The sequence below is a fragment of the Pieris napi genome, chromosome 5 (assembly GCF_905475465.1).
Source record: "Pieris napi chromosome 5, ilPieNapi1.2, whole genome shotgun sequence".
Lineage (NCBI taxonomy): Eukaryota > Metazoa > Arthropoda > Insecta > Lepidoptera > Pieridae > Pieris > Pieris napi.
Window position 1 is genome coordinate 1,189,690 of NC_062238.1, and position 139,629 is coordinate 1,329,318.

General features: G+C 34.8%; 11 protein-coding genes and 1 non-coding gene across 21 annotated transcripts in view; 7 read left to right on the forward strand and 5 right to left on the reverse strand.

Moving 5' to 3' along the window:
- Window positions 1–14,241, reverse strand: part of LOC125049505 (vesicular acetylcholine transporter) — a 20,899-nt gene extending 6,658 nt beyond the window's left edge. Inside the window, exon 1 of the mRNA XM_047648850.1 lies at window positions 14,132–14,241. The gene's annotated coding sequence lies outside the window, so the exon portion shown is untranslated. The remainder of the gene's footprint in view (window positions 1–14,131) is intronic.
- Window positions 14,242–47,782: 33,541 nt separating this feature from the next.
- Window positions 47,783–57,665, forward strand: LOC125049622 (pro-resilin-like). 3 transcript variants are annotated; one of them, XM_047649015.1, is made up of 5 exons: window positions 47,783–47,897; window positions 48,717–48,755; window positions 55,940–56,006; window positions 56,094–56,533; window positions 56,564–57,665. In XM_047649015.1, exons 2-5 carry the CDS (start codon window positions 48,735–48,737, stop codon window positions 57,224–57,226), a joined length of 1,191 nt encoding a protein of 396 aa, XP_047504971.1. In that variant the 5' UTR covers window positions 47,783–47,897; window positions 48,717–48,734; the 3' UTR covers window positions 57,227–57,665. The 3 variants fall into 3 exon arrangements, with proteins under 3 accessions (XP_047504971.1, XP_047504972.1, XP_047504970.1); XM_047649016.1 differs by having other exon boundaries at window positions 56,594–57,665; XM_047649014.1 differs by having other exon boundaries at window positions 56,094–57,665.
- An 80-nt stretch (window positions 57,666–57,745) lies between these two features.
- On the reverse strand, window positions 57,746–82,970 carry LOC125049657 (high-affinity choline transporter 1). The gene is made up of 10 exons (XM_047649052.1): window positions 82,650–82,970; window positions 81,549–81,737; window positions 80,915–81,022; window positions 79,180–79,335; window positions 76,036–76,334; window positions 75,218–75,347; window positions 74,412–74,610; window positions 72,746–72,880; window positions 63,996–64,268; window positions 57,746–60,760 (listed from the first exon to the last, which is right to left on the reverse strand). Exons 2-10 carry the CDS (start codon window positions 81,712–81,714, stop codon window positions 60,454–60,456), a joined length of 1,773 nt encoding a protein of 590 aa, XP_047505008.1. The 5' UTR covers window positions 81,715–81,737; window positions 82,650–82,970; the 3' UTR covers window positions 57,746–60,453.
- A 1,083-nt stretch (window positions 82,971–84,053) lies between these two features.
- On the forward strand, window positions 84,054–91,542 carry LOC125049408. The gene is made up of 14 exons (XM_047648668.1): window positions 84,054–84,267; window positions 85,052–85,175; window positions 85,596–85,742; window positions 86,746–86,921; window positions 87,084–87,278; window positions 87,504–87,719; window positions 88,246–88,426; window positions 88,572–88,785; window positions 89,142–89,286; window positions 89,612–89,740; window positions 90,095–90,243; window positions 90,597–90,837; window positions 91,066–91,212; window positions 91,437–91,542. The coding sequence occupies exons 1-14, from the start codon at window positions 84,256–84,258 to the stop codon at window positions 91,500–91,502; spliced, it is 2,142 nt and encodes a 713-aa protein (XP_047504624.1). The 5' UTR covers window positions 84,054–84,255; the 3' UTR covers window positions 91,503–91,542.
- A 102-nt stretch (window positions 91,543–91,644) lies between these two features.
- LOC125049410 (RNA-binding protein squid) lies at window positions 91,645–97,246 on the reverse strand. Of its 5 annotated transcripts, XM_047648673.1 has the most exons (9): window positions 97,021–97,199; window positions 96,371–96,443; window positions 95,980–96,020; window positions 95,518–95,792; window positions 95,178–95,309; window positions 94,762–95,029; window positions 93,430–93,492; window positions 92,631–92,786; window positions 91,645–92,400 (listed from the first exon to the last, which is right to left on the reverse strand). In XM_047648673.1, the coding sequence occupies exons 1-8, from the start codon at window positions 97,043–97,045 to the stop codon at window positions 92,671–92,673; spliced, it is 993 nt and encodes a 330-aa protein (XP_047504629.1). In that variant the 5' UTR covers window positions 97,046–97,199; the 3' UTR covers window positions 91,645–92,400; window positions 92,631–92,670. The 5 variants fall into 5 exon arrangements, with proteins under 5 accessions (XP_047504629.1, XP_047504628.1, XP_047504627.1 ...); XM_047648672.1 differs by lacking the exon at window positions 96,371–96,443 and having other exon boundaries at window positions 92,631–92,768; window positions 97,021–97,246; XM_047648671.1 differs by lacking the exon at window positions 96,371–96,443 and having other exon boundaries at window positions 97,021–97,246.
- Window positions 95,860–95,929, reverse strand: LOC125050014. Its single transcript, XR_007117095.1, has one exon. It is a non-coding gene; the product is annotated as a small nucleolar RNA snR61/Z1/Z11 (small nucleolar RNA).
- Window positions 97,247–98,206: 960 nt separating the features above from the next.
- LOC125049409 (ras GTPase-activating protein-binding protein 2) lies at window positions 98,207–110,220 on the forward strand. The gene is made up of 9 exons (XM_047648669.1): window positions 98,207–98,345; window positions 100,349–100,488; window positions 102,877–103,018; window positions 103,608–103,766; window positions 104,788–105,070; window positions 105,726–105,839; window positions 106,583–106,747; window positions 106,840–107,288; window positions 107,691–110,220. The coding sequence occupies exons 2-8, from the start codon at window positions 100,391–100,393 to the stop codon at window positions 107,271–107,273; spliced, it is 1,395 nt and encodes a 464-aa protein (XP_047504625.1). The 5' UTR covers window positions 98,207–98,345; window positions 100,349–100,390; the 3' UTR covers window positions 107,274–107,288; window positions 107,691–110,220.
- A 1,116-nt stretch (window positions 110,221–111,336) lies between these two features.
- LOC125049487 (SPARC) lies at window positions 111,337–121,517 on the forward strand. The gene is made up of 9 exons (XM_047648822.1): window positions 111,337–111,460; window positions 117,966–118,036; window positions 118,472–118,627; window positions 119,080–119,158; window positions 119,307–119,422; window positions 119,865–120,011; window positions 120,390–120,592; window positions 120,702–120,849; window positions 121,276–121,517. The coding sequence occupies exons 2-9, from the start codon at window positions 117,974–117,976 to the stop codon at window positions 121,321–121,323; spliced, it is 960 nt and encodes a 319-aa protein (XP_047504778.1). The 5' UTR covers window positions 111,337–111,460; window positions 117,966–117,973; the 3' UTR covers window positions 121,324–121,517.
- Window positions 121,518–122,909: 1,392 nt separating this feature from the next.
- Window positions 122,910–124,856, forward strand: LOC125049936 (histone H2A.V). The gene is made up of 5 exons (XM_047649479.1): window positions 122,910–123,063; window positions 123,206–123,283; window positions 123,459–123,572; window positions 123,965–124,164; window positions 124,388–124,856. The coding sequence occupies exons 1-4, from the start codon at window positions 123,061–123,063 to the stop codon at window positions 124,157–124,159; spliced, it is 390 nt and encodes a 129-aa protein (XP_047505435.1). The 5' UTR covers window positions 122,910–123,060; the 3' UTR covers window positions 124,160–124,164; window positions 124,388–124,856.
- A 675-nt stretch (window positions 124,857–125,531) lies between these two features.
- On the forward strand, window positions 125,532–132,832 carry LOC125049934 (splicing factor 1). 4 transcript variants are annotated; one of them, XM_047649473.1, is made up of 13 exons: window positions 125,532–125,883; window positions 125,974–126,081; window positions 126,201–126,333; window positions 126,883–127,084; window positions 127,278–127,439; window positions 128,252–128,327; window positions 128,881–129,033; window positions 129,667–129,773; window positions 129,959–130,561; window positions 130,831–130,878; window positions 131,006–131,082; window positions 131,244–131,286; window positions 131,798–132,832. In XM_047649473.1, the coding sequence occupies exons 1-13, from the start codon at window positions 125,684–125,686 to the stop codon at window positions 131,908–131,910; spliced, it is 2,025 nt and encodes a 674-aa protein (XP_047505429.1). In that variant the 5' UTR covers window positions 125,532–125,683; the 3' UTR covers window positions 131,911–132,832. The 4 variants fall into 4 exon arrangements, with proteins under 4 accessions (XP_047505429.1, XP_047505430.1, XP_047505431.1 ...); XM_047649474.1 differs by having other exon boundaries at window positions 127,293–127,439; XM_047649475.1 differs by having other exon boundaries at window positions 126,898–127,084.
- Window positions 132,715–135,853, reverse strand: LOC125049935 (MOB kinase activator-like 1). Its single transcript, XM_047649478.1, has 5 exons — window positions 135,618–135,853; window positions 135,300–135,466; window positions 134,697–134,924; window positions 134,351–134,514; window positions 132,715–133,900 (listed from the first exon to the last, which is right to left on the reverse strand). The coding sequence occupies exons 1-5, from the start codon at window positions 135,629–135,631 to the stop codon at window positions 133,820–133,822; spliced, it is 654 nt and encodes a 217-aa protein (XP_047505434.1). The 5' UTR covers window positions 135,632–135,853; the 3' UTR covers window positions 132,715–133,819.
- Window positions 135,854–138,261: 2,408 nt separating this feature from the next.
- On the forward strand, window positions 138,262–139,485 carry LOC125049526 (cytochrome c oxidase subunit NDUFA4). The gene is made up of 3 exons (XM_047648877.1): window positions 138,262–138,433; window positions 138,955–139,101; window positions 139,366–139,485. Exons 1-3 carry the CDS (start codon window positions 138,392–138,394, stop codon window positions 139,420–139,422), a joined length of 246 nt encoding a protein of 81 aa, XP_047504833.1. The 5' UTR covers window positions 138,262–138,391; the 3' UTR covers window positions 139,423–139,485.
- The last annotated feature ends 144 nt before the right edge of the window (window positions 139,486–139,629 follow it).

Sequence of the window (139,629 nt, forward strand, 5' to 3'; positions counted from 1 at the left end):
ATTATATCGCCAGCGTCCCCTGGGAGGCGACAGGGGAGGCACAATGTTGCCCAACTCGGTAATCTTGTTTCGCGAGTTTGGTTAGAGCTATTTCAAACATTTGCCCAAGCTTACAGTCGTTTCTGGCTTTGGGTTGTCGCTCTGTTTGATAAGATCAATACTATCGGGTACCGAGTTAAGTAGGTAAATAGATAGTGTCTAGAAATAGACTGGTAAGGCTGAAAAGTTTCTGTTTTAGTCCATTATAGATAGTTATACATTTTATATATTCACGCCCATATCGCAGGGATGGATCTCCACTTGCTATCCAGACATACTTTTCTCGCTTTATCCCTTGCGACATTATGGTTTCACAATATGTAAGTATACAAATTAGGGCAAATAGGTAACCTTTGTAGGATACAAAAGCTTATTAAGGAACTATTAACGGGTATTTAAATTCATAAAATATAAAAGTTTTAATTTCAATAGATTAACGTTGCACGTAATTTATAATTTAAAGGACAGGGGGAGTAGAACGAAACAAAATATAATTTATCCAATGTGATTCATAAATTAAGAGATGTGCATTCTTTTAAATGTTATGAATAAATAATAAGTAAAACTAAAAAAGCATATTCACCCAGAAACACATTTTCGAATATGTCTTTGTGTTATTTTCCGGCTACATTTGTGCTGTTCGTAAACATTAAGTAATAAAGACGACCCAACAGAAATAAGTAAAATATATCCCCGAGGCAATCAGAAGGTAACGCCTCCCTCGGGCGAATGATGGGAATGCCCAGGCAACGGCACTTTTCCGAAATGGCAAGCGAATATTTCGCATTTGTTTTGACAACATATTGAAATGTCAACATCGAGGGGAGATTTGGATTATACAGCTGCATAGAATAAACTTTTTTAAATTTATAAGGTTATGTATAGAAAAGTTTAAGGTGTCAAGCCTAGACTTTAAAGTTTTTTAGTACCTAATGTCTTAGATTCAAAAATTTACAATTCGCCATATTCAATCATTCAACACATGCCTTTAAAAATCTACATACCTATAAAACAAAAGCAGAAATGTGTGAGTCACTCGTTAGGGGGTAATCTGACCACCGTTAGAACAGAGAAACGGTTAGGTACTCAAAACAGTACCGACGCCTTGACACTACCATAACATATCATACATATAAAAAACATATGTGTGTACTTATGTATTTTGTATTTTTGTGACGGTATGCGCGTGCATCGTAAAAATTTACTCTCATCATTTTTCCCTAACGCGCCAAAAGAAGTATAACTTCAAAAATGTTTTTAACAAGAGGCTTAAATAATCAAAAGATTCATCGTACTCCACACAAACCCAACAGAATAAAATCCCTTTATCATCTGGTAGCGCATTTAGCTAGTATTCGGAAAATAAAGCGTTTCCAGCAAAAGCCATCAAGTATGGTGAAGCACTTTGCTCTTTCCATTAGCCATTTGTTCGGCCCTTTGTCGTTTTATCTCTGGGGAACGCCTCGTGTAATCCATATAACACAAGCTAGCAAATGTAATATACACTTATTCTTTTTTTATTATTCAGTAAATTTTAAAAAGAGTTTCCAAACAATACGTAACGGAACGTAAATTCCAAAACTTGCTCTCACAGTGATATGCAACATCAAATCTTATTCTACACAGAGCTCATTCTATTAATAAAAAGTTAGTGTTGCCAACTTAATTAAGTGGGGCATAATATCAAAAACTATATTATTTTATCTTTCATGTAATGTTTAATAACTACTTTTTATTTAATCACTAATTATTACCCAATCAGTAATCATAGTAATTAATAATAAAAACGTTTATAAATTGTCTTGGTGCAATTTAATAATCAATTAAGTTAGACATACCATGAACAATTTACTATTTTATCTTTCATGTATTATTTAATAATTATTTCTTTTATTTCAACATTAATTATTACGCACTTGCCCTATAGGTAATCTATGTAAATAATAAGAAAAACTTTTAGAAATTGTTTTGTGGAAATATGTCATAATAAAAAATCGTATTATTTTATCTTTTGTATATTATTGAATAATGAAATATTTTTATTATAATATTAATTATAACGTGACTACTAACATGCTCATTCATAAATATAAGTAATAAGATCGTTTAGAAATTGTCTTAAAATGAAAGAACACTTAGTAAGACCGAAATATCTCACCCCAAGCTTTGTGCGAGGTATTGTTGCGGCAAGGAATTACTGCGACGTGGGGTTCATTAACAAAGGAAACAATTTATTAAAATTGCTATTAGGTTTGCAGGATGTTTTCTACCTTTTCTTTTATGAACTATTTTGATCACAATACAAGTGATTTATTTTACCATTAATAATAATTTAAGACAATCTGCCTTGAACTTTTGTTTCTGCCTTCGTTTCTCGTTTTATAAAAAGTTGTTGATTTACACATGTAAGTTTCCTCTAACTTTGATTTTGTTCCCTTTGCAGTAGAGACTCTTGGGCCTTGGGGTTCTAGTTAAGTTAAAATATTTAAGTTAGCTGGTAGATAGTACCAGTGACCCCAGAGCTGGTGCTTTCCTTATCAACGTATATACACAATACAACGAGGAAATGCTGCCAGCGTTATAGGTACACTGCCATAGGGACCAAATTTTTAAATTTGTTTTATTTTCTGTCTATATTTTTTTTTATTACTATGTAGCTTAAGAATATTGTAAATACTGTGTGACAAATATAGGATATATACAGATTATAACAGTTGTTAAGTTGTTACGTAAAATTCATAATTCATAAATGTTTTTTTCTATGTCTTGTAAAACATTTATACCACGAAAATATTTCTTGGATACTTCCCGCTATCATCCAAATAGATGGCTATCAAATAATAGACGAAACATGTGGCTCCATATAAAAGTAATGGTGCGTGAAAAATAACCGATATATAATGCCGGGGCTGGTTCTAACACCATAATAATCGCGACCCCAGACATTTATTATTTAGGGAAGCTGCTACTATGACTTATGAGACAATTTCGATAAATATTTGCATTAGGGAGAAACATATCAAATGTGCCTTGAAGTGATTTCTCTAGTTTTCAAATAATAATTTAAAATACAATCAGTATAACATTTAAAATTGAATTATTAACAGCTGTTGTTATATTTTAGGCATTATGGTTGTTACTAGTGTCGCTTTATATATTAACTACTTGAATGTTATTTAAAGTCCCTAACACTAGTATGGTACTATGGCAGATACATTGTTTCATGATCATGTTACACAGACACACACCCACACACATACACATAATTTACGCATACACACATACCCCATGTGGTTTCCTTATATGTGTATTTCTATAAGTATTGCAATAATGATTGTTTATTCTCACAAATCTGAAATGGCATTGGGCTGGCCATGTAGCAAGAATGTCTAACAGAAAGTGGACCAAAAGAGTTACCCAATGGAAAGGACCACCAGGCAAGAGGCGGAAGGGGAGCCCCTTAGACCGCTGGGAAGATGACCTGAAAAGATCAGCTGGCAAAAACTGGCACTCCATAGCACAGGACCGACAACAATGGGCATCTTTGGAGGAGGCCTTAACCCAAACCGGGGTTCCTGTTCAATAAATAATATAAATATATATTACTAACATAATTTAAGCTAACCTACTAACAAAATCAATATTTTTGGTTACTTTAATATAACAACTACCAACTATTGTAAAACAGGAAATAAAAAGGCTTATTATTATTATTATTATTATTCTCACTTGATTTTTCTCTACTTTATAAGACCTTCTGTCGATCCAAAGTGGTGGAGGCCTGATGACCTGTAATACAGGTACTGTTACTGTAACTGTCACTGTCTTACCTTTAGCAGGCATCAGTCTAACACACTAACTTTTTCCCTAAACAGAAGTAAGACAATTATTTATTTATACTCGTAATAGTATATAACTGTCACTTGTTTATGTGCTAAGGTTTTGTGGGAAATAAATAAAGATTATTATTATTATTGTTATAAAGATAAACTATTTATAGTATTCGTTTCTTTTTGATTGTCAAGTAGATGTGTGTGACTGAAATATATGTGTTAATTTAGCCATGACGCACACAACACATACACTATGTTAACACACATTAAACATCCCTTGTATTGTTCAATTTTCTCCGGTATGCCCGGGCTAAATTAGCCGTCAGTAACGCGAGGGGAGAAGGGCCCCGGATGATTTGTGTCTCTGATAACGGACCCGCTAATACGACCCTCGTAACACGTTCGTGAGGAAAATTGACCAAGATTTACATCTTTGGGGTGCACGTACTCGAAACTAACGAAAGCACGTAAGTATTCCACGTATACGTACATTGCATTATTTTGTTTCATATTGCTTTCTGTTAAATGCGTTAAAATTAGTAGTATCAGTAGTACAAGTAGTAAGCATAGTATCTGGGTGGCAGATTTTATGTGGGAGATATAACTTTATATTGGAGTCCAAAACTACACAATAAGAAAACTTAAATTGTTCAGTTCTTGCCTGTAATCCATCTCTTCCAGCCTCCCTTATTATTTAAGGTTAATATTAATATATTTAAAAAAAACATGAGAAATCAAACTTTACAAAAACAAAAACAGATAATGTTGTTGTTTTTATCTCATGATTAGTTTCATTTGACAGTGTTAGATTTTATTATTGTATTTTCCTGTTAAATTAAGATATTTTGCATATAAGCTGTGCCAAATTAATGTGTAACTTGCCCATACCGGTAACTATTAATTACCAGTCAAGTTACAAATAAAACCCATTTGTATCTTGAAACTTTGGAACTCACGAGAATTTGAGATTCGCCATACAAACAATGCTCTAATATCAATTTATTTCTTGAACATATAATAATTAACATCCAGTTGTTCACACAGGAGTTTTATAAGCACAAAAGCCGCGATTGTAGGATTACGTCACGCCTCAAACGAAATATTCGCAAATGAACGGAAATTGGAAATGTGCCAATGACATAATTATGCTTCCGAAGATTTTCAGAAAGATTGTCAGATTGCGTCTGAATTTTTGCTTAAAATCTTAAAAAACGATAGATAAACCCTTTTATTAATATAAAATCGGAATAATTACACCATTCTAACTGAAGCACAGAATTTTTAATCACAGCGTAAACAATGACAAAAAAGACGAGATTTTAAGTCTGTTTGGACATCGGTATCACGGTAGATGAGTTTAATAGTTTAACGATATTTCCGTCGTAACAAAACATATATTTAGGCTCAGCAACTTAATTTACATTGACCAATAAGTAATAACAATACAAATTTAACTTTAATTGTAACTTAAGTTAGTTCAAATACGTCAATAAAAAAATATGCCAGCAAGGAACTGGCATGAAACTGTTATATCATAGCCTTGCACCCTATCTGGCTGACACACTAGTATCTTCTGTCTAGTCAGCATATCCCACCGAGACGTGAAACAATAATTAAAATACAAAGTTAGTTCGGTATCATCCTTCGTCGCGGAAACACATTTATTGGTTTTCATTTTATTCTGTTCTTATAATTAATTAATATTCAAATAAAAGTTCAATCGATTGTATCGTGAATTCATTTATCTTTTTTTAAAAACCCAATTACTGGGATTCTTCTAACAAAACGATGTACGGTTCCCGGGTCATCGGGGTGCTTTAAATAATAGAGGATTTTAGTTTTACTGTATATTAACCACTCGCGTGCAACAATGGAATATAAGCGAAATAATTAAATGTTAATAGCTATGCAACGAATGAATGCAATATAACAGTTGAAGATAGTACGTCTGGCTATACTCTCGGGGCGTAACTCCGACGATTTAGAAAATCGCCACGCTTATAAAACTAAGAAGCATGGCTTGGCTCGTACAAGTAACATGCAACTAACCAAACTATAAATAATATTATTGTACATATTAGTAACTAGCTAAACGTTTAAACATGTCTAAGGCATTCTTGCGTGTAAGGTACTCATGAAGATCAAAGTTTCACCTTTCACACGTCACAGGATCCACAAAGGACGTTATACATAAAATACAGACTATATAAACTTGTGCTTGACCAATTCTAGATATAGACACACGGATCATTAAAAACTTATTCGACGTATTATACATTACAGATTATATAAAAACGTAAAAAAAACGACAAGAGAATAGATAATAGATTGTATAATTAGTTGGTTCAGATAAAGGCTCATTACTAGAGACGATATTCAGTAGCATTTTCATTCACGAAGGGGAGAGATGGGTGATTAGATGATCACGTTCGTGCCCGCAACAAATCGCTGGCGGGGCAGAGGGCGCTGATTGCATTATTTACGATCGATTGTGATTTAATTTCTCTCGGTATACCTATACGATATAATCTTCTAGGAAAGAAATCAAATATTATATATGTATATGTGAATTTATAGTTTTTTTTATAGAACAGGGTGCAAACGGGCAGCTTTACCTGATGTTAAGTGATACTGCCGATGGACACTTTTATGCCAGAGGGCTCGCGTGTGCGTTGTTGACCTCTTAAGAATTGGTACGCTTGAAAAACCCTAAGTAGTTATTTCTTGTATGGTTATAAGGAACCTACAATAATAAAATAAGGCTTTCATTTGTTTTAATAATTGTCTAGATTGCAATTAATCACGGAAAGTTTTAGATTGCTTACTTATCAATATTTATATTATAAAGAGGAAAGATGAGTATTTTTATATATTTGTAACGAATAAACTCAAAAACTACAGGACGGATTGACTCTTTCACCGTGAGAATGCAACATTTCACTTGAGTTACAAATTTCAAATTTATTTAAAAAAAGATCAAGTAAAATAAAGTTAGTAATATCATTTATTCATAACAATCAATTATACAGTATTTAAAATTTTCGTAAAATAGTAATCATAAAAATAATTAAAATTTCATAAATAGAAAATTACAACAATTTTAAAAATGTTTGGTCCCTGTGGCAGTGTACCTTTGGCAGCACGTTGTATTGCGATACTTATCCGTTGAGGAAGGAAAGCACCAGCTCTGGGGTCACCAGTACTATTTACCAGGCGCCAACTTGAATCTTTAATTAGCTGCACTAGAACCCCACGGCCCAACCCCTAGTCCAAAGGGTAATAATTATATTTTTTGTCCCTTAAATAACAGCAGTATATCTTGAAAATTGCTCTCAACGGACAATATTATTTAAATGGAAGGCCATTTAAATATTCGAAATATGAGAGACACGTATTTCACTAATTAACTAATTTACATTTTATCAGATGGTGAACCCCAGCTCGGTGTATCCCGTAAAATCCATTTGTCATGGGTCTTCATAGTGGGTGGCCACGCGACACACAATCACGATTGTTATTCGAGTGGCTTTATTACTATTTAATATACCACTTTTAATTTCATTATAATGTGTTTTATAGAAGTTGTTTATAAAAACTTTTATTTTCAATTTGGGTCTATATACGCTATTCTAGTTTAAGGTACAAACTTCGATCAATTTTATAGTTACAAAAGATGTCAAACAAAATTTTCAATTTGTCAAACTTATTTCATCATCAGCCGAGGTTGTTAAATGATAACTCGTAAGGTTAATGTGTATATTTTTTTTATAGAATAGGAGGCTTCATCTGCTATTAAGTGGTACCGCCGCCCATGGACACTTTCAATGTCAGAGGGGTCGTGAGTGCGTTATTCTATTGTATAAATTCAATTCCCAGGTAAAGTAATTGTTCCCTTATTTTATTTTTATTTTGCTCCTGTCGCGATGTACTTATTATATTTTATTACAATTTTATACAGTGAAAGTAGAACCAGGACTAGCTGAATTAGCGCAGGATAACCCTGAGACTCTTTCTCACAAGACTTTACAACTTATGTGTTTAAAGTTTTTTTTTATTTATTTTTAGCTAGAGGAATAAATTATATTACATTATTTGCCTACAGAGAAAACGATCTGATTTATATGTATAATGTCGATTAAATGAAAGACAACTTATCACTCAACCTGGTCTACTTGTCACTAATAGAAATTTTCCTCCAAAATTACCATCAACTCAATGTGAATTGAAACATTTTCAAGGCAAGTGGCAACCGAAATACGGCAAAGCTCTCATGATGGGTGGAAAATCAATAGTTCCCATTACGGTATAGCCCGCAGCGCGTTATCCAATTTACCTGCGTAAATAATAAAAGCTCTTTCTATTTTAGCCCGGTATCAAAGTCATTTAATACTTAAAGAATATTGAATACATATTAAGACTCTATTATTTGTGTGTAAAGGTGGTTTTTAACTCACATCGAAAGACGTGAAGAAAGAGATCTATCATCTCTTTCTTTACTTCTTTTCTTTACTTTTATTGGTATTTTTAGGCAAGTTAGACTGTCTTATGTAACTGTAGTAAATTTCGCCGAGACCTTTTACCATGTGCCTTCGCCATTAAGATACCGAAACGGTTAAGCTCTATTAGGTAGTATATGTAGCGGTATGCGACTGTCATCCCTGAAGTCGTAGGTTCGATCCCCGGCTGTGCACCAATGGACTTTCTTTCTATGAACGCAGTGTGTTAACATTCGCTCGAACGGTATATGAAAACATAGTACGCAAACCGGCTTGCCTTAGACCCAGTCGTCGGCGTGTGTCAGGAACAGCACAATCTGATACTTGCCTATTAGATTAACAAATGATCATGAAACAGATACAGAAATCTAAGGTACAAGACCTAAAAAGGTTGTAGCGACAAATACATTTTGCGGCTATTAATAGTAAGTACTATTACATCATACCATGAATCGCGTTAGCACTATTATTCCGACCGCTAAAGATATATCAACATACAACTTATCCACTGGGGCCTTCCAGTAGCTAACCTAGACGAGAATCTGCCCTTTAGGTCGGAGGAACACACAACAAGCTTCCTGTTAAAAATATTACAAAAGTCTACATGGGAGACATTGTATTTATATTTATAACAGACAAAGAATTGCTGCGTCGCAATGACCATTAGGTTCTTCTGACACTCGTGATATTTCAGCCACATATAGTTTATTATTATTAAAATAATGATAATTATAATTATTATGAAAATAATGGGCAGCATAAAGTTTGCATATTCTATGGGCTTCATACTTTCGATTGGTATAGAATTTATCTAATAATCATACCGGTGAAATGTTTAAAAAAATATTTTTTTTAAATTATTAATTAAACATACTCTGGACTGAAATTTGCTAGACAACCCATATGGATTATATTTATGCCATATTAAATTAAATATAAAATACGTTTCATTAAATAAGCATCTCGGTGAAGGTCGTTGTATAGCGGGATCTTAGACCATAGTGGTCTTAACAACTTACAGAGGCTGTCAAATATTTAGATAAAGCTTTATTCCAAATAAAATGTATCTAGGTTAGAATAATGCAGCGTAATATTGTATTTGCACAGTACAAGGGTTCCGACTTGTGCCGGCGGCGTCGCGTCAAATATTCATGACGAGGGAATTGCAGAGCGTACCCTATCCCCGAGCTTGAAGTATTGTTAGGAAATTTCTCTTTAGAAATAAATCTTGTTTTATATCTTAACTTTTGTTACAAACCAACTTCTGTTAAAACGTAAAAAACCACAAGTCACTAAAAAGAGTGCGACAGCAGGGATAAAAATAATAATCCATAAATGTCTAGGTTCTATATTCAATATTAGACCAGTGCCGATAATTTTTGAAACCAAAAAAAATTACAGTAGGATGAAACCCATTAGAAAAGCAGGGGAATATGATCAAATTGAAAGGAAAAATAAATTACGGTCGATCTGAGGTCGGGAAGGGGTAGGGGGGGGAGTTTTAAGGGTAAAAAATGGTTTATATCGATTTCCGGCAAAACTAAAAGTCCTATCGAAGAAAACTAAATGGCAAAGTTGTAGGTCATAAAAAGATCAAAAAGATATACAGTAGGTTTCATCCTACTGTAATTTTTTTCACTTTTTATTTATTTTAAAGGCTATCTGCACTGGTCTATATAGCCGCGCAATTGCTACGAGTTGATTTTTATAGTTATTAATATAGTATTTGACAAATACAACTAGAATTTGGAGTAATTGAATCAGCCCTGCGATTCTGTAACTCACTTTTCGAACTCACACAGCGGTTTTTGCATCGGCGGTCGCTCTGAAATCAGTCGTGAAGCAGTCATTTTATGATTTGGCATTCTGAAAAGGTGGGAGCTTGTAGTTTATTGTTTATCAGAATGCCAAATCATAAAATGACTGCTTCACGACTGATTTCAGAGCGACCGCCGATGCGAAAACCGCTGTGTGAGTTCGAAAAGTGAGTTACAGAATCGCAGGGCTGTAGTTTTGCAATTAAAATCTTGCTAGAATGATAAATTTATACTTAAACTAAGAGGTGAGTAGGAAACACGAAACATTTTATTAATAGAATAGTTCCAGGCACAAATTAATTTGTCTTAAACAGATGCAGTGATCATCATTTAGACGTTACGCCAAAATACATAGACATATTTGCTGTTACGACACACCGATTTTCGAATTTAGGTTTGCCAGGCGAGAAGATAATTGATCCAATTAGTCAGGAGACGAGGGTGAGACGAAGAACACCCTTTGAACTTGTGTTTCGCGGTTCTAGACGTGTTTGGGAAAATATAATGTTTTGAATATTATGCTTTTCTATTTAATATTTGCTTAGGTTGATATAGAAGTGTAATAAAAAGCGAACAGACGTAAGAAACCGCATGTACTATTTAGTTTAGTACCTACTTTTAATATTTTGATGCCCGTAACTAATTCCACTATGACGTCGTTAGCATCGTCAAACGTTTGAAACTTTAAGAAAAGGTTTGACAGCTCTTGAATCTTGATTGTAGATCGATTGGCGATAAAAAACATATTTAAAATTGATTAATTTCATCTAATTTTATAATTGAATTAAATTAATCTCCTATTTATTTTCTTTGCACATCTATGTTATTTTTAATTCAGAAAATAATCAATTAAACACTAGTTTAAAGTTTATACACTGTATAATCCTATCTCATTTTCTCCCACGTTAAATCTTATGAATTTATGTATCTGTCTCTTTTTACTGTCGTTTTTTCGTTTCATCGACTTTCAAAACACAATGATGCTAAAAAAGTTTTCAATTCAAAAATTTCGTTATTTCACTATAAATGTGATTTAGAGACCAGTGTAAGGCCTAAGCGCATATTTATAATTACTCAAAAAAATATGATTCAATCAAAAATCACAACGCACAATACACTACTAAATCTTGAATAGACTATAATACATTAAAATTCATAATTTCCTAAACAGCCTGACTATAACTATATAATGGAATAGAGAAATCGTTAGGGTAGGATAATAAATATCGCAAAGCATAGCAATAATTACACTTCATAGCTATGGAATATTGTGTGAAATGACCTACCGTCCTGGTATTCATATATGTAAAAGGAAACGGAAGAAGTAAAATAGGCAATATTGTTTCTAGAAAAAAATTCCAAGCTTATTATGTGTAGCTTGTCGCTTCACTTCGAGGGTACGTGGGGGAGGTCGTCGGCTGTTTCCCTGCCCAATTGAGTTAATTCTTGTTGGTAATTGGAATTATTTCGTACACTAATTGCTTGTCGTTAGAACAGAGACAGTTTGTAGGCGGAGGTTAATGAATATCATTAAGTTGACGAAATAATCGCGGTAGATAATCAAACTTTAATATTTTAACATTTTAAGCTCCTTGTCATTAAAATACCAATTGTCCTGATTTACGGAAATTATTGATCTGTGATGTCGACCACAGAATGAGACAAAGAAAAAATTCTTTAGTCAAAATCATTTTCGTATCGTATCTATGGAAATTTTATTTAAATAGCTTCAATAACAAAAAATCAATCTAGACAAGTACGTGTTCAGCCTTCTGTGCCTGACACATGCCGTAAACGTTTTCGGTCTAAGGCAGCCGGTTTCCTCACTATGTTTTCCTTCACCGTTCGAGCGAATATTAAATGCGCACATAAAAAGAAAGTCCATTGGTGCACAGCCGGGGATCGAAACTACGACCTCAGGAATGAGAGTCGCACGCTTAAGCCACTTGGCCAACACTGCTAGAGACTCACTGCACTGTTTTAATATCTAAAGAGTTACAATGGGTACCAAAATTATTCAGTAATTTCAACAATATCGTATAATCTTAAACGTTCTTGAAGAGTTCGATCCAACCCTGAGGGCTAAGTTGGGGCTAACTTTTATTGCCGTGAGGCACGCAACGAAGGGAAAAGTAGCTTAACTCGGCTGGTTTTGTTAAAGAATATTTTTATGTGTAAAAACTACACGTTTTCTAAGAATGGAAGGTTATAAACTGACCCGTTCGTATCTGTGTAGAAGAGTACTTTTGATTCTCATGTACATCCTAGATCGGTTAAACTACCACGTAACTTATAACAGGGATCTCGAACTCAATTATGAGTATTACCACTTACAAGTTTTCTTTATGTAGATAGGTGAAATCGGGTTGGGTAGGCCTTGTACGTACCTGGACCAAATCCAGGAAGTACGAGAGAAGGGACAAGTTAAAAGTACCCATTACTCGTACTGTCGGGCATGCATGGTGTGTCATGAAAGTGACCGTAGTAAGTGGAGATCCTTGGTCTTTGCCTACCCCTTCAGAAAAAGGGCATGATGATATAAATAAATATGTTTTCTTTATCAGCGCTTCGGCATGGTAAAGTTTAGGATGCCAATGTCAAAGTAATCAATTATTGAAATTGGTAATGGTAGATAAATGCGAATGTTTTATATTAGAGGCGTGGTCAGTGAGAATCAAAGACTAGCACGAGGGTACCTTTTGCAAGGTCTGACACTAATAAGTTATTAATAAAAGTGCACAGGCGCTAAATAATAATTATAATTATCGCCTGGTAGACACTTATTGAACAAGTATTGCGAAACACTAAACTTTAAAAAAATATGTATGTGTTCTATATTATATCTTATTAAACCTACAACTTACATGGAGATGGGCAGGGCACGTAGCCCGTTATACAGATGACAGATAGTCTAAAATAGTAACCGAATGGACTGGTCCAAAAGGAACAAGGGTAGACCAAAAGAGCGATGGGCCGACGGAATCGAAATTGCTGGAAAAAATTGGAGGACGAAGGCACAAAATAAGGTGGAAAAAGTTGGAGGAGGTCTTCAACCGGACAGGGGGCCGCATCTTATTGTAGTTAAAATTGTAATAATATATATTTTGTTAAATGTATGTCAATAAGTTGTGGATGATAAAAGGTTTATTATTATTAACCTATAGCAAGCCCTATCTTGTGCCGTCATACATTGGGATATCTTCAACTCGCTTTAGAATGTTTTTTGCAATTTTTGAGAAGCGGCTTTATCGTTGCTAATAAGACATGTAAATTGTATTTCAGATCACATGTCAGACTAACTACGCGCCCCATGTTTGCCTTCATTACATCATAGTCGCTGGACACGGGAATAACGAGGCATTGTTTTACAAATATTTACTTATCGTTAGGAGTCTCCTCTATTTGCTCAACGTGTTTTGATAACTTCCCCTGCTGTATCCGATTGTGGGTAGAACCACTTGCTCATAACTTGTTAGTTAAAAGGAACCGTCATAATGTAGTATTGTTTGCATTTTCTCCTAGTGTTTTAAATTATTATAGTTATATTATTGCGAATAAAGTTCAATTCCGAAGTACTTCGAAGTATGTCCTTTCGAATTACTAGTTAAAGATACGAATCAGTGCTTAAAGGAAATTTTGTGCACGAAAAATGTTCTTAGTCTTCCAAATAAAAAGGCAGCCTTGCGATTCTGTAACTCACTTACACAATCAATAAACTACAAGCTCCCTTATCAGAATGCCAAAGCATAAAATGACTGCTTCACGACTGATTTGAGAGCGACCGCCGATGCGAAAACCGCTGTGTGAGTTCGAAAAGTGAGTTACAGAATCGCAAGGCAGGTCTCTTCATTCGATCCAAATAAGTATACGATAGTTCTACTCAAGTTTGAGTGATAGAGGAGGATATTTATATGCTGCTAAAGAATTCATAGTTAAGATCTCTCACCTGTGTCTCTAAGTTGCAGGGATCCGACCTTCTCGAGATAGCCCCTGATAGAGGTAGCGACGCGCGAGGGCGAAGCGGCCGCGGCGCCGCCCCTCAGCGCCCCCTGCAGCCGCCCGAACAGAGCTCCCCCCTCGTGCTCCACGGTCGTGGCCCCGGGGCTACTGCCCCACACAGTTGAACTCAACACTAACGTTTAAAAATGGAAAAATTTAACCCTTCACTTGGTTTTATTCTAATTTTAATCTTAGCTGTATATTCTGTGCTTATAATGCTATCAGTGCATGTTTGATATGTATTGGTTGTTCAGAGCTTGCCCATGGTGCGCCAAAAATCTGAAACAAATCAATAATAAATTTAATCATACAAATATGTTATATTTAAGAGCAGGCATAATTAGCAGCTACTAATCTAACTAGCTACTACTAACTCTTAATAGTTTTGTTTTAACTGAATTGAAGTTACCATTATCAACAATAAAAGTTGTAATTTAGAGGGGCTACATTTACGTAGGAAAGAGAGCGGAAGTCATAAACTGTGGCGGTTCCGCAAAATGGCGGCCGGATACGTCTCGAGAGACTGTTTCCGGTGGTTCACATCCGAAAGTTATTCTGAATTCATTCTCTGTAGTGAATAGGTTGTAAACAACGCGATGCCTTTTATTAAGTAGTTAATATTAAAGAAATATAAAATTATTATTATTACAGTTATATAAATTAACACACTCCTGAGTATGGCACTCAGGAGTCACTGAAAAAAAGCCATTTAGACGTTTACATAATTAGACGAATAATCTAAGTATTCTAAAAAAACTACAAAAGCCGAAATTAATTTTAATATATGAACTCAACATACACAGTGACAATTATTTATTCGCCGAAATTAATGTTACTATGTAAGTTTAGGTTACTAAACCGAGTCACGAGACTATTATGTAACATTAGGATCCATGCGGTCAATACTAAAAAAAACATTTTATGAAATACGTAATAGGGCGCGCCGCCGGCCGCCCGCCCTAACGAAGTTAGTTTGCCGCGCTTTGTCCGCTACAGTCAAACAGTTCTTAATATTTTAAAAAGGATCACTATAAATATAATACCTTGTTACATATGTAAGTTTAGTAGAGAGGTGATATATATAAAATCTAATTGAATTAACACTCTCGGCTTAGTTTAGTTTAGTTTAGTAGCTTTGAATATTTTTTACCAAAAATATTAATTTGAACAATATTTTAATACTAAATATCGGATTTAGTTTCTCTTATTCTTAATCATTATAGATCTTTATAAATTATAAACATATTTTTTGTCCAGAAAAGCACTGCAATACTCTTATAAATGACCTCTCTTTCTCTCCTATGTAATAACAAAAGCTCCCTCCCTCACACTATTACGTAACCACATTACATAACTACACAAAATTACATATTACACACACTACATGAAAAATACATCACAGACGTTTAAAATAAACGGTTTAATACTAAAAATATAAGATTTAATAATAACCTTTGTTTTGTTGGCGCGAGCTTGGCACACCTGGGATTCGCAAGCCCAGACTGGCAGCCTTCGTGAGATCTCCATCGAAGCCTCCACGGACATGCGCATAAGCGCCGCGCGTGGTTGGTGGATTGGGAATTGTGACGTCACACCCAGTCTACCAATCGGCGGGTCCTGAATTTCATGTAGGTATAGCATGGGTCGATTACTAAAAATAGGCCCGAGGGCAAAAGCTCTGGTCGATATACACATTACTTATGTGCTAGTCAACGGATCGCAATACTTCTGAAAGATAAGCTTAAAGATAAATCAACTTTATGCCGTCATATCCATGATTGCTAGCTATACTGAATAAGATCTAAACATTTATTGAGGGTCTGTCCCTGTTTTGCACATATATATTTCTTTTAAATATTTTAGAAACATAGCAGCCATAGCCTGGGACATCAGTCTTAGAGATAAACTAGCATTCTAATGGTGAAGTAATTGAAATCTTACTATTTGAGTTCTTTTTATAATAGTTATAAGTAAGTTTTATTAATAAAATAAATAATAATAATATAGCCTTTAACTACAGATACTTTTACACTTAAGCACATTTATATTTCTATAATATCATTCTTTATAAATATCTGTGTGCCCTTTTTTTACAAAGGCCTCCTTCAAATGCCGCCATTCCTGTCTGCACTGTACCACTCTCTGCCATGTACCAACTGCTGTTTCCTTAATATGTCTTAGTCTATCCACCTTTTAAATTGTCTTCCTCATTTGCGTTTATTGTACCTTGGGCACCAGTTTAGTACTTTCTTGTTCCACTTTTCTGTTCCTCTTGCCCCGCCCATTTCCACTTAAGATTATTTATTATTCATCAGACTTACCAGCGAACTATTTTACGTAATTTTATCGCGGGTATTTTTTCAGTAAGTTTACTTTAAGCCTGGAATCCAATGCTAATAAGTTTTCGTTAATAGGATTTTCGTGCATTTCTTTAATCGTGAATACAATTTTACTTTTCTGCCAATGTTTTAGTAACTTTTTTTAATGCTATATGCACGTAAAAAGAAGATATATACAGATAAATTTCATAACGATAATATTACAGAATTATTTAAAAAAGGTAACATTCTGCATTATGGACTAAAGAGATGTATTGCTCCTATGTAGCTATCATAGTAGCTTATCTTGACTCCGTCATCATCATCAGTTTGAGTTCACTCAATTATATAGAGTCATAGATCTAAGAAGAATATCACTTTTACAGCATTCTTCAAATCGGCCTAGGAGTCTTAGTCTTTCTCGAGTAATAATAAATATTATCTGGTGTTTGATAACAGAGAGAGATTTCATATCAAAATTCAAGCAGAAATTAAACCTAAATCCAAAATATCAAATATCTAAGGATAGCTTGGGGTGGAGCTATAATATTAATTTGAATTGTAAATGACGGATCAAATCGACCGCGCGCCAAGCTCGCACTTGCAATACTTTAAATGTAAAACTTGCTAAAATAAATCTACATTTTTATAAGACAAAACGAAATAGCTGCGGGAAAAATAATATGTTTAACGACTAGTAAAGCCCTAATCGGTTAGGTCATGCACCTACGCCTGTTGTCTCATGTCTGCCTATCTGAATATTTTTTTCTAATCAGAAATTGATTTTAGGACCCCATATTGTACGGCTAAACGTTAACTAACCTAGGTAAGGTTAGGTTAGGTTAGGCGACACTTTTCTTTATATAAATTGCGCAATTGTAAATAAAAATGTTTGGTTAGATTTGCTGTTTCTTTATTGATTTATTAATATATGTTACATTTTAAATATATAAACAAAGTCCTACCAAACTATTGTTATACAGTACTATTGTAGTTTGAACATACGAGTCTCTGTATATATCTAAAACAGTACTACATATATTATACATACTCTTCTCTTGAATATCTTCATGATCTAAAACTTAGTGTGCAAATTAGCGTAAACTGTATATAACAAAATGTTCTCATGATATGAAATCAAAACATAATTTATTCATGTTAATTAACTAAATCTATTTTATTAACTTATGAACGTCAGTAAAAACGTAGTTCTAAATTTAAATAGGTAGAGATACAATCCCAACATAGTACATATAAACTGCATTTGATGTACTTATGATTAAAGTGCGATCCTTTAGTTATCGTCAAAACAATATGTGCAAAGAGGGGGTACCTAATGTAGTTATTATTTTAAAATAAATATGAACCTAAATTAAGAAACAAAACGCTTAGCTGCTTTTTATGGCAGCGGTGGACTCTGTCATTAATTAAAAACTAAGTAGCAGTTGATCAAAAACAAACTTATAACAAATCGCCAACTTGCCATAGCAAAAACGTTTGGTGGCCGTTGATACACAATATCTATTAACAATAAATATTGAGTCCTGACTACCCCTTGTATACGGAAAACGCCACACACTTCTAAGTGGTAAGGATCGGGTAACAGGAACAATGAGAAAGCTTAGTAATAATTCAATACAAACACAAAAAGTTCACTGCACGCGCAAAATATTCACGAAATATAATACTGAGGCCATAAATATTATTAAATTCAACATCGTCAAATATCAGAACAATTACGTTTATGTTTTATTCAGCGATACGACAAAGCGAAAGACAAAATGTGAAATCAATTTCAAACTAATGTGTTGATATTTTTGCATATAAATTAATTAATTCTAACAAAACGTTTGTATGATATAAAATTAAGAAACTTCTTTTGTGGGTTTTAAGAAACTATTTTTTTAAGAAACTACTTTGAAGCATAAAGGAAATTATCTTAATTATCATAATAGTTATAATTGTTAATTGATATAAATAAATAATTCACCACTACTGCCCTGCCATCTTTCGCTGTATGCAATATATTATTATAAAATATAGTAAGTTTCATAAGTCATGAATTAGTAATAATCTAATATAGAAAATTCTCGTGTCACAATGTTCGTTCCCATACTCCTCCGAAACTGCTACACCGATTCTTATCAAATTTTTTATGCATATTCAGTAAGTCGGAAAATTGGCTACTATCTATCTTTCAAACCCCTAAACGTTAAGGGTGGTCCAACCCTAAATTTTTATTATTAGATCTATTTTTTTTATGATACAGCATACAAAAATACATGCAACCCTTAATGGTCACCTCTCTACGATCAACCCCTTTTTTATTATAGTAGATAGTTATTTTATTGAAGTAAAAATTTTTTTCCTAAAATAATACACATGGCAAAACGATGTTTGCCGGGCCAGCTAGTTTCATATAAACATGTTCATGATAAATTTTCAGCATTCATTCAGAAATATATAAATTTGAGTATGTTCTATATGACATCAACCCACCGTGGGAGCCGGCAAAAGGTGGGAGCGTAAAGTTGTGAAGAGCGTGGTGTGCGCATGCGCGCGAACATCGACCCTACCGTCCACCTGCACACATTGACTACGTGTGTCACCTGTTTTTTTATACATTTTGGCGAATCATTCATGACTTTTCTTATAGAAACAGCTTGATTGTAAGGGGAGTGCGTAGCTGGTGATCACCTTCAATGTCCGAATAATTACGTGCGTAGCTCTTTACGGAATACTTATGAGTAAACTTTATAAAATAACGTCTGCGACATCTATAATTTGTTTGAGGTAATATCGAATATTTTTTTTACATCAATTCGTTTTTATTTATTTAAGAAAATAAGCTAACATTATAGATTACTCCAATGTGTTTAAAAATATTCACAAAAAGACTAACTATATTTTACAATATAGGAATTGTCATCAAGCAGACCTTTTGCCAGTTCACTCAACGAACAATTAAAAATGTCTGTTAATCTATGCATTTCATTAATTATTTTCTACACTAGTCATGTGTGTGTTGTGGTGTGTGTATCATACTTTTGTCATTCAATAATTAAAGAAAATTGTTTTGTTGGTTGTGAAAATTAAACAAAAAGTTTTTTCTTTAAATGTGTAAAGGTTATGTTAATCAAAGACAATACAAAAATGTTTCTTACATAATTCTAATATTCGTTGAATCGTAAAAGAAAGGATAATGGTAAAATAAAGGTTGCCTGGAATAGATCGTTCGATAGCGATAAGGCCACCAGTTGCCCAGCTTTTCATTATTTATGTTCAATTTTTATTATGTTAATGCAACGAAGTGCTAATAAATAATAAAAAAAATTAGACAAATCTTATTACTATATTTAAATATACTAAATTTTTAGAAATACTTACTGCATAATTAAAATCTATTTTTCACACACCCAGAAACCATTCATTTAATTATTTTTCGAAGGTTCTAGGTTCGAATCCGATGGTAAGGAAAACGTTACAGTTGTAATGGATAAAGATTAGTATACTTTTTAATCTTTATCTAGGTTTTAATAAAATTTCCCTTACCACTCAATCAATACGCAATTTCCTATAATATATTGTTTGCAAAAGTCTTATCTAAATCGGTCACGGTGTCACAAGTCACCATCAGACCACAAAAACAAACCCAACGAACCAAAATCCTTCTGTAATCCCTTCAAAACCTCGCTACATGGTGTAATGCTTCTAATAAAACTCAGCACAGACAAATATGCACTCTATCACCATATCATAAAATACATTTCCGGGACAACATTTATTTCTTTGAATAAAATGAAAAATCTTTGTGAGAAAAACTCTAGTGAAAACTTTTGCTCGGCAATTTTAAATTCTATGTCAAGATGAATAGTGTGAATTTATTATGAATAACAGTTTTCCAAGTTTTCGCTTTTTTTTAAGTTCCTCGCGAATAAAAATATACCTAATATGTTGCAATTTTCGTTAAATTTTAGATACATTTACAATAACTAAAACTTAATGTTTGGTTTTTGACATTTAGATTCGATTTATAAGATATACATTTTCTAGCATTTATTGATTTGAATAAATTAATAAATGTGGTTTTACACACACACATATGACAATATAATCATTTAAAAAGGATATCTCGCAATTGTATTATAATTTTTTTGTTCTTGTGCTATATAAGTATACTAGCTATTGACTAGGGACTATTATTTTATGTGACAGGGGCAAAAGAGCAGCGGGACGCTTTGTTTAAAACGCGGCGATTACCGCAACGCTTCACCGCCGGGAGGCTTACGGGTGTGTTGCCGGTTTTTATGCCATTCATTGAAGACATATAGGTCTCCGATAAATTAGATAAAATCGTTATCTACAAGGCCGCTTTCTATACTCGATCTATTCTAAAATTATTTCTAATCCAAATTTTCGCAAATTTAGTAATTTATAAATGTTAAAATTCAATCTGTCGAATTCCATCCATCGATCGGTTATTGAAAAGTATTTTATCAGAAATAGTTTGACATATCAATCTCTAGTAGTAGAAATTGGATTGGGATTGAGTATAGACAGCGGCCGTAAGTAAATAAATATCGTTTATAATATCGATGACAATACACTTTTGTACGTCAATAAAAAATGATTAAATTTAATGTTAATTCTCAAATCAAGAACATAGAATAACTGAAAAGAAATGGCAATAAACTCTGTAACTTTTTTTAAACAGCCCTTTTTTTTTTTTTGCTAACCAACCATGATATTTTTTTGCCTGGAAGCATTTTGACATAGAAAAGTCTTATGAAAGTAAATTTAATGAAAAAGAAATATAAGCATTATTTTCTAAGAAGTAAAAGATAAATGAGCTCTCTCAACGAATCAGACCCTCTTAGCCTCTGAAACCTTTAGACTGAATAGGAGACAAATTGTATTAATTATCTGATTTATTTGCGTCCTCTTCAATAATTTCTCAGTTGTCGGATTTTTTCTACCTTCAATTTAGGTTATCACAAGAGAAACAGCTAATATCTAAAGAAAATAAAAATTTATGTTACAATCAAATCAAATATTAAATTATTTAGGTAACACAATGTACACTTATGAACGTCAAAAAGATAGCTTTCTTTCTCCCTTCACTTCCTGCTACCGCTTCTATTTCTTCTATCCACCTTTTTTTGGGGCGCTCTCTTCTTCTTCAGCCCCTTGGTCCTCTCTATATCTCTCTATAGGTCTTTAAAGTCCACCCTTTCCATACAGTTGTCTTATTACAAGTGTTTAATTTGATTTTACTTCTAAAAGTTAATGCATCCAAAAACAAATATAGGAGGAGGAGTATGATTTCGTTATAGACTGACATCTTTTCAAATAAATATTATACTTTTAAGTACAATATTTATTTGATTAATAGTAAAGTAATAATAATAAGTTGGCTTTTTAATTAATAATAATTCTGATCTTTGTTAATAATAGGGAATAAATTTTTAGTATAATAGTTTTAATAGACTAATACTTAAGCAATAAAATATAAAACATACACAGACTCACACCCACACACATACACATAATTTACACCTACACACATACCCTATGTGGTTTCCTCTATATATTGTAATGTAATGTATTGTAATGTAATGTAATGTATTGTATTGTATTGTATTGTATTGTATTGTATTGTATTGTATTGTATTGTATTGTATTGTATTGTATTGTATTGTATTGTATTGTATTGTATTGTATTGTATTGTATCTTCTGTCGATCCGAAGTGGTGGAGGCCTGATGACCTGTAACACAGGTACTATTACCTTTAGCAGGCATCAGTCTCACACAGACTTGCTTTTTTCATAAACAGAAGTATAATATAACTGTCACTTCCTTATGTCCTAAGTTTAAGTTTTTGTGAGAAAATAAATAAATAAATAAAATAAAATTTTAAACCGATTTTTAAAAACCCGACGGAGATTTACAGTTCGACATATATTCGTATTTCTTCTATAAGATTCATCGTTCTAAATTTTCAAAATTTTCTCAATATGATCTCCTTATTTATCTTAGAGAGAGTACCTCTCCTACTCTCCAAGACTCTTTTGAAATACTACTTGTAATTTATATACATACTAGCGGATCCGACAGACGTGGTCCAGTTCACACGTCTTACATACAAAAAAAAATCTAATAATGTAAATCATTCTCGACTCCACTTGAACATACAAAAAATTTCTTCAAAATCTGTCCAGCTGTTTAGGATTTTAATTATGAACAAATGCACAGAAGATTTATATATATCAGCTGTTAATTTCTGTATAGATAAATAACCTAGTTACCAACTGCAGCACTATCTGCAGGGCTGATTTGTAAACAATCCAAGGCGCCACCCAAACGCATACAAAAAAAATTCATTCAAATAGGTCCAGGCATTGAAGAGGAGTTCAGTGACATACACACGTACAGTAGAATAATATATATAAACATTTTAATTTTCTTCCTTAATATTATCATTTTCTTGTTTTTGTATTATTACGTAATATAATTTATAATACCCCTTTTCGATTCTCACAAGAGTACTCAAACCACTTCTGTATATATAGTTGACCTTTCAAACATCCAGATTAAACTTTTTGAGCACATCTTCTATCGACCGGCCACGCCCACCGCCCCTTACCCCGCACCACAGACATCCCCCGGCCACAGTACACAAATGAATTATTACTTGAATTCCGTGAAATTTCCTCTTTCTTCTTTTAATTAGCCACTTGTATAATAAATAGTCTGAGTTCGATCTATTTGAAATAGGTTCGAACTAGGATTGGTACCTTTACATATATAATTAACTATCTGCTACATGACAAAGACATATTAAATTATAGTAAGCTGGGAATAAAAAGCAGTCTTTATATTTGGGATACATCTATGTCCTAATACTTAATAAACACGTGAAAGTCGTTACCGATGTATTCACTGTTAGTTAGATTTTAATATATTTACAATCGAGAAGTACATATTTAATTTTAGAACAAAAGATAAAATCGGTATCCTTTTGTATGATTCAACAAGATTATGAAATCAACTTGCACCCATTTTGATATACATATCTATATAGATATCGATAAACATAAACATGACAGAAAAAAATTAACATAAAACAAGATTTTTGGTTTCAGATAGGCTTGTCAATTGTTTTTTAATGAATGAATGTTTTTGGTCTTGTCCCAGCTTGACTGACTAGTGTCTAACAATAATATTTTATCTGTCAACTGCTAACCAACCGCTAATTGAAGGTTGTATTCAAAGCCTGTAACTTTCAAAAGGTATAGCGACATGAAGAACATTTGTGTCATATCGATATTATGTATTTATTATTATTATGTTTATGTTATATGTTCTCTCAGTATCCGCATCCTTGTAGTCCGTGTATCAGAACTCAACATTAAATTTAAAATCGCCACCGCTATACTTACTTAGCTTGCATGTTCCACCGCGCTATATTCAAAAAATTGTTACGCCATGGCTGTAAGAATATTTTATCACCTTCCTAGAAATTATAGATCACTGCCATTTAATGTTTTCAAGGGGAAGATGATTAGGTTTTTAAAGTTTATTAATTACTCATAAATGACTTGTCTACCGAGTGATCCAACACGATTGTAGGTTCCTGCAAATTGTATTGTATTGTAAAAATTGTTAGGCCATGACTATCAAACTGTTCAATCACCTTTCTAGAAGTTATAAATCTCTGCCGTGTAGTGCTTTCAAGGGGAGGGTGAATAAATTTTTAAAGACAAGGTGCCAATTATATAGTGGGAAAGGTTTTGATCATAAGTTTTGACAACAATTATCCTTAACTGTTCTTATAATTATGACATCATGATAATTGATATTACATTTGCACGCCTATTTTATATGGCTGATTGTGCGGTCTTTTTTTTATAATTAATCAAACTAAATGTACCACTTTCTTTGCAAATAAAAACTTATTATTATTATTATTATTATTACAGAGTACCATTGCAGGCTGTACCACACGTAACGTCATGGCAGTTATAAACCCTATTATATTTTCGCCAGCACCTAGCCAGACCCATTCTCAAACCTACATCATTTAGTACTGACTACTGTTGGACGTTTCCAATTTCAGAGCCCAGTCTGAAGGCGAGGGGCTATTTTAAAAACACTTAATTCATGGTTAATAAATATATATTCCAAGAACTACACTATTACACATTTATTAGAATAATTTATGATTATAAAACCTAAAAAAATAGGTTGTTTCACTGTCTGCGTCTAGAAGAGAAGTGCATTTTTCATAACAGAAAACAATCATTTTATATAATATTTAAATAGGCATTCCAATATTCGAAACCAAAAACTTTTTCTTCACATGTGACAAGTGTTGCCTGCCATTACTTACATATTCAAACTCCAACAACTAAAAACCAAATAAACTTACACAATCCCGTGTACTTTCCACAAGTTCCAAGTCCATTAAATTAATAATTAATCGCGACAATGTCATACAATTAAAACAATGCCTAAAGGTGCGAACAATTCAGCCGCATTGAGTAATGAATGCACTAGCAGTGGTGTGCCAAAGAGATCTTATCAACAAATGGATGTTGAGGGCCTCGTCCCATATCGGGTTAATTGAGCCTTTCATTACTGCACAGATAATCGTCCCATTTCATTCATTGGAGACATTTCACTAATGATTATTGGGATTTATAGAGAATGTTTGTTAAAGGTTGAAATGGTGACAATGTTGTGTATTGAACTAAGCACGTCGATGTGGAATGGAAAATCGTTTTCCAGGTTCCGTTTCCAATTGAAATTTGAAGGGGTTTTCGTTTTTAATTTTTCAATGATATACTGGCTGGAACCTTATCTAAAACCTTAAAGTTTATAAATGTACAAAGGAATATAAATACTTTTCTAGAATAGCTTAATTTTTTTAGAATCAGTCATTTATACTATTAATACTATTGACGTTAGGTGTTGCCGATAAACGTACAAATATAAATCGTTTTAAAAATAAAAATATATCAGTGGCGCTACAACCTTTTTAGGTCTGGGACTCAGATTTCTGTATCTGTTTCACTATCGTTTGTCAATGTGATATCTCCTTGTTAAGCTTTATACAGTTATAAGTTTTAAAGGTAATGTATTGGGTGTTACCGAGTTGAGAAAAATTCTCAAGTTAAAGCTCAAAAAGTTTATAAACATATTACCAAATTAAATTTATTCCGTCGTCATAAAGTTTGAAACATATCCATCAATTTTCATGTTCTACATTAATAGATCTCCATAACTGGTACCCCAAAGCCTCTCCGTCGTTCATCCCAAGAGAATATGATGGATCTAGCCATTACCGTACCATTTATACTTTTAAAATAATTGTGTATACTGAATTGATTCACAATATCGACAACATCACGCTATGAACACTGGGCTTTTGTCCTAAAGGAAAAAAGATCCTAATTTAAGCTTACCATGATTGGTTGAAGAAAAGTAATAGAAGGTAGTGGTTCACCATACGAGCAAGAGCTTAGCATATATAAAAAACAACGAACCCTTCGAGTTCAAGAAAAGAGTGTACTTAAAAGGCCGGCAACGCACTCGCGAGCCCTCTGGCATTGAGAGTGTCCATGGGTGGCGGTATCACTTAACATCAGGTGAGCCTCCTGCCCGTTTGCCCCCGTTCTATTAAAAAAAAATTAACGAAGATTTGTTATGCATATCAGCAGGAGGCATGGAAACAGGAGCACGCACTTACATTCTCGTGGGAAAACAAGCAAAGTTGAAGCCGTCGAAATATTATTCCTCTTACAAAAGTTCAAAAGGGAGGTTTTATCGTCGAGTATGTTATATGTACTCGTCAGACTAGTAATGAATGTCGTCAGGAATGTTTCGCATTTATTATTGTTAGCAGGTAAATTCTTAATTTACACTTTTATATATATCTCTTATAATCTACAATTGTTTGTCACGTAAAACAACGAAACTTAGTCATGTTAAGAGTAATAAAAATTCTTTAAAGCAATTCACACAGGTCATTGCCATTTAAATGTTTTTTTCTTTGAAGTGCCGCTGACTTCAAAATAAAGTTTATATTTAACATTTTCGGTATTAGATTTAATAGCTTTTAGCAGGAATCACAATGTTTTGCATACATCTAAAAGATTAAAAACACGGTACACATACAGAAGCCATACATACATTTTTAAATATACAAACATTGTTTATTCTCCATTTGACGTTAATAATCTTAATTACATTAAAAAGGTTGCGCCTATTGTAAACCTAAAGGCAATCTGGTTTGGCCATATAAGGGGCAAATACGTTGAAGCCAAAACAGGTACCTAATAATATAATCTGATCGTTCATAAATCAAAGCGTTATAGTAATAAAGAAAACTTTGTCTGCAAATTTACATCTTTAAAATGCATATGACCTTTCAAAGAAGGTTTTATTTCTGTTTGGTAAATACAGAATACTCGTTAATTAAAATAAACTGAGACTACTGAGACTACTAATAAACTGATTCTGTCTAAAAACCTGCTACTGAGTTTTATAAAATTCAGCTTCAAAAGTATTTAAAGGTTGCATTTTCAACTGTTAAATAGTTAAATTAAAAAATGTGTTCCTGTGACAGTCTCTTGTTGAAAATAATGTAGCATGACGCTAAAACAACAAAATAGTACTTTTCTTTGTCTTTCTCTTCCATTTTGTAATGTCCTATTTTATGTGAACCTTTCTTAAATTGTTTTAATGCACCTTAAACTTACAACCTACATTTCTTCTTAACTTGCGTCTTCTTTTATTGATTATAAATATGATGATTCGACCTTTGAGCTTTAGGGTCACGTTACATAAGACATTCTTTCCTTAGATAACGTAATTGCATAGATGTTTGTCGGTCAGTTGGTCATCGCCTCGCCACCTCAATACATTAACTTTACATATTCTTGCGATTAACTTCTGCAAATCTTAAGTATTAGAAATTATGTATGAAGATGCAGATTGAATGATTAAACCAGTAATTAGTAATTATCTGGAATTATAACTTAACAAACGCTTATTTCAGGTAAAACTTTATTCAAAAACAACCTATACGCAACGCCACGGCCCGTATACTTAGTTTATTTAATGTAATAGGAGGCAAATAGGCAGGAGGCTCAACTGATGTTAAGTGATACCGCCGCCCATGGACACTCACATTTCCAGAAGACTCGCAAGTGGATTGTCGGGCTTTCAAGAATTGACCAATGACGACTCATTGACGGTCTAGTGGTTAGTACCCCTGACCGCGTATCCATGGGTCCCGGGTTCGATCCCCGGCTGAGACGAACATCGATGTGATGATAATTTGGTGTTGTGCTTAGGTCTTGGGTGTTCAAATATGTATTCATATGACTATCTATCTATAATATGTATGTATATCCGTTGCCTAGTACCCATAACACAAGCTTCACCAGCTTAGCATGGGACTAGGTCAATTAGGGCTTATACGCACTAGCGATTGACCGCCTAGGCGGTTCGTTTGAGCGGTCCAACCGCTTAGTGTGAATTGTCTTTAAAAAAAAATTGGTACGCTCTTTTCTTGACGGACCCTAAATCGAATTGGTTCGGAAATACATCAGTGGGCAGCTGGTTCCACATAGTAGTGCGGCAAAAACTGCCTTAAAAAACGCTCAGTTGTGGAACGACGGACGTCGAGGTGATACGGATGGTATTTTGTATTCTGCCTCGACTATAGTAACTAGTCTGTCTTCCGAGAGTGAGCCAACTACTTTTCTGGAGGAAACTGCGTTTAGCAGTAAGATTTCCCGTTTACATTCTTCGTTTTTTTTTATTTATTACCTGTTGTGTGCGTGTTAGCATTTGTTAATATTTATTTTTTTATATGACTTACTATTATTAAAAACACAATTTGGACAGTATGACATTACTAAGTGATTTGATAACAAAGTACCATTCTGTTTTAAGTAAAGTACGAAAACGTCTCGTAACATGTAAACGATTAAGACAAACAAAACTTGCACAAGACAGTTAATTTCTACTTTGAACATCAATTTTTATATAACTGAATGAGGCAATGACTCATTATTTATTCGTATTTCATTATTTCTATCGCATTCGTATGTAGTACATTGTTTTTCTATGTACGTAATGGTGATCACATCGGCAACATACTTTATATAGAGGAATTGGTTTTAAGCAATAAGTAAAAGTACTTATCTGACATCTGAGTTTCTCAGTGGAATAAATAGTGTATCATAAGTTTTTATATGTGTTTGAGTTATACTACCCTAGTATTCCTCAACTAATATTAGTTTGATAGATAGATATATAATATTTAATAGGATTAAAATGATTTTATTGTTACAAATCCATTTAATTAGTAAGTAATTATATGTAAATATTTGTTTCATGGCGTAACATGTTTATATTTAGTAAGTAAGTTATAAGATGTAAATTTATCCCAATAAATAAAATAATTAATAAATACATTATTCTCAAATTCAGGTATTACAAGAACTTCAAAGAATACAAGACTTCAAAACTCTTGAGACCATGAGGCAAACACATTCCAGACACATCCTATTTCTTGAGATAACTGCTTCAAGAAAAGAGCGTACCAAGTTTTTAAACGCCGGCAACGCACTTGCGAGCATTCTGGCTACGTGAGTGTCCATGGGTGGCCTCAGTTAACATCAGATGAGCTTCTTGCCCGTTTGCCTTCTATTACATTAAAAAAACTTATCTAATACCAACGATCAATAATAAATACCAACGATCCTATGCTATGAAAGTATTTTGTTAATTACCGATATAATTGTATGATGTTTTCCCAATCCATGAAAGAAACCAAATTTAATTAAATATTTAACGGCGTAAAAATGTATTTTGATATTTTTGTGAGTTAACAATGGCCTCTATAGATATATTAGATATAATTGTATGTTAAATTCAATTTTGATTGGAACAGATACAAAGCTGTTTCTCATTCAGTTAAATTTTTTTTTATAGAACAGGGGGCAAACGGGCAGGAGGCTCACCTGATGTTAAGTGAAACCGCCGGCCATGGACACTCTCAATGCCAGAGGGCTCGCGAGTGCGTTGCCGGCCTTTTAATAATTGGTACGCTCTTTTCTTGAAGGAACCTAAGTCGAGTTAAGTAAGTTAATTTCGTAATAATTAAGTTTGTATGACTTTCACCTGAAAACAATTACAAAAAAGTGAGATGTAAATAAGCATTGTTAACTTTGAAACATACTTGTGTATCGTGGTTAGAAAAAATTAAGAAACTGGTTGAGTAATTGAGTATAGATGATCTGAACAGCGTATGAGCTGAGGCTTAAAGTATAAGAAAGAAAGAAATATTAATACATCGTGAAAGAAGACATGGTGACATGAAAGACAGTAGTAGTAGATTTCGTCGTGAAATACAGGAACTGTACTTTCCATTAAGACGTTTTAACAACCTTACATTCATAGTTTTTTTCTACCAACTATTTACTGTATTTTATGTGGACGCCTATCGTACACATGATACTTTACTTTAATACAGAGAGTCACCTCGGGATATCGCGGGCTAGGAAGTTGCTTTCGTAAGTTCTTATGCCAGTATCAAATATATACGACGTCTAACACAATTCATACTTGTTTTGTTGTCTCCGTTTTAACATGTGATTTTATAGCATTGAATACAGGAATAAAAGCCAAAAACTTTATTACCACGATTACAATAAAATTATAAATCAGTGGCGCTACAACCTTTTTAGGTCTGGGCCTCAGATTTCTGTATCTGTTTAATGATCATTTGTGAATCTAATAGGCTCACGCCGTCAACTTTTTGGGTCTAAGGCAAGCCGCTTTCCTCACGATGTTTTCCTTCACCGTTCGAGCGAATGTTAATGCACATAGAATGAAAATCCATTGGTGCACAACCGAGGATTGAACCTACGACCTCAGGGATGAGAGTCGCACGCTAAAGCCACTAGGTCAACGCTGTTCTTCAATGTATCGAATAATGTATGTAAATACACAATGACCACGTAAACCACCGCAACATTTCAAGGCAAGGGATTAGGAAGCGTGTCGCGATCAAACGGCATTTGAGATTCGACTTGTACGACTTGAGTTACGACACTTCTTGTAATTAAGGTTTTTAGGTAAATATTTTGTTTCCTTGACCTATTGTGTGTTACAAAGTGTTTAAGTTAAACAATAACTTAACTATAATCCTATTCTAAAAAGATGTCAATACACCACATTTTTTCTTAACAACGTTGATTCGGACTGTACATTTGCTAGTGGAATGTGTATTTTAATTTATATGTAATAAATATTAGGAGTATCTGTATAATATATGTAGTGAATGTATTAGCAAGCTGCACTAGATAACTAAAGCTCACTAAGCCCTATAGATGTACCCTAACACATAAATAGTAAATATATAAATACGTAAGGGATGTCTGCACCAAGATGCCTAAAGTAACGGAGTCCTACTGGTAGGATCATAGGTTTAAGGACTATCAAAGCTATCGGACAGGCTCACCAAGCTAATTAATGTCTTGAAGGAGTCTTCGTCTAAGAATAAGACAGAGTAACATACAAATCTGATTTATTATTATAAAACAATATCTTAATGACATACTTTTTATTGTGATCATTTAACAAGTTACGAGATTATATTTAAATAACATCTCAATATTTTACTCCAACCAATCAACATGAATATAGTAAACAAACGAAACAATAATGACAAGTAGCACGACCTATTTTAAATTTAGAACGCGGGTGAGCCATTTTTAAAAACTGATATGCCACAGTTTTTCAAATGCGTTCATAACTAGAGTAGCTATAAGGTTCCCCAGAATTACAATAGAATTGACGTCAGATGAGTGCAGCCTTCAGTTCGCGAGACCACTTGCTGCTTGCTTCATCGTTATTAAGCGCGGGTCAAGTGAACTGTCGCAGTACGATTGTAAAACGACACGATTTTTATATCTAACGAATGCTATTCAATATTACTTGGACTAGGTTTCTAGTAGAAAAATAAACAATTAGCCGTTATATTTGAGAACATTATCGTTAACTTGAATTACCGAGAAAACTTTCTGAAGAAGTGTCATAAGGCCAACCAAAGAGATCCCAATAAAACGTAATAACCGACACTAAAAGTACACAATAGTACGATGCGATAAATTATTTCTCACAAAATTCAAATCGGCCATAGTAAAGTTTTAAAACCAAAAGATAGCTTTAAAAGTGCTTGACCCCGAGCCTAAAGCGTGTCTAGGTCGCACGTTATGATGTTTAATGAGATCATCCACATTTTGCCACACCATACCTGTACGCACGATGCAATTTCGTTGCATCACTTTTAATACTAATGCCAATCATGTCAAACATAGATCATATGCAATAATTGGTTACATGTAGCTGCCCCACGGGATATATTGCTATGGAGCGAAGGTTATTAATAATAATAAAGTTATATTATAGGCACAAGCGATTGAAGTGATTTCATTTGTAGTATATTTTGCACGTGTCAAAAATAGACGAAGTGAGAGACACTGTACGTATTTTGAATTTGGAATCAATCGAATTCGAATGTCGTGTTCTAGTTTCAAATTTCGTTTACATCGTACATTTGATCTTTACTAATATTGTAAAAAAGCTTTGTTTATAATATATAATATACATATAACGAAAAAACAACAAAAATGTTATCCGTATGAATGCTACCTGAGTATAATATATACAGAAGTACCTACTACAAGTGAAACAGTTATGCATCTCATTACAGAATGTTCCGTATTTGGAGTTTCCAGTTTCGATCTGGAGCAACAAATCGATATAGGTAACAACCGAGCATTTACCCGAAATATTAAGAAGCTTCACATCGCAACTGGAAGGTTTCTGCAGTAAGATTGTGAACTGCAACAAAAGCGTAGCGGAGGAAAATAACATAAAATAACGAGCCACACAACAAGAATATGGGGTGCTGGGAAATTTATACAATAATAAAAAAAAACAATGCCAATGTAATTATTGCTCAATTTTGATTTACGGTTTGACTTGTATAATAGGTAAATCGATTCAATTAATCAAACCCAATTGAAATTGGGTAGATACTCAAATCTTCTATTTATCTATTCCGTGTACCCAAAATTCTGGAAATAAGGCTTAGGCATTAGCTTTGACGAACGCCAAAGAGTGTATATCACTATCATTGAAAAAACTTTAATAAATATTTACAATATGTTTAAGAAAATTCTGGTATTTTATAGTCATTCCGTAAAAACCAGCACCATAAGGGAAAGAACAATTTGGGTCGGCTGTATAACTTGACAGTATAAGGTACACCGTGAGCTAACTAAATTATGACTTAAATCGTTAAGAAGCAGAGTTCAATTTTGATAGAACATTTATTCATTCAATCATTCAAATTCCGTCTATAAAAATCAACCTAGGAGTTCAGGCAGCTCTCATTGGAATTCTACGCGAATACAATAGAATAAACGCTACATATTCAGAGCATGATATATTAGGTAAAAGGCTGAAAATTTTCTCTATCTTAGTAGTGTAATATTTTTATTATTGAAGTTATACTTCTTTAGGCACGTTATGAAAAATTGATGAGGGTGAAATTTTACGATGCGCGCGCACCGTGACACAAAATTAACAGAATGAAGTTGCCCACGGAAGATGCTACGGCATTGGACATAATTTAAAAACAACCTTCGAATAATAAATGAATTTATGTTACATTAATGTCAGAGAATAATAATAAATATTTATTTATTTAATTTTTCAAATGTAAACTGAACTTTATTGACTATAATGACTACTTTTCCAGTCTTTGATTATTTAATTGTAATTAATTATTTGCATGCAATCAAAAACTATTCTTAATAATGCCAAAGAAGTATAACTTTTTACGCGCGTACATAAGTATACGCACCCTTTTTTTATAATATTAATGTTCACCCATATTGTTAGTATTTTAAAAAATGGATATATTGTATATATGATGTGGTGTACGTGAAAAAATAAATAAAAAGGCAGAGTTCTCAACCTACCTTAACAGAAAGGTGAATTATCCGACCTCCATTTCTGACTTTGAATACGCATGTATTTTAGCAAAATTCGCCACGAAGCCTCCATTGCGTGTGAACTATTACGTCATTGTGCTATAAAAGGTGCCAATTATACATTGGTCACATTGCGTAAATACATCACATCACCCAGCTTTGTCTAAATTCATTGGAAACTCAGTTCCGTAATTTTACAGCATAGTACATAGTTGTGAATGACGGTCATTGCACTCAAGTTAAAAATTTAAGTTATATTTATAAGAAGATATAAGATATTCATGATGAGATTAAATACATTAATATAGATAATATATACGTTGAGAGACCTCATTCGGCTTTTTGAAGTTGTTCAAAAATATATCTATATTCGAGTCGAGAATGGCTGGACCGATTTGGCTAATTTTGATCTTGAGATTTGTGGAAGTTTAGGGAAGGTTTACGCTGGGAAACATAATTTATTTAGTAAAGAAAATACCAAAAACTAAATTTCTAATAGAAACTGTATCATATATTTTTTTTTATGTCACTTGGTTTTTTTATATATATATAATATATATATATATAGGGTGCCACCATATATATATAATATATTAATATATATAGGGTGGCAAACGAGCTTGCGGGACGACCAAAAGAACAGTCTTCGCAGCCCATAGACACCCATTTTTAGTGGATGCGTTGCCGGCCTTTGAGGGAGGAGTACACTCGCCCTTTAAACATTTGGAGGTCGTATCTCTGAGGGCAGACCCCCACCGGGAGTCAATTCCACAGTTCGCTAGTTCGCAAAAGAAAATGCCTTGTGAAACGGACTGTGGAAGACCTCCAACCATCAAGATGATGTTGGTGAAATTTAGAGGTCGTTCGGCTCGTACGGTGTTGAAAAGAGGCAAGAGGGATCAACCCAAACAATTCTTCCGAACACTCTCCGTAGTAAACTTTTGTTGTCATATATTTTTATCCTTCAGAAATTTGTATTTCATAGCTGTATATGAAATTCCATTAACTCACGTACTCACCTGTACCGCTCAGAAATGACAGAGCTCAGAGTTATTTTCTGATATAGTAACAGCCTTCTAAGCGTTATTCACGTTGGTTCATTTCACACTCTTTGGTCTATTTTAAAAATGTTGTATTAAGTTTTGACACAGATATATATAGGCGAGTTCACCGGGTCATCTAAATAAATTATTTTGAAGTAATCCCGTTCAATATGATACATAAATTCATTCAACCTTTACTTTTTATAGCTTATAGAAAACTAACAGTCCAAAACGGTGAGTTGGCGTAACTTTCACTTACCATTAGCATTTAGCAAAAAATCATTTTAAATGTAATTACTATTGTGTCATAATGAGATTATTGGTCTAGTAATGACGGAATCAGAAAGCATCCACTTCCGTAGAGTGGTTGCAAATGTCAAGTGATGTCGCGAATTTACTGCTCGCGTCGTTATCGTTTGCCGTTTAATATAAAGATACATCACGGTTTTCATATGTTTCACTTTGCTTCAATGACAATTATAGTCAAATTAATTTATTGCTGACCCGGTGAACTTCGTATCACCTACATATATTTGTGTCAAAATATATTAAGACAAAATTTTTCAAACATGCCAAAGAGATTGAACCTCGTAAAACAGGTATGAAACAAAAATTTCACAACAAATAATCCCAGCTAGGAACAGTTTCTACTGGAAAATTCAATTGCCGTTTTTAGTATTTTCCTTTATCATTATTTCGGTTTCCGTTTAAATCCTCCCAGAACTTCCACAAATATTTCATAATAAGCCAAATCGGTCCGGGGTTTCTCGACTTTTAGCGAGACAAACGAACATCAATTCATTGTTATATATAGAACAGCATATGCCAAAAAATACATACTTAAATGAATGTAAAATAACTTAAAGTACCTACGTAAATCTATACGCTTATATTAACCACTAAATGGTAGAAACCTTCCTTCCATAGCAGCTTGCGCTCCAGAGCTGAAGAGCTAGCGGTCTACTCTTCACTTCCACATAGAAGAGTCTATAGGTAGAGTGATTCTTACACACGTGGAATTTTTTTTTAAATCTATATTTTTCAAACAACAGCTGACTTCTTGACCTTAAAATCTAAAAAAACTAATTAATATTTCATAGAATTATAAATCGTTTTAAATGCACCAATATAGGATTCAGTTAAAATCAAAATAATGGTGCGCATCTAATTCACGACTGTTGAAACCCCGAAATGACGTTCGTGCGATCTCCTAATAACTGTTTAAATTTTAATGGGTTCACGGTGATTTGGACATCACACATTACCTTTCGTCATTGTACGTAACATATGTGAAAAAATCTTCGTAATATTTAACGAACTGATTCATTACAAGTCTTAAGTTCTGTATTAGAAATTCCTAATTGACTTCTTCCATCAAGACATCATCAGGAAGACATTTCATGCAAATGGTTTTTGATGTACATTTTGTTAAAAGGATACAATTCGAATATTTGAATTTATTTTAAAATTATACAACTTGCGATGTTTCACAGATGAACAATTGCTAGAAATGCGCAACCATTTGAACCGTATATTAATTAAAACGTTATGAAAAGCAACATATTATGCCGGAAGCATATGCTTGTCGGTGCAATGAGGTCAATGAGAATCCACAAACAAACTTTGATTGAAGTCATTACAATACTTTGTTTTTCTGACATCTTATACATATTTACATGTTTTAGAATTTATTTCCAGTTTTTATACCCTTACTGTATTGGCATTGGCAGTAAATGTAAATTGTGTACGACACAAAAGTGTACATTCTGTAACCTATATTTATTGATACATTCTTAAGTGATATAAAATGAATAATCGTATCGAAAATTATCATTTTATGGCGCTTGTTTCAATCTTGTAACAATTTCTTAGTTTTATTGAATTTTTATAGTTCATTATAAAAATTCAATAAAACTAAGAAATGGAACCTTAAATTTAATCATTATTCAATACGCTTTAAGATTAAAATGATCTAACAAGCCCGACCCAGTATTACATATTCTATCACTTATCTGAACTATTAAAATGTCTTAAATGAAAGTAAAAGTTCCTTAATCATATCGGATGACACAGCAATTAAATAATACGTTAATTACAATTTAATTTAACGACTTAACAACGCGGAAAGCTTTTATTTTTATCGTCAGTTGAACATCTTATGTTATATAAATTCTTATGTCCATTTGTAGGCCATAATCGTTAACAATGTTTTTGCACTTGATACAAAAAATCGAGATTACTTAAAAAAATTGACATCAGCGAAGTTCACGCTTTTTGACGGATTTTATAGACATGAAATCATAAAGTATAACAAAAAACATGAAACATTCAAAATGTACCTCCACGAATAATATGATGTTAATCAAAATTAATATTGCGTAAAAACGATACTGAAAATGATCAAAGACTGTTTTTGAGACATAAATTTTTTCAAGTTTCACTTTGCTAAGGAAATTAAAATTCTGCAGAGACATCGCGATAAAAACTTCTTAAATAAAAATTCTTTGTGCGTAAAACCAATTTGAGATAGAGTAGCAATTTGCCGCATTTGTTACGCAATGGGTATACGTTGTTGCTTAAACTATTTATTTGATAATTCATTATATCAACTAAATAAAAAGCTATAAAAAAGAAGAACAGTTTTTGTTTATCAATTTATTTCATTTCATGCTCTAGCATTCTGTAGCACACCATGTGCCAAAATATAAATTAAAATCATTAATAATATACATACCTATAAGTAATACTAAAAATATATTATAACATATGTTTAAATTTAATAATTGTATTCTAATAAATGTAAGTATGGCATATGTCAAACATACACTTCGTTGCAAGCAATACAGTAGAACTAAAATAATTAAATAAAAAGTATCCTGGCGGCCTTATCGAGCGATCTCTTCCAGGCAACCACTGTAAGAAAATAAATTAAATTAGAACAAAAAATTAAAAAAAGCTCTTCCGATGGGAATCTGTATATATGGCCGGAATAGCATTACCTTTAATAGAGCCCTATGTCCTCGCTCTAATTGCAAAAAAAATTTTTACTGGCCGCTCCCCAAATGTTTATTATATATATTATATATTGTAAATGTTTATATGTTAGTATGGTCTGATATGTAAATTCTTTAAAGAAAATATTAAAATAAATGTTATCTTTCTGCATTTTTATTTATTCTTTACGCAACGCAAGTTGCATTTTTAATATGACATTAATGACCTCACACAGCGCGTAAAATATTGGCAACATTACGAATCCACCTGTCCCTAATGTCACGATATTGTAAACTGTCACTGTCAACGAATAATCTTTCAATATCTGTCAACTAGCTTCTTGCCTGTTTTATGTTCTTTTACTGTGCATGATCCATGGCTTCGATTCCTCAGAAAACAGCAAGCTTTTGTTGTCAGACAGAGACAATCTATTTAAAGCTTTTAAGGCTAACGAAAGAGACGCAGAAAAGGCTGCCCGTCTCATTGATAGTCTTATATGCGCTTTAAAACATGAAAAACATATTTAAATATGACAAATATACCATTAATAAAGTATAATTTTCAACAGTAGCTGCATCATTTCATCGGTCGACTCGCCTAGACACTTGTAACTGTATCTAGCATTACCTTGATACTATTGAGACGTAAATGAGATTGTGTAACCGCAGAAATATGTCAAATAGACAAAAAGCAGCTGGTATCGGGTGACGAGAGTGTATTAAGTGACGCCGCGGTCTAATGCACCTCAACCTTGGCTAATAGATCCTGCATTATGCATTATTTTTCATTAAATCATAAAGAAAATGAATACTGAAGCTTTAAGCCACGAAATAAATCCAATTTTTGATTAGAACCGAGTTGAATGTTGAATGAACACATATAATAGTGATAATATTGTAAGTATTAACTGGTTCACCTTTAGAAATAACCTTTTCAAAGCAGTGAAAATACGATTACGTAGGTCGGGTTTGATGGCGATTAAAAAGAGTGGCGGAGAGTTTATTGCCAGTTCTTCTCTTCCATTCTACGCCTTTGATATAAGAAAAGGTAGTAAATATAAATTTAAAATCAATTTAACATCTTTTCTGTTGACGTTCATAAGTGTACAATTAGAAGTAAGCATTCTCTTTCATATATATATATGAAAGAGGGATGCGAAAGGTTCATAATAAGGATAATAATTCTTTAATTATAGTGTAAGAAATTATCGACATAGCAGCTAAATCTTATTTATATATTACGTGTTTAAGTCGAACAGTATTAAAACTTAACAATTTCATTATTATTTTTATTCTGTAATTACCATGGAAACGGGAAAATCCAAATGATATATCGAAGCCGCAGTGAAACGTGGATGTAGCAAAAATTAGTTGCAAATCTTTAAACAAGGTAAATAATAAGGTTTCTTATAAAATAATAATTTGATATGACTTCATAATAAATTGATACTCGCCAAAAACAACTTCCTATATGAAATGTATAAACCCGGATACAAAAAACTGTCCCTGACCTTTCCATCAGTCTATTAAAAACCCAGGGTCCGGGTAATCCAAAAAAGGATGGTAATAAACTATAATTTTTATTGAAGATAACTCCAAAAATCACTTAATGACTTGCAGTGATATGTCGGTTGAATATTTTCTTCCCATTATGACCTAGCGACCTTCAAGAGTAGAGCGTAACTTTAAAGGCTACACACTTGGAAACTTCCTGGTGTTGCGGGTGTCCATAGACTGCGGTAAGAAGTTAACTTTAAATGACCAGCCTGCTTGGTTGCCCCCCTGTCCCATAAAAATAAATAAATAAAGATTGATTTATGATATTTTTTTTATTTTTAATATAAAATATTTTTGTCTTCGTCAATCGTGACAAATTTTTTTGTTACGCTAATGTAATTCTTATTTCTAGGTACACAATTAACCTGTGACAATTAATAGAATGTGTCAGGACCAAAAGGACCTATTTGCCTAAAAAAAGTGATCAAAGAAATACATAGAGAATGCCCTATAGCTACCACTAAATAGAGAGACAGTCATTTAAATTCAGCAAAGACATAAGATATTTATGACACTAGAGCTTCAACGCGGAAATCCCGTAATGTCATAGGTATTAACTCTGACATGCCGAGATGAGAATTATCATAATTATTCTGATTATATATTATTACTTTAACACCTCGAATGAGATATCAGACGTACCCTTTAATTTCACTAATTACAATGCAATTTCATTATATTTTCACAAAATTTACTATACTTCAATTGACATGCATGAATTTGATCTATTTGTTTCGTAACAGCTAACATAAATTATATATAACAATTATACTAGGTATAGATACAACCAAAGATGGAATACATAATATATACATAAAGATTCAAACATTAACAAAGAAAACATGAAAAAAAAATTAAAAACATAATACTTAATTCGGCTATGCTGTGAGATGGTGTCAAAGTGTACATGAGGGTCTATGGCGTGTGCTCATCATGTAGGTTTTTCAGCGCTATGGATATTCTTAATACGCCTTTTACGCAAATTCCGCGATAGCTTAAAGAAGTCGAGGTTTGTCTAAAAAAATTAGTGACGCTACAACCTCTTTGGGTCTGGGCCTCAGATTTCTGAATCTGTTTCATTTTTTTCAATCTAATAGGCAAGTAGGTGATCAGCCACCAGTGACCATGCCGTCGACTTTTTGAGTCTAAGACATGTCGGTTTCCTCACGATGTTTTAATCCAACTTTCGAGCGAATGTTTAACGCGCACATAGAAAGTCTATTGGTGCACAGCCGGAAACGAACCTACGACCTCAGGGATTAGAGTCGCACGCTGAAGCCACTAGGCCACCACTGCTCGAAGGAAAATCGAGGCTTGTCTAAGGAAAATCTGACTATTTACTAATTTTTATCACCCATCTACAACAATAAATCTTAATTAAGCAGAAATGTCAGCCCTATGACAAAACACACAAATTTTCATTTCATTGCATCTCATTAATCGTGACATTTCTAGAATGACGCCCTCCCTCAATAAATCCATTACGACACACACTTTAATATGACATCCGCAATGCAAATACAAGAGGCTAACACAAGTGAATGCAGATGGAACGTATGAGATCTGAGATCAAAGCGACGGGCCATGAATACAAAGTCAAGTTATGCCTCGATGTCTGAAGAAAGGATAGCGGATACTAAGGGATTTCGTGTGTGAGATAAATTAATGAAATAATGTTATTTGATTCGCAGCTCAAATATATTGAGAAATAATCTAAGTCCGTGTCGTCAGTTGTAAGATTCTACAGCCATTATTTCGGCAACGATTATATATATTACTTACTCAAAAAGAGATTTTTGAAGTTATACTTCTATAGGCGCGTTAAGGCCGATTTACATTATCTTAGTGTTTAGGAGAGTGCTTTAGTACAACTTGAAAGGCAAGTTCTTTAGCGTAGCGTTTACTAAAGCAAGTAGCGTTTACATGTTTCAACTAAAGTACTATCTTATAGCACTCTCCTAAACACTAAGATAATGTAAATCGGCCTTTATGAAAAATTGATGAGAGTGAAATTTTACGATGCGCGCGCACCGTTACACAAAATTAACAGAATGAAGTTGCCCACGGAAGATGCTACGGCATTGGACATAATTTAAAAACAACATACGAATAATAATAGAATTTATGCATAATGTAAGAGAATAATAATAAATATTTATTTATTTAATTTTTCAAATATAAACTGAACTTTATTGACTATAATGACTCCTTTTCCAGTCTTTGATTATTTAATTGTAATTAATTATTTGCTTGCAATCAAAAACTATTTTAAATAATGCCAAAGAAGTATAACTGCACAAATCGTGCCAGAGCCATAAAAAAAAAGAAGTATAACTTCTTACGTGCCTACATTAATAAGTACTCACACCCTTTTTTTGGTCTATTTTTTTCTTCTGATTTTGTAATACTTGTTGCATGCTCTGTGTTTTTAGTGTAATATTTTCTCTGAGAGTGTATTAGTTGTGTGCCTTGTGAATTCATATATAATAAATGGCGAAGTCAAAAACGTTGTTATTAATAATTATTTCTTCATGAACTTTGATTTTTCGAAGGATCCTTTATAGACAAGAAATGTGTAAATGGATTTTCTTGTATTAGCACAAGTAATATCGACCAACTTTATCTTTATCCAGAGCTAATTTTAAGACTTGAATATTACAATAAATAGCCGAAGGTATCAACTAATTATAATACACTCGAAAGAGTTCTATCTTTATTAGCTAAAATAAAAAGTTGCTAAAAGTAAAAGCTATCCAATATATAGTAACTTTCATTAACATTTATAGAAATTTAATTCTTAACCTACGTGAATTCTTAATTTCTCTTTTTTGTATTAAAAAGACCGAAACTCAGTCGTAAAAAAATACCGCAATAGTAAAATTATATTTTTGAATGACCAAAGTTTCTCATAAGTTATAAAGCGGGTTCTACTGTTCTACTACGCGGAATCAACCTTTAATAACCTTGAGGATGTTCAGTCCTTGCCCATGACATAACAGAACACGTACTGTCGGCGAGATGCAACCAAGACCGGTTGATACATCAATTCTCGCTATATGAGAAACAGTTTCATTTAATTTAGCCAAAAATTTTTAATATTTAATTCTTAAATAAATTTCTTTTTGCTAATCTTGCATTTGTTTATGGGGAGAAATTGGCTGTGCCAAAAATTTATCTGAAATTGTATAGGAAAAACACCTTATGTATGGTAATCAATTAATTTACCAAAAACTTTAAAGTATCTCGACTTAATGTACTACTTTTGGAAAAAATTATTATTCTATTAATGATTTGCTTGAAACATTATAATTGATATTAATTTGAAAACGTAATAATATACATATAATAATAATAATAATAATAAAAGCCCTTTATTCACTGACCTTTAAACTTACATGCTACTCTTATTTACCAGTAGTATCTTAAATCTAATTTACATAGCAAAAATAATAATTTATTAGCAACCACTTTGGTCAGGTTGTCTGTCGACATAGGCCTCCCCCAATTGTTTCCACGTCTCTCTATCGGCAGTCCTTCTCCATCCTTTTTGTAGATCGTCCTCCCATCTTTTAATTTGACCACCATTCTATGATCTTAGCGTTAAAGTCTAACATGATAATTATGTTCTTACTACGTACTAAGAAGAACATAATAATATACATACTCGTATTTTAATATTGTCATATTTTATCACTACAAATAATATAAGAATTGACTCATAATGTATGTAGCTTCTATATAAAATTCCTTTTAAAGCAAATTTGCACGCCATTATGTGTGGCAGAAATGGCGACCTTTAGATTGTATCACGATAACAATTTTGTATCATTCTTGCAAATAAATTGTTATTTGAGATATGTAAGAAACACACCAGCGAAGTTGACAATATAATCCTTATGAAATGAAAAAGAAAAGTACTTACTACTAAGTAGACTTTGAATCGTCGAAAACGAAATTATGAATCTCAAAAACTACTAAACCGATTTGAATGAAACTTTGACATTTGTTAGAATGTACTAGATTTCAATCAAAATCATATCGATATTTTAGTTTCCAATAAATTAGTAGACAAATATGTCAAACAATTACGAAATAAGGTGCTTTTTCTACGCACCACCGCTTTGTGTAATTAACTGCCCACTGAAGTATTTCCGTATAATAATTCGACTGAGATAATAGCGTACCAATTCCTAAGCCAACAACCAAGCCAGGTGAGTGTCCATGGTCGTCCATATTAGTCCGTATGTCAAAAACTTATTGGATTTGACTTGCGAGTCATACTTTAGTGTTTAGACCATCGTTTCTCAAGCGGGGGGTCGCAGTCTGTTGAAAAATAATAAATACAAACTACATATAGGGCGCTATGTACATATTATTATAATTTTACAGTGATGGGGTCACAAAACCGTTTTACTAAACTCTTTGGCTTTTTCGTGAGTCGCGACATAAAAATTGTTGAGAAACGATGCTTTAGAGTTTTAGACGGTTATAACCGTTCAAAGTAATCATATTGATAATATACCTACACTAAACATACTACGCAACTATTATAAGAGGTTCAAAACTCAACCTTTACCAGCAATTATTTGATCGAAAACATTTCTCTTTTGTAGAATGCATTATGTAAATACGCAAGTTTCACAGATTGCAAAGTTCAAATTAAATAACAGATTAATTCAACGACACATAGGTGTAGCGTAGACACATTTTTGCCTTTAGATCATTTAAAAAATCAGTGGCGCTACAACTTTTTTAGGTCTGGGCCTAAGATTTCTGTATCTGTTTCATTATTTATCAAGATAATAGGCAATTAGGTGATCTGCTACCTATGCCTGACACACGCTGAAGCCACTAGGCCAACACTGCTTTAAATATTTTTACCTATTGTCTGGAAATCGAACCCTGCTAACGAACTAAGTACCTCTTATTATCTAATAACATAAAAAGATGAAAGTTTTGATTCTAATGGATTAACTCCAAAACTACTGAATTAATTCATGTAACAATTAAATTAAAATATAATTTATTCATGTCATCAGTAAACAAATAATTCTAAATTTACATTTACTGCCAGTTCTCAAATCAAGGCCGTAGACGAGAAGAACTGGCAATAAACTCTCTGTCGCTTATTTATTCATTACATCATGCCCCTCGTCACAACATAACGTTAGTAATATATAATAATAAATGAATCAAATGGTTTATCTTTATTGTGAAATAGGAGCATAATTAGACATAAAGAATCAAGACAGAATAATGAAAATATCCCGTACATACTAATTCAACTTTGACCTGACACCACAGCTAGCTCCAGTGCAACATCAAGTTACATTATCAGACAGTAACATATACATGGAGCATTAAACAATTATTTTTTCTAGATTCTAGAGAAGACCGATTTATGTATCAAAAAGAAATCGTATAGATAGAAACGTGTCTACGTAATAGTAAAGATCAGAAAGGTAAATTCAAAAAGTTTATCAATACAACAACGATTAAATAAGTATTCATAAAATAATTAAATAAAAATAGTATTGCGTAGTTTATGTATAAGTATATGTAATTTGTATGAGGCCTATACATGAAGAAAAAATTTCGGAGCGAGTCTTTATAACAGCTTGCCTCCTGAGATACGATTGGGAGATGAACAGTGAACTCTAATGCAATACCAGCGTACGACGGTGGCGTGATATATTATGTTACTTCTTATGTTTTTTTTAATTTTTTTTCTCATCTTAGTGACATATTTTAATGAGAATAAACCTAAGTCATCAGCAGGTTACATAGCTTTGTACAGGTACTTATTTTTAAGGTCGGTAATGTAGCATTTTCCTAAGAAATAAAAATAAAGAAGTGCAAATGCACGAATGAAGTTTGAGACTTTCTATCGTAGACTTTATTTATCACGACTGAAACTCGAACCTCCTTGACTTTTTTGAAAACATGAAGCAGGCTTTTCATACATAATAAAACACGCAGAGTGTTCAGAGGAGTTGTTCGGACTAGTTTAGCAGTTGAATTTAATTACCGGACGTCAAGAAAGAATACAAAATACCATCCGTATCACCTCGACGTCCGTCGTTCCACAACTGAGGGTTTTTTAAGGCAGTTTTTACCGTGCACCACCACTAAGTGGAAACAGCTGCCCACTGAAGTATTTCCGAACCAATTTGACTTAGGTAGGCGATATCACTTAACATCGGGTGAGCCTCCTGCCCGTTTGCCTCCTATTACATTAAAAACACGCATTTACATTGTTAAACTTTCACAGTAATTAATTAAAAAGAATTTGATTCTTATCTATGATTATCTAACATGATTAACTAGCTTCCGCCCGTTGCTTTACCTCCGTGGTTATGTTAATCATTTTAAAATATACACTACCAGCTTTCTAAAAAAATCCATAAAGATAAAAAAATATTACATACAAAAGAAAATTATTAGTATTGTTATACAGAACTGGACAGATGTTTGGCCACAATCCCACTGGACATTAAGTGAGATGTGGTCTATTGAAGGGCACGCCTGTCCAGAAGATGCCTGTTTAACCGCCGCTTAAATGGACCCATATTATACTGTCCATGGAAGATGGAAGGGCAGAGAACTCCACTCGTTTGCTGTTATTATAAGAAACAAATGAACGAATTAGTAATTAATACATCGCTAAAACCTTTAAACATTGAAACATTCTTAATCGTAAACAACAGAAAGCAAACCCATAAAGACGTGTGCCCACGCCCCGTTGGAGGGTTGGCGCATAACAAATAAAATATTTCACGTGAACCTTTTGACTGATCCATGCACAATTTACTATAGAGTAGAGACTTTTTGGCCGTGGGGTTATGCATAGGCGCTAATTAAAGATTTAACTTAGCGCCTGGTAGGTAGTACCGGTCTCCCTAGAGCTGGTGCTTTACTTGTTCAACGAATAAGTATAAAGTAGCGTTAAAGGTACACTGCCACAGGGACCAAACTTTAAAATTTCTTGTAATTTTATATTTATTCATTTTTAATTATAAATAATTATATATTTTCATTATTATACTGTTAATAAATTAGTTAATAGTATAAAAATACCCAGCTTATATGGTGAAAACACAATAGTGACAAAAAAATTATATTGCTACATCAAAACAATCTGAAAGCCTACAAAACACAGACCAGACAATAAGTTTAATATTCAATTTTTTTTTTCATCATAATTGTTATTTATATCTAGGTATATCTATAACATACACACACTAGAATCGCGTGAATAAATCAGGCAAGCAAGCAAGCAAGCCATCTCCATACTATATGAAAAAATATAAAACTATATTTTCGACATTTTAATCAATATTTGAATGTTGTTGATGCTGACATCAGAGTATGTTGCTTTAATTGGCAGCTCGGTAAACTTAGTTCTTTCAGAACGTTACATAAATCTTTAGAGACTCTTGAGCGAGTCCTTTCTAATCTCGGAAACAAATTATCAAAAGGCTGGTTAATACGACGATATTATAAAACACAGTTCTTTTTTTTGTGGAAATGCATTTGAGCATCCCCTGCGCTCAAAAGTTGCAGGGGTATGAGGGACTCGACCTACACCTAAATCTCTGCTATTCAAAGACTGGGTGAGCAATATCCACTAAAACCGCGAGTAGTTCCTACAAAGCCACGTTACAGAGGCTCCGGGGTCGCTGTCGCATTCTACCAGGACATAAAAGACACCAGACTATGTATTTCAAATTTAATCAAATTGCTCTATTTGTATTCCGATAATTTTGAGGCAAATAGATAACAAGCCACCCAGCAGTTTTTTTATCACTGATAGTACACATCTACAAGTAACTACAGGTGTGTACCTGATTCCTTAAATACTTGACTTCAAATCAGATCATCTTTGTCCATTGTTGCTCTTGTATTAACGATACATAAATGCGTTCGTAATTTAAAAGTTTATGTGTCCTAACATTCAACAAAATATGATCGAACGCTTTGAAAACTGCGTGACTGCATTTCTTTATCTAATAGTTGTACAGTTGTGAGATTACGCAAGTACTGGAAAATGGGAGAATATATTTTTGTGCCTGTTGACTATTTTGTCACCAGCTCATTAATGAGTATTAAAACTCCCTTACGTTACCTTCTCTTATAAATAATTATTAGTTCTCATAATCATAGAAATTAACGGTTAATTAAGATTAGTAAATTTGTATAACTAAAAGTACTAAAATGCTTTCATGTCAAAAACCAGAGGTTTTCCTAATTCGCTAAGTTTATATTAATAAACTTAGCGAATTAGGAACAGGAACAGATATAATTATATATCTGTTATTATTTACAGCTTTATTTCAAATTGAGAACATGTAGATAATAACCCACCCTATAATCCTAGATATTATCCTAAATAAATAATTGTATGTAGACTCAGTAAACTCAGTTATGAAGTTTAACCACGTATTATAACAGATTAAAAATACCCTTACCATAGATTAGTTCTTAAGAAATAGATGTTTAGTTTATCTTAAAAAGTGTGGTTGTTTAAAATAATCGGCTACTGAGAGCTTCATACTCTACATAATATCCTAAACCCTGACTTTAGACAATGTGTATCAGATGTCTCAGTGGTAGTGGGAGGACTTATATACCGCGGATGCGAAGTCGTCTCTCAGTACGCTACCGCACTCGCGTGTTCATCTCCACCTGTATGTGTGTGATATTTGGATAAATTACCTAAATCGGTAAGTCTATATTTATTTTTGAAGACTAAAAACTTCTTTGATTTACCAAAGTTTTTATATAATTGTATATGTGAAGATGATAATTAAAAATAGTGGTGAACTGAAAATCAAAATTATAGCTATTGCAGATATGTATTTATATTAAATAATATTAAATCCACAAAAGAAAAGTTCCATAGTTTAAAATTCTACTTAAATAATTGTAGCATTTCCTTAAATAATTATATTAATTAATTTTAATTAATGATATTAAATATACTTGTATAAGAATTATAAAACTATCCAGCCATCGCTAATATCTTTAGTTTGACAATTGTTTTACTAAAATCTTATTTGTCCTTTAATTATATTATTTCTTGTGCATTTAAAGTATATCAAAATGTTGTTTTTCACACAAAATCTGTATTTGCTTAATTATTTCAGTTTATGATGTACTCAAGGTCAAAATATGATTATGCACTATAATTTCGTTTCACAATTTATAATTATATTCGAGAAATAATTCTGTAATCGTGACAGATCTTCTGCTAGACCACAATTTGTATAATACCTGCGAGGAAAACATGCTTTAAATTATTAATGTCTAAATTTGCTGAAAACAAATAGATGCCAAGTGAAACCTCCAGAAGTAAATTTCTGATTTGAGAGACCGTACACATTTGATTTCCTTTGTTTGAACCTATTTAAATGGATTTAAGTTACATTTAAAAGCTTAACGGGACCACTACTTGAAATAAATTTTTAATTCAAAACATACGCTGTTCATGTGACTAATAAACTTGATTTTGTCAATTATATTAATAATAATTGTTTTTACAGACTGACCTACGACACAAGATGACGCAACTACAGATGCTGGTAATTATTATTTTTTATTTAAATAATACTGATTTTATGAAAAAATGTTCTTAGGGCCTATGAAATTCTCAGCTGGTTAAAATATATTTTTGATAAAACACTACTACATTTGACGCATTCAGAATTTTATAAGCCCTAGATACATTTTAAATGTATTCTTTTAGATAGGTATATATGCGTTAATAATAAGTTAATAACGAGAATTGTCGGGTCGTAATTTTGGGTTTGAAATAAATAATTGTACAGTATTACAATGATAATTAAGTAATCTGGCAAAATGACCAATAAACTTTGAAAAAATATTAAATACTAATATTAAAACTAAAAAGCTTAAGTATTTATTTTGTCACAACTAGTAACACCATGACATCTTTTTTTAATACTTCGTAATATAATGTCTCACTATTATATATATCGATCTTTTACAAAAAATTATTGTCCAATTTCCAAATATTTTCGGTGACTAATAAAGTTTCACGTATGCGGGCAGACATATCGATTTTCGAAAGAGAAATATTTGTATTCTCTGTACGCGCGACTATAGTTTCATGAGGAGTATCCCGAGAGAGAAAGGACGATCAGTTGCTAAACTCAATTATGTTTTAGATATTTTCTTTTACTTAACCGTGGCAAGACTTTTCTCTATAACACAATAATTTTGAATTATTGTTATGTTTTTCAGTATATAAATATAATCATATATCATGATTGTCAAGTAAAAGGAGTTTTAAATTAATATTAAATCCCCTTTATTTATAATAGTATGCATTGTACCTTCACTAAAACGTGTTTCGCAATTACACGAATCACTATTAAATATCTAAACCTATCACTTAGAAAACGTAGTTGTCCTAGTGCTCAGGGATTCAAATTCTGACATAAGACTTAATTTTGCGAAATAAAATTCTGACTAAAACCTCCTTTTTCGAAACTATTTTTTTTTAAAACAAAATTTCTACAATGTCAATCTTAGGTTAATAAAGTATAGGGCAAGTCATCAAACTATGTTACGTGATCATTGCGTCAGTGTTGCGGTGCTGCGCGCCGGTAAGTCACTTATTGTTAGACATTTATTGCTATGGGAAAAGCGACCTCAAACTCGCTGCTATTAACATACATAACTCAAGTGTTACCGATTGCTAACTAAGATATTAACAAACCAACGAGAACTACGCAGAATGGCATAATTCTGCCATTTTTTTATTACTAGAATTCGTGTGAACCTGAATGAGACAACTTTGTAAACAAAAACACTCTTTTTAAATTGTATTTATATACAATAGTACTTTAAGGTCTGTGACAAAATGTTATGCGCCCGTTGTTAATTAAGCTCATTAAAAAATTATCTGTCAATTGTCACACATTTTTTGCTAAATAACAAAGACATAATAAAATGATTGATGACAGTTGACATGTGCATTATGAACTTACAGATTACATTAAATCGATAAATATGTTTTTTTGGCATTTTTGAGGTTATACTTTTTTTTGGCGCGTTAGGGTAAATTGATGAGAGTAATTTTTTACGACGCGCGCGCACACCGTCACAAAATCCCGACACCCTGAAGCTTGCTATAGTCAACATTTTAGTTTTTTTGTATTGTTAGTGTCATTTTTTCGCCAAGGAAGTATAACTTCCAACGCGTGTACATAAGTACACACACGTTTTTTCAACGATACCGGAAAACCCTGCATTTTCTGACTTACACTTTCGTTACTTCCTGGAAAAAATACATTTGAATTAGACAAAGCACTTAGCAAGAGCTCACTAGAAAGCACAAAGAAGGTCAAGGGCGTGCCGGCCCCGTGTGATGTAAGCACGGAAGCGCCTGCGCATCGTGCTCTATGCGTGTGACATAACTATTATGAATTTGACTAGTAATATTAATTTTCCTCATTTCATATAACGGTTTTAATCTTTAAGAGTTAAGAGTTAAATTGACAATAACGCTTTGTTTTTTTCTATCTATGAACTGAAAATTGTATTTAACTTTTATTACGCGTAGCTTTTAAATTACTAAGGGTCTGTTTCACAATGTATGGATAAACTACCAAATAGCTATGCAACACATAAATAATTTGGAAGATAAATTTTGCTATTTGACACTTCATCGGACTCATAACTTATGATGGACTTTATGTGACGAATAGCGCTATCTGACAGTCGTGAAATGCAACAATAGTGTTTATCCTACCAATAAGTATAAATAGCTAATATGGAACTTATGTCGAACTTATCCGTACATTGTGAAACAGACCCTTAATCTGATTAATTAATAACTAGTTAAGAATTTAAGAGAACAAACAATAGTCTTAAAGACTAATGAATATACAACTTCGTAATATGCAAAAATGCTTTCTTGCCTTAGAAAAGGCTTTGCAAAAACATTATAGAAACAGAATTCTCACATTAACATGTTCTACGAGAAACTTTTTGTCAACTATTGTAAACATTGTATTGTAAGGAGACATGATCTATGCGTCGCTTAGTGTAGAGACACGACACTTAACAAAACGTCTACAAAACATTGGACAGTTTCACTTTAGTATCACGCGAGGGCGAGAATGTTCATCTGTTTCCTTTTAAGAAGAAATTTATTTAGCAATAACTAACCTAGAACGATTTATACGTATATTTAAACTAGCTGTACCTAGAAGTTATGTTATAAACGGGACCGCAGAGTTATTCTTGGTAACAACAGATTTTTGATAAGTGTAGTAAACTATAGACAATTAAAAAAATACACGGCCATTGTCGTGTTTACAGATGAATTTAAACTGCCTGAGACGAGAAATAGAAGTAAGCTGAGTCATAAATAAACCGTGAAGTGTCCATTCAAAAATGTTTACCTAGTTCAATTAGTTCCACGATTTATCACGGGGGTATTCTTCCGCATAATCATTCATGTTCACATTCTCAGCCGCTGAGAAGACTTGCCAAGTATCTAATCTAGCCTATTTTATTCTATATATATTGTTAACAGACTCTCAGATCATATGAAAGAGTAATTTGTTCACTTCATATTTATATGAAACATTCTAATAAATATTGCGTTATATTTAAAACCTACTAACTACAATACTTTGATTGTAAAACTACACAAAAAAGCTACGTAAGCCTGGGTCAAAGTTCATACAACCTTATTAGTTACATAACATGATAGGCATCGTACATCACCGGCAATCGACCTCAAAGCACAATAAAATCGTTACTAAGCCGTCATTGTAAAGTTAACAAATAAATACTATCATACTGTTGATGACTCTTACTTTCTATACACGTGAGTGTTATGTCAGAGTTATTCAGCAATGCATATTCTTGTTTGTGCCCATAAAATATGGCAATTATTAATAAGATCTCGGCCAAATCCAAGCAGGTCACGTGGAACGAAAACAATTTGAGTTTCTTTTGTTCCAATTAAGGTCCGTTAAATAGAAAAGCAGTGGGAGCAAAAAAGTATTTTATAATATAGTTAGTTTATAATTATAATGAAAATCTTTTATCAAATCCATTTTTGCTGCAATATAAAATAAAACTATGCCTTATTTCAACTATAATACAACGACAACGCCAGTATTGTTTGCCTAGTGTCTTCAGGGTACGACTCTCATCCTTGAGGTCGTAGGTTCGATCCCCGGCTTTGCACCAATGCAAATGGACTTACTGTCTATGTGCGCATTTAAAATTCGCTCAAACGGTAAAGGAAATCAAAAAGTCGACGGCATGTGTCACTTGCCTATTGGATGAAAAATCATCATGAGACAGTTACAGAAATATCAGGCCAATACGTAAAGAGGTTGTAGCGCCACTGATTTATATTGATTTATTTTAAAAATATTATTCTCAGTAACGTAAAACTATTTTTATCTTTATACATTCGAATTAAAAACGTTGCGATAATAGATGTACCTCGCGTGACCTTCTGTCACCTTACATAATAACAAAAAAGTATAGAAAGTTCTTAGCGGAACCCATCGAGTTCCGCGCTCCGTTCATCTTCCTTATAAATCTCGAACCGCGTGTGAATTTGTCTCAATATCAAGACGTGTTGCAACAAAAAGATGCTGCATTGTTCCGTAGATTCGCGTAATAAATTAAACCGGTTGCTGCACAATTTGGGAACAATACTGAGTCTTGCGTATTGTGGAGTTACTCTCAGAAGCCCCTAGTTCTCGTGAGACGCATTCAATTCGCGGATTGAGGCAATCTATCATTTGCATATACAGTATAAACCTTAGTTTATCATGATAGCAATTTCATTTCTATTTACGAGCCATATTTCCTCTTCCTTATTTTCCACAGTCTAAATCAGTGGCGCCTTTTTAAGCCCGGGCCTCAGATTTGAGTCTGTTTCATGATAATTTTCAATCTAATAGGCAAGTAGGTTATCAGCCTCCTGTGTTTGTGTCCTTCACCGTTCGAGCGGGTTAAATGCACACATAGAAAGAAAGTCCATTGGTGCCCAGCCGGGATCGAACCTACGACCTCAGGGATGTCGCACGCAGAAGCCAATACTGCTTATATGTTAGTACGTGCAGGAAAAACATTGTTAAGCATCCCGTCATCATATACACAGACTCATAACCTAAAAAAAATAATTAGACCTTTAATGAGCGATATAACACACATTTAATTTTAATATACATTATAAATAAAATAACATTATTTAGGAAATAAATTTAATTCTATTTCAAAAATACTTGCTTTTGAAAAAAAAATGTAAAGGTTCGCGTGTCATGTGCGTTTAAGTGTGAAGGTGCTATATCGATAAATCACACTTTAACAAGGCTTTGACAGCCTATTAAAAGATATAATTGAATGTATTTCTTATCAAAATTAGCCATTAATTACCATAATATTTGAATAATCTAATGAAATTTATAAGAAAATAATGATTAAACAAAAAAGTATTTGAGACTATTGAATTGAAGACTCATATCGGTTTTTAATTATTATGTATTTATTAATTACAAATAACTTAACATCCTTCAACTAAATACTGTTTATAGTAACGTTATATTAAATACGATCTTTATTTTATATATTAAAGTTCACCACATCATACATAATGCTATATCTACATTATATGTTACATCTTTTCTAAAATATGTGTTAATTATGGTAAACATAAATGATACAAAAAATTAAAATATACATAAAATAAAAACACAATAGATATTACTAGCAAAACGTCGGATTAGGTATCAGATAGGCACTCAACAATGTTTTTTTTTTTATTGATCAGCCCACTACCGAATATGTACAGTTTACAGTGTTTGTCAAAATATATACTTAAATAAGGTCGTTAAATTATGAGACAAAATGACCTTCCACAGCCAATTTACTCTTATTTCGTAAATACAAAACCACTTATTAAGTAATTAAGGTTTAATATCGTAATTGTTAATTTCGCCTTAAATTTTGAGCGTCATTCGCTCCTTTGTTCTCTGCGCCACATTATTGCGTAAAAGTCAACTAAGCGATGATAATTATAAAACTCAAAATAATTAAGAAAATACGTAATAGTTATTTTCTAGTGAAATGCCTTTAAGTGATATGATGCAACGGTCTTGAACATTAAGAAATATTATTATTTGTTAAAATATAATTTTAATTTATAGCAGTGTTGGCCTAGGCTTCAGCGTGCCCCTCTCATCCCTGAGGTCGTAGGTTCGATACCCGGCTTTGCACCAATGGACTTTCTATCTATGTGCACATTTTATTCATTCGAACGGTGAAGGAAAACATCGTGAGGAAACCAGCTTGCTTTAGACCCAAAAAGTTCACGGCATGTGTCAGGCACAGGAGGCTAATCGCCTACTTGCCTATTAGATTGACAAATGAAACAGATACAGAAATCTGAGGCCCAGATCTAAAAGGGTTGTAGCGCCACTGATTTTTTTTTTAAATTGTAATTTACTCAAATTTCTTACTTAACATTTGGAAGAGGCCTTGACGGGAGACCCGTGATGGGATTCTGATCTAATGAAGGCTAGGATATCGAGTAACAAGAAAAACATATATGTATATGATATTTCTTAATTGTTTATATGTTGACACATTTGTAAAGTTTAGAAATAAACGGGCTTTATTATTATTATTAATCACTAAACCACTGGGAATCAGAGAATAATCATAGATCTCTTAAAATTTAAAATACCATCTTATAAATTTATTTAATATATAATGCCAGGATTAGCTTAGACATATAGGCGTGCATCGTTATGTAATTATTTATTTATTTAGTTGTTTAAAAACAATAACATTTTCCAACCTGTAATTGAATAAAAGTCGGTAATCGATAATACAGTTTAATTTATGCCGTATGCGGTGACGTCACCGTCTCCACGTACGTACATAAATCTTTAATTTTCTATTATCTGTTCGAAATACAAATTCATCAGGTAGATATCGTTGGAGCGTCGGCTGTTTACAAAGTGCCGTAGTGAAATAATTTAAACTTTCCTCTATCTTGAGATAATGCCTGAATCCTAAACATTCATCAGTATTCATCTGTTATTCTGAGTTTACGGAAGTGCGTGTTGCATCAAGCAGAAATGTTATTTTACCTATATCAAAGTCAAAAGTCAGAAATCATTTATTCATGTAGGTAACACAATGTACACTTATGAATGTCAAAAAAGAAATATACATTAAATGCTTCTAATTTAACATTTACTGCCAGTTCTCAAATCAAGGGCGTAGAACGGAAGAGAAGAACTGGCAATAAACTCTCCGCCACTCTTTTTAATCGCCAAGTTTTTGTTTCACACAACCATTGTAAGGAGCTGCAAGCATTACACCATGTTCCACATGACATCTTAAGTAATAAAATAATTTGAAAACAAAGATTTGTCCTCTATCAGCAGGATTCTCGTGTAATCCCTTGCGTCTTGGAAATAAAAATATACTGTTAATGTAATTTGTAGATTTTTCACACACAAGCATTCATACATTTTGGTAATAGTAACAAATGATACAGCATTATTTTTATGTAATAATTATAATTATTAATGAAAGAAGGAAAATAATACTGTGTAACACCGTAACCCAATTTAACGAAGTTAGAAGAAAGGAAGGCGTGTTATTGATTAAGAAGAAATTTAGAGAATAATGATCCATGAAAAACAATGGAGTTTATTACGAAAAGGCAATTAATTAGTATAAATTACTTTATTTTCAGGTTGTAGGCGTCCTTTTGGCAACGGCTGCGGTATCGGCTACACCACGCAAACACTACAAACGAGATGGTAGGTTTTCTTCATTTAGACATTCTCAAAATGATTTATAAGTATAGGAAACTCCCATCAATTCATACCTCTTACCTTTGTCTACAGCGCCGCTGAGCTCATCCTACCTTCCGCCGTCCAGCGGTGGCTTCGGTAAACCTTCCTCGTCATACGGTGCGCCAAGACCCTCCAGCAGCTATGGTCCTCCCAAACCTAGCTATGGACCTCCAAAACAAAGCTACGGACCTCCAAAACCAAGCTACGGACCACCATCTCGCCCGTCTCCATCTTATGGACCCCCGAAACCAACTTACGGAGCTCCAGCTAGGCCTCCATCTACTAGTTACGGTGTGCCTACTGGACCATCCTCGATATACGGAGCTCCTAAACCATCCAGCACTTATGGAGCACCTTCATCTGGTTTCTCTAGTTCATCAGGATCATTCTCTGGCTCCTCATCTAGTTCATTTTCTGGATCATCATTTGCTGCCCCTTCAAGCTCTTATGGAACTCCATCCAGTTCTTATGGCGCACCTTCCAGCTCTTATGGTGCTCCAGCCGCCCCTTCCAGCTCTTACGGTGCTCCAGCCGCCCCTTCCAGCTCTTACGGTGCTCCAGCCGCCCCTTCAACATCTTATGGAACACCAATTGATTCATATGGCGCACCCGCACCATCATCATCTTACGGCGCCCCATCTGGAGGCTTTGGATCTAGCCACAGCTCAAGCAACTCTGGGCATGGTAGCAGTTTCGGTTCTGGTCATGGAAGCAGCTTTGGCTCTAGCCACGGAAGTAGCGACTTTAGCAGCTCTGGTTTTGGAAGCAGTGGTTTCGGATCTAGTGGATCAAGTGGACTATCATCAAGCTACGGCGCACCAGCTGCACCTTCTAGTAGCTATGGAACCCCATCAAGTTCGTACGGTACCCCATCAAGCAGCTACGGTGCACCAAGCGGTGGTAGCTTTTCGAGTGGCCATGGATCTGGGGGCTTCTCGTCGGGTGGATTTTCTGGAATTTCCAGTGGATCCAGCTATTCTTCTGGTGGTTCCGGCGGCCATAGCTCTGGTGGTTCAGGTGGTTACTCGTCCGGAGGTGGTTATTCATCAGGTGGTTCTGGCGGCCATAGCTCTGGTGGTTCAGGTGGTTACTCGTCCGGAGGCGGTTATTCATCAGGTGGATCTAGCGGTATCCCCGCTACCATCAACCAAAGCTACGATTCGAACGGTGGCTATGTTTACTAAAGCTTTGAACAGATTTAAAAAAAGCACGCTGAGGGCGTTACCCGGGCTCACAGTAACTTGATGCGAACTCACCAATGTCCAAACCTGACTCTCTAAATTTAGTTTCGTCAATACTCATAACTTTTAGTTGCATACTTGATTGCGAGCCTAGAGTTGAGTATCACAATCATCCTGAAACAATTGAAGTGCTTACACAGGAACACTGCAATACTAATAATATTTTAATGAGCACATATGTAATGTCTATGTATGTACCATTTAATAAATAACAAGGCATAAATAACAATAGTTGCACCGGAGTAGTTGTGTTTGCTTGATGATGTATGTATTTAACGAACGCTATTCGACGTTGTTCAAGTATTATTTAATTTTAAAAGAACTGTACAAAATGTAGTTGTAAGAACAAATTATTTTGTATGAATTAAAGAATGTGGTTATATATTTTCTCTTTTTTCAAGATCTTTGATACTCCATTGTTCCTTAAAGGTTATAAACAAAATGAGGAAATTAAACAAAACAGCCAGTCAACGTACTATATTTTATCAGTAACGCAGATTACTGCGAAATTGCTACAATACACATTTATACACATTTCAAATGATCAACAAGAACTAGGATATATCTACTATCTAACAGTGGCCACACGACGCGGAAGACACCACCGTACCCTCTATGACCTGTCAAACTATCAGACCAAAAAAAGATCGATATAAATTAAACTTCCAATAATGTCCAACAAATGTCCTATAACGCATATTTTTATAGACTTAAACAATATAAAATGTGATTTTATATATAATTTTAGCCACATATTGGCGATTTATGGGCAAAAAAAGTCCGTAAGCCAGGGTACAGCGATGTCCGTTCCTCACATATCTACAGACAATATATTTTTTGACAATTTACTTCAAATAGTTACAGGTTACGAAAAGTGTCAACAAGATTCAGAATCGAGACTTATGTCTATGATTGTCGTATGTCAAAATAGAATACGTTTTTGACATACTTAAACACTAGCACTAAACCTCAACTTTATCTTTATTATTTCGGCCATATTTAAGCCCTTTAAGAAATTCAGTAGACAGTAGCAGGTCACTAAACAGTTTATAGTCTGTAGGTGAGTGCGCGCCGTGAGTCGAAACAACAACAGTCATATAAACTAGATACACTTAACATTAGTGATATGCATCTTCTAGGACTATCGTATATTCACAATTATCTTAACAGCAATAAGTCTGGAATGATATGTTTCGTTACGTCTGCACATAGTACAGCGAATCACAACTTGTATAAATATAGAATTGAGATATAAACACGACCAGAATGGATTTTTATGATTTAGAATCATTACAATCTCATGTCACAATTTCCTTTTGATGGCCTTATGTATGTTATGACCCTTTTTTAAATCCAATATCCAGTATACTGCTTATACATCGTTTCATTTAATATATATTTGTATATTGAATACATTCAACGATTTAAAGCTGATTATTATAACCAGCCATTAATATACATTAAAAAGCCAATAAAACCATCGAATATATAAATAAATAGTAAATTTTGTATCATATAAGCGTTTACAATAATTTATACTATGGAGGGAAGGAAACATTTAGATTTGAACACCAAAACACATGACATCTACTAAATGCTAATTGCATTGTCTATGACAGTTTGTCACAGAGTATGTACTGTAGTAATATATTATTTGGCTTAAAATAAATTTCAGAGGTCCGTTTAGTTATAGCTACTGCTGGAAAAACTCTATTGCGACATTATATGAATTCAGCGCTACAGTGTATCGATCAAACCACCACGATAAAAATTGGTCAAGTAAGAATCGCAATTTTATTTCTCTATTTGTCTTTAGCTACAGATTATGCAATAGAACATACGAATGTCGCGAAAGTATTGACAAAACATTCTTCATATACGTTTTTAGTATTTTTCGATATTTTCCTTCAGAATAAATGTGTTTGTGCTATATGCCCTTTTTTAATGAAACTGAGCTGAACGCATTTCACATCATATAGCTCGAGTCATTTAGCAAAAATATATAAAAACCATTCGAATTTTTAAAATATCTTGTACATTAAATTATGAATATCAACTTAGACTAATATTTTAATAATTAATTAAAAATCTGACTGCTTGTGCTTTTAGCCTTATGGTCCTTGGAACCAAAACTTTGAACTATTTTTAAATAAATATTTTGTCACGTTTATGATATGTAAAGTTTCTGTCGGCAGCCAACCATGCTTAATTTTTATTTTTTCGTCGTTTATTTAATTTTGTCTAAAAACTATTTTACCCGTTTACTTATAAATAAATGTTTACACAACTTTTTTCGACATTTTAGAAAGTGTTATAATTGTCCGATACTTTAAATTAGGTGATGTAAAGAAAATAGATATGAGGCAGACATATGGTTTTAGGTATTTTTTAAAATTATTTAATAAGATCAGTTACAAAGCCAAAACAGAAAAACTGTGCTAAATGTGTGAAATAGAACCATCAAGTTACACGCCATAACGAAGCCTGTCATGATGACGTAACCATTTAAAAGAGATAGATTCCTCCGACAAGTTCAGGAAGGTTATAAAAAGGTTCTACTTGTTTGTGAAACTCTAAATTTTTTAAGGTAAAATTAGCTGCCGATTTTGTGCTAGTAAGCTTGTGCGAAATACAATTTGTATCGCGATAATATATTAAATATAACCTCTGTAATTACTGTAAAAATACTAAAATACCTAAACTTACTGAGTAAATTCTGAGATTCTCAATGATATGTACTTGTTTCAGTAACCTATGTAGTAATTTCAAACTCATTGTATAAACTCTAAAAACCTAACAGATATACGCAAATCTATATATTGCAGATTACATCAAATTCGTCCTATACCGTGTGTCACTCGTAATGTACAATAATCGTGTGCACACGCTCATATAATTGACATAAATAAGGATCATTAAACACGTGTAAATAATTTAACAATAGTCTAACATCGATTCACAACATGATATGTTTTGTTTCTCACACCGCTCTACAAAATAAATTCTCTTAAAATTAAACTAGTGAATTATTGCTTCGTCATAACGAGCGTATCTGTGCTTCGAAAGTTGTTCGTCGTTTTATTTGAGCATTACGTCCGATATATATCTGCTTATCGAAATTAGTCATGTGCAGTCTACGTAAAAGCATCAAAAACACTCACTTAGTGATTTCAGAAGGCGGTTTGCTTCCCGAGGGGGTGGGAGGGGACGCTGTTACCGAAGAGGGGAGTGGGGCCGTCGTTGGGGTCATCGAGATCATCGTCGGTCTCGAGGGCTGGGTTAATACGACCTGTGCTCTCGTCCGGTCCGACCAGGGTGGAAGCGGCCCCGTATAAACGGCCGGGTACTCCTCCAAGCACAGACATCTGCTCGCAAGCTTCTGAAGGCTCATCGACTCGTCGAATGTCCTCTGGGATGTTCACCACACAATTGAAATAATCCGACTCCGGGCTCAGGTAACCGGAGTTGAACAGAAACCTAGACAGTACAATAATAGTTTCAGAAGATTCATTTTGACATATACAAACTCTATTTGAAACCTATATATCCTATCAGTAAACATTCGCATTCGCGGATGCGTGGCGGACGCATGCAACTTCTTCAATACAAAAAGTCCCCTCGGGAGTTGTGTGCTGCTGGCACATTTGGGCGCGATTGTGAGGAAGTTGCATGGATCTGGTTAGCGCTGCGTCTTCTTTTGTTTTTTTGTAATAGGAGGCAAACGGGCACGAGGCTCACCTAATGTTAAATGCCGCGGGCGGAATCACCCATGGAAATTCACATAGCCAAAAGCTTCGCATGTGCGTTGCCTTTTAAGAATTGGTACGTTCTTTCTTCTAGGACCCTAAGTCGAATCGGTTCGGAAATACTCCAATGGGCAGCTGGTTACTTCTTAAGTTCTAGCTTCATTTTCACACATTTATATCCTGTTTCTAACATATATGATTCATTTGAACATGTCTTTCGTTTGAACAAATATCTAAGTTAAACATAAATTGGAAACGTTTTATATAAATAACATAAAGCCGCAGAAAGATAAATTCATAAATCATAATTGCGCTGAAAATCCTGGGAATGTTTGGTGAATATTCCGTAATTTCTGTGATATTTCTAGACGTTCTATTTAATGAGCAAACAACACGGGAACAGAAGCCTGAGTTCGGAACAAAATAAAGGTCAAATGTTAAATAAACATTGATCAAAGAGAATATTTCCCCCGAATTTTGTTATCAATATGATGTTTATTTAATAATAATGAATTGCTTGTAAAAACAGACATAGACTTTTGATAATATTTATCAAAAATCGTTATGGCCTATTATGGCCTTCCGTTTCTATCTACGGATAACAATACTACGGAACTACTAATAGATATAATACATTTAATCCCCCACCTACAATTTATACTGTTGAACTATCAAGTAACAAAGTACTGTGTGTGTCACTATCGTAAACGTTGGCCCAATGTGTGTGTTACTTGTTAAGCGGATGTTCTGTTTTTTGACGTAACAACGTCTTATAATTTGATGGAGCCGGTTGCGCTCTGAGGCGTTCCATTTAAAGGTGGGAACTGACCAAAGTTACGATGTGTAATGTAGCATTCGCATCGAGCGTGTAACGCATCGAGCATGTTACGCTGTGTTTTAAAATCGGCGTAACATGCTCGTCAAACGTCTGTGCTCCGCTTTCGCCGCCAGATGATCGACAGCGAGGACGCGTTGGTATCTTTGATTCTACTTAATTATTGTTTCATCCAAATTAAGAAGAAGAAAAAACATTACTGGAGATCAAACTTATTTAAAAACAGATACGCCTCTGTGGTGGTTTGTCATTGATAGCAACTTTGAAAACCAAATGATTAATGGACAGTATAAAAACTTTGTACGCATGTCTCCGATCGATTTTGAAGAACTGTTGAATTTATTTGCTCTGGATGAGCTGGGTTCCACAATACTACCTCTTTTCTTCCATTTTATAGAAAAATACAGAGATTTTTCTTTGTTCCACTCCATGTTTAATTGATTGATTGATTGACGTGTGATTACTCGCGACGCGCGTGCGCTCGGGACGACTTTTGACAAGGAGCGTACTGACCGAACCGCGTAACACTCAAAGGATTCGCCAAAAAACCGACAGCCGGGTGGAGCACTCAAAGCGAGCAACGAGCGGCTCGTTGCTCGCTGGTTTCCCCGTAACACGACGTACTGACTGGACGAATGCTCGCTGTGTAACATTACATTACATGTTACATTACACCTCGTAACGTTGGTCAGTTCCCACCTTAAGGCTTGAAGTGCAAGCGAGAGCGGGGAACGAGCGACAAAGAGGCACTATCGGCCTCCGCGTTCGGCAGCGTTCGTTCGTTAAAAAATTGACATAATTGTATTTATGCGTACAAATAAATGTAACTTGATCATCAATTTTCAAATCAATTGTGATTTCCATTTACCTCCTTCTCTATATCCATACAAAATATCTATTAAACAAATAAATTTAAATTTTCTTTTCAAAGATGCAACCATTCTATCAGTATTTTATTATGACGTTGTCACGTTCAACTATCAGTATCAGTAAACCGACTTTACAGACAACCGATTTTTTTTAAAAGTATCTTTCATAACTACTAATCCGGTCAAATTAGACTAAAAAATAGGGGTAAGGTTACAATAATTCGCACTTGGCTGAATATTGGTAGCATTGCTCAATACACTATTATAAAGGAAATGTGAAAAGTCCTCATCGATCCGGCACGTGCAAAAAAAATTACTCCGGTTCAAAGATCACAAAAATGGGTTTTTCGCGATTTTCAGCAAAATGGTAAGTTTTATCATAAAATTAGTTATTATTAATTAGTTAGAAAGTCTGAACTGGCTCTAATGAATTGTCGACCAACTTCCAACCCCAGTCTTATCCAACAGCACGTAATAGGTTAGAAAAAATAGGTTACAATAAACACGTGTTTTCACTCCAGAGCGATGTTGCTGAAGGTTACACGCGTAGAAAATAAAGGACTGGGTTTTTTTTTACCCGAAATTTTCATATTTTATATGTGTAAGTCACACTGACCGATAGAACGATATTTTTGCTTGTATTACGGCTTCAGTGATGTATATACGTGGTGTACTTATACATAATATTATGACGATTACAACCCTTTCAACTTTTTGAATCGTTATATCTCAAAAACGGTGGCTCTTAGGAAAAAAGTATTTGGAAATTTTTTATAGATAGTTATCTGATCTACAATTTTTGTCTAAACTAATTTTATGATAAAACTTACCATTTTGCTGAAAATCGCGAAAAACCCATTTTTGTGATCTTTGACCCGGAGTACATTTTTTTGCACGTGCCGGATCGATGAGGACTTTTCACATTTCCTTTATAATAGTGTATTGAGCAATCCTACCAATATTCAGCCAAGTGCGAATTACTGTAACCTTGGATGTCTAAATTGACCGGACTATACTAGAATCGTAATAAATAATATTGGTTATAAAACAAATCAAGAAAAATCCTTCAAGAAAACAGCGTACTAATTCTTAAAAGGCCGGCAACGCACTCGCGAGCCCTCTGGCATTTTGAGTGTTCATGGGCGGCGGTATCACTTAACATCAGGTGAGCCTTCTGCCCGTTCTATAAGAAAAACGCTTTGCCATTTTCAATTCCTTAACTTTTAGAACCTTACACATTATGTTTTGTTAAATTTACTTACACCGATAACCAAGACACAAATGCGAGTGTAAATAGCGACAGGGTCATCGCAAGAGTCCTGAAGGGGAAGAGCTGGATTTCATTCTTCTCATCCCAACCAGGGAAGTGTATCAGTGCAGGCAGACCGAGCAGCTTTTCACCACCCGAGAGGCGCACAAACAGAGCCACGATGTAGGCAGCAAGGGAGCCATAAGTGTTGCAGTGCCGCTTGAAGTGTACCACCATCAGCAATTGGGGGAACAGGATCACGTATACCAGGTCTGAACACATTGACCTGCCATCAAAACAAAAGTTAGTCTAATTAAGATAACGCGACCAGACGTCCCGTTTTGAACGGGACTGTCCCTTTTTCCAATTACGACTGTCCCCGAAATGAACTGTGGGACGCAAAACTGTCCCGTTTTCAGAAACTGCGCGAAAATATAAAAATAACGTGCCAAGAGTTTCATTCTTATTTGATATCGTCACCGGCTATATTAAAACAAATTTGTTCATGTGATAAATATAACAAAAAATTTTGGGTACCTATATTATGTGATTCGTAACTTTTACGCCAACTAACTTTTTCTAAGTAAATAACTTTCAAAAAAAATTTTTTTTTTCATTGACTACTTATTATTTGACCTAAATTAAACCAATGTCCCGTTGAGTCAAAAAATGGTCACTTTAAATTAAGACCAACATAACAATTTTTTGTAAAGAGTACTTTGTCTTTAACCTCGGCATAATATATTTCTTTATAAAAACTTAACTATACAACTGAATTCTTATTGTTTATAATTTGTATTACATGATTAAGTATGGGGGTAATATAATATTTAAAAATGCACTCAGAAAAGATTATTGGATGGCAAAAGGTTTTCTCGTAATTTTATAAAAAAAACTTAATTGTATAAGCTCAACAGTTTCTAATTTGACTATTTTTACTGACTATATACTGAGAGGTATGGATGAGGGTGACCAAATTGACGCTATCTACACGGATATAGAAAAAGCTTTTGATCGCGTTGATCATATTATCCTGTTACATAAGCTTTTCTCCCTTGGAATACGTGGTGACCTTTACAGATGGATAAAGTCATACATAACTAACAGACGGCAAGCAACAGTAATATGCGGGTACAAAAGCATGTTCACTAACATTACATCAGGAGTACCCCAAGGTTCAATACTTGGCCCATTATTATTTAATGCTTATTTGTACGATATAAAATATTGTTTTCACTTTTCTAAACATCTTATGTTCGCGGATGACCAAAAAATTTTCTTAAGAATAAAATCAATAGATAACTGTAATCAAATTCAACAAGATCTTAATAGGTTAGAAATATACTATAAACAAAATAAACTTTCAATAAATATAAACAAATGTAATAAGATAACTTTTTCGCGTAAAAACAAAAAAATTCAATACACTTACAAAATCGATAACACCCCAATAAAACAAGTAAAATTAGTAAAAGACCTGGGAATACTATTAGATGAAAAAATGGGCCTATCACAACATATCGATGACATAACAGGCAAAGCGTATATGCAACTAGGATTTGTCAAGCGGTCATGCAAGACATTTAATAACATACATTGCATTAAAAGCTTATATTTTGCTTATGTTAGAAGCGTGCTGGAGTATGCGAGTGTTATGTGGTCTCCATATTATACTAAGTATAAAAAAGCAATAGAAAATATACAAAAAAAGTTTGTAAAATTCCTTAGTTTTAAAAAATACCAATGCTTCGATAGTTATGCGCATTCGTGCAATTATTTTAATTTAGACTCATTAGAAAGTCGGCGAAGTCAGCAAGACCTGCTTTTTTTACATGGTATTCTTAATGGGCGGATCGATAGCCCCTATTTGCTGTCGTTAATTTCTTTTAAAATTCCTTCTCAATATGCGACAAGACACTCAAAATTGTTCCATGTGCCTCGTACGAACTCGAATTACCTGCATAATTCACCAATTCTTTAGGCAAGGTTCCGAAGATACTGGCAGCGTTCCCCCTTTGAATAGCTAGAATACGTACAATATTTTGGCAAAAGTGCGATATACCTGAATCGCACGTTTATTACATAATTCTATTTTGTCAGGAGCAGTAAAATCTATCGGATCTAAAACAACACAAAGCGAGCGAAAACGTTCCAATTATTCCGATTGGTATTTTCTATTAATCTAATTAAATATGAAAGGTCAGATGATATTGATCTCGAGTTATTTGCGATTCGGAGAACGGACAATATCGATTGCGTTTAGTGCTCGCACTCATCGCATTCCGTTGATTGCGAAATCCGAGTAATTGGACGACCGTAAATCAGTAATCTGATGATGCAGCCTGTGGTTGAATATTATTTTAAATTTGAATATGCTTTGTATAAATACAATTAAACATGTAAATTTTATTGATACTGCATCTACTATAAATATTGTAAAATCAAGTGAAGTTATTAATAAAAATTTATTATCTACTAGCGGACCCGACAGACGTTGTCCTGCATGATATTTCAAGCGATTAGTATATTAAACAAAGTATGATAGTACTTAAAACAATCGGGTGGAAATTTTCGTGTAAGTAATAATCTTAAACATAGTAATAATAATAACAATCAACGTTCATTTACAAATAGCGTGCTAATTAAAAGCTTTGTAGCTTTTGAATACAAGCATTATTACATTTACAATTTGTACATGCTATTAATTAGTTAATATAAAAGTTACACGAATTGTAATTAACGTGATCGTTTGCGATTGGTATAAATGTTTAGAGATATAAACGCGCAACCAGTATAAGGCTCGTTTGTCAAACGTATGACACACTATTTTGACATACAGAACGTCATCGGACGTCGAGGAATAATATGAAATTCCACCCGTATCACCCTCGACGTCTATCCACAACTGAGCATTTTTTAAGGCAGTTTTATCTGCCCACACACAACCAGCTGCCCACTGAAGTATTTCCGAACCAATTCCACTTTGAGTTTTTCAAGAAAAGAACGCTCTATTAAGCCAACCAACCAATTCTAAAAAGGTCCGGTACGCATTCACGAGTGATCTAGCAATAAGTGTGTCCATGGGCGACTGTATCACTTAACATCAGATGAGCCTCCTTCCCGTTTGCTTCTATAAAGAAGATGCCATATAACACTCTTCGTCAATAATTGATTTCGCTTACATCGACTTCCTTCATCCTACTTTCTCTGACTTATCACTAGGTAAATTCTTATCGTGGAAGAACTAAATTTAAATCCTAAGATCACACTTGAGTTTGATGTTAGCAAAGCCCGAGAAACTTACACGGATAACTTTCCTTCTAAGCGGTTTCATTATATATACCGTGAATTCGATATTTTTTATGTAAAAATTAGTGCTAGTTATGTATCATCTTATATGATAATTATTCAAATACCAAATAAATTACCAATGGCACTACAATGTTTTAGGGCTGGGCCTCAGATTTTTGTATCTGTTTCATGATTTGTCAATCTAATAGATGATCAGCCTCCTGATCTTGACACATGCCGTCGACTGTTTAGGTATAAGGCAAGCCGGTTTTTTCACGATGTTTCCTTCGCCGTTCGAGCGAATGTTAAATGCGCACATAGTAGGAAAGTCTATTGGTGCACAGCCGGGGATCGAACCTACAACCATTCTGAAGCCACCAGGCTTCTAGAATTGCTCTAACAAATATTATAATTGCAAAGACAGTGATACATTAAGATTAATTCTTTAAAAAAAATACCCCACAATCAGCTATATTAAAATTTAATAACATATTGTTATATGAAATTTTATTATAACTGATTTTTATTAATAATAAGAAAAGTTAAGAAATTTATAATTAAGAAAATTAAGATCTAAAAACTCATATTATAGAAGCACTTTGCCAAATACATAAAATCATGAATTTGTCAAATGTAAGAGACTAGCTGCCCGTAGTGTGGGCGCTAGTGCACTTTCTCTTTTAACTAAACATCCTTTTTTTAATATATATAATAAAGTTTTCTTTTTCTTTTATTATTTTTATTAAAAATCTAATCACGCTTTTCTTGAAAGCATTTTGATGAATAAACGAAAATAAAATAATCTATAAGATCCACCGTTTGGTTTATTAGGTACACTTGGCAATGCACCAAGTACATGTTGTTGGCTGCATACGAGCATAATCAGAGATATAGTAGATTTGGAAAGCTAAGAATGTCACCGAAATCGTACTGAAATGCGATTAGTAAACGTTTATTCTTAAACGCAACATAAACTTAAATTAGTTAAATTTAAATAATGTTTCGTTAACTAATTTGCAAAGACGACAGCTATTTGGCTCAAGCATTAATCACCTATTGCTTATAAGTATAATCGTACATTTATAAGTAACGTACGAGGTAACGATATACCTACAAGTTCAATTACTGTTTTAATACATACCAATTAGGCCGTAGGTCATAGTCTAATCATATATTTGACTTCACTAAATCGCGAAAATATCAAAATCATTGTCAATTCTGAGGCAATCAAACTTCTTGATACAACAGGAATAAGACTCCTAAAGAGAACTAAACCTTTTGAGTTAATAAATCTAGTGTAGTGATAAGTGCAAGTGCGGTATCTCGGACACACGAACATAGTGTCAAAACATTAGAGAACACTAAGACTGTTAATGAACATTACCTTAGTTTAAGCTATTCATTAGTATTGTAGATAATTAAATCAACATAATACTTATTAGCCATAATTATTGTATAGGCTAGATTGCTAATTCGTGTAAAGTCGAACTCTTTTTTGTGAACTTTATTGTAGGAAAAAAAATAATAATAAAAAAAAAATTGATCTCATCATTAAACCTCGAAAGCCTACATTATCACACCCATACAGAATTTTCGGATCGTTATTATTATTACTATTAAGAATCCTACTTCTTGCTTAATGATGCTTCTGGACTACTGAGCCGATTTAAAAAATATTGTTTACATGATTACCAGAGGTTATCAAATATTTTCAAAAATTAGCGATTCGAAAACTTCGTTTGTGTGATCCAACGTGAGAAAAATACCAACTAAAAATCGTATACGCTGCGGAAACTATTGACAATAGAGCAAAGTGATGTACTACACTTTTAAAGAAGACATCTACAAAATAATATACAGTATACATATCTAACTATCACAGTTCATAAGTAATATTGTCAAAAGCAAACATGACTCAGGGATTAGCATGGAAAGTCCGCCTGTATCTGTGCGAAGGTAGGCCGTTACTAGAGATATATTAAGAACAACCACCATAAAATGCTTTAATAGAAATGGCACGCGTTTAGTATACCTGCCGAGGCCATCACGTATGTTTGCGCAAGTGATGGACTCACGCGCACAATCGGCAGTAAAACCATTTGCGATCTCATTCCCGCTCTAATGTGTACTTCGCATCATCATCTCACGTTATTAACCCACTAAACCCCAACCTTGGGTGGGAAGAGAATGGCGAAGCAGTGCCATATCGTTTAAAAAATCAGTCTCAAGATAGCGATCTGGTTTAAGCTATAAAAACAGTGTCAGTATTAGATTTACTTGACTTTTTTTGAATAGTACATCAGACTTTTTGTGTACACGCGAATTCGATTATTATAAGGTACTAGCTGCCCCCGCGAATTTCGTTTCTCCTTAATGCCTAGCCTACCTTTTTAGTACATACCATCATGAAACATTTTGCCATGCTACCTCAGAGACTGTTCGGTTTTTCAGAATGAAAACTTTTTAGGTTTTTCTGTGATTTTTCTCTATATAAACCTCAGAGTTTAAGTTAAGTAATAAATAGGGGTTGATCGTAGAGGGTAGATGAAAATTAAGGGTTGTATGTATTTTTGTATGTTGTATCATAAAAAAATACAAACAAAAATTCTGTGTAGAACATAAAAAAAAAATCGTGGACACCCCTTATCACTTAGGGGTTTGAAAGATAGATAGTAGCCGATTCCCAGACTTACTGAAAATTCATAAAAAGTTTCACGAGAATTTTGTATATTAGATAAGGCATGTCTGTTTCCTTACTATATTTTTCAACGTACGAGTATTAATAATGTGCATAATTCATATAGAAGGAAAAGTCAATTGGTCCAGCCGTGATCGAACACACTACCCCTGAGTTCAGAGACAGAATCCACTAGACCAAAAAAAATCGCTATTCCGTGGCAAAAATTATTGTTTTTAGAGCTAATTAAAATTTGACATTTATGACAAAGGTTTAGATGCAGAATCGATACTTGGCGCTAAGGATGACGTCTAATAGAATAAATATTTGACTTACGAAAGTCACTCTAAGGGTCCCCGCACATGGGCCACCGGCCACAACCACAAAACGCCGCCACTGGCATATTTCCTGTAGTTTTCATACATTTTATATGGACTCGCCGCACACGGTGGCGCCGGTGGCGGCCACACGCTACAAATCGTCGCAGCTTGCTTCTTGTGGCTCGCACCGGCCACTAAACGCCGACACAAAAAGCTGCCACACGCCACTCGCGCGATTCCGCGCCCCTCTCTCCCTTACCTCAGTTAACCTGAAGTCGACGGTAACGCACGCACGTAGTCTGTGTTTCATATAGGTAGATAAATATGAATATAGAATTATTTATATCAGAGAAACAATCCCGTCCTGCGATTTGGGATTCAAAAAGTGATAGTTTTATTTTTAATTTTCCAAATATTTTCCAGAATATGGCCTCATCATATTTTCACTGAGGCCAAATGCTTCATCATGTATAGTTCAATGGTTGTCGATTACCGACCTGTTGTGGTGAGGGGATATTTAATGCCTTTCTGTGTATCCAATAACTACGGTTTCGTCTTCTACGACGACGTATTTTTATCAAAAGTAGCGCAATTAAACCTTCTTCGTCAGAGTCCATTATGATACTGCAGGCAAGGGTTAAAAAAGTAGCAGCCACCGACCGCAAGTGTAGACCACCGGCCACAAGTAGCTGTCGCGCGCTTCAGCTACCTTTGTAGCCGCTTCTAGCTTCTCGTGGCCGCGTTTGTGGCTGTGGCATGTGGCCCGTGTGCGGCGACAGTTAACCTTGTAAGGTTGTAATTGTAATGTAAAGGTGGGAACTGACCAACGTTACGAGGTGTAATGTAACATGTAATGTAATGTTACACAGCGAGCATTCGTGCAGTCAGTACGTCGTGTTACGGGGAAACCAGCGAGCAACGAGCGGCTCGTTGCTCGCTTTGAGTGCTCCACCCGGCTGTCGGTTTTTTGGCGAATCCTTTGACTGTTACGTGATTATGATTTTCTATAAATTGTGTCTTTTTTAAGTACTTTTGGTCCAATTAAATTCAACAGTTCTTCAAAATCGAGACCTGCGTACAAAGTTTTTATGCTGTCTAGTAATCATTTGGTTTTTTAATATTGCAATCAATAACAAACCACCTCATACGCCTGTGTTTTTAAATAAGTTTGATGTCCAGTAACATTTTTTCTTCTTCTTAATTTGGATGAAACAATAATTAAATAGAATGAAAGATATCAACATTATCACTATCACATCTCGTGAACACTGGCGGCGAAAGTGGAGCACAGAGTTTTGACGAGCATGTTACGCCGATTTTAGAACACAGCGTAACATACTCGATGCGTAACACGCTCGATGCGAATGCTACATTACACCTCGTAACTTTGGTCAGTTCCCACCTTAAGGTTTTGTCTTTAAAATAAATAAATCGATTGCGACTTCTCATGTCATCTTCACACGTGTATATCATTTTTCTAACATGTTTTCGTATGTTCATAGTTTGAGAGCAAAAAAATAAAACATGTTGCCTGTTAGCAGTCGAAACTACGATTTAGAGGAATACCTGAACTGGTATTTCTGTTAAAGGAGTTTAATTTATTTTTGTAGTTCTGTATGCAACCAAAGACAATAGGTAAGTTTTTTTTTTTTTTTTTTTTTATAGAACGGGGGGCAAACGGGCAGGAGGCTCACCTGATGTAAAGTGATACCGCCGCCCATGGACACTCTCAATGCCAGAGGGCTCGCGAGTGCGTTGCCGGCCTTTTAAGAATTGGTACGCTCTTTTCTTGAAGGACCCTAAGTCGAATTGGTTCGGAAATACTTCAGTGGGCAGCTGGTTCCACATAGTGGTGGTGCGCGGCAAAAACTGCCTTGAAAAACGCTCAGTTGTGGAACGGCGGACGTCGAGGTGATACGGGTGGAATTTCGTATTCTGCCTCGACGTCCGATGATGAAACTCAGCTGCAGGTATTAATCCGAACAACTCCTCTGAACACTCTCCATGGTAAATGCGGTAGAAGATACAGAGTGACCCCACATCTCTACGCAACGCCAAAGGATCAAGCCGATCGGAGAGGGATTGGTCGTCGACGATTCGAACCGCTCTGCGTTGTATACGGTCAAGTGGAAGGAGCTGGTACTGGGGAGCCCCCGCCCAGAGGTGAGAGCAGTACTCCATGTGGGGCCGAATTTGCGCTTTATATAGTTGCATGCGGTGGCCCGGAGTGAAGTACTGCCTCGCCTTGCTGAGCACACCAAGCTTTTTGGAGGCTAATTTAGCCTTTCCCTCCAAGTGACCGCGAAACTGAACGTCGTTCGATATGTCAACGCCAAGTATTCCAATGCTGGCTGTGGCTTTAAGAAGAGTGTTTTCGAAAAGAGGAGTAGCGACAAAGGGTATTTTTTTAGCGGAAAACGCGCAAACTTGTGTCTTCTTGGGGTTAAATTGGACTAGGTTTAATTGTGTACTTACCAGAGGCCGTAGATGGAGGGTATTGTGAGAGCCATGATAGTTGAGAGAATCCCCACAATAATTATGGACACGCGCATCACCCAGATAATCTCCATTTCTGACGCGTTCTGTCTGAAGATCAGCTTGTAGACATTCCTGTTTAAGATAAAACGTATTTTATTTATATTAAAGTTTAAACGAAATATATAAAACAAAGTCATGTTAGTTACAACACTTATAACTCAAGATCGGCTGGACCGATGTTAGTTATCTCTTTTTTGGTAGATTCTTCTCTGCTTCGAATAGCAGAATAAGTAATAAAATATCGGAAAAGTTATCGAATAACAATAAATGAGTTAATTAATTTTACGAATGCAAACAGCATGTGGTGCTATGTGTTAACAAAACTACGCATCATTTTACATTAAATTCGTGTCAGTTCAAGAAATTCCGATCTTGAGGTGAATGAGATGCAGATGTATAACCACGCTTTGATCTTGATCGAAGACACCTGTGTTATCCTCATAAAAAATGTTGTATATCAGAAAGAGCTTTAACATGCAGTATCGCAATATTGGCGCTAGAGAGAAGAAGCCTAATGTGTAAAAATGCCATTCTTCTTGTTATTACCCTAATGAAATGCTAAATTAAGTTTAACTAAAGTTAACACGATATTATTAGACTGTTATGCGGAACGAAGTTAGCCGGGTCGGCTAGTATAATCTAAATACATAATAATATTAAATAAAACACTTAAATAAATTTAAAAAGTTTGGTCCCTGTGGCAGTTGTACCTTTTAATGCAAATTCATTTTCTTAAGTAAGTTTTCTTTGAGCACAAATCTGCTTATATTTTTGTATGTAAAATAATAAACTGACCCGACAGTTGTCATAATCTTTTTTAAATCAGTGGTGGTCAACTTTTTGGGTCTAAGGCAAGCCGATTTCCTCACGATGTTTTCCTTCACCGTTCGTGTTCGTGAATGTTAAATAGAAAGAAAGTCTTTTGGTTCACGGCCGAGGATACAACACTACTCTTGGACTTGGCACTGCTTTGATTCTCGATAGTTGTCATAGAATGTTTAAAATTCAAATCCTCATCGCACCAGATATTTTCATTTCATAATACTGTGATTATGTCTATGCTTTTATGGAAGTCTTTTAAATATTCTACAACATTTATAAACAGATCTGCTTTTATCCAAACTCTATATATATAGACACAAAAACCAGCCGCCTCATAACTCTTTAAATTAAAAAGGAACAAACAATAAAAAATAATTCAAGATTTCGGTATAATTTCCATTAGTAACATCGTAATGCGAGCAAAACTTTCTCTTGATTTCCTAAAGCAATCTGGTTAAAAAAACATTTTACTTTGAATTCCAAATTAATGAAAAATAACACAAACAGTACCTTTGTAAGGTACCAGAATAATATTATTATAGGCTTTTATATATGTTTTAACATAAGTATATATACGTAATACTAATCTATACTTTACTCATAATAATATTTTTAACTACAGATTTTGTGATAATTTTGGCGTTGGTAAGTTGTAAGAAACTAGAAAAATCATACCAGGTTTGTAAAACATATATCTGATATGAATAAAACTAAATACTTACCGTCATTACGTCCATGACTAAAATTAAGTTAAGAATAATTATAATTTTTTTTTTGTTACCTGGCAAACATAGATGAAGCACTAAGCACACTGGAGTCTGCAGAAGACATAACAGCTGCAGAGATAGCTCCGAGGCCAAAGAAGGAGACAACACTTGGTGTCAGGTGTTGCAGCACTAGAGGCAGGATCATGGACGTCTGCTCTGGTGTCAGGTCGCCATCAGGAGTTAGCGGTCCGGTAAATTCGGTCTCGTTCCAGGCTACACGCGTGTGTACACATTTTATTAATACAAACTTTGTGTTTCCAATGCTGGATTCTAGTTATTGTTACTGTAAAATGTTTTGTATTATATGGATGTCTAAATTTAAGAAATGTATTAAAGAAAAGCTGTGTAAAAAGGCTTACTATAAAGTTAACGATTATCTAGTTGATAAAAGGGCCTGGGACTAGTGCTAGACAGGCTACTTCTAATTAATTTACGATATTTGTTTTAAAGTAAGTGTTGTTTGATAATTTGCTATTTTAAAAGAGTACCGAGAGTTTTTTACGCCGGCTTTTTCTCTCGGCCTACACCCTTTGTATTCTTTGCCGATGAGTAGGGATGCCTACAAATTCAAATTTAATGACGTGGAATAAGTGATACCTGTATCTTATGTTCCATTATAAACATATTATTATTAATTCCGCAGATACTGTGCAACTTTTGAATCTTTTAATCAAGCAATCAGCCTTCTATGTCTTAGTTTAACTTTCGTAAACGGGTTTGTTTAGTTTTACATAAGAGGAAGGTTCCTACCACCTATTTGCTGAAATAAAAGTCAACATACAGTACCAAGGGCACACATTAATAACTAAATATTACTTACAAGTGCCCTTAGCAATAGCTCCGATTAGCACTGGTGGGATGGCCATGATGATGCAGCCGAAAGCCGCCACGTAAGACAGAATCTGCGCCCGCCCAGCTGTCTTACTACTCAACACACGTTGGAAGTACACCTATGATGAGATAAAATGTGGAGGTCGTACTAAGATATTTATTTGCTTATGGTATATTGAATAAAAGGTTGAGGGTATGGAATAGAAGATGATTGCAGTGTATTTGACGTTATGTATTGTAACTTTACGTTTAAAGTCACAACAATTAAAATTATACACTTTCAACGCAAGATCATCAAATCACCAATACACAAAATACACTTTCCTATTTTTCTACTACAAAGTGTAATAATGTAGATTTATATTTATTAAAACCTATATGAAATTAGAAATTATATTGTTTCCTTTTAAAATAGTTTTATCGGTTTCATATGTATATAGTATTTCGGTATTTGGAAGTGCAGTCTACTAAAACTTGTGTAAAACAAAAAACTTGGCGATTACAAAGGGTGGTGGAGAGTTTATTGCCAGTTCTTCTCGACCGTTCTACGTCCATGATTTGAGAACTGACAGTAAATGTAAAATTAAAAGCATTTAATATGTATTTCTTTATTGACGTTCAGAAGTGTACATTGTGTTAACTACATGAATGAATGATTTTGTCTTTTACTTGTGATATCCCTTGGGAATTGTGTTTGAAGTATGAAAAAGAGAGTATAATAAATTTTGTATTGCTATACGCCATAACCAATAGAAATTTGCCTAACTTAGAAAAAAGAAGTTTGGTGGTAACCCATAATTGACTTACCTGCCAAGGAATGCCCCCAAATACCAGGAGTAGGCCGTAATCGATGTAGAACCAGTAATAGTCTGGATCGATGCTGCCAATCCAGTCGACCTCCATAGAACTCAGAGGCTTGACGTGTGGGCTGGCCCAGGCAAAGGGTATGCACATCCACAGACCAATAAAGATGCAAAAGAGTTGAATAACATCAGTATAGGCCACAGAGTACAACCCCCCGAAGAGTGTGTAGAAAACCGCAACGCAGGCGCTGAAGATAACGGATGTACGGTGGTCCATGTCGATAATAACGACCAGTGTTGCACCTAGACAATTAAAATATATCAATTTTCTGTTATCAGGGAACTTTTTGGGTCTAAGCCAAGCCGATTTTCATTTAACGTTCGAGCGAATGTTAAATGCGCACATAGAAAGAAAGACCAATGGTGCACAGCCGGGGCTCGAACCTCGACCTCAGGGATGAGAGTCGCACTCTGAAGTTACTAGGCCAACACGACTCACATTTATGCATACGCGATTAAATAAATCTCAACGAAACCCTAAATTATTACAAATGTATTACTGAATTGTGATTTAAATTGTTTATCAGTTTCATGTGAATTTTATTACCAATATCGAATTGCAGCCTACTGAAACTTTTAATGGGCCTGGGGAATTGATTTTTGATAAATTATTATATTATAGTATACGCTGTAACCAATAAACATTGGTCTTACAAAAAAGCAGTGTCGTTGGTCACCAATAAAGTGACCATGCTATAGTGGTTAACACATATACCGGAGGTCCTGGAAACAATGGTCTTTTGATAGATACAGCTATAACTAACATATAAACAGACGCATCAACGCCTGCTTTGTTCGCGAACATTCAAACAAAAATTATCTTCATGTTATTTGTGCTAAGTATCTAAGGTAGATACTACGAGGCTACGCCCAACGTTACGGCCGGTGCTACAGTGGAATACATAATTTCTTTTTTCTTAAAAAATTTAAAAGGAATGAAAATAATATTCAAGTATTGATTTTAACCGAACAACGTCGTAGCTCTGAACGAACAGAGCTCTTAATTTGTCAGTTGACAACGGTCAAAGTAGGTTTATTTTAACTATAAGTGACATTTTACTGAAATAGCCTGTGCATCACGAGATATTGTGAATACAATTTGGGACGCGGACAGGCAAAAGCCGATAAAGGTCGATTCACACATATCAGTGAGCCCACAGTTCCGGCACAGTACCGCATCAGTGATAATTATTCTTTCAAACATTCTCTATGGATGTATTCACACTTGTCAGTGTCAGTGTCGTCTCAGTACCGTCAGTGTCAGTGCCGGCACCGGCCATCACGGACGTGATCGGCGACAACGATATTTTATCACGGATCACTGACGCCGCTGCATCGAAATAAAAAATATTATGCATTTTAAAATACTTTCTTTCGTCTTTAATTAATTCATTGTATAATGCCACGAATTCTCCTTCTGATTCTCTTAACTTCCATGCTTCATGTACCCATTTTCTTTTTTTTCCTCGATTCTCTTCTTCTTCTTCGTCTAAAGCAATGGCTATCATAGCTAATTCTGTGTTATTGAAGAGTGCCATCAAAACAATCGACGTTAACGCTAGTCTGAAGGGATCGTCGTGCACGAAGACCCGCAGAGATCTGTACTGATATGTGTGAATTGAAGCACTGACGCACCACTGTAGCACGGATACGGAACTGTGGGTTCACTGATATGTGTGAATCGACCTTTAATATCTATTGTTATCTAAAACGAAAAAAGGTTTTCTTTTCCTCTTACGCTTTGATTCAAATATGTTTGTGATTTATTACTCACGAGCAGTGTTGGAATAGTAGCTTCAGGGTGCGACACTCATCCCTGAGGTCGTAGGTTCAATCCCCAGCTGTGCACCAATGGACTTTCTTTCTATATGCACATTTAACATTCGCTCGAACGGTGAAAGAAAACATCGTGAGGAAACCGGCTTATTTAGACAGAAAAAATTCAACGGCGTGCGTCAGGCACAGAAGGCTTATCACCGACTTGCCTATTAGATTTCATATGATCACGAAACAGATATAGAAATCTGAGGCCCAGACTTAAAAAGGTTGTAGCGCCATTGATTTTTTTTATAAAATTATTTCTCTTTTATACATCGAAACAATTTGCTATCGAACATTTTCATCTTAAATTTTGTATTATTATAGGTACAAAAATTTTCTTTTGCACTTACAAATTAATGGCTTTTAGGAGGCAATAGATTTAGTAGAATTCAGTAGGTAGGTAGGTTTTTCATTAAATAAAGTCATTGACCTTATACATAGACAACTGTATGAAGACAAGACTAATAATAATAAAGACATGTTACATTCATTAATTTTTAATTAGAGATCATACTTAGCTTGTTTATAAATAAATTCTGATATGTAATTGCAGTCGCGGCGGCCCTACTGAATTATAGATCAGAATTATATCGCCCGCCCTACGCCGCCGCCCGCCTTAAGCCTTGCTTTTCCAATTTATGTTTAGCCAGAAATGTTTAAATATTTATCATTATTTAGTGAATACAATACCATAAACAAGCAATAGATAAAATCAATAGTTCATACTAATATTATAAAGAGGGGAAATTATATTTTTGTAATAATAAACTCCCAAACTACCGGAACGAACATTTCAAAAATAAATTTCCACCCGTGTGACGCCGGGATAGTCTCCTAGTCCATATAATATGAAAATCTGGATTCCTAGATAACATCAGTTAAAAAAACATTTTAAATTAAGAGTATAAAGACGATATAGGTCTAGAATCAACAATTATTACTAAGTACTTAGGTTCCGCAATTGGGAATGTAAGACAGTAACTGTTGATTTGACTTACCACTATTATTTTACTTTCACTATTTAGAAGAGCATAATAAGATATGAAAATTATATATATTTAGCCCCAGGATTAAAATAAATTATATTTATTAATAAATGACTAGTAACAGATAATCAAGTAAAAGGTTGAAACAGTACTTCCTCGTACGCAAAATGTTCATAAAATAATACCGTAACTTTATATACGTAACCTACCAATTAATAATTCGTTCTTTAAAAGTCGTTTAGTCGTTCTTTGTCGATAGAACTATCTATGAATAGACTTACCCAGTGCTGCCAATATTCCAGCCGCCCAAAACACCTCACCACAAAGGGCAGGCAAAAACAGCAATCCGCCCATACGTCCGCCAAACGAGTCTTGCAGCGGATCCAACATTGTTACGTAGCCCTGCTTTCGCATTGGGTTTGCGAAGAAGATTCCACCTGAATGGGTTAATATTGATAAGCATTCACAACTCGTTATTTCACCTAACTGTTAGCTTATTTGAAGAACAGCTCCTTCTTTTCGAGGTAAGTTCTACGGCGGGTTTAATTGCATGGCATTACGCAATTACTCGCACTCATTTAACGAGTTCATAAGATCAAAGTTAAGTTTGGAAAGGAAGACCCAGAGGAAGAGGGAAAAGAGGTCGCCCAAAAAAAGATGGATAGAAGAAATAGAAGCGGTAGCAGGAAACAAATGGAGAAAGAGAGCCATAGACAAAGTCAGTTGGAAAAAGCTGGAGGAGGCCTTTACCCGTGAAGAGGTTCCGATCGACGGTACTGAAGGATAGGATATAGGATAACAAGCAAAAGAAAAAAATATATGAAAATGTAAAATAATCTAAGCTGTATTTATTATAATTTGTTTTTGTCATGATTGGAAAAAAAAAGGGCTTTATTATTAAGATCAACGTTATGTGTTTCCTTCGATGCGTTTAATAAAATTAAAGTCGCAATTTAATATTTAGAAGTGCTGTTTGGCACGCCTCGTTAAGTCAGAACGTGTCAAGTGGTAGCTCTCTGGAGCGCTCGAAGCCGAAACTGCATTTGTATTAGTATTTATAAATACCCGGATTCAAGTTATATAGAAATCGTCTTTAGTTAAGCGTGTACTTCGTTCACTACAAATGATTCTTTTCCAGTAACGTAGTATAATAATTCATTTATATATTGGTTTACATTTATCCGACCCTATACTCTGAGGTGCTGCGTTCAAATTCCGGTTCGGAACCTTTGAATGTCTGTCTATTATGAGAAAACGGCTAACACTATTTTAATAACGTTTTTTTTTTATAAACCAGGGGGCAAACGGGCAGGAGTCCCACCGGATTTATGGACACTCTCAATGCTAGAGAGCTCGCAAGTGCGTTGCCGGCCTTTTAAGAAATGGTGCGCTCTTTTCTTTATGGACCCTAAGTCGAAATGGTTAGCAAATACTTCAGTGGGCGGCTGGTTCCACATAGTGGCAAAAACTGCTATAAAAACGCTCAGTTGTGGAACGACGGACGTCGAGGTGATACGGGTGGAATTTCGGGTACCCATATATTTATTATTTATCAGTAAAATAAATATTTTAAATTCAGTACCTTCTAATAGATTATAATCATATCTAGAATCAATATTATCTCTAAAAAATTGTGCAATTCTATTTTATTAAAGCAAACTCATTATTTTATACACTCCTCAATATTTCATCTTTAAAACGATATCAGAAATATATATATAATATCTATGTAACGCATATTGTTTAGTCCCAAAATCTTCTAATTCAAGTACTCATTAGGCTTACAGCCCTTCCCAGAGATGTTGATTATAATTTAACGTTGAGTAACATGAAGGTACGGAAACTTTTAAGCTCCTATACTACACTATGCATATTTATATCAAATTAAGTAATCAAGACCTTCTTTGCACTGCCATTCTGTCGTTTAATGAACTACAGTACTCATTTGTCTCTTTTCATCACAGTCTAAACGCAATTTGACAGCAAGAGATGGAAAGTATTTTACTTAAAACTTACCGAACACTAACGAAAGTGCATAGCCAAATGGAGCCTGACACCACACAAGCCCGGAAGTGTAGATCGCCTCAGCCGTACCGTTTATGTAGCCTCCGCCAACCCAGGTAGCTGGAAAATTACTTCAATTAACTTTTCATGAGGGCGAAAGTCTCCAACGGAGATTAACATACAAGGAGATAGCTTAGGTACCTGACTGTCATATATATGCCCATTATGTAGATCAACTGAACATCGTTATATATTCTATATGTATATAAGTAATATTTAACTATATCAAATTATAAAAATATATTATTTGTGTCTTGTAAGTATATATTTATTTAAATAAAGAAAAGAGTGGCGGAGAGTTTCTTGCCAGTTCTTTCCCTCTCTACGTCCTTGACTTGCGAACTGGTAGTGAATGTAAATTAAGAATCAATTTAACATCATTTCTCTTGACGCTCATAAGTGTACTTGGTTACCTATATGATAAAGGTTTTGTTTGTTTGAATTATAGTTTAAATACATGAATAACAAAAGAGGATTGTAATTTTTAATATAATCATGTGAATCAACAAAAGTACTAAATTATACTTCCAAATCTGTATAATCCTTTATATATACGTTCCGCTACACACACACATACAAAATATACCTGTCATAGTAAAAATGCCGACGAACAGTCCAATAGACCGGCCGGCCAGCATCACCTCTTCTTCGGACTGGTCTCCCGGAGGCTTCTTCCGTCCTGCCCAAATGCCCACTGCCAGGATCAGTACGTAGAACAGCACAATCGAAACAACACCCGCTATGTTAATCATCTTGCTGTCTGTTTTTCGTCTACCTGTGAAGATAACGAGAGAAACGGTTGACTAAATGAGGATATAATCGATATAGTTTAAGAACAATGTGTGTCAAGGCTGTATATTTCTGTTCACGCAGGCTTTTCTTGTCAGAATCGTTAGCTAAATCCCGGAAGTTATACAAGTTACTTTCTTCGGTATAATTATTTTCATTAATTATTTATATCTTTTGAATGTTGTGCTATTTTCTAACGATATTGTAATGAAGAGGTATTTTATATTTGACATTTGAAGTTTATTTAAAAGGCCTATGTTCCCAAAATTAATTGCATTTTTATCGTTTAAAATAGCTTATAGAAGTAAATTATGATTATCGAGTGGTTACGTAAACGAGAAAACCTATCATAAGCTCAAATACAAAATAAAATTTTACTTAATATATTTAAAAACTAGAAAGGGAGAAAAATGAATAGATAAATTTAGTTAGGACTGTATTTACAGGTTTATATGGTTAAGACTTAAAGTAGCTTTGTTTCACATATCGAGAAGTATATTGTAATTAACATAGATGGGTAAAAATATCGTTACGTTTATGACGTCGTCTAGTGTCTGGCTTATAAACTTATCAGGGTTATTTCTGTAAATAAAACGGAGTATTGTTTACAATAACACAAAATGTAGGCACAAAGTTAAACTAAAATACGTATATAATAATACAATCAAACATAATCACAGCCATTCTTTAAAGAAAGAATTAATTGCCTATCTAACTAATCCGCTGTATTTTATTTTATTTTTTGTAACATTTATGTTAAAAGCTTGTAACATATACTGTAGATACCTGATACATTATGTATGATGTAGGAAACTTTAATACATAAACGTACAGGTGGAAGTCTTACATACATAAGACTAAAAAGGGCGTTCTAACATAACACAAGTTCTGTACTTACACACAATAAAAAGCCCTCAGAGATGTCTCCCGCACTCAAATGTCTTTTACATGTAACTCACGGTTCATAACATACAATTAACACTAATTATGTCACTCGCGGGAGACGGAGACGTTACTTGAGGCAACTATCGCCCCATCGGAGTGAGGTCTTTTGCGATGGGCTGTTTCTTGTTCTAAAGCTTAGCCCGCACATGAGCGCGCGTGTCCTCGTCTCCAGGCATTAAACCCGTGGTTCTTAACCGTTATATAACCGTGTCGCCGCCAGTTCATGTGGCAGCTGTGACAGCTAGCCCCAACCTGCGCCGATCGATCCCTTGACGTCATCTGAAACATCGTGGAGCGCATGCTCTGCCTCCCACGCGACCTTTGCAATTATAACGCTGTATTCGTGTTACATTGCTGCTGGATAGGCTAATTTAACAACAATAGACAAACGGAATCAGTAATGTGTGTTATACAATTTTTGGATTTCAGGGTGCCATAAAAAATATTGTAAGTATCTATAGATCGTTATCAGTACGTCTTTCCATTGACAAATTGATTGATGAGGACTAGAGGCTGTCTCTATTGGGAAACCCTTGATGGATGGGATTCAGTGGGGTTATGATATGTACTTGCATACGTATAAAATACGTACGGGGTGTGATTAATTAACAGATTTCTGTTTTATTTATTAATATGTAAACAAAAGTATATTATTGAATGTGAGCAGTGTTGGCCTAGTGGCTTCAGCGTACGACTCTCATCCCTGAGGTCGTAGGTTCGATCCCCGGCTGTGCACCGATGGACTTTCTTTCTATGTGCTCATTTTACATTCGCTCAAACGGTGAAGGAAAACATCGTGAGGAAACTGACATGTCTGAGACCCATAAAGTCGACGGCGTGTGGTAGGCACTGGAAGCTGATCACCTACTTGCCTATTAGATTGAAAAATGATCATGAAACAGATTCAGAAATCTGAGGCCCAGACCTAAAGAGGTTGTAGCGCCACTGATTTATTTTATTTTATTATTGAATATTTGTATTGGACTCACTCGGACGCGTTGTCGATTTTATGTATTACATACCGATTTCCTAAGAATTATCATTAGTGCACAGCGGAGATACGAACCCATGACCTGAGAGTTGGAGGTCTTTTTTTATAGAACAGGTTCAAACGGGCAGGAGTCTCATCTGATTGTATGGACACTTTCAATGCCAGATAGCTCGCGAGTGCGTTGCCGGCCTTTTAAGAATTTATGCGCTCTTTCCTTGAAGAACTCTAAGTCCAATTGGTTCGGAAATACTTCAGTGGGCTAGTTTCAAATAGTGGTGAAGTCCGGCAGAAAGAAGAAAGTGATACGGGTGGAATGTTGTATTCTGCCTCGACATCTGATGATGATCGCTCGTACTCATATTTTTTTTAACAAACCAATTGACATTTGACAAAGAAAGACAAAATTTTAAAAAGGTTGTATATTACTTTGTCTATCTATTGTTGTCATGACGAAATGTCACTTAAATTTTTTATCAATGTATAGTTTTTTATAGTAATAAGCTGGAATCTCAAAATTTTGTCGTAATTTTATAAAGCAATACCAAACAATAAATTCTAGGCGTACAACATGCATGATACGGTGAGTACACTGAAGTTCTTGTATCCTTCGTGTATCCTAAGCTTAGTATGAATTTTCACTTGCTGAAAAACCTTAAAACAGGCTTTGTCTAAGACAGATGCGTACATAGAGGAATCTACTAAAAGGCACTGTTGCACTTAAAACAGTCATCTATTGCTTTTTATCAGCGTGAACACAATCTGACAGAAAAGAATGAATAAAACAGTGTAATATTAAATTGTTTGGTGCCAATATAATTTTTAAAAAACAAAGTCGTTGATCCTTTTGTGCCTGACACGAAATCGAATTTTGGGTCTGATGCAAACCGGTTTCCTCACGATGTTTCCCTTCACTTTACGAGCCAGTACTTTGCGCTCGTAGACAGAAAGTCCATTGGTGCACAGCCGATGTCCGAATTTACGACCCCAAGGTTGAGAATCAACCCGGAATTTTTTTGAAAAACGCCATTATGTTATAATATTTATAATTGTTATAAAATATATTGTTTAGATGGGATAGTAATAGGCTTTTCTCCCTCCACCCTTGAGTACCTTGCCCCTTTGTTACAGCTGGAGGGGACTGCTCTCTCTCTCCGGGTTTAAAATAACACTGTAGGGGTAGAACTGACTAGTAACACATCAGTTAAGGTTGAATGAATCGATGTTGTCATCCCCCGAAACTCCGACATAATCAGTATCATCAAATTCATGCGACTTATTTCTAAATCCAACCCATCACACCCTGAATCCAATAGGCCACAACTGCTGGATAATTAAATATATAAAACTAAATACTCTAATCACAGATCGTCCGTCTTGCTGATGTGTGGAAGACCTGTAATAAGATCCGCGCGGCAGCTTTCCGTGTTGGTCTGAACCTATGGGACTTCTACCGCCCTCTTGACCCTGAAGGGAACTCACTCATCTCTGGTACTTTCCTCTATACTTTTGGTATAATTTTACTATTTCAATTATTCTTCTGGCAAATCGTATACTCGGTTATAGGTAAGAAATTAAATTTTACTTGATAAAACAATATTAATTGTTAGAAAAATACTTTCGTTGCCAGTCTTACAGACTTACTTCTTACATTACAGAGAAGTTTTTTTCCAATTTGACTTTGGAAATAATCAAATTCATATTTTGTCCTTTACAAACAAAACAAGGTTTTTAAAATAGAATGCGTCTGTACGCATTGAGTGTTTGAAAATTGAGTTTGTACTGTTACAAACTCAATTTTCAAAACTAACATATTTTATTAGAGAATGTAATAACAATAAAATTGCTGTATATTTATTTCTTCATTTAATAGATTGATAATATTGACCATAAGGCACATTGTTTTTTCAGAGTCAAAATTCGTCTCGGTGTTAGCCGGTCCACTGCGGTCAGTGATCGGACTTTCTGACGCTGAAATCGCGCAGTTGGCAGACTACTTCCGCGCACAAGATGGCCGCGTGCTTTATCACCAGCTCTGCCAGATTGTTCATGGAGAAGGTGAAATAAGTATCCCTTAAACAACATTTAAATTCAGCTTAACAATGTATAAAATAATAAAATTTAACTTTAAGATTGTTCTTTTCACACAATTTCCTATCTATTTTATTACGAAGTAAGAGTCCTTTATAAAGAATTAGCTTTTATAGAAGTTTCCGCAAGAAAGTTTCCTTTTCATCCGACTTTATTGGTTAACTTCCTTATAGGGAGTATGTTAATGTATCTTTCATATAAAATAAATGAAAGTGAAGTTACTGTTTAAGTTAAGGAAGTTTTACATATTATAAACTTGGCTAAGTAAGTATCTAGTCAGTGCTTTATGAAATAAATATATGTCGGAGAAATATCGTCACTCCATCGATATGGACATCGGGGGCTTAGTGGGCGTCATGTGGGTAAAGTGCGAGCACAAAGACAAATTATGATCGTACAATATTCAACACTATAAATAACACTTTAGCTCAAATTATAATAAGTTAAAGTTAACTCGCTAGATTTAAATATCCTTATAATCCAAGCAATAAATAAAGAAGTCAAGAAGTAGTATAAAGAAAAGAAGAATTGACAAAATAAGCAACAAGAATTTATGAGATAAAAACAGTGTTTGCTGACGTTGCATATAAAACAAAAGAACTAAAATGGAAATGGGCTGGATATACCATAAGAGGAGCAGATAAATGGAGAAAAATTGTAACACGCAACCAAGAGGCCATAAAAGAAACAGAGATAGGCAATCTAAAATGTGGGCCGATGAAATCATGGAAATGGCTGGAAAGACTAAGACCTGGACGAGATTGGTATTCAATAAGGAAAAATGGGGGGCAATGGGGGAAAGGCCCGTAGGCACACAGAATCGGTAATCGTAGATTAAGAAAAACAATAGTTATAATGTATATATTTTGTATTTTTGATAAAAGGCTATAAAATAATCCAAGCATTCCCTAATATATATTGAAAGTCCTAGCAGAGCCTGGTAATAGATCTGTTAGTGTTGTATGTGCAGATGACGGCGGTCGCGAGCGAACATCTGCGGAATGTATACTTGAAGCCTGTCCTCCGCCACCTGAACCTGCCTGTCACAAGCTCGATATTTGGCAGATGCGACGCCTCTGCTGCCTGCTGGCTACCATCGCGCAGCGGGATATTCCACTAAAACCTTACTTCCAGGACTACGAATTGGTAAATAGCAATAAAATGCTCACAGTATTGCATGCAATCATACTAATATTAACATTTCTTAAAATATTCATAAATATAATACCTATTTATAAAGTAATTGATGTGAAATTTGAATTTTACATTATAAAACTGTTTCTTAAAAGTTCCAATTTTAAATTTCAGGTGGCGAAAAACGATGGACGAATAACATTTGCGCACTTTGCGCGTATTCTGAATTATATAGGTGTACTGGTTTCTCCAGAGGATTTTAACCTCCTAGTGCGGAAGTTCATCAAAGATTCATATACACTCGACTACGTGGAGTTCATAAAAGCTGTCGAGGCCGTCAAGAAAGAGGGAATCCGCGGTTTAGGGCCGGTAAGATTAGGCCTCTTACACTGTAAAACCAATATCGACTATGATTGACGAGATTTGATTGATTGACTATTTTATGCCAGCTAATGGCAGTACCTGACAAAAACCAGCTTTGATAGACGTTATTGAATTACCTCAACATCTGTAGCAATTATGTCGCTTACTTGGAGTAACTTCTGTATTAATTCTGTCTTTAATTATTACGTATCTTTTTTAATTCGGTTACAGGAATACAACAACCCAGCAGCATTGATAGACACGACTCTACCAAAAATAGTTCGTCCAGAGATAGAAGCGGGACTGTCCACCGCGCCACTTGGTGCTTTAGATGTATTCCACCCTGCACTGCAGGCTCCCAAGCCCTCACGACATCTTCTCGACCTTATGCTTAGGGTCCAAGAATTCGTATTGCAGAGGCGAGTTCGAGTCTCGGAATTCTTCCGTGTAAGCTCATATTTTAGTTATGGTAAAGACGTTTGAGGAATTGTGAAAAAACCCTGGTTTTATACAAAACATGAGTCAGCCGCAGTGGCGAAACAATATAGTGTCAAAATGCCACGGGCCCCCAGCCCCCTGCCCAAGAGATATTACGTTCTATGGTTGAATATGAAGTCTCCAATACGCATTGGGCTAGCGTAGGGACTACTGACCATTCCCTTTCGTTTAAGAGAGGAGGCCTATGGCCTAGTGGGATATATACGTACAACGTGTATGTACACTGAAGATCTCGAAGTTTATTAAAATGAAACTGAGTACATCGTGACGATTTTTACTGATAGAGCCCCATCAAAAGAATTTGCCATGGGCCCCATCAAAAGAATTTGCCATGGGCCCCATATGGTATAGTTACGCCACTGGTCAGCCGCTCAATCAGAATCACTTTCGATTACATCTGACGATGATGGCATGGAAGCAGAATAAGAGTTGTAACTATATATTTTCGTATATATTGGCATTTATTTTTTTAAAGGACTATGACCCACTGAATAGTGGGCGCATATCACCGCAGCAGTTCAGACGCGCGCTGGACGTCATGGGCTTCGGCGCTATACTCTCGGATCTGGATATGCTGTGCATCACCAGACATTACATTGATCCCAATCAGCCTGATCGCGTCTGCTGGCGGACTTTTGAGGACGATTGTGATCAGGGTATGAGTTTTCTTGCCATTGTCGAAGAAGTTGGATGTTAAAACGCCTTCACACGAATTAACGCTCTTATTACAAATACCTACGTACCTATATTGGTATTAAGTAAAATCAAAATGTGTCTCCAAATTACCTCTATGCCTTACAGTGTTTACAATAAAGGAGCTAGAAAAACACCCAGAGGTGTCAGCGGGTGGAGTTGCAGCGGCGGTTTCAGAGCTTCCGCCACTAGGTTCAGCGGCTGAACGTGGAGGCCCTTCTCCAATGGAACTCGATCAGGCGCAAGAGGCCCTACTAAGAGTACGAGCTGCCTGTGCTGAAAGGTCACTTGACCTACGACCAGCTTTTGGAGAACATGATGAGTAAGGACCATTGTACAGATCCTTTAGACGACAGTTTTGTAGGAAGTTAACTAATTTTTTCGCTTTTATAGTACGATTTTAATGGTCACAATTCACAAAGCTAGTTATATAAAAGAAAAACTAACAACTTTTTAAGCAATTTTTCTCTAATAAATTTTGATATTTTTGTTTGTAATGGGTCCTGCCGTAAAGGATGTTTAGCGTTTCCTCCGACCGTCCAAAGGGTGGATCCTCGACCTAAGCTAAGGTCCAGAAGTTGTAAACAAGGTTATCAATCGGAATAACTTTGTTAACGCGATTCAGGGTATGAAATCATACTGTTTGTAGCCTGTTAAAGATAAATAAGTTTGTAATAGACATAACAACGGGCACGTATCGCGTGCGCAAGTACGTCGCGTGTTGGCGCGACTAGGCATTCTGGTGACGGCGGCTCAGGTGCGAGCACTGGAGACGCGATACCTCGATGACTGCGGCTTTCACTACGTCGCTTTGTTGGACGAGGTGAACCCAATATTATAAACTCTAACATGTTCTTAAGGAACAGAAGGAACTTAAAGTACCTACGCTTCTTGAGAATGCATTCTCGGACGTACCCATCGTTCCACAGGGGAGTCTTAAGGCACAGACTCAACACAATTGCCTGACTCTAAAACCCATGTACGAACCATCTTCCGCTTCATATCGATTCATAACATAACTAAAGTTGCTTTTCAACCACTATAACTATGATTGTAATCGCTGTACCAATTCAAAGTAGGCTACTTAATTGTAAAATATTACAGTAAAAAAACTGAGGAGGTAATATTAATTCCATATAATGATTTAGTTAGAGGAACGACCTGCAGAGAGTGCAACAATCGCAGGTCCTGCGCCGGCGCCACGACGACCTCAACAAAGTACAGTTGACCCCCTCGAGACTGATATTGTACAAATCCTTGCCAAGATCAAAGGAAAGGTACCCGAACGTAGTTTTGTAGAAAAAAATATGAAAGGTGATACTGACGAACCCTTGACCTAGTCAGGCCATTAGTCAAGAGTTATTTGTATTGTAAAAGTATATTATGGTTTAGTAGAAGTTTGTTCAAAACCTTTTGCTCTCAACTATCTATCAGGAGCAAAACTACACCGGTATTACGTTTCACATATTATATCATAATTAATCGTTTGTATAAAATTAGTATAAAAGTAGCTACTGTTTTTTTAACACCTTTATAAATATTTATTCAAATAATGTTGGTGTCATACACAACTTCATACTTCATGCTCATTTTCGCCTTTTTCTTAATGACATGATGATGTGTCATCGCAGATGGTGCGTGAGGGGGTGCGCCCTCGAGAATTTCTGTCTCAGTTTGATCCGCGCCGAGAATTGATCATTTCTCGCGCTGACTTCTACCGTGGCCTAGGGGCTGCCGGCCTTGCCCTTTCACCTAGGGAGATGGACACTCTTATTGAAGTGTTAGTTGACTTGATATCTAGTTACTTATTGGAGTACAGCGATGACTTTGTATCGCTACCTAATAAATTAGGCCCTCTTTGTAGAACACAAATCTTGCTCTAACGAAATTTTAATTTTGAAAAGAAAATTAGCTTTATTTAATTATTGTAATACACCTACTTAAATTCGTGTCAACCTGGAAATCGAACCGCTTAGAATGTTAATAACAAGCTATTTACACATTATTTTCAATCTGCATCAGGTTGGGAACACGAAACCAACGAACAACGAAATATTTGAACAATGTTGTGCCTTAAAAAAGGGAGTGCAAAGAAAATATAGCTAAAGATATAATCATTTCGCTACACTGTAGATTTTGTTCCCCGGGTCGGCGGCGCTATGTGGAATACGAGCGTTTCTGTTCCACGGTGGGCGAAGCACTGACACAAGGCGGACTGGAACGAGCTCCACTGCTGGAACCAGTGCCACACGTTCCTACCATCGATTCGCCGCTTAACTTCTTGAACTTTGAAGAACGCAATATCGTCGCCAGCGCGCTAACTAAACTCGCCAAGTTCCCAGACCAACTCTCCAATATACTCGAAGTGTTCAAGGTATTATAACGAGCCGTATGCCTATTTCATTAAAGATGATCGGGAAGACTACTTGTTTATATAAAAAAATTACAACCGCCTGTTCAAATCTTTGGGCAAAATCATCGTCCTAAAATTAAATACGTAGGTAATAAAAAATCCCTGCTGGTTAAATTATAGCAAAAAATGTTTTTCATTAAACATTTAACTTTCAAGGTACGAGTATTAACCGTTTGATAATATTTACAGGATATTGACAAGGAACGGTGTGGGACGATACCACGCATCTCCGTAGAGCGCGCTTTGTGCCAACGAAACCTTTTGCAGCTAGTATCAGCCCGTGAAAGAGAGATTATTTACAAGTGCTTTGGGTACCGACGAGGCTGCGGCGATGAGGTACAACAGTACACTTCGTGTTAAATTCGTTATTATAACGTAATATTATGTAGGCAATATATACCCTATGTATATACGAGAATCTATGGGGGTCGCTCTTTTTAAATACGAACCCTCCTTACCATGGTACTGCCTCGACGATTATTCACTCATTGTTTTAACTCTTTAAAACCATACGTTGAACAATGAAATTTTAATGTAGTTATGTTTATGCGCCGTTTCAGGTGAATTACCGAGCCTTGTGTAATGCACTCGACGTTCTCTTCGCTACATCTGCCCAGCCATGTTAGGATTTTTAGTTAGCATTAAATAAAATTCTTGAATATCGAATATTTTAATTTCCTATCCCATTATCCTATTTTTTTCCTAATTTTACTAAGGTGAAAAGAGGGGGCTTACAATTAAACGAAAATGCATAATGAAATAATGACAAACACTGAAGTCAATATTTTATTTACACTTTATTAGACATACACAAATTGTATATCTTTAGAATTGTTCAAACCTGAACTTACACTAATTTCAATCCTACGATTTGGAGAACACTATTCCATATAAAATACATCAGATTTTGTTCGATTTATATCAAATAAAACATACAAATCTACATGTTCCAGAGATCTTTAACTTCCGGAGGGGAGGCGGTTTTGGGAGAATAAGGGGTCACGCTCACAGACAAAATAACAATCACGCTACTCTTGCATACCGACGCCCGCGCACGCCTCCATAAGGATTGGGCCATGGAATTAAGCTCTATCATAATTGTTTTACTATGACAACGTAACCGGCGTAAAATAAACCCTTAAGTAAAAAAAACCGATAAAACAAATAATAATTAAGCACATTATCTTATCTATTAATTTAATACATCAGTCAAAGTGGTATTGTGAATATATTTCCATTGGTACCAAAAATGCCAGTTACGTTGTTGCAAACGGGACTGCAGTTACTCAACAATCAGTTAATGTTAATCATTCAAAATTGAATTTATTCAATAATACTCAAGTAATCTATTAATCCATACTATATTATAATAATTTTATCAGAGGCCAGATGCGGCCACGTCTTAGCGACGTACTTTTTCGACTTAAAATCTTCTTATTTAAGTTTTCTTAATTTACTTATGTGGAATGGAATGAGGCTACCCGTGAGCTCGCACGGGTTGCGCTCATCTCCGCTGGACTTAACCTGAAAGAAAAGCACAAATAATAAATATATGTGCACCAAAGAAACGTTTAAAAGGCTAGGATTTGTTGGGTCAGACAGTGTAAGACACGGCTTTCGTCTTAGAAACGGACACGCCGGTAGGTTCTGCTATTTCTAGCACCGGCGTGTTGATTCCACCCCTCGGAAATATTTTTGTCATCAGTAGCTTTAATTATTCCAAATCTATCATTAATATATTAATATGAACCGACCTTAATGGAGTGAGATGACTATCGTGTCGGCAGGTACTGTCTAGTAGGGCTGGTGCCTCTGGTTGGCACGGCCACCGCCTCCGCCGCCACCACCACCGCGTTGTTTACCACCCTGGTAACCCGCTGTTGAATTTGACCCTACAGTAGAACCGACATCTAAAAAAACAATCTTTTGAACAATGTCGACAACCCACGCTAAGATGTTATAATCAGCAAGATTAACAACAATAGCGACGTTACGACGACGAAAAACATAACCCATTATATCCGCAAAATTAAGGTCAGTTTTTCAGTAAAATAAAGTTATAATGGGGCACATTTTGTTACATTTATTGTGTGCCTATGTTAAGACAGTTCTACGTTTACTTCACACATCATGCAATGTACATACAAATTTCCGAAAACTATTATGGTTTTATAAAATTAGTTTTAAACTAATTATTCTACATCGGTGCACTAATATAGGAAGGAGAGCCTGCGGGTCAATTTTGAATAGGTACGTTTAATATGTCGGACGTGCAGTGTTACTTTTCTAAGCTTAAAACAAAACGAATTACGTAATTTGTGAGTTGCCAATCGATAAAGCGGGAACTATGACTATAATGAGTGAACTTTAGATTGATTATCGCCTTTTTAAATACACTCATTGTTCTGCTCAAACTGCGACAACCAATCTATTCAACAACCTCGGTATTGCCAGCAGTATTACTATAACATAGTTGTTATTAAAAGGCGGCACTGCCAAGATTGCATTGCTAATGAAAGGTGAGTTGTATCAATGGGCAGAGGTGGGCTGTACCTTTCCCACGAGGAGCCGCGCGCGCGCCGTAGCCACCCTCGTACCCTCCGTATCCGCCGTAGTCTGCCCGCAACACAAAGCCGTTAATAGCTAGCCTTGCTCTTATAACCCTATTTGCAACACCCTTCGTATCTGTGCGAGCACACCCCTACATCTCAGTGAGCCCTAACTCTCCTACCTATTTAATTCCGTTTTAGTTTTCCTTACCTATATTCTAATAAATGAAAGTATAGTCAATTTGTGAGTTAATCATTGACCATAATAATTATAATATATTTAAAAATCGAGAAATTACATGAAGTAATTACTAGTTAGTACTGTAAAATTTCTGTTATGAAATAGATCCTATATGCATTGATGATGGTTAGTGAGCAACCCCACCTGTGAAAAGTTACTCCATGTGGCATGCAGATGAGATCTGTTCAAAATGAAGGCGCGGGTCTGGGAATGGGCAGGGCGGGTGCAATGAGGAATGGGGCATATATGGAAACACATTGATTTTTGGTAACAGTGCTTTATTCAAAAGCTTCATCATATCTTTATCACTTTCACAATGTCTCTCCATATATTACCCCAATTACCCAGATGTAGCATGTGGCAAGAGTATATAAGGTAAAATAAAAATATACCAAAATAAATAGAAAACTCGGGCAACGATGCTACATATGTCAAAAGTGGTATTACAAAAACACTTAAAAAGATAAGGCGGTAACATATATGTACAGAACATAACCTAGTGAAACAATGATAAAGAGTGATTGCTCTCACCTGAGACACTAGCAAAATGGAATTTAAACAAATGCAAATCAGCCAAAGAATTAAAACATTAGATTAGATTACAAAGAGTGCGATTACGTCACCCGTTCACTACACATTATCTCGATAGAATATTAATGTAAATACGTAGCTATTATAGAAAAATAAATATTTTCTAAGGACTAAAGTATACCTAACGTTCACTGTACGTCCATAGGAGGCATCTCAGGGACGGACTCTCCTCAATACACGCTAAGCCTAACGAGCCCGCTCGCCGCCTCTGCCTGCTCATTGCTACGTGGACCATTATTACTATTAATAGTTAATCTCAACAAAGGTTTTTCCATATAGCAATACAGCAGACCCCACTAATTAAAGATCTTGATTTACTCAGATGGCTTGAAACTATGATATTGCTGTAAAGTCAAACTTCTAGCAGTCGGAGTAAAGAGTCTTGCGGGGCGAGCGCGGCGACGGCGGGCACCTTACGTCTACATTTACATTCTACTATCAGGTAACATCAGTCGAGGTAATGTGTCGGTGAGAACGCGCCCTAGTGTTGCTTGCCGCGTTTACCGTAATTCGGGTATCCGGAGTAATCGTATCCGCCATAGCCGCCGTAGCCGTCGTAGCCATAGCCGCCATAGCCGTAACCATCGTAGCCGCCGCCGTAACCACCCTGTCCGTAACCGTAACCGCCATAGCCCTGATTGCCCCACGCGCCCTGGCCGCCGTAGCCGCCGCGCCCTCCGCGCCCACCCCGCGCACCCCGACCTCCGCGGCCTCCCCGCCCGCCCATCGCACCGGGTCCATCCGGTTTGGGCGTCGCTCTCTTTACATCAACCTGCAATCATATTCATGTTAGACCTATATGAAATTTGATAGATAATTAAAAGATAAGATATATGAGCAATATTTTTTTTTAGGTTTTTTATTCCGGTGAAAAATAAACATTCTTTACAGTTATTATGATAATAAAATATTGTACTAACCTCTTTGCCTCCAATAGTCTGTTTGGGTGTCTTGAGAAGTTCATTCACAACTTGTTCAGACTCAAATGTAATGAAACAGAAGCCTTTCCTTTGATTTTTTGTTTTGTCAAAAGGCATCTCAACTTCTATTATCTGTAAAGAAGAAACTTCTTGTAAAAAACATTTATCAAGACAGGATATTTTATATATTTATACAAATTATATCAGTGGCCCGGGTTTATCTACAGCAAACTGTGCAGAATTTTTTATCTCACCAATTCCGGTTTTTTCATCAGTTAAACTGTTCTTTTTAATTTCATTTGCAAAAACAATTATAAGTACTTAAATAATAAAAACCTACCGTCCCGAAATTTCCAAAGAAATTCTTGATTTCATCATCTGAGATTTCACTGCTGAGACCACCAACGAATATTTTTCCATGTCTGGCTTTAGCCTTCTTGGGATCAACTTTCTTATTATTGATGGTGTGGTCGCCCGCGGCCATAACTTTGTCAATCGACTCTGGGCTTTTAAACACAATAAATGCGAAGCCTCGTGATCGGCCAGTGTTGGGGTCAGTCTTGACATTGATACTCTCTATTTCACCATATGCACTAAAGTGATCACGTAATTCCTCTGAAAATAATAAGCCTTGGTAAAAACACAGCCAGTAACATAATAATAAAAAACTTTAAAAATAAAAACTTCAGGAATGTGGGTAAATGTTGTCTTCAAATTTATCAGAAGCAGAACTGATATGATCATCATGTAAATAAAAATAATTTATTATCAAAAGCATGAAGTAAAGAATCAAAAAACTTACTGTCTGTTGTTTCCCAGCTCAATCCACCCACAAATAGTTTTCTGCAAATATCACAATGTTCAGTTAATATGGATAATGTATATACGTACGACAGATGTGCCGCGATGTGAAACTGACTTAACAATTATAATTTAAAACATTATAAATTATGACTATATACTATGCAGTACTTGATTACAGTACTTTACAGCTAATTTTTGTCAAATAAAATAAAACAACTCCAAGCACTGCAGCAAAGCAAATTGAGAAACCTGTAAGTTACAAAAAATCTGCAAAATTTATGTTGAGACAACGAGAATGTTACAGTTTAACGCAAGATTTGAAATTGGCAAGAGTGACGGGCCCAAATTTAAGTGGCCGAGACAATCTAGTCAGTTTGATCGAGGTTTACTTTAGTGTGAGCCCAGCAGATATATACCATAACGTCCTCCGGCGACAGCAGCTGCGGCGGCGCAGGCTCACACCTGCAGAGAGACAGGCTGTTAGTAGCTCCAACTGACCGGGCTGCTCTACCGCCTAATTATGATACTTGGAGCACCCATTTAAAATCTTGCTACATGTATTGTGCTAATTCGTGGATATCAACGTCCACGTTATTAACCGTAACATTCAAACCACAAAGAAAGCGTAATGACCGAGAGAAAATCGATAACGGGAATTGCCGGCGGAGCGAGGGACGCGCGAATGACGCCATTTTACATCATGCGCCATCAAAATAACTTTAGATAAACTAAAAAACCTGGGTTAATCTGAAATGAAAACTATTATTCTGAAGACTAAATTTAACCCGCGTACAAACCACTGCAAAGATTGGAATAACTAATTTGAAATCGATCGTAAAGATTATAGTAGATAGAAATAACCAATATCATCATAGTATGCCGACGCGCCGCCATTGCGGCGTACTAATTTTTTATACTATAAGTTTATACATGTAATAAAATAAGGACAGCGCGTACTAGTATACAATTAAATACATCGCTTTAAGGACAAACAATAATATTTTGAAAACGATATAAATTAAATAGACTATTTAAATACCTGTCATCATCGCGTCCTGGGGCATCGGCACTATTTTGTTCTAATCCACCATCTCCTCCGCCATTTTCCGCGTTTCCGTTTACTTGATTTTCAGTAATATCTTGTGCGAAGTTATCGTTATTAGCCATGACTTATGAATAGACTTAAAGTAACAATAAACTAAAACTAAGGTCTAGACACGACCGTCAGTTACGAATGCAAAACGCAGAAGAAAGACGAAGTGACGCAGGAATTATGCTACGAGTCGGCGCGATTTTTTTCCGAACGTTGGCTAACTGCAGGAAATCGGCGTCATTTATACCCCTTCTCTAAGCTGAGCCAATGAGCGTCGGCCCGGCCCAAGGGTCAATGGCATCATTACCTATCAACAAGGAGAGCGAATAGCAATTGGTAATGTGAGAAAGAGAAAGACAATACGTATCACAATCAATAATATTGCCAACATTATAGTGCAAGTTTTGCCGCCATTCTATGGTAACAGATAACCATAAGTTAAGTTGTAGAAAGTATTATTTTGAGAAGAAATATAGAATATAAAAAGAATAGTAGTACATTTTTATCGTATATTTACAACATTTGAAAATGTTCTGCCCAAGCTTTTATTTTGTAGCATAAAAAATACTCTGATAATAAGTAGTAATATCTATTCTATCTATCTTATGAGTCCCACATTTCTGGATTTCATTTGTAGGTTCTATAGTCAATATTAAATAATTTAAAACGGTTTTTAAAATATTGTCAAATAGTTAATTAAAGTACTATAATTAAGTATTAAGTAAGTAGTATACATCTTTTTCTAGTAGGGTATCTATTAAATTCAAGGCTTTTGTCATTTTTTGCTGAAAGCATCATTCATGGTAAAGCCTAACATAAAATGGGAGATTGGGCACGTACAAAAGGGAAACTTCGTTCTAAATTTATCAATTTACCATTTCAATTTTACAAAATTCATCAAAGTTTTGACCATTTCAACTAAAATGTTCGTTAAAATAAAAGTTTAGTTTCAAATCATTAAGAAATATATGTTGTTATTCAAAACATGCACATATTACGTTTAGAATTTTTATTTTAGAAAGCTAATGTAATATACATATTTTGCTTGTGGCTTTAACAAAATTCTATTTAAATTTTCCTATTTCTATTCTGTGGACGTTAATAGTCTTAAAATATTTTTGGGATACTGTATATCATCTGTGTACTATTTGACACCGAACGGTGAGGTAGGCTCTTTTTCTGTTTTCAGTGCTTATTTTTCGTGAAAATTACACGATTTTCGTGATAGTTTGTTGCAGTTTATACATTTTTGATGCCTATAATTTACTGAGGTAAGTCTATTACTTAAAATTCAAGTACAGCCGTATGAAAACACTATTTTCATTGTCGGCAGACAAATTACTGCCTAGAGGTTAAAATCCTGATGTTTCCTTTTTCTGGTGTTAGAGGAAGTGACAAGCGGTTGAATACTACTTATGCCTTTAAAACTTTAGTTCTCCGGGTAAAATTATTTACACATCCTAACTTTTTGGAAGTACTTCGATTATTATAAATATATATATGGGACTTGCTAATCGCCATGCATGCTTTGACACTACGAAAATTAACTACAAATTTACTAGCACGTAATTAAGATATGTATCATTAAGAAGGGTCTAAATATTATTTATGTTCAATCCTTATGGTCTCATGAAATCGGCTATTTGGAATAATAAAAAGTTATTCACGTTAATTAATTTAACTTTTGACATCTTATTTATGTAAAAAAAATCTTTTGTTACTATTAAATGTTTCTCTTATTATGAAATATTATCTCTGGAATTTCTTAAAACACTATTTGAATGTCCAGTAACTCAGTTTATTAGAACAAAAAGTCAAAGATTATGCAGAGTAGTCTTAAACAAACATTTAATTAGGTAGTATATGTCATTCTGATTTTATGTTTTTGGTAAATAACATATTTTTTTTGTGTGATTTGGTCCTTGTTTAAAAACGCTGGTGGCTAAGCCTTAAGGTTATATTATATTGAATAGGTGGATTGAGCAGGGAGATTGAGGCTCCCAACTAAGAGTTGTGAGTTGTGTTTATACTTTAATTAAAATTATAGAACAATGAATTCTAAATTTGGCTGTAGAAAACAAAACATTAGAAACAAATACCAACTTTTACATTAAAAATATGGTTACAAATGCTGGTTGAAAATACTGCTATAACTGTCTGTTTCCTGCAATGATTAATCACATTTTAAGCAATCTATTATATCAATTGATTTAAAATTGGAATATTATACTACCTAGAAATAAAAAGAACACATAAAACAGATTTGTCGAAAATCTTATAAAAAACTTGGCTTTGTACTGAGACAAGTCAAAGACTTCATGAACATCACTACTGTGAGAGTCTTATATGATGCGCTTGTGAGGAGTCATATGGAGCATAATTCAGCGATTTGGGCTCCATATGAAATTAAGTATAAGGTGATGTTGGAGCGGGTACAAAACAAATTTTTGAGATACATTTATCATAAGATGTACGGTGTGTACCCTTTTTACCCACTCATGTATCCGACATTATTTATTCTTGGTTCTGTGGGCTACAACGAGCTAAGAGTACGCCGAGAATTCGCGCTTGTGATGTACTTCATAAAATTGTTACATGGCAAGGACAGTAATTCGGCAGTACTTCAGTACATTAGCTTTAATGTACCTGATGGGTACGTCAGAAAGCGACATCGTCCACCGTTACTCCATGTGCCCACGGCTAGGACTAACCTTCTGAAAAGGGCACATATGATTCGGTGTATTGGTTTAGTTAATGAACTGCATAGGTTAACGGACCTTTTTCATTCTCCGTTGAGTGAACTGGCAAAACTTTTATTATTTGTTAGTGCCTATACCTAGTGGTTAGTTAATTTTTTTTATTATGTAATTTTGTTTTTCCTGATTGATTTTGTTTTTGCTTTTTTTGTTTCGTCTGTAAGCTTTTGTTCACTCTTGTCAATTTGGGTTCGCCTGTTAGGGCAGGAGTGTTGTTATAAATAAATAAATAAATAAAAGAAATTCTCCTAATATCTTAACATATTATCTTAACACTGACATACAAAATATGTTTTAAATATACCTTTTAATAAAGAGTCTTTGACAGTATGTAAAAAGTCTAGTACTAAAAACAGTGATTTAATTGAGACGCTGAAGTTAGTTATAGAGAAATAATTTTCTTTGTTGCAATTTGATTGGTGAGCTAGGAACAATGCAGCATTAGCTTCACCCTTTACTAATATGGATTTCATTTTTTAATCATACAAATGCTAAACAATTTTTGTTGTTATTTTCAGAGTGAAAGCGCAGGGGTGTATCGGCGCACAGTGAACAGAGCAATGGTAATGGAGGCGTCCCCGTCACCGCAGAGCGTTGGCCGCGAATTCGTTCGACAATACTACACGTTGCTCAATAAAGCGCCCGCCCACCTGCACAGGTCAGACACTTCTTAATAAATGTATGAGTGGTTCTAATATACTTACACTGGGGAAATTATTTTTCGAATAGTGTTACAAGTGCATAATATGATGTGATACAAAAGTTTATGATGCAATAGGTGGAAACTTTATTGTGCGTGTCATGGGTCTAATGAAGTAACTTTCGTAAGATTTCTTAAGATTAATGAAGTAAATTTCAAGTAATTTTTTCACATCAGTTTCTAATATTAAGTGGGACATTAACTAGTATGCAATTTTCCAATGCCCATACAATCTGTGATTTTATATAATATTACATACATATTTTATATCATAAATAGTATAGCAATCACCATTCAGTAAAGTATTGTTTGGCTCAAATTTACCATTTGGGTATGTTAAAGTATAAATGCAAATTGTGTTTGTCTACGCGCCTACACCACTGAATAGATTAAAATAAACTAATATATAGAGATAAACTTCTTAATATTTGTGTGATTTGAGTGTAGATGATGGTAAGAACATTGTTTCTATGAGCATGTTTAATGTTGACTGGATGTAAGTTTATTCTATTTTGTATATAATAACCTTAAAAAAATATACCCTTAAATCTAAATACACAATAGGAATAAATTAGCACAATGTTGTAGAACAACAAAGCCAAACCCTTTTGTTTGGATTCTCAGATGTTTCATTGTTTCCTACTCTTTGACAAAAGACATTGGTTCTGGCTTCTTTACCTGCCCATTTATCAGTATTATATAACAAATCTGGGGCATACGAAACGTGGTATTTTACGCCAAAAAATACCACGCCAGTACAATACATTTTAAAAGGAATATGCAGACAATGGAACTTCAGTTATTGTTTATATTTAATATAATATACAGAAAAATTTCGTTTAGTAAAACATGTGGCATTTTTTTATATTTAAGCATAGAATTTACCAGTGTGACATTATGCATTTTTCTGTGATTACCACGTAAATAAAAAGAAAGGCGTTATCTTGATCTCAAGAAAAATAAATATCTTTTTATTTATATGTATTTCTAATAATCTTAAAATAATTATAGTACAGTCAAACCTTTACCTTAGTCTCAGATTCAGATGTTTCATACAGAAAATTAATATATAATACTAGCTGACCCGGAAAACGTTTGTTTTGCCATGTACATATATTATTTCTAGGAAACATTTGTTTTCAGTTCAATAATAATAATTATCTACAATAATAAAAAATAGGGGTTAAAAATTAGGGGTTGTATGTATTTTTAAATGCTTTATCATAACAAAAAAAATGTTTTCTTGGAATGGACTCCACCTAAGGGTTCGAAAGATAGAAGATAGAAAGAAAAGAAGTAGCCGATTCTCAGACTTACGTATGCATAAAAAATTTCATAAGGATCGGTCGAGCCATTTTGGAGGAGTATGGGAACGAACATTGTGACACGAGAATTTTATATATATAGAGATTATGTCAGTAGCTTAAATGGATCATATTTCAAACATCGATTTTACGAGCAAGTGTCACACAGAAAGAAAACTTATTTATTTTCCATTGTTACATAATTGTTGTATTCTTTAAAAATAAATCTATACAAAACCATCAATGCTGTGCATCTAGGGTTAAAATGCAAAACCTGACTGCAAAGAAGTGAAGTCCACTTAGTCAAATCAATGCATCAAAATAAATTTAATATGTAGTACAGTTTCCTTCCTACATAGGTGAAGTACGCTATTGATTATGTCACAGAACAAAATTTAGCATTTAGGGCTCCAACATTAAATTATCCTTATACATATAAATATTACATGTATCAAATTATTGCATAGATAGTAAAGGTAAACATACTGTAAGAGTGATGTCATCATCAAGAATACTACAGCTTCCAAACATGAATATGTTTTCATTGCTCATACATTCAACATTTTTATCTGACTGATAACAAATAACTTTGCTTACTAGAGTTACTCTATAATATATTAATTATTATATATAACGTCATTCTGGCGCCAAAAAGTATTTTGTTTTTATTTTCATTGTACCTTGGTAATAATTATTAATACATTGTATTTGTTACTCTGAATAGTTAATGAAAGTCTGTTTACAAATTAATCTGTTTATTTTGTTCAATATAAATTAGTTTGTGGACTGTAGCTAAATAAAGAAATATTCTAAATAGCTTCTTAGAATCTTAACAATTACCATTTGAGATCTTATAATACACTTTGGGTTTTGGATAGACACATTTCTGTGACTGTTTAAAAGGAATTGTGTAGCTAATGTGTCTCCCAACCCAGAGCAATTACTGTTTTGCCTAAAATTCAAGATTACTAGCTATAACCACTATATGGTCATATGTGTTAATAATATTGCTTTGATGTAATAACTTAAATGATTGTTTCAGGTTTTACAACAACTACTCGTCGTTCGTGCACGGCGGTCTCGATGCGCCTAACCGCGAGACGCTGCCCGTGGTAGGGCAGAAGCAAATTCACAATCGTATACAGCAGCTCAACTTCCGCGATTGTCATGCCAAGATTAGCCAGGTACAGTCCTCACAATCACCAAGTTTTTTATTAAATTGCTCATAACTTTCAAAATTGAAAAGTATTTCATCGTATAAATAATCATTGAGTATACTAGCGTTAAGTTCTCAATTAGGGTATGGGGCATCTTTGTGCATATTTTAATGATCAAAGTACATAACAAGGTGATTAAGCATTTCTTTTTATTAGTACTGTATAGATGACGAACTTTATTATACAAATTTATATAACTGTAATACATATTTCTTTATATAATATCTATCTTTCTTAGAGATAATATATCTATATATAATAGATTTTTCAAATATTTATAAAGGAAAAAGCTAGGTATTATTGATTTGTATATGACTTTCTCTCTGTAATAAAATGCAGTAGTTAGCTTCTATATTTAAGGTCACCATTGTAAGGTTTATTGTGTTAAGTAGAGTTTAAAAATGTAATAAAAACTTAAAGGTTTAAATAATATGTATATTAACAAATTTACTTATAAAATATCTTGTATTGTGTCGTTCTATCGAATTAGTAATTACTGTAAAGATAGAATAATGATATGGAATAAATAAATAAATAAATAAATCTTCATTTACAGGTGGACGCTCAGGCGACTCTAGGCAATGGAGTGGTGGTGCAAGTGACTGGCGAGTTGTCTAACGGTGGAGCCCCCATGCGTCGCTTTACTCAGACTTTTGTACTTGCCGCTCAGTCACCCAAGAAGTACTATGTGCACAATGATATCTTCCGGTACCAGGTGTGTAGAATTTTATGTATATTCTGACTGTATCTTACAACAGTCACCCTGTTAGTTCTCTAATATTTATATTGCTTTTTGTATATAATAGTTAGATACCATTAAAAAACAAAAACTAAACGCATTTGAAATATTTTTAACTGAAGGGTCATAGAAACTCAATCACTTCGCTAGCCCTAAATGTTTCTTGGCCCTTGTTATGAGAAACTTCTGATCCTTGTCCAGTGCCACTTCCCAGTTGCTGGCGTTTAGGTTCTCCTCCACTTTGTTAATACAGTGGCATCTGGGTCGGGCCTATGAATCTTTTTGGAACTATTTTGTATTTTTTTTTTTTTTCTTGCCCACTGACACATACATTACATACTTTAGTACTAGCTCCTTCCATCCTATCGGCTGATTGTCCATCCATGTTTTGATTTGAAGTGTTCTTTGTCTTTTGCTTTCGTCAATGTGATCTCTTTAAAACTTCTAAATGAATAAACAATAATTTGATTTTTTTCTCGTAACGTTAAGCTAAGATTATAATATTATAGCCTTTATATTCCGTAACTCAGTGATCATTAATATATTTTCATTACACTGTATCTTGGAGTTTGGTGTGTCTCTTGGCAAAGACCTCCTCTAACCCTTTTCACTGTTCTTGTCCATTGCGACTCTTCTCCACTTGTAGCCTGCTGTTAGTTTGAATTCGTCCTCACATCTTTTGCGTTGTCAGCCTATACTTCGTTTTCAGTCTCTAGGTTACCAGTCCGTCAATATTTTGCTCCATTTTACATGGAAACTCCGTAGCATATGAACCTTCCATCTCTATTTCAATTGGTCTATCTTAGTCAGAATGTCTGTCACACCTGTTCTAGCTCTTGTCTGTGATTTTTTGCTTGTTCTCAGCATGCTTCTTTCAAAGCATGCTGGAATGTCCCTGGCTAACATTAGGTATAAGATATAAAATATGTTTTTTATTGTAACCATAAAAATGGTAATTGCTGAGTAGAGTTCTCTCTATGTAAATTGTTTTTTACAGGACATAGTCTTCTCGGACGAGGAGGGTGAGGGCAGTGGCCGCTCCGAAGGTGAAGAGGAGGAAGTATCTCCCGCGGCCTACTTCCCCGCCGGGGGCTTTCCTCCACCGCCTTTCCCTGCACCCCCGCAGCCACCGCACGCGCCGCTGGTGTCGCCCCCGCAGCCCACGCCCCCCGTGCAGCCCGCAGTGCAGCCTACAGTACAGCCCGCACAGCCCACGCAGCCCCATCTGAACGGCCATCCCCACGAGGACCCCACGAGGCACCTCGTGTCAGCTTTACAAGGTTTGTATGTTTTATTTTATATACAGTACATAGAGTATCTTTATATAATACCATACATATACTTTAAAATTAAATAAAGCTTTATGGTGAAAGCCCAAGTTAAGTTCGGTGGAGGTTGTAAGTAACTTGTCGGTAAGTTTGGTGAAGGGATGTTCAAATGAATTAAATTAAACTCTTTGTTTGAAGCTGGGTTTCAACTGGTTTTAATCATTTAAAACATGAGCTTATAACTTACATAAAATTAGGGGAAGTGGGGTTGCGACGCTGGATTAACAAAAAACTAACTTGACTTATTGAAGGGTTTAAATCTAAGTGACATTTCTTTATAGAATATAATTGTCGATCTTTTGGACATTATTGGAAACGAGAATGTTATTTACAATTTATGAGTGGGAAAAGCAAAAGAACTCATTTTGGCTTCAAGTGTGCGATGATTGCTAACATTTGCTTTGCGCTTCTAATAATTAACAATGTATGTTATTAAATAATATTAGATTATGTAACTCCCGATACGGGCTTATTGTCATTGTATAGGCAGGGTGTATTGTCTTTCCTAGACATCTTGGTGAAATAAAAAAAGAATTATAAATTGTATAATTCCCCTTTATACCCTTTTTGTTGACATGTAAAATATAACTTAAAAAAATTGTTGTAGGTGCGTCGGTAACAAGTGCTCCACCGTCAGAGGAAAGCAATGAAGTGATCTCGGAGCCACCGCCTCAGCCCGAACCGGAGCCCGAGAGGGAGCCTACGCCCCCGCCGCAGCCTGGTAAGTGATTGAGGGAGTTTTTAATTCTTCGATAAAAATATCTAACTAACATTTTTGTTCGTTTCTCGTGCAAATAGAAATAGTTCAAGCAAGCTCTTCTCGTTACGTAAATTATTGTTTCGTCACCGACAATTGTAAAGAAGAAATTTTTATTTTAGTTAAAATTTGTATTTCTTAATCTAGTTTTTATTGTATTATTTATTTTCTCTTTTATAATTGTAATGTTATTCTTTAACTGCTGTGCACACTTGCCTTTGCAAATGTATTGTGTTTATTGTATGTAAGAGTGCTTTTTTAAAATAAATGAATAAATATTTTAACTGAAAGAGACGAGAGAACTTTTTAGTTGCAATAAACTACATATTTGAGCAGTGTTGGTCTAGTGGCTTCAGCGTGCTATTTTCATCCCTGATGCCGATCCCCGGCTGTGCACCAATGGATTCTCTTTCTATGTGCGCATTTAACATTCGCTCGAACGGTGAAGGAAAACATCATGAGAAAACCGGCTTAACTTTGACACAAAAAGTCGACGGCGTGTGTCAGGCACAAGAGGCAGATCACCTACTTGCCTATTACATTGACTAATGATCATGAAACAGATTCAGAAATCTGAGGCCCAGATTATATAAAACTACATATTTATATTATACATAAACGTATCACTCGCAGTGGCAGCTCTAGATAATTTTTATCTAGTCAAGCTTAAATCCCCGAAATACCTTGACGTGTTTTGTTTTATTCAGTGTCTCAAGCACCGCCGGAGCCGAAGACGTACGCAAATCTGCTGAAGTCGGGTGGAACTCGCACGTCTCCGCCCGTTGCGCCCGCTCCTGCCCCCGCTCCGGCTCCGGCGCCCGTTCCGCCGATGGAGCAGCGTAATCGTCCGCCACGTGCGCATCCCAACGCTGGTATGCTTATTGCTTATATTATACAATTGTTGATTTTAAGTACTTTATGTCTATATCAATTTGCATTTGGTAAAACATTTCTTCTATCGCAGCCGTGACCTCGGAGACTCGCGAGAACCGCGAGCCACGCGAGTCCCGCGAGCGCGAGGGTCGCGAGGGCCGCGAGGGTCGGCGGTACTCGGACTCGCAGCAGCTGTTCCTCGGGAACCTGCCCCACTCTGCGACCGAGGAGGAGCTCCGAGCTCTGTTCGAGCGTTTCGGGCCGGTCGCCGAGCTGCGCGTGCACGGGAAGGCCGCGGCGCCCGGGGCCACCAGGCACCCGAACTACGGCTTCATCACGTACGAGAGCGCCCAAGCGGCGGCCGAATGTCTGAACGCCGCTCCGCTGTTCTTCCCGCCCGACGCCCCGGAGACCGACCGCGTGAAGCTCAATGTGGAGGAGAAGAAGACTCGCGGAAGGGACCCACCCCGTCGCCGTCCCACGTCTTCGCACCGCGCCTTCCCGCGTACGCCCTACCGCCGCTAGCCACGCCGCACTCAGGTAACGACTTTAAAAGCGGTTTTTTTATTTAAATCTCGGAACATTTTTTTTACTCTTTTATTACTATATCTAATGATTGAATTCAAATTAACGATATTGAAAAACACTCAGTGTAATTTAATTTAACTCTGAACGCAAATCACTTTGAATAAATACTGTTTACTTAAATATCTCTTATGTGCCTTGCCAAAATGCATGGACATATTTCAAAAACTACTGAACAGATTTTGATAAAATTTGCCCCGTTACCTGAATTGTAATGTCAGATATCTTTCAAATACAGCGATCATCTAGATACGACTTTTAGTTTTCGAAAAATCTGGAGACAGTCAAAGCGTCATTACAACTCCATTTCCAATTACAACAACTATTGTTTTCATTAACCGTTATAATAAATTGCAGGTGTGAGCGCGCGTCACGACATTGGACGCCCGCCCCTTCGAAGGGACGTCTTCCTTTAAATTAACCGCCGGCATTTATTCTGTATCGCTATACTCTACGAGACCGTCGCGCGATCGGCCGGCACGGAATCCCGTCACGTCCCGTGCTGTAAACACGCTTCGCTTTCTCTAAGTAGTTAGATAGTAAATTAATTTTATTTGCTCGTTGGAACTTGGCAGGGAACTATTCTATCGGCGCACTACGCACATCAATTCGTGAACTGGAAGTCAGAAATCTTTAAAAAATTCGTTTCCGATTCGTTTCTTACGTACACGTATGGACACGTAACGGAGTGCCGTGTGGATAGTTCGACGGACGGAAACAGCGGTTTTTGTTTTGTAATTATTATATGTAAGTATTGAATTGCAGGCGCGCCTGTCGAGTTCTATCGAATTGATTGTATCGTTTATCGTTAGGACTTCTATCTTGTTACATATTAAAATTATTTGTATGTGTGAATAACATTTATTTATACGACTAACGCAACGAACAGCAGGCCCCAGTTTCCTTAAAGTTTGACGCGCGGATCTTGAGCTACACGGGAATACAAATTTGGTTTAATAAAAAATATGGAGGCATTTTACAAAATTCTTAGTAAATTTTGTTTAGTTTCGATCAAAATCCGTGCAATCAACTAAATAGGAACTATTACTCTCTGAACTACTCGCGGAAATTACCTTCAACTTCTGATTCAGTTTTTATATCTTTAAAATTATCATGGCGTTGCATATGTTATGTCCAGTTTAGTTGGAGCTAGAAGCTGTTCTTATTCTGGAAACCCTGTTTCAATACTATAGAATGTGTTATTGTCGCAGGCCAAGGGTAATTTTATATAACATATTACCTGGTAAGTTAGGGTGCATTCAAGTATTACGTAACGCATTGTTTATCCCTCCACGTAACGCGCCGTAACGTTTTACTGTAACCGCCCTCCCCCCCTCTAGTAAAACATTACGTGACGATTTTACTGCGTTAATATTATTAAAAACAATGTTACGAATAGTTCAATGCCCCCCTCTGTAACACATCGTAACGTCCCCCCCCCCCTGATTCGTTACGTAACGTAATACTTGAACGCTCCCTTAATGTCTATGTGAAACAATTAATTACAGTTTTCAATTAGGGAATGATATTAATGAGAAGCTCTCACTATAGTGGACACGGCGACATCTCTAGTTCTCTATGTACCTTATTACCGTATTTTTATACTTTTTTATATAATCGGTTCAGGCTTGAGATGTTTTACGTTTTTATAAACGTGCCTGCTTTGTGATCGTTTAAAGGTTTAAGTTAAATTTTCGTGTATTTTCCTATTATTAGCGTATCCGTAAAATATTTTAGAAATAAATTGCGATTCGAATACGAAATCGAGTTCGTCGTTACTCCGAAGCCCGTTCGAGTGCACTTGGCCCGTTGTGATCCATTTTTTGTATAATTAATAGTTACGATAAATTACTTTTTGCTTAAGAGTTTAGATTTATGAATATTTTTATAGGCTACTAATAAGACAGTGCGCGGGTCCACTCGGACGGGTTCCATAGTCTGTGGTATTTTCCTTGAATGCAAAACGCTCGTGGTGTCGGCTGCGAAATCTATTATTTTGTTTGCTTATCAACCTTATTCGTGAAAAAATAAATCAGTCAATTGCACTGTTAAAATATTATATTTACACTTCTTATCATCACAGCGTACACACAATTTGACAGAAATTTACGAAAGAGTACTTTGTTGCAATTTGGCAGATTTTATTTTCCGTTGAACTTAAATTGTGATTGATAGTGGGATTTTTGCATTGAACAAAAGTATATGATTACATTGTGTGAGATATTTAAACAACACATATAGTAAAAAATTCAGAGAACCGACACCACGATGGTTTTTCTAAATTACATGTACTTATTTATTGTAAATAGTTGCCTGGCGTACACCATAGACTGGTGCCGCCCGGCCCTAATCATAGAGAAAGGACTCAGATGCCCTCGTAACATTGACCTCTCTCTAGAAAGAGATAGATGGGTCCAAATACTTTTCATAATTTTTTTATTGTCTCCCTCACACGCCCCCTATTAACTCTATTAACACTCAGTCCATTCTCTATGAACATATTCACTAATTTTGACGTTTACTTGACATTCTCCTCCGTTATAGTCTATGTATCTTAGGCGCGAAAACGCATCGTACTCCAATAATTCAACTGGAAAACATTTAGTGTAAATTGGATTACGGATCTAAGACATTAAACTTCAAGTTAAAAGTGGTCCCGTGCTGGGCCGCGGTTGTTGCTGGCCACTCTAGTAGAACATGTCTGGACATCCCAGTGTAAGGGTTACAGCTGGTCCGCCGACCGACGCCCGTTGCCCGTACGCAGCCCTCGTGACGATGTTTCCCACATTGTAATACTCTCGGGCCCTGTTTGTGAAGTGTAAATGGTGACGTGTGCGCGACTGCAATGAGTTGTCCTCTGTAATAGAGATGTACTTTTTGTAACAAATCGTTTGTTTTATTTATTTCAACCCCATTTGTTAGCTTATAAATAAAAAAATCAGTGGCGCTACAACCTCTATTTCTTGGCCTCAGATTTCTGAATCTGTTTCATGATAATTTTTAAATATAATAGGCAAGTAGGTGATCAGCCTCCAGAGACGACACACGCAGTCGAATTTTTGGATCTAAGACATGTCGATTTCTCGTAGAAATAAAGTCCGTTGGTGCACAGCCGGGGCTAGAACCTACGACCTCAGGTATGAGAGTCGCACGCTGAAGCCACTAGGCCAACACTACTCCTCACTTTTAGTTTTTAAATTTTTTTATATAAACTATCTCAGGAACAATATTGCTTATAAATATGAAGTCAAAAGCTTATCTTGTTGTCTCGTATTTTAGTTGACTGATTGCGTTTCATAATTAGCAACTCGTATTGTGCATTACTATTAATTGATTTTGTGTTAAAGTATTTATACTTAATATAACGGGTTGATCGTAAATTGTTCTCAAATTTCTCTTTATATAGTTTTAAAAAAATGTATTGACTGTCAATACTTAAAATTTTTAAACTATAGAGCTGTAGTTTTATTAATAACAAAACGTTTGATTACGTCATCTGTAAATTATACTAAGTGGATGAATAACTAATTACAAAAACAGAAGTTAGAAGGAAGGCGATCTCGGACAGTTAACCAAGTTGGGATTAACAGAGGTCCTTATTTGGGTATAACAAATCCTCAAATAGAATTACAATCACTTTAATGAACGTTCGAGAAATTATTACAAGAACTTGTCTCAAATAACAGGGTTCCGTAGTAGGGATGGAATAAAGCCGTAGTTCTGAGCTCGAATCCCAGACAAGGTTTCGTAGGTAGGTATGACGAAAGTCACGAACTCCAATGGGGCTGGCATATTTTTTTTTTATTAGGCAAAAAACACTCCAGGGTTTTCACGATCTTAGCCAAATAGTTCAAAGCGCTTTAACAATATATTAGTGCACAGGGCCATAGGCCAAACACTTCATTACGCCTTAAAAGTGTGCCCTGTGTCCCATTGGAAGTATAACTTTTTTACTAATACTGGTAAAACAGGTTGAATCCTAAAAACATGACGATTCGGGAATGAGTATACGCAGTGGTACAGCGAGGCATGGCCAGTAACTAGTAAGTAGTAAGCCAGTACGGCGGCGCACGTTCCCACATACGGCCGCCTCACACAACATTTGCAGAAGGAACTGACTGCCCGTGGTGAGTTAAATCTTTTAAACATATACATTTTTAATTACTATAAATATTGATTTATTCATTATTGAAATTTAATACGATAAATAATTTTATTTGAAGTTATATTTTCTTATATAAGTTATATTTTTTTTTTAAAGTGTAAACATTTGAATTGAATCCCTAAAATTAAAAAGATTTTGGCAGATTAAACAGGTTTCTGGAATGCATCCCTAGTCTCCTTCAAGTCTTGCCTGTTTCGTTTTTGGCACACCAATTTTAATATCAGACTCATAATATGATTATTGTTTAACATTGATTCAATAACAAATAATATATATTCATGACATACCTTTTCATGATTAATCGTTGTTGTATATATATTGCCTGCTATGGTGGCCGTTTAAAAAAATTTTTATCCAAAAGTTACTAAAAAAACTACTAATAATAGTAAAAACTATAAAAAATATCTAATGTTATTTTTTAATTTTTGCCTAACAAATTGGGATATTGAGTGGGATTTTTTAAGTTCGAAGTTTCCGTGAATATTTTATTTTTGGTTTATTAATTATAGGTGCAATAGGCTATTGACTGACAGAATCGGCATTCATTTAAACTAATAACACTCACCTATACGTATATATAAAGACCAAATATATTATATTAGTATATGTTGTAGTCAACACTAAACTAACCGGGTTTGGTATAGTTATTACAATTTATTGTATCCTAAATTAACAATAACCTAATTGTATAGTAGCTGATGCTGAGCCGCGTGACACAGAAATATTTTTTTATCATAAACCGGGGTCACCGCAGCTATCAACGGACACCAGATAACTTGGCTTCCGTCCGTGCAAACCTACCGAATGTTTTGCACGATTAACACTGGCCTCATTTAAAATATCTAACAAAAAGAATTTTCCTATTCCCGAAATCACTTGTGCTACTTGTACGTAGTATTTTTATGAACTTTAATTTTTTTAAGATCTTGATCGTTTATTATGTTGATTGTTCGAAATGCTTAATTAATTAGACGTACAGTAGGTCCTATAGGCTTTCTTTTACTGAATTATTTTATATACACGTACTAGGGGTGTTCAATATAAAGTGGTAATAACTATGACGCAATTGTCTTTTTAAAAAAAAACTTCCTAGTTCCTGATCCGTTCAAATTCGTTTACCGCTATAGTAGTCGTACATTATGTTCAAATTGCCCCTGAGGTATTCCAGCAACTCGAAGCCAGCTTCTACACTTTCTTTCACTTCGCTTCTGGACTTTTGCGCGCAGGCGTTATCTTGGTAAAACAAAACAACTTTATAGCGAGTTTGTCACGCCGTTGTTTGCGAACTTCCTCACGTAATTTTGATATTGTCCAAACTTCCCGTAATAGTGCCTTCATTATTAAGGTATTCGATCATGACCAGGCCTTGGCTGTCTCAGAAAAAACAGCCCACGATCACGATTGTTTGAGGTTGACGGTCTCTTTCAAGTACTGTTTTTCGTTTCCATGTCGGAAAGGTGAAGTCATGTGGCGTCCATTGTTATGAAGCGAGCCAAAAATCAACTTTGTTGTACCAAACCCAAACAGATTTGTAAAAGTCTATGCGCGTCACAAAGCTTTCTGGACACTGCCACTTTTTTCATACCCCAATGGTTTGTTCCTCTCAAGTCTTTACCAGCTCCGGTTTCTAACAGAGATATTTTCTTACAAGGCGAACTTATATGTTACCTATTTTTAAAAACCAATGAGAATTGGTAACTTTGTAATTATTATTATATCTTATGCCTGGGCTATGCCTGCCAGTATTTATTTATTTTCTTTCCAAGTATAATGTATTGCATTATCACTATTCACTGAATAACATTCGTATTTCCCTACTTGAAAATGAAAAACATTTTATTTATAATAATAAGTTATATTATAAAAAGATCCCTATGTCTCTTTAACCAGATTGTGATTTTCATACATTCTAAAGTAGGTAATATTCTAAACATTCGACTGAAGTTTAAACCCTTTCAGTACAAATCTTGATCGAGTACTATTCAAAGTTATTTATTCATATAGGTAACACAATGTACACTTATGAACGTCAAAAAAGAAATATACATTAAATGCTTCTAATTTTACATTTACTGCCAGTTCTCAAATCAAGGGCGTAGAACGGAAGAGGAGAACTGGCAATAAGCTCTCCGTCACTCTTTTTAATCGCAAGTTTTTTGTATTACACAACGTTTGTAAGTAATAAAAAATAATAAAATAAATTAAACAATATTCAATATTGGATGTTCTATTTTATGTCTTGACCTGCCGTAACTGAAATCGGGATTTCGAAATGGTTCTGCTTGTACCATTTTACCGTGAACATAGTACAGTAAACGAGTATTACAGGATGCTGTTAGCGATCGTAAACTTTACGAGTTTCGCCTAAACATTGCCAGGCGACACAGATTGAGAGGTGGCAGGTTATCGTTGGTTTCATAAATAATTTCGATCTATTTAAAAATGTTAACACAATCTTTGTAGGTTACGAGATTATGGTTCTGCTAAGTAAACAACATAACGATGGAAATTAATTATTTTTGTTCAAAGAAAATAAAACACTAGTTGTAATAATGGGATTTCCGTAAAACTTCGTTGATTGATTTATTAACCTATATTGATAAATAAAACGTGTACAGTGGTATTGGACGGTGACTTTCAATAATTACGGGATCTTTATAAATTCATTATAAATCGTCTCTTCCAATAGGCTCCACTAACACTTTGTTCTTGTGTTGTTTTTTTCACTAATAGCCTAAGACTTGCACTAACACTAATTCAAATGCCTTGTCCTTTCTCATTCTTCTTACTAGACCCGTGTGGTCAAGATGTTAAATAGCTTCGACATTCACACCGTATATAAATAATAATTTTCGTCGTAAATAAAATAATACATTCTTGTAATACAATCAATACAAATAAGAAATATTGTGATTTAATATTCCCCCCCCCCCCCCCCCCCCGACTATATTGACGTGGGAGGTATTAAGTAATTGATGTATATGTATAACTTAAGTAAATAGCATTTGTAACTAGAATGATTACGCACTACTTATTTCTGTTAACAGCTTAAGCTTTTGTTCAACATTATCTCTTTGAAGTTCATTCCCATAATATTTCTTCTGTATTGTACCTGTCGTAACTTTGGACAGGCATACCGTTGTATTAATATAAATATAAATGCCTTATATAATCTTTCCTCGACTAACTTAGAAATATAAGACGGTTTCATTTAAACGATGCGCCAGATGATTCCGAGTCTGGAAACATCATCATATAGAACCGCCATTCATTATTTTAAAATAAACTTGCCTCATACTAGTACGTAGGCATGTTTTTGAACAAAATTTCCTGAATTATGTTTTATCTAACGTTATTCGTTAACAATTGATGGCGCAGACAAAAATACCCATAAAATAATAAATAAAATGAAGGATTTAACCCATTACGATATATGTATTTCAATATGCTTTGATAAACTTAAAATTATGTATGAAATATAGAGGATATTAAAGTCGCTATTTCTATCGGAAGTCACGTAGCCTTTGTGAAGGATTAGGTATATAGACATACGGCATTATATAGTTTGCGCTTGGTCGCGTTTCTGAAGCTACTGGATTTCAAATATCAGTATAAATTCACACGTTATTTCTATACTTACTAAGGAAAACACTGGCTATCAAACGCATTTTATAAAACTTAAACTTTTTACTGCACCTTGGTAGTTAAGAGCATCTTTGATAATAAGATAGAAAGCTTAGAGCATATGAAAATGTATTTCTAACGTGCCGAGTGGCGAAGACTATCAAAATCAAAAGAATAAAAATATTTTTATTTTTTTGCCCTCCGACAAAAAAGGTTTTACACCAAAGCGCGCAATGATACTGGCCTTTGAAAAAAAGAAACTAACTCGATTGCGTTCTATCGCATTCGCCGAACACATACGCGTATAGCTATCATATTAATTTATATGCCATTCAATAATTGAAACGGCCTGCAAGACTGCACGGTTGTATCATCAATGACTTGGTGTCATGGAATCAAATTGCGAGGTGACCGCATATTTAGGTCAATAGAAACAAATAGCATTCGTTACATTCAATTATCAATGTTTATTACGCCATATGGGTCGAACGATAGAACCTCTTTCAATTAACAGAAATATTTTTTATTCAATAGTTAGACAATTAAACAATATGTGTAAGCTAAATGCATTTAAACATAACACACAGTTATTAAAGAATTTAAAAGAAACAGAAAAAGTTTCCAATAACTTTTTTCTTCAAAGAACGAAAAATTTATTTTTCCGTAAAATGTTACTCAATTAAACATAAACAAACAAAAAACCATCAAAATTTGCTAGTTAATACAGTGCATTGTTTGTTAAAAGAGTTTTGTGGAACAAAATGTCGGAAGTATTAGCGGTTTACTGAGCTTTACACGCGGGCTTCTTCCCTCCTGCGCATTACCCTATTTAATTTAATACACAACTAATGCTGATACAGTTTCGTAGAAAACCAGTTAACATAAATTTCGGACAGTAATAAAATGCATGACATCATACAATATTCATTGTTTTAGAAATAGAGTTATACAAATCGAATGATATATTTATTACTAGCGACCCGCCCCGGCTTCGCACGGATGCAATGCTGATACTAAATTCAAAGTGCTATAGAGTATAGGGAGAACCGCGGCCTCCGACGCAACTTTTAAATTTGTAATATCTTCGAAAATATTCATTTAAATCATATGCTGTAAAGGGCCATATAGATCTATATTAAATCAACAATATATTTAAGGTATTTAATTGGATAAGGATTAATGCTGTATTGGTTAAAATCACTTCGAAAATTAGCCATTATTGTGTACAATACTTAGTAGATTATTTTGATAAATATCGCAATGTAAGCGGATTTTTTTAAAATTATTTATGATTTACGACATCACATTAGAAACCTCAAAAATAACAGTATTTCTCCATCCATATTTAATGGATGTTATTATACCTATAAACCTTCCTCTTCAATTACTCTATCTATTAAAAAAAACCGCATCAAAATCCGTTGCGTAGTTTTAAAGATTTAAGCATACATAGGGACAGAGGAAGCGACTATGTTTTATACTATGTAGTGATACATCATATCGATTATCGAACACTGAATCATAAAGCGCCTTTGCGGTCATATTACGCTGAGTGTCGGAAACGTGATAGTTCGGGTCAGTCGGGTAACTCGAGGGACAGTGAACTTGTTAGAGCGATGCCCTCAGCCAGTACTGATTCTCAAAGAAATAAAGAGTATAGAAAAATGTTGTCTCCGTAGGAAACAATGGAAATATTGGAAATAATATACGTTTCGCCAGTTCTGGGTTACACTGCAGTTGACCTGTTGTGTGTTAAAATATCTCCTTCGTATTCCTAGATACGGGACGCGAAATGCGAACGTGACGACATTCTGTGGCGATTCCTCGAAACGTGCTTTTGCTCGTGGTTAACTATGACGCATTCATGACAGTTGGAAACCGGAGCTGTCAAACGCTGTGTTAAAAATCTTTGAGATAACATTGTTTAATGCAAATAGATTTATACTTATTAGATACTAGCTGACCCGACGAACTTTTCGCCTTAGAAGCAATAAATGAGCAAATATTGTATTTTATTAGGGTAATAAATAAAAATAAAAAAATCAAGTATTTTAATGATTTTTTTTGGCAATGTTTTTGGTGCCTAGGTTGCACTATTCAGTGAAGCACCTTGTGACAGACATTTGTTATGTATTACTTAATGAACGTTTAGCCTTTAGACTGATGTATTGACTTATACCATTTTTAGTTTTTCTGCTTGTTGCGTTTTGTTAAACCACGTTTTTTGACACATATCCCACGGAAACAGGATAAAAAGTCCGGCCTCCGGTTCTAAGCTACCTCTCCACCAATTTTCACACGACATTATTTTATTTGTGTAGATTATGGAGTCCCCCGTCACAATCTTTTAGGCTGTGTCAAAATTTCAAAACGGATTTTTGTACAGTTTTCAACAATAGATAGTATAATCTATTTCTAAGTATCTAGTATTTACATATATGGTTTTATATAAGTTAATTGACTGAAATAAACGATTTTTGTTTAAGGAGGTTGCGAAAAATATAGCAATTTCCACGCGATCGAAGCTGCTGGCGAAAGATAGTTATTTATAAACTTATTACTACAATACATATTTTTGGTTCTTACTCTTGTTGCAAATGAACGTGACAACCCTAAAAGTTCTGTATCTGTTTCGTGAACATTTCCTTTTTTTAATAGGCAAGTAGGTGATCAGCCCACACACCGTCGACATTTTGGGTCTAAGGTACGCCAGATTCACGATGTTATCCCTCACCGTACGAGCGACTGTTAAATGCCCAAAAAGTTCATTATCAGTCGAATCCGAAGCAACTAGGCCCCCACATTCACAATACAAAGTATGTGATTTCAATTTTTAATTACAGGTGACACAATGAAGGGCCAACTATTTTTCTTGGCCGTGTTGGTGGCCGCATTTTGCTCCACTGAAGCTGTGGTAAGTTAATACAGTGGTAAATAATAAGACTAAAAAATATTAATAGTTTAGAAGATGATGCTGTATTGTTGTTCCCACAATAAGCGCATGTATTTCGACGCTTAATGATAGAGCTTAAACGTTTTCTGATTTATCGTTTATTAAAATCTAAACATAGTAATAATATAAATAATTAAAAATTAAAACAAATATAAAAGTTTAGTCCTTGTGGCAGTGTACCTATAACTCTGCCAGCATTTCCTCGCTGTATTGCAATACTTATTCGTTGAGCAAGGAAATCACCAACTCTGGGGTTTGATTTATTACTACGAAAACGTTCAAATCGACTCTTATATCATTGCGTTTTTATAGCACAGTATTCTTCCTTTGTCTAAGTGGCATAAAAGTATTTAACTTAAAGCCTTATTTTCATTTGTTTAACGTGAAACGTTTTAGCGGCGGCGTCATCGGCGCCTGCGCACTACAACGACAACGGAGCCGGCGATGTTTGCTGCGGCGCGGCTTTTCCCACCAGCCCTTCATCGCACTGACACAGAGGCTGAACACATTGAATTAGCAATGGCTGAAAAGCTTGATGAGAGGCGCTTCCAGGTAAGTTTAAATTATTTATATTTCATCATGTATTATTTTTACTTGCTATATGTGGGTGCTTCGATGTGTATTAATACCAGCTTCACAGCTCGATTCTAAGGTTTACTTTGGTTCTTAATAATGCTACAATTCAAGGTAATTACTCCACTGGTAGGTACTAGATTATATCGTCGGATTGAGTTGGTTCAGTTCGGAAAGCAATGTTTATTTATTTCCGTACAAAACTTATTAATATTAGTAAGTATAATAGTAAGTAATATTAATAATAGTAAGGTCCCTTCTTACCTCTAACTTGTTGTATCCTAAAATGAAGTCATCTACATGTAAACTGAATTTCGTAAGTATATGAAATATAAGAACAAGAACGTATTTTTTAACCACAGTGTAACATGTCTTGACTTTACCACTACTTTTCCTGTGGCTCCATAATAATGATATCTTTACGCCCATAGGAAGCTGAAAAAGCGCGCGTTAATGAACTGATGAACGGGGATTCGAATGAGGAGGCAGAGAACGAAGTCTTCATGGATGGTAAATTATCTTCTTTTAAAATCACTCATATTGTGGAAATTTTTGTGTCTTCAAGTGAGACAGCCTAATAACAATCTAGAGAATTTTCTAGATGAATTTATTTTTACAGATTTTTGAGAGTCGTAAGAATAATTGTGTGTGTGTGTAGATCCTTGCCTGAAGGTGCACTGTAGCGCTGGTCGAGTGTGCGAGATCGACGAACATGGTGACGCTGTATGCAACTGTATCAAAGAATGTCCCTATGAGACAGATTCGCGCCGAAAGGTTCGCATAATAATAAATACTTTATTACATAAACACAAATCAGGTTATATATAGAAGAGAATATATTTACGACCAATTATATGTCAAATATCTCTACACAGATCCAAATAGTTTCTTTAGTTATAATTATATTTTGCGTTGCGTAAATTTTTCTAAATATTTATTTTATAACACAATTGACGCGGTTGAAAAAACGGGTCACAACTAATTGAATAACCTTATTCAAAAAAAACAATCAGTCCATTTGCACTCTGTTACCTGAAGTAATCTTTCTTCTCTCTCTGCCATATTGTGTTTACGCTGTGATAAAAAGAGAAAAACAAATACTTTCGTAACTTTGCCATTAAACTATGGTAAGTGTTGTGGAATTTTTTAAAGAAAGCCTGCTATGAAATAAGGTGTTAGGTTTTTATTAGATATATCCTATATATTTTATTTAAAGGTATGCACTCAAAGCAACGAGACTTGGACATCCGACTGCGAAGTATACCGTCAGCGTTGTCTCTGCTTAGACGGCTCCGAGCTCTGCCGTGGCCCACAATACCACCACGTACAGATTGAATACTATGGAGAATGCCGTGAAATGCCTGTATGTATATAGTGCCATCTATGATACAATTATACTTCATAGATTTTGCATTTGTAAGCGGATCCTAATACTGTAACATTTAGTTGTTAAATTATAAAAGGTGTCCCAGAAATCAACGCCAAGATAAAATCGGGTGATGGGGCTGATAAATTTAATAAGAGAAGATTAATTTAAAAAAATAAATTAATTGAATACAGCCGGTGATGTCCTATTGAAAATAGTGAACAATGTTGACAAGTGACATTAAAAATATGACGCATTTAGTTTAAATTCCTTAGTGTATAACGCTTACTAATCAATTATCTGGAGTTAGCTCCATCCCTGCCTCATCACTCGACTTCGACTTGACGCTTTATGGGACATCTGTCATGTATATAGGAGTGCACTGAGAGCGAAATGGCCGACTTCCCGCGTCGTATGCGTGACTGGTTATTCAACATAATGCGTGACATGGCGGAGAGGCGCGAGCTTCCAGCGCACTTCATGCGCATGGAGAGAGAGGCCGAATCTAACCTCACCCGCCGGTGGACCAATGCTGCTATTTGGAAGTGGTGTGACCTTGACACACATGACAATGACAGGTGAGGTTATCTGTCATTATACAACCTCTTCATTACACGTGCTTGGATGCAAAAATACATTATCACGCTCAAATATTATCTAATTCCACCAATATCTCATTATTTGCAGGTTCGTCTCCCGTCACGAATTGTTCCCAATCCGTGCTCCACTGATGGCTTTGGAGCACTGCATCGCACCTTTCCTAGATCTTTGTGATGAAGACGCTGATCACCGCATCACATTGGCCGAATGGGGGAAGTGCCTTCAGCTCGATGAGGTAATTATTATGGCAATTTTTATGTATATACTCGTAGATATATCATTTAAAAAAATAAACTACGTCATTTCACTAATCGATTTTATTTAGTCTTGTCTGTAGAGTACAATTTTAACAAATACGTATTGGATTTGACATTCCGGAGTTATAGTTCGCGCTAAGACCCGTTCCTGCATATTTAATCCTCCTATATAATGCAATTGTCTTACTTACTACAATCCTAATTGTCAATTGTCAATTTGTCAATCAACCATAATCAGAGGAAAAAACAAGGACAAAAGAAATAACTTAAGTGACAGTTAATTGCGTTTTAATTTGGTCTGTGTCTTCTAGATCGCACCGATAAATTAATTCGGTAAAACTATTTTAAATTATACAATACTCACATAATATATAGAATACTTCTAAATATAATTTTTTTTGCAGTACGAGTTGGAAGATCGGTGCGACGAGATTTCTGATGACGCAGTGTAGTCTATGACGCTGCATCTTAAGTCTAGTTCTAACTTCCCTAGTCTCAACACCTACGTTTCTAACAACGAATCAACTTCAACCACATTATGTGGTTTTCTAAGCCACTGTGATTATGGAACCAAAAATTGTAAAAGATACACAATTATCTATTATTTTTGTTAAGTAACTTTAATCAAATAAATAATATGCTATTATGTTGTTCTTTATTTATTAATAATATTTTTAGTCCATAACGACCCTTCTCAGTCATCTTTTAAAATTAATACTAATATAATTGTGTTTGAAATAAGCATGTCTAACGAAGTTTGCATCTTGGCCTAGTCACAACTGATTTATAAAAGCAAAGGCAGTTAAACACATTTTTTTGCTACTGATTAACTATTAATGAGTATTGCCAAAAGTATTATATTTTCAAAAAATGCCCTAAGAAAAAGAGAATGTCGAAGAAATTTCACCATCATCTCAGCAACAATAGTCACCTATTTAATTAATTTATGACATGTTTCGAACATTTGTTCTTGGTTTTAATTCGAAAGAATGATAATAAAAGATATAGGCTTCTTATGTCTGTAAAAAAACTGATCAGTATGTCACGTGTGTTTTAGGAATCTGCCTTTCTACTTTTTATATATGATTAGAAATAAAGATCATTAAGAGTTTTAAAATAATGACATAAACTGTACACTATAGTTCCATATGTATACAAAATAAATGTAGTTATGTAGAGAAAGTAAGTGTTTGTATATTGTCAGTAATGATTAAACGATAATTTTAGTTTCAGACCATAATAATAAAAATGTCTTCTAATGAAGGGACAGACAACGCACTACTAACTATGTATCTCAATTCTGACGCTAGACGAATTTTAACTTTGATCTTAGTTTTTACTATTTTACCTATATATCTATAACCCCTAAAGTTTTTGTTGTACACTCGGTTTGAGAGGTAATTTTAAATATGCATAAAATATACATGCAAGTTGCTACTTGAATGTATCTTTTGCTTAAAATACAACATTTCGTTGTTGGAGTATTATAGCTTTTTGATATGTCTTAACTTGGAGTTTATATTTGGCTTAGTATAAATTGTATGGAATCGTGCATTTTGTTACGAAAAAGAAAGTTCTGTTTACAATATACATTAGTCCCCTCAATATTCCCTAAATAAATGTACCTTCTAAAAACCCCCTAATACATCTTGAATTTCCCTTAATTTGAGGAGAAAATCCCTAAGTTGGCATCACTGCTTACATACACACAATGTAAGCACCATTTTTTTTTTCGAACAAAATGGCTGAACTATTAAGACGCATAAATATGGCTGACGCACAAACCGTGCAGGCCAAGCAAGGGGAAAAGAAAGAAAGTAAGCACTATACTCTATAGATGCTCAATACTGCGCGTGCTGAAGATTAAAAGTATGTCATTGTCAATGTCACACTATAAAATGGACGCATGACGGACATTGGACAATAGTTTAATGGGTTTTACCGCCGTGGGCTTGGCAGCACTGTGCATATTTGCTCACGCCATTTTGAAAGATAGCTTTAGCGCGCGAAACGATCTAATTGGTCTGTCCTGCAACGTTATTTCCGTTAAGACATTTTGGTTGGCCAACCCCAACAATTCATCAAATAAACGCGGCACTGCCATCTTTATTGTGTCGATTTGGATTTTGGCTTGGCGCCTTCCTGTTGGTTTCTCTCAGTAGTAGTGATTGTGTGTTACACGTTACAAAATGGTGAGTTTTCAAGATTTTGTGAAAAATAGTGTGTATAGTGCTGGTTTTTTAACGTGATTCACTAGAAAATAGAGTGGTACATCTACTGGTGAAGTTTCAGCGTCGTACGACAAAATTTAATAGGATTTTTCTGAATTTTTAGGCTGGAGGTAAAGCTGGTAAAGACTCTGGCAAAGCTAAAGCAAAAGCTGTCTCAAGATCGGCAAGAGCTGGTTTACAGGTATGTTGTATAGTGATTTTTATTTATTTCACGATTTTACCAATAGTTGTTTTGAGAATATTTTTTCAGTATTTCATAATTGATAAAATTAAAAGTACGTATGACCAATCCAGTATGGCGGATTGTAGTTGCAATGAAATCGATGACAACAATGCTGAAAATGTTTTGTTTTTAGTTTCCAGTCGGCAGAATTCATCGGCATTTAAAAAATAGAACTACAAGTCATGGACGCGTTGGAGCCACGGCTGCGGTTTATTCCGCAGCTATTCTAGAATATCTTACAGCAGAGGTGAGTGACGCCTACGGCCTAACCAATATGGCGACTGCGCGTATTTACATTCGATTAGGAAACGTTTGGCTTTTTCTAGAAAATTTTCTCATAAGCTTTCATTAGAATAAGCATTTATTAAGTTCAAAAGTTATAAATAAACAATAGTTGGATATCTTGAGCAATATTACGTTGAAATGAGTTTTGGCGGGAAATAGTGTATTTGCTATGAAATGCTTACTTTAATTTATTTATCAATTCAAATTGTATAGTCATCCTACCCAATATGTTTATTTTTGTGCCCTAAGATATATTACATATTATTATATAAAAAAAGAGTATACATAAATTTCATTTGAGTACACTAGTTTTATTGTTGTAGTTATGAAGTCAATCTTTATTGTCTGTTGTAGGTGTTGGAGTTGGCTGGCAATGCCTCAAAGGATCTGAAAGTGAAGCGTATTACACCTCGGCATTTGCAGTTGGCCATCAGAGGAGATGAGGAGTTAGACAGTCTTATCAAAGCAACCATTGCCGGAGGTGGTGTCATTCCTCATATTCACAAATCTCTCATTGGCAAAAAGGGTGGACCTGGAGCACCAGTCTAATGAAGGTATTCATATCTAATTATATTCAAAATTCCAAGCATATATCAATAGAAATATAATGTTTTGCTGAAAGACTTTAAAGTTTCCATCTACATCATTTTTGTTTTTATTTTAATTACTTTAACAAAACAGTTTTTGTGTTTGATGCCTATAGTTACCTGGATGAACATAGAAAATGTTGCTGCATAAGTCAATTTTGATATATCTACAATACTCTGCTTGTTACAGATACAAGGAAGATAATAATCACAAGCACATGTCGCCGGGTTAACAATCATTATCATTGTAAATTTGGCCAAGCAATGGCTTTTATGGCTAAATTAGTTTTAAGATTAGTGACGTGGGGAGTGCAGTGACACAATTGTCTGGACTTATTAGTTATAAGCCATAGAATATTTAGAATAAGGAGATTTAAATAGTAATTAATTGTGTAAGTTAAGGGATTCACATTCTCTGTTCTTCAGGAGAAATGTTACACAATTGACGCGGTGTACCGCCATTAATTTTGTTTATATAATTCAATTCTCCACATTTTGTTACTTGCTCTAAGCTTTTGTATTTGTAATTTGCAGCATTTTATGTTTGTGTAACAAATTGAATAAGCAATGATAAATAGTTTGTAATTTCGTATTATGAAACTTGTTACAAATTGTAAGAAATGTATTTTGACCTTTAAAATATATTGGACGTAAAATTTTCTGTTTTTATATTTTGTGACCAAACACAATAACCAATAATAAAGCAGGCAAATTACCTAATTCAATATAAAATTGTGTATAATTTACATAATATCTCCTAACCAAAATAAAAATTCTTCACAAATCATTGAAGGACAGCGATATTAGTACTTAGTAGATATATATTTTCATTTTAAAACTGGCGCGGATTTTTAATTAACACATTTGCTATAAATTCTATATGGCAAACCCGACTACTTATCAATTAATGAAAAATAATTTAGATTTTTTTTTAATGAACTTACAAATTAGCAGAGCGTATTTCTGTATTTCGGAAGTATAATTTTTTACTATACATTGATGTCCTAATTAATTAAATACATTGTTTAAAATTCAATGATGTTATTAAAATTATATTTGCCTACCAATACATATTAGTTCCCAACCACACGCTACTATCATTTTCTACGTGCTCTGTGGACTGTGATTCCGATTCAATCCACCTTTAATTTTAAAAAAATACTCCCGACGTTCCGCGGTAAATAATTCCTTAATTGAAAATATGATATATTATATTAGATAGCTCGATTATTTTTAACGATAAAATACATGGATGTCAGACAATGGTGATTGCCATAGGGTAAACCATATTTTCAATCTGTGAATTCTGGTAGTCTACTGTCCATTGTCCAAACTCCATTTTGTTTTTTAATTAATGTTGAAACTGATTGTATCGTGTTCCGTGTTGAATTTTACTAATGTGGTAATCTATAGGTTATTCTTAGTTTAATAATAATTGAATTATTATTTCGTATAACCTTGTGGTACACCGTTTATTAAAAAAAATATGAGTTCAAGACATAGAAGTCGATCCAGATCTCGAGATCGGGAACGGCATAAAGAAAGAGAAAAGGGTAGGGAACGGGATCGTGAAAAGGACAGGGATCGGGATCGCGACCGTGATAGAGACCGCGACCGACATCGCGATCGTGATCGGGACAGGGATCGTGATCGCGACCGTGACCGCGACAGGCATCGTAATAAAAGGTACGTTTCACTGTTACTGCTCTATTCGCCTGCTACTTCACGTTCAAACTATAGTTAAACATCAGTTTAATCTAACTAACTTTATTACAGGAGAAGTAAGGAGCGCGATAGAAGTCGGAGCCGGGAAAGGCACAGAGAAAAGAAACGAAGCAGGAGTCGCTCTCGAAGTCGCAGTCGGGGCAAAAAATCTAAAGATAGGTAAATCTCTGTCACTTATATACAATAACTAATTATCACTTATTTACAATAACTAATTATTTGTCGTAGCCATTAAGGTCCTTTGCTAAAACTCATTCTTAAACTTTATCATCTAGCAGAGATGGCACTATTGCTTTACTGGACCAGATGGTTGGCACCACAACCAAAGCAATGTCTCGGCAAGTCACCACTAGCAGTAACGTAAACCCAGCCACTCAGGCTGCTATTTTGGCGGCTGCAGCTGTTGCACAGGTAACACACATGAATGAAGGACATTGTTTTTAAGCTTAAAATAATAACCTTAAATACAGTTTGATTGGTGCTTAATCAAACAAGATTTCAGCTTTACAGCCTGCATGGAGGTGGGTGATTAACAATAATATATAGATAAATATCAAATTATGTGTGGAAATGGTATACTATAGATAATATTGCACACATAATATCTAATAAATCATAAAATTGTTATTCATATTATAATGCTTAATGGAATTGGTAGTGCATGGTGAACGTAACTCATTTCACGGCTTGTTAATATTTTCAGCATAATTCAATTGAACTACAGGTAAATCATAATTTGTCTTAATACTTTGATATTAATAGTGTGATTTCCTTTTTTTGTATTATTAAATTAAATTTGCAGTAAGATATATTTATATCTTGACATAGTTAAAATTGTATCAAATCGAGTAGAGATGTATTTGATTTGATACTTTAGTAAAAAACAGTTAATAGAACTATTTGCAATAAGCAATTGGTTAATTATTGTACTAATCTCTTGGCGGCGTGTTGGTGTAACAGACGTTTGTGGCGCAGCGGCGAATGGCGGCACCGGTGCAGCCGGCGGCGGCGGCGGCTGCAGCCCTATCTGCTGCTACTGCCATTCCACCACCCACCTCGGTGCAGCAAAAGCTAGATCAGCTTCAGGCAAGAACAGAATCCCGGTACAGAGACAAGCTGCCCCTGGATCATCACCCAGATGATGACAAGGATGATGGCCTTGGTAAGAAATTCTTCAATGTGCAAATATCTACATATATTTTACTTAATTGGCAAGTAGCTTATCAGAGGGAGAGATTTAATACTTATTAAGTTTGGGCATGAAAGCAAAGATTCATGATAAATTTTTTTAACTAAAATAATCCAATTTATTTTGTGTATCCAATGTCACCTATCTGAAATCAAGTTATTAATAGATGACTTGGACATAGGCCCTGAGGGCGAAACGGCAGCAGAAAGGCGGGCGAGACGGCGGCGCACCCGATGGATGGGTTCCGAGCATGACAAGACCTTTATCCCAGGGTTGCCAACTGTATTACCCTCGACACTCACGAAGGAACAGGAGGAGCAATATCTACGTGAGTAGTTGCATTTTTAATAATCTGTATGCTGACAAACAGGATCTTGATCTCTATATTGATCCTTAATTTTTAAAAGCTTGTAACATTATTGACATTGAAATTAATTAATTATTTGAAATTTAGTCAGTTACACACCTTATCTATTTGACACCTTTGCAAAGTCGTCTTGGTGAAGCTGTATTGCTGGTTATTTATATTTGATAATACATTTTTATATGCTTTGACAAATTATCTGAGAATTTATGGGTATTTAAAGTAAATATTTGTATCTCCTGGATATAATTCAGTTTATTATTCTACTTATTTAAGATTTACTTATTTTAAAAGTGATACCTTCACTTTTAATTTGCCAAAGTAAGATTTTACAAATTCAAGCAATCACTTGAATCCATAATTATTATGTGAAATATTAAACTAAACAATTTTTTTCACTCTGATTAAAATTATACTGATAGAAATGAAGTGATTACTTGTGATCCTTTATTTATGTCTAATGACGTTAAATTTTTTAATTTTCAGCTTATCACATTTAAATTTATCATAAATTTTCAGTGTTACTATATTTTTATTATAAATGTTTTTGTGTGTTAGCTTGAATAAGTAATTCTTTGACAGAGAACAAAAACTGATTAGCTGTGAATAATAATCTCTTTTAGATAAATTTAAGTAAAGCATTTTAAGGCTTTAACATGAGTGGATAGGTGTGGAGATGGTAAACTTAGAGGGGAGAGTGGGGTTGTTAGGATGCGTGAAAGGTAATTATTCTAATTTGGTGTTTGTGGCCGCGCGGCTAACGGGTTCCCTTGCAGTTCAGCTGCAGATCGAAGAGGTGTCCCGCAAGCTGCGCTCAGGAGACCTCGGCATCCCGCACAACGTCGAAGAGAGGTACTGCCGCTCGCCTGGACCGCGCTGAGTATCGCACACATTCACGGACACAACACACAAACACTTTTACCATATACATGTATACACTACACACACACGCGTACACTATACACTAATTGAAAGTTTTTCATATTTGCAGGGTGCGAACCGTCCGCAATGCTAATAATTCAATTAAACTAATAATATTTCAGGTTTTTAATAACCATGATTTTCAGCTCTAATAATGAATAAATTATTATTTCAGCATTTAATTGAATTATTTTTTCGCAGGGCGTTAGGTTGATCTAGACTAGACGAGACCGTGGCATCGCACGTTCTATATAAAATAACTTACAATTAAAATTTAGCTAATAAGCAAATATTACATATTGGTATCTTTGAAATATGTACAGGCTTAATTATTGTCTATACCGACTCGCAAATGGGAGTTTTTTCAACCCTTTACCTAATTAAGATATGTATTGTTGGATGAATAAATCAAATTTATTTAATTTTATATAACAATAATAGTGTTCTTTTATATTTTGTCGTTATGCCAGTTACATATACGCAGGTCTCCGTCGCCTGAGCCGATCTACTCGACGGATGGCAAACGGCTGAACACAAGAGAGTACCGCACTCGACGCAAGTTGGAAGAGGAGAGGCATAGATTGGTCACTCGCATGAACCAAATCAACCCTGAGTTCAAGCCGCCTCCAGATTATAAGTGAGTACAGTTTACCCCACTTTTCTCTTACAACTGCTTCAAGGTGATGTCAAGTGCTAAAAAATCCTTCAAATTTTCGTTTTGGCTCAGGCTTTTGTACTGTTATGCTATATTTACACAAATAGTTATGTTACTACTAAGATATTGTATTCATTTAATCAGATATCATTTAGCTCCAATTTGATATAAGTATCGATTTTAATGTAATTAATTTATTAATTTATATATAATAAATAAACGTAAGTTTTGTTACGTTCTTAGAAAAAGCAAAAAATACCTGGAAAAATAAATATATGTTCATGCTGAAATAAATGAAATAAAAAAACAAATACTTAAAAGAAATATATGATTGAATTTCCTAATACAATACTCATATTTTTTTATTTTTCTATAAATGTGAACCTGTCAAATGCTCTCTGCATTTCTGCAACATTCAAGTTCTGGGAATGGTAATATAAACAATTAATATATCTCACAATATGTATCAAAACTGGTAATAAGAAAGGAGCTAGATAACCAAACATAATTCAGACATGTTTACTTTATTAGGTTTAGGGTACTTAATATAGAAATCATTGTTTTAGGAATCAGTCTGTGCCATTTTTCTTTTGGTTATAATATTTGTAATTTCAGACCGCCCATAATTCGCGTGCACGACAAAGTGATGATCCCTCAAGAAGAGCACCCTGACATCAACTTTGTCGGATTACTTATTGGCCCGAGAGGAAATACACTAAAAGGTAATTTATAGTCTCATAGCTTATTTTCCTTCCTTGTGTATCGCTGTACTGCGGATTTAAACGGATTTAAGGATTATATCCTTAACTTTAGTCCCAGACGTTTTTTACATAGACCCAAATTTTTATTTGATGGTTCATAAATAGTAAATTTTTATAACTTAATCAATATATCATCTCACGAATAGCGATGGAGAAGGAGACGGGCGCGAAGATAATCATCCGGGGAAAGGGCTCCGTGAAGGAAGGCAAAGTGGGACGAAAGGACGGGCAGCCGCTTCCCGGGGAAGACGAGCCCTTACACGCGTACATCACGGCGACCGCCGCCGACGCGGTCAAACGCGCCGTCGACAAGATAAAAGAAGTCATTCGCCAGGGAGTCGAAGTCCCAGAGGGGCAAAACGATTTGCGACGCATGCAACTGCGCGAACTGGCCCAGCTCAACGGCACTCTACGCGAGAGTGACGGCCCCCGCTGCGCCAACTGCTCCGCCGTGGACCACAAAACCTGGCTCTGTCCGGACAAGCCCAACGTGACGGGCGCGATCGTGTGCTCGTCGTGCGGCGGCGCCGGCCATATTGCCCGAGATTGTCGCGCGAAGCGGCCGGGCCAAGCGCCGCCGCCTGCGGCTCGGGCCAAGATCGACGAGGAGTACCTCTCGCTGATGGCCGAGCTGGGTGAGGCACCGCCGCCGCCTCATATGGGCGGGGGACGTCGACCGAACGCTCAGCCCACGCTCTTCCAGCAGTCGCCTTCTCACCCGCCTCGAGCGATTATGCCACCACCGCCAGGTAAAAGCATTTCAATATTAGCATACACCACAGCCTTCACACAATTTCTCAGAAAGATACTTTAGTTAAAAGAATGTAATTTGAATTTTTAGTTTAATGATTTAAGTGACTTGAATGAAATGAACGAAAATAACTTTACATAATATAATTTATTTTTTAAAACTCTTTTTCTGAAGTTACATTGTCTGACCTGCCATTTACATTAACTGTATTTGGCTCTTTATTTTCTTAAATAAAAGGCATTAAATATAACTTTTATCAAATTACAGGCATGTTTCCACCGCATCCGCCGCCGCCGCATCACGCGCCTTGGCTCGGTAAGATATTTAAACTTTTATTTCTTCAAGCCCCGTAACGAGCCAAAGCGGACACATTTAAGTCGTTTTCGCACAATTCACATTTCAAATTTCATACATAACTTAAGACGTGTTCTAATCGTCGCAGGTGCAGGTAGTCAGCCACCTCCGCCGGGAAGTGCGCCGCCGCCGCCTGCCTTCCCGCCGCCACCGCATCACGGGCAGGTAATATATCATTTATTTATAGCTTGGAAAAATACACATAAAGTTATTAAATGCAAAATGATACCTGCCACTTTTCTATCTTGTATTTTAATGATTGCACGCGGACGAAGCTGTTGGCGGAAACTGTAACAGTATAAAGTAATTATCCTTTTGCTTTTCAGGGTGATGGATCAGGTCCTGGTGCTATGCCGCCGCCGCCACCTGGTAAGTTCACACTTTTCATATTTTAATAGTTCATTTAGTTCAATAGTTCATCACAATAGATTTTAGATAGTTACCAACTCTTAATATCGTTTCCATAATCACCAAATCAACATGTATGTGAAATTAAAGACAAGTAATATATGTTGTATTTACCTTAGTAGTAAAATAGAAAACAATACAAAAAAAATATATGTGTATAAAAAAATACACCTTACTACAATTTATCATTATTGACTGTTAAAGCAGTTTATTACTAAAAACTCTTAACTATTAATATCTTTAACAATTAAATTTATAGAAAATTTAAGTGTGATCTTATATCATCATTGTTACACAACTGCCTCACGCTAACTTATAATGCAAATTAATACTATTTGTTACGCTTAAACGTTTCACTCAAAAGTTATTTGCACTATACTTACTACACGCTCCCGTGGCGACAATTTATTTAGCATGGCGTAATGGTAAAAATCGTTCTTATAAGGTGTTTAAATACATTGTTTCCTTACAGGTATGGTAGGAGGTCCCACCTGGCGTGGTGGGTTTCCACCCCCGCCCTGGGCCGCTCCACCGCCCCCATTTTTGGCCCCTCCACCTCCACCGCCGCCCATCTCGTCCTCATAGGATCTACGGCTGTGTGTATTTACAAAAACAATTTCTTTCAAAAACTTCGAAATGTAAAAAATACTATTTGTACTTTAATAAGTTTCAGGCTAAGATTAAACATCACTACATTGACACATAGATTGGTTCACAAATTAACTTATTTCTGAGTCTAAGAATTTAAGTTGATTCTTAGTAATTCATAAAAGCAAAGTCATATTAAGAGCTAAACATTCTTCTTATCATAGCATATATGCATTTACACAAAGAGTATTTTAGTTAAAACAGTGTAGATTGACATAGATTTTTTGAATAAGGGGACTGGTTAAAGGGTTAGTACATACTACCCATCTTATCCTCATAGACTCTAGAAGGAAACTTACAAATGGTAATTTTATACAAACTTGTTTTATGAGTAAATATTTTTATAGTTTACTTCCTATAGTTTGATTTGCTTAGGTTAAAATAATGTGTTCAACATTAATTTATCTCTTATGTATAAATTTCTCTGATTTTGAATTTGAAGAGATGTTCAATCCTAAAATCATTTGTAAACAGAAACTTCTTTTGCAAGTATTTAAAATGCATATCATTTAATTTTATGTATTATCTTGCAACCTAGCTGAGGGTGCTTTCAGTCAATAAATATCATGATTTCAATGTACTTAAATCTAAATTGTTTAATCTTTCTGAGCCTTTGCAATCTAAATTCATTTTACTTGTTTTGTCTTTTTGCACTGCAATATGATGGAATAATATATATGTTATTGGTACCTTATGGCGTCAAAATAATAAATGATTAAAGAGAGGTGCAAATGAAACACATTTTACTTAGATATTATTTTGTTAATTAAATAGCTCTTTACAAAAAATTAAGTATAATTCGAATGCAATTGCACTCAAGTGATCACAACTGATACAATAAATAAATAAGGAACTTAAACTAAGCGTTTTTATTGAGGCCAATGCACAAATTCATACTAGGCACAATGTACAGCAAGTATCAAATAAATTTTGTCTTGAGAATTATTGTAATGTGTCAAACTTTTAGAGGGCCGTCTAATGAATCCAAGTCGAAATCCGTAAGAAAAGGGTTTGACTGGTCTTGTTTAATGTATGGCCCTTTTTTAAGCGCAAACCAATCCATAAATGACTGAATTCATTCATATCAAAATTATATCGTTTCTATTTATTATAGTACCATTAAAGTAGAATCTGTAATAATTAATTAATGTTTGCCAATTTCATCAAATTTTATATACAAAACAGTCAAAATTAGGAGTACTTAGTAGCTGATTCCAATTCAACTACACAAACCTAAAATTCATATTTGAGTATTTTAATTAAGACCTGTTCCTGGACTATGCCTAGTAATTCAAACAGTCTTACATTTATTATGTGTATCAAATCTAAATCATCTTTCAATATAAATAGGTTTCTATTTCTAATCTAGTCAGAGAAGGCAGTGTCATCCTGGATGTCTCTACTTCATTGAAACTTGCACAGTAAAATTGATTATTCATAATTTTACATAGATTGTAGCCATCTGATTTATACAAAATTGACCGTTTTTTTTACATATGGTACATAATACTCCTATGTAAAAAATATAAAATTAGTTCAAATCTTATAATACATAACAAAAATTAGTCATCAGATCATTTTGGTCAAAAATTTGTCACATACTCCTAAGAATTTGATAATGATTTCAAATTTAATTTATAGTCTTTGCTATTCTGTAGCAACATATTGCACAGTACTTGTAAATGAAGATACCTCATCCGTCATTTACACCACAAAGACAAACTAGGTCTTGTAAGATTATTTAAATGTAAAAAAAATCATTTATAATTATGTGACAAAAATACTTCGTTGCTAAGTGTGTTACAAATGGTGGTGTTATGTTGATGATTTAGTGTCCTTTAGGGGTTCATCGAGTGTCCTTGGCCGTAAGCTTTTCAATGAGTTCCTGCAGGGGTGCCAGCTCACGCCGCTCAATTAGATTGAATTCCTATAAACATAATATGTATTCTACAACTTCATTGTAATTTTGTTTTGGAAACTATAATATATAGTATATACAATATTTATAGTTTCAGTCTAACCAGTTTTAAAAGGATGTAATTCATAAATCCTTCTGTCTTTATTGTTTAAACAATTATGTTTATGTAGTAGTTTCTCAGTCCCTGGTTGCCTGAAAGAGATCCCTTGTTAGAGCTAAGGCACCTCTAAACCTTCTAAATATTTTTGTTGATTATGTAACAAAATATTACAAGACAAGAATAATCTATATACATAATATACATGTAAATAGTTGCTGCATTGGGGTTACCCATAATTTATGACTTGTACAGTTTCTATACATATTATGGTTAACCAGGTGAGTCCAATATATAAAAGATTTTGAATTAGGAGCCCTACTCCATTGTCAATTACATTATAAGTAGTGTAAACGCCTAACCTGAACAAAGAAAATGAAGTGCTTAAAGGAAGTGTTAAGATGAGCCTCTTCACCTAGCTGCACAACTTGTGGAAAGTGCTGGTGGTAGATATGGGCGTACACGCGAAACAAACGCTTCAGGATCGTTTTTGCCATTGACAGAAAGTTCTTAGGAAATGGCACACCTGTGAAAAAACAAACTTGCAATCAATATAAAATACATATAACGGATTTTATAAATTTGTTATTACACACACCAATTTGTTATTTACAAAAATAGATTTAGATAATATAATATTTTTATATTCATTTACTAGTGTAAGAAGTTATGTATTATCATAATATAGTTAAGTATATTATGAATTACCTATTTTAGATGGGAACAATGTTTCATCATCAAGTTGATCTTGTGCCCAGGTCATGAGGTAGTCAATGTACTTAGGTGCAGAACACTTAATGGGCTTTTTCACAGTGTGACCATCTGCCCAATGGTATTCATATTTTGGCCCCGCTGACATTACTGCACAGGATTCTTCAGTACAGAACTCCGTTATTGTTCCATATAGCATATTTATTTGATTAAAAAAATCCACAGCTGAAACATTATTATTACAAGTCTTGGCAGGTAATTTAACCAGATTTTATTCAGAGTAATATACTATTAGTAGAAATAAACTAATACTTAAGACATCACTTAATTATTGGAAATTTATACACATGTATGTATGATAATAATATGAATGAGTAGTAATAGTCAGTCAAGACTATATTTGTTTCACAATGCAATCATCATTCTACTTTATTTGTAGCTACACACATGGAAACAATATTCAATACCAGTTTCCTGTTACATATTTCCTATCACTTTTGTCACACATGACACATACAAAATTATGAAACGGAACATTGATATAATGGAAATTAGGTTGGCAAGATTTGAAGTAATAATTGGGTGTAATATATATCTCACTGTTAACTGCGACCCACTCATTGAGGTCCTCGCCTTCTGGTAGCATAACAGCTAGCCGCAAATTTCCAGACCCTAGAGTGGCGGCCGCATGTCGCATTAAGTCATATTGATGTGTGCCCTCGGGGATGTTCTTTTTGGGTTTAAATGTCTTATTAGACCGGCTACCGCTGAAACGAAAACATTAAGGGTCATGTAAAATCCGTAATTTAATTGTGACACAGAATGGAGCATTAATATTTCATTGTATCCATCGTTTTTGTTGGTAAAAATTACCTAGCGTTATGATATATGAAGATACTAAAATAAATATATACTTACAATAAAAAACTCATTATGTTCCTTAATATTTTTGAACCCCGTAGTTTAATTATTATACATGTACGTTCACTTAATAAACTATAAATAGCACCAATGGTCTTGATACTTGTTTCATAAGTATTTACTATTTGATAAAATTTATATTTAGTTTTTAGTGTGATTTCAAGATATTAAAATAAAAGAAAACCATAAGTATTTAGTAGTTCACAGACTACACCATAGTCCAGACTCCAGAGAGTCCAGAGTTCTAAAGTCTAAACCAAAGACTAAAATATATGTTACAATCAACAATGTTGGTAATCAAAGAGTATAATATTAAGTAGTCAGCAAGAACCTGAAAAAATAAGAGTCGTCCAGGCTAGCTATTTGGCTCTAAGGCTGCTGCCTCGAATTTCGCGGGCAGCGGGAGCGAGGCGGCCAACGCATACATGTTCTCCAAACCAGCGGGCAGATCGCGCGGCACTATAGCGGTGTAGTGTTGTGTTCGTGGTTGTGTAGTCGAGATATTTGTTTTTATTCGCGAACGAAATGTCTAAAAAACGGCGACAACATCTTTTTGATTCAAATTTATTCCTAACGCTCGATTTAATGTGGGCAAAAATATGTTATATGCAAAAATATAGTTCCATATGGGTCTCCTTTCAAAGATTGCTGAAATAATTTGCTCTTGCACGTCCGAGGTCATTTTGATACGTCACAAAAAATAGGTACAGCACTATACTACAATGCATACGCCCAACACGGGCGGTCACCGCTTGACTGGATTGCACCGCTCGTTACCCGCCCCCGCGCCGCTGCCACGCCGCTGTTTTCGAGAACCGGTCCATTTGATTTTACGCATAATATCCTGCCGCTCCCGCGCCGCGGCCGCCGCCGCCCCGCTGCCCTCAAAATTCGAGGCAGCAGCCTAAACGTTCTGTTATACGATGTCCCGGATTTCGAGTTTTAAAAAAAGAATTTATTTTACACAAAGCATTAATATACAAAAAACCCAAGATGCACAGTCTCGAATAAAAGTAACGCTCGAAAGTGTCCCGAAACACTATTTCTGTCCCTTTCTATAACAGTATATGTTACAAGCATATATTATTGCAATATCAACCTTACGCGAATTGCTTAAAGTTGTTATTACAACGCAGTGTATATGTTAACGTAAAATTGTAAACACCGTTAGATTGTAATCTATCTCGCGAGATTATAAACTGTCGAAAGATTGTGAACCTCAGCGTACTGCTTACAATTTAACGTATTATTATTCGGTAGATTGTACTACACTAACTTAGTTATCATTCAAACTTCTTTGGTCAATTACAGATTAATTTTACTTCCCAACAATTTCATATAACTACCGAATAATAATACGTTAATTTGAAAGCAGTTCGTTAAGATTCACAATCTTTCGACAGTTTATAATCTCGCGAGATATATTACAATCTAACGGTTTTTACAATTTTACGGTGACATATACGTACTTAAAGCAATAAAATTTTACGACCGACCGTGGTCGGTAGGACAAGGTATTGAGTGGAGTCGAACATGACTTTTTTATTTACAACTATTTAACATAATTTTAAATTTATCCGACTTTTCGGGTGCTTTACAGCGTGCGTGGTCACGGTGACTGAAGACAAAAGGTGTTGGATGTTAAATAGTTGTAAATTTATAATAATACATAACTTTAATCCGGTTAAAAAGTTTTTTCTTTAAATTAAAAAAAAATGTTAAATTGCCTACCTCCTGACCTACACTTTATATAGCGTACATATATTTGTCAAAAGCTACACACAAAAAAGTACATACAAGTAGTACATAAATTTATTTAAAAAAAATAAATACAAATAAATAACATCGACTCCACTTATTATACGCGAGACTATTTGAAATGAGCGCACAATTTAGAATGTTGCGCTCATTTTTTGAGGACGTTTTTTAGACGTTGATTGTGCATCTTGGGTTTTTTGTATATCAATGACATAAAGGATTTATTTAGAAATATAGATTTTAGAAAGGCAACTGCTCAGTCTCGGTTTGAATCGTAGAATGGATCTGACTAACGGCTGAAAGATAATGCTAGGAAAATACAAGCTTGCTAAAATAAAGGTTGAAATAGGGTTATTTCTAGGGTATTAAATATATAACAGTTCCATAATCGGTATTTCAATAATTATATAAGAATACACATATATTATTTTTTGTAATTTTGCTTTGTGGTCGAAAGGTCATCTATCATATGCTGATGCTAGAAGCTTTTAAGCGTTCAAAATATCATCAATGAACTTAACTTGTGTCATATGTGTGGTTCGTATATAAATGTTAAATTCAGTTAAGTTCAGAAATTTTTACTATTCAGTCTGTTGTATTTTTGTATTTTAGAATCGGAAAGATCTCTTCTGTAATTTGACGGTGGAAATCCCATATATACGGAACCAAATATAAATAATCCATAACTTTATTATTAAGTAAGTTTATTTAATTATTATTGATGTTTTTTTAAATAAATATTATAAAACTGTTGAAAGTTGAAACTGTAAACTAATTAATACTAATAGTGTTAAGACAATTTTGTAAGAGGTATTATAAAGATGAGTCGATCTGTAAGAACTGCTGGTTGACTAGTAACTTGAGGTGTCAGTTGTCAATTGTCATTTCGGTCATTACTCATTATTAATCAATACTTTTGTAAAAGATACGTTTTTCATTTCTTATTATATGCGCAGTTTCTCTCAAGCTCTGGTAAATTACGTTAAACTGAAGTTGCAGTAGCCTATTTCAAAATGCAGGGATTAAGTATTCAAAGTTTGAAGAAACACAAGGCTGTGAGTAATTGTTTTTAATATTGATTGAAGAATTACATAACTAACCTCTCTCTTTTCTATTGTTATCATTTGGTGATTTTATTAACAAAATACTATGTAATTTTCTGATGTAATGAAACTCTTTGCTATATCTGAACAATTCTTATTTTTTATATTTAAATAACAATGATAGTTTCAAAAAAAAAACTTAATTAAACATTAATTCTGCAAGACTGATAAGATATAATGATTATTTTTGTCTACCAGAACATAAAGTATAAAATATAGACAAGATTTGCCAGCTTAAGAGCTGAATACACATTATATCTCTGTCTGTCTCTCTGTTTCTGATAAATACAATGGTTACTTTTCAAATCATTTCTTATCAAATTTTTCTAAATTAATTAAGTGATGTTGCACTTAACCTGGAAATGTAATAGGAAAAATCAAATCATCTCCATAGTAGAACAATCAAAACAAGTATGTTCTGGAAATAATCAAACTAAAAATACAACTAACATATACATGTTGATAACTTTCAGCTTATCCCCTTGTTTGTGTGTGTGGGATTGGGATGTGGTGCATCAATGTTCTATATACTGAGACTTGCAACACGTAATCCAGATGTCTCATGGAACAAGCGCACCAACCCAGAACCCTGGGAAGAGTACAGAAACAGGCAATACAAGGTATAAATATTTAATTTTTACTGAATTTTTGTGACAAAAATAACAAAAAAATAAACAAAACATTTTTGACATTAGATTACTCAGAAATGGAAAAATAAAACAAATGTTTTGTTAAATAAAGAGTAATTTTAAAATTAATTTGTTGGTCATCCACCAAAATAATTACAACCTTTCATTTTTCTGTTTTATTGTAGAATAATAATATTAAATATTATGAAGATTTTCACTAAATAGTCAATATTTGTATGTAACAATTTGTTTCAGTTCTACTCACCCAACATTGACTACAGCAAGGAGCATTCGCCCGCTCCCAAGTATTAAAGTTTTCCTTATTATACAGTGAATCATGCTTTAGATTGTTTATTTAATAAATAGTTAATGTGACCAATGCTGTATTATTTGAAAAAGAATTGTTTTGAACAAATTTTAAAGTTCAATTGATTCTTTTTAAGAGAACTAACTTTATTCAAATAACTTTTTATATTTCTAATATAAAATTTTGTACACACAATGCTATATCCAAAAAAT

Bases quoted from the DNA above. Each gene is read 5' to 3' on its own strand.
- LOC125049410 (XM_047648671.1), bottom strand. From the start codon at position 97,148: ATGGCTAATAACGATAACTTCGCACAAGATATTACTGAAAATCAAGTA. The intron at 96,021-97,020 runs GTATTTAAATAG...TGATATTTGCAG, and splicing joins CCAGGACGCGATGATGACAG to AAAACTATTTGTGGGTGGAT. The intron at 95,030-95,177 runs GTTAGTACAATA...ATATGATTGCAG, and splicing joins AGACTATTGGAGGCAAAGAG to GTTGATGTAAAGAGAGCGAC.
- LOC125049622 (XM_047649014.1), top strand. From the start codon at position 48,735: ATGACGCAACTACAGATGCTG. The intron at 48,756-55,939 runs GTAATTATTATT...CTTTATTTTCAG, and splicing joins TGACGCAACTACAGATGCTG to GTTGTAGGCGTCCTTTTGGC. The intron at 56,007-56,093 runs GTAGGTTTTCTT...CTTTGTCTACAG, and splicing joins CAAACACTACAAACGAGATG to CGCCGCTGAGCTCATCCTAC.
- LOC125049657 (XM_047649052.1), bottom strand. From the start codon at position 81,714: ATGATTAACATAGCGGGTGTTGTTTCGATTGTGCTGTTCTACGTACTG. The intron at 81,023-81,548 runs GTATATTTTGTA...GTAATTTTCCAG, and splicing joins CGGCATTTTTACTATGACAG to CTACCTGGGTTGGCGGAGGC. The intron at 76,335-79,179 runs GTAAGTCTATTC...TTAATTGTCTAG, and splicing joins TGGAATATTGGCAGCACTGG to GTGCAACACTGGTCGTTATT.
- LOC125049526 (XM_047648877.1), top strand. From the start codon at position 138,392: ATGCAGGGATTAAGTATTCAAAGTTTGAAGAAACACAAGGCT. The intron at 138,434-138,954 runs GTGAGTAATTGT...GATAACTTTCAG, and splicing joins GTTTGAAGAAACACAAGGCT to CTTATCCCCTTGTTTGTGTG. The intron at 139,102-139,365 runs GTATAAATATTT...AATTTGTTTCAG, and splicing joins ACAGAAACAGGCAATACAAG to TTCTACTCACCCAACATTGA.
- LOC125049487 (XM_047648822.1), top strand. From the start codon at position 117,974: ATGAAGGGCCAACTATTTTTCTTGGCCGTGTTGGTGGCCGCATTTTGC. The intron at 119,159-119,306 runs GTAAATTATCTT...GTGTGTGTGTAG, and splicing joins GAACGAAGTCTTCATGGATG to ATCCTTGCCTGAAGGTGCAC. The intron at 119,423-119,864 runs GTTCGCATAATA...TTTTATTTAAAG, and splicing joins AGACAGATTCGCGCCGAAAG to GTATGCACTCAAAGCAACGA.
- LOC125049934 (XM_047649473.1), top strand. From the start codon at position 125,684: ATGAGTTCAAGACATAGAAGTCGATCCAGATCTCGAGATCGGGAACGG. The intron at 129,034-129,666 runs GTGAGTACAGTT...TTGTAATTTCAG, and splicing joins AAGCCGCCTCCAGATTATAA to ACCGCCCATAATTCGCGTGC. The intron at 129,774-129,958 runs GTAATTTATAGT...TCTCACGAATAG, and splicing joins GAGAGGAAATACACTAAAAG to CGATGGAGAAGGAGACGGGC.
- LOC125049408 (XM_047648668.1), top strand. The intron at 85,743-86,745 runs GTGAAATAAGTA...TTGTATGTGCAG, and splicing joins CCAGATTGTTCATGGAGAAG to ATGACGGCGGTCGCGAGCGA. The intron at 87,279-87,503 runs GTAAGATTAGGC...ATTCGGTTACAG, and splicing joins GAATCCGCGGTTTAGGGCCG to GAATACAACAACCCAGCAGC.
- LOC125049935 (XM_047649478.1), bottom strand. The intron at 134,925-135,299 runs GTGAGATATATA...ATAATGTTTCAG, and splicing joins TGAGTGGGTCGCAGTTAACA to CTGTGGATTTTTTTAATCAA. The intron at 134,515-134,696 runs GTAATTCATAAT...GTTTTTTCACAG, and splicing joins ATTGTTCCCATCTAAAATAG to GTGTGCCATTTCCTAAGAAC.
- LOC125049409 (XM_047648669.1), top strand. From the start codon at position 100,391: ATGGTAATGGAGGCGTCCCCGTCACCGCAGAGCGTTGGCCGCGAATTC. The intron at 100,489-102,876 runs GTCAGACACTTC...TGATTGTTTCAG, and splicing joins GCGCCCGCCCACCTGCACAG to GTTTTACAACAACTACTCGT. The intron at 105,071-105,725 runs GTTTGTATGTTT...AAATTGTTGTAG, and splicing joins CCTCGTGTCAGCTTTACAAG to GTGCGTCGGTAACAAGTGCT.
- LOC125049936 (XM_047649479.1), top strand. The intron at 123,284-123,458 runs GTATGTTGTATA...TTTTGTTTTTAG, and splicing joins CGGCAAGAGCTGGTTTACAG to TTTCCAGTCGGCAGAATTCA. The intron at 123,573-123,964 runs GTGAGTGACGCC...TGTCTGTTGTAG, and splicing joins TAGAATATCTTACAGCAGAG to GTGTTGGAGTTGGCTGGCAA.